This window comes from Watersipora subatra, chromosome 2 (assembly GCF_963576615.1).
Source record: "Watersipora subatra chromosome 2, tzWatSuba1.1, whole genome shotgun sequence".
Lineage (NCBI taxonomy): Eukaryota > Metazoa > Bryozoa > Gymnolaemata > Cheilostomatida > Watersiporidae > Watersipora > Watersipora subatra.
In genome coordinates, this window is record NC_088709.1 from 74,031,291 (window position 1) to 74,162,000 (window position 130,710).

The 130,710-nt window shown below is 33.6% G+C and overlaps 3 protein-coding genes and 1 long non-coding RNA gene across 4 annotated transcripts; 3 read left to right on the forward strand and 1 right to left on the reverse strand.

Moving 5' to 3' along the window:
* Positions 1 to 40,103: 40,103 nt before the first annotated feature.
* Positions 40,104 to 40,904, forward strand: LOC137388548 (protein FAM200C-like). The gene has a single exon (XM_068075032.1). It carries the CDS (start codon positions 40,104 to 40,106, stop codon positions 40,902 to 40,904), a length of 801 nt encoding a protein of 266 aa, XP_067931133.1.
* Positions 40,905 to 41,023: 119 nt separating this feature from the next.
* Positions 41,024 to 41,566, forward strand: LOC137388549 (protein FAM200C-like). Its single transcript, XM_068075033.1, has one exon. The coding sequence runs from the start codon at positions 41,024 to 41,026 to the stop codon at positions 41,564 to 41,566; it is 543 nt and encodes a 180-aa protein (XP_067931134.1).
* Positions 41,567 to 42,674: 1,108 nt separating this feature from the next.
* On the reverse strand, positions 42,675 to 45,413 carry LOC137386978 (uncharacterized). The gene is made up of 3 exons (XR_010977859.1): positions 45,142 to 45,413; positions 44,531 to 44,689; positions 42,675 to 43,740 (listed from the first exon to the last, which is right to left on the reverse strand). It is a non-coding gene; the product is annotated as an uncharacterized lncRNA (long non-coding RNA).
* Positions 45,414 to 50,046: 4,633 nt separating this feature from the next.
* Positions 50,047 to 85,021, forward strand: LOC137388551 (hepatocyte growth factor receptor-like). Its single transcript, XM_068075035.1, has 19 exons — positions 50,047 to 50,051; positions 50,276 to 50,549; positions 52,625 to 52,899; positions 53,781 to 53,948; positions 56,419 to 56,722; positions 58,132 to 58,280; positions 58,556 to 58,729; positions 60,877 to 60,985; positions 61,853 to 61,994; positions 64,474 to 64,635; positions 65,654 to 65,844; positions 67,277 to 67,489; positions 67,846 to 68,092; positions 73,201 to 73,401; positions 75,830 to 76,017; positions 79,522 to 79,631; positions 82,902 to 83,064; positions 83,964 to 84,100; positions 84,655 to 85,021. The coding sequence occupies exons 1-19, from the start codon at positions 50,047 to 50,049 to the stop codon at positions 85,019 to 85,021; spliced, it is 3,579 nt and encodes a 1,192-aa protein (XP_067931136.1).
* The last annotated feature ends 45,689 nt before the right edge of the window (positions 85,022 to 130,710 follow it).

Consider the following 130,710-nt stretch of genomic DNA (forward strand, 5'->3'; position numbering starts at 1 on the left):
ATAAGGAATTACAATAATAAGTGTCATTTTTCACTGACCTGTCTTACTGCAAATTAACAAGGGTGCCAGGCTTTCAAAAGTGATGAATACATGACTCTGAGTTAAAATAAACTTACCTTCCTTGTAGAAATTTTAAACAATTCACAAATGTGGGATTACCTAGCAGTTTTTATCAATACATTATATAGGCAGGTAGCAAAAGGTCTGTCAGTCTGGTGACAAGCAGTTTACTCCGATCTGACGTCTTAGAAGTTTTTAGAGGTTTTTGATAATTCTTAGTAAGCTCAACATGGCAACTAGAAATTAGAGTATTTATTGAAGATTGAGGCTTTAAACTATTTATATGTTATTATTATGTTCATATAGTTATATTATCAATACACTCATAGAGCTATGTTATCACCACACTCCTAGAATGATGTTATCACTATACCCATAGAAATATGTTATCACTATACTCATAGAACTATGTTATCACTATTATACTCATAGAGCTAGTTTAGTACTCTATCCATAGAACTGCCATTGATAGACAGATTTGAACTATGTTTGTACCATGAAATTGATAGGTTTTTGTTAATATTATTGAGAGATAAATATGCAAAAACTTTATTATGTTTGAAGGATAATTTTTTATGCAAGCTAAATATGTTCTATTATCCGTCAAGTGTTTTATGAACCTCCAATATCTAGAATATCATAAGAGCAAAAGGATATATATTTATATAGTATATATATTTTATATAGTATAAAATATATATACTATATATATTATCATCACATTTTCTTTGGCTTTTGTTTCCCATTTACCAAGGATTTATTTCAGAAATTGATGAAGATGATCTAAATGAATACAGAATAAGTTTTACTCTTGGCTTAATATTCGGTCAACTCGATTTCTATGAAAAGTTGGAAAACAATACAAATCCATACATAAGAATGGTGGCTCAACTTTATGTTCATAAAGACCCATTCATATACCTATTCATGGATGAATATAACCAATCATATCAGGTGAGAGCAAAGAAATTGTGAATACATCATAAAAATTCTATGTAAAGCATGATATATGAGCTGTGTAGTCCCGCAGCACATATTGCTGCACAGATATTTTTTACGAACAATGGGTGGTTAAGAGCACAATGAGATACATTCAAACCTCACAAAGTAGATCAACCATTTCTGCTATTGTCAATATCTGTCTAGATAACTGGTCTATAAGTACTTTTTTCAGGGTTGAAACTGTTTTGTGATAGTTTTCAAGCTGAGTAACATATTACCGGTATAAATGTGTAAAATAATTATAACTTATCTCTAAAGGCTCTTTATCAAAACCCTTTTATTTAGATATGTAGTTACTTCATATTAACCAAGGTAAATTAAGTTAGACTTACCACAACAAGATATACACTCACTGATGACCCGCAATAGTTGTGCTCGTTTTCTAAATAGTTCAGCGACTAATGTAGCCTTCAGAACGTTTCGTTAAAAATTAAGTGTAGTGTTTTCAGAGAATGTGCAGTGAGAAGTGTAGGTTGGTATCTTGAGTTTGTCTAAATTGAAAGCTATTTACTTATGTTTTTGAAGAGGCTTCTAAGATTTCTTAAATATTGTGCAAAAACTCTAAGATATTCATGTATCACCGCCATTTACCTCCCAAATATTGCAGATTTTGGTTTTAACAGAAAGTAAACTCAGATGAGCTTGTGATATTGTTTGGAGAAAACTTGGACAAAGGAGCCGCACAAAAGGACTACATTATAGAAGTTGGACAAAGTTATTGTAATGTAACAGGCCTCAGCAGCCATCAACTATTCTGTCATCTTCCAGCAAAAGAACCAGCTTTTTTAGAAGGAAACACGATAGAAGTCAAAAACAAAAATCTACCTCATGTGAAGGTCAGCCTGCTACAAGTCATGTAAATAAAATGCTAAAGCTGTCATACTCCGTAAAAGATCTCAAGTAGGTTAACTTACAAAAGAAAACTTACTTTGCTTTTTCAGTCAAGCAAAAGTTTTTTAAAAAGTGAAAGCAAAATTTAATTGTTAAAGTTTTAAGAGCTAAGTTTACAATTGGGCTGGATTTAAAGGTTGTATTTTTGCAAAAATACAAGTCTCTATCATTTCTATACTGAGATAAGTAAGTTACACCTCAATTAAGTGTTGAATATTCAAATTACTGAAACTAATATGTCATAAATACATATTCTACAACACTTTTGCTTCCGTCATTCATTGAGATTATGTACATATAGATTCCAAACAAAACTTGGTTTTTAATGTGTGTGAAAGGTACCAACTTTATTTCTTGTTTTCTAAAGAAATTAATCTTATCTCTTATTAAAATAAAAAGCTGGCATGGTCTAGCAAACAGTTACTGCATTCACCGCCGTTAAAAGGTTACAACATGACGTTAAGATGAGATAGTCTTTAGTAATTGCCGACATCTAACCAAAAATAGGCTGACTTCCAACAGTCATACCAAAGAAATTAAATACATGTATCTCAACTATTAGACTAGCTATTATAGCAGCTTACAATCTTTTATTACAGACCATTCATAGTTTTTTCTACCATACCTACTGTTACAGGTGACAGTAGGAAATGTAAAGAGCGATGTTGGATACCTCTATTATTCAAACCGAATGTGGTATGACAATGATCTCTTTCGACACAGTATGATTGGATTAATCACTACATGTGTCTTGGCAAGCATAGCTGCTGCTATATTTGGTATTGTAAAAACTTGCCGACAAAAAAAAGTTTTGGCAGCTTTGACTACAAAAACAGATGATTCATCAGCACTTGACACAAAAAGATCAGGTATTTGACCAAACATCTTTTGAATGCGCTGTTGTTTAGTGAGAGCTAGTGAAATTCAGTTGAGATAAATTGTTAGCAGGCTAGCTATGCATGTTAACTAAAGTTTATATATATATATATATATATATACATCAGTTAACATGCATAACTAGCCTGCTAACAATTTATCTCAACTGAATTATACATACATATATATATATATATGTATGTATAAACATGTATATGTTTATACCTGTATATAATATATATATACACGTATAAACCTCGAGTAAAATTTCTACACAGAGTGCTCGATATTATAAAATAGAGCTTGTTATACATAAACAAAAGTTTAAAACTTATGGTTAAAACACTTTTATTACTAATAGTTTCATGCTCTGAGAGAGCAATCATCAGATAAAATATGTCAATCAACTACAGTTGTTTATATTATAGAGGTGAAGTTGTTAATAGATTAAAATGTTCAAATACATAAAGTTCATGGTCTTACTAAAGCTTATGTTTTGTGATTGCATAAAAAGAATTTGTCCACATGTCTGCATGTAGATAACAGTTAATTTCGCCTGTTCAATGTAGCCAACTTCGGCATTCAGATGATGTAAAACTTTTCCAACAAGCACAGGTTACATGTCATAGTTGAACAGTTAAATGATGTTGCCTTTCTAACAATTATCCATCTTATATTAAAGTTAATGTTGTTTTCCTTCAAGCTCCATACGTATTTACTCAACTCGGTACTAGATCTCTTTTGTGCATGTCTAAATGATGACTTATTGTTTGCATAGCCTGTTTTTAATGTATTATCAGTAAGTTCAACATAGTTCTGGTCCGGCTGCTTATCTTCTGTTGTCAGTGTTGCCTTGTACACTATTCACTTAGTTAAGCACTTTCTATCTAATGGGCAATCTTCCTTTATTCGGCAGTTGCATTCTCTTGTGACTTCAGGGTCAACTTGCAGTAAGGCATTATTGTGTGAATTTATAGTTTGCTTGATGTTTTTCATGCAACTATAACTCACTTTGTTGTTGTTTCGTGCAAGCTAGTTAGAGCATACGTTCTACACCGAATATGCAAAAAATGTGGTAATAATTATGGATTATATCGAGATGATGGATTAGGTATAGCAAAAGGTGGAGCTCAAAAAGCCGAAAACACCAAGAAAAAAATTTGCACAAAATTTAGGAGAAATGACTTGAAGATCACAATCAACGCCAACCAAAAAATAGTCAACTTCTTGCATGTAACATTGAACCTAAACAACAATACACATAAAATTTACAACAAACCCAACATCATTCCGCGATATATAGACAGGAGATCCAGCCATCCACCACAAATCCTTAAGAATCTACCAACTGCCTTAAACAAAAGGCTTACAAACATTTCATCTGATGAGGCATCTTTTGTGAGTGAAACAAGAATCTACCAGAATGCACTAAACAAGAGTGGATATGATCACCAGCTAACATATTCACCAGCGACAACAGGCAACAAAAAAAACAGACAAAGGCAGATAACTTGGTATAATCCACCTTTTAGCAAAAATGTGACCAGTAACATTGGGAAAACATTTTTGCATATGCTAGACAGTGAGAAAGATGACAGTGAAAGATATTTAGCCGTAACAACACCAGAGTGAGTTATAGTTGCATGAAAAACATTAAGCAAACTATAAATTCACACAATAATGCCTTACTGCAAGTTGACTCTGAAGTCACAAGAGAATGCAACTGCCGAATAAAGGAAGAATGCCCGTTAGATGGAAAGTGCTTAAATTAATCAATAAGAATAATTTTTAGAAAGGCAACATCATTTAACTGTTGAACTATGACATGTAACTTGTGGGAAAAGTTTTACATCATCCGAATGCCTGAGTTGGCTACATTGAACAGGCAAAATGAACTGCTATCTACATGCAGACATGTGGAAAAATTCTTTTTATGCAAACACAAAACATAAGCTGTAGTAGGACCCTGGACTCTACTATATGTATTTAAAAATTTTAATCTGTTAGCTACTTCACCTCTATTATATAAACACCTGTAGTTGATTGACATATTTTATCTGATGATTGTTCCCTCAGAGCGTGAAACTATTGGTAATAAAAGTGTTTTAACCATAAGCTTTAAACTTTTGTTTTTGTATAAATATATATATATATATCTATATCTAAAAGTATAGAACCGATAGCGCATGTGATAGGAGAATCTCTTGGTTACTCAGAGATCTTTTGTTTGAATTATTCTCGCTGCTTCCTGAGATCCCTAGACAAGGCTCGACTTTTCTAGTGCTTAAGGAGTGCCAAAAACAATTCCATTCTTACTCAAATATTGCCCATTCAAGCAAAACCTACGCTGCCTGCAACTGAATTGAGACAAAGCAATGACAATTGAGACAAAATGTAATCAGGTTGATAACACAAATTTCATGAAGTGCTAATTTATGAGTGGACATCAGAGGTGGGGCTACATCAGGAGGATGCTACAAGTGTGATCCGCATTTGACTGCTACCCATGTTGTTGTACAGAGACATGATGAAGACCCGTATTTTGATTCTGACAGCTTTGACTCAAGTACTAAATACTTTATAGACAAGAATATTAATAAAATCTCACTAGTACTACCCATGACTGCAGAATATCCCTTCAGTTAGTAAGCAAAGCCATGCCCAAGAACTTGGTAGAAGTTAATAACTGAGCACAAAAATGCATCAAGACGGAATCGATCACTGAGATTAATGCACTAATCTACAGTATGTCAACAATTGCACTAGAAGAGAAGGATATTAAGCAAGTGTTGGTCAGGCATCAATTTTTCCTGCCATCTTGACACATGAGACTTAAAAATAAAAACAAGAGAGCTCACAAAAAGTTAGCAGACTCACCGAAAGATCAAACCACATTTTTGACTATTCAATTAGGGAAGCCAAAAAAGGGGGCTCCACAATCTGCCAAACATCAGCTAAGAGCATTATTGGCATGACTGAAGTGGTACATCAAATAGCGGGATAACAAGAGTCTGTTTACCCTTAATCAATCAAAACTGTATTCCCAGTTCCACTGTCATGCTCAAATGTATGTGGTGTTGTGATACTATTTGTGAAAGAGAGTCACGCAGCCCCGTCGCACAATAAAAGTAGGATTTTGCTCCTGATTTTTCAAAGTCTGTTAACGCACACTTTGCTACATACTAAATACAGAATACAAGATAAGTGCTTACTTGCAAAATGAGCAAACAGTGTTGTCGGTTCTCATCTCAGCTCATACAATTTCCAACCATTAAAACACTGGAAACATTGATAAAAAGTCGCATAAAAAGTGGAGAAATGTCAAAATTTTAAATTGCTAAAGATGCTCATTAATTACAAATGTGACCTATTATCCAAAATAGCACAGCTTGAAAAGGCTGAAAATGTTTTGTTATGATATTTACCATGTTTTTGAACCAAGTAGCTCTCAGACTGCTTTAGTGTATTCAGAATCTCTTCTTTTTTTAGGCAATGAAAGTGTTCAACATTGGTTCCTGAGACAAAAACTTGATGAAAATGTTCAAACAAACTTGGATCGCTGCAAAATTTCCCAGGAAAAGTTAAGCATAGGAAAACAGATTGGAAAAGGGAACTTTGGAATGGTTTACAAAAGTCAACTCATTACTCCATTAGGACACCTCAAGACTGTTGCTGTTAAGACTTTAAAAGGTGCTTATTTATATCTCATTAATTGATAAGCTATTGAGCTGAATGCTGTTGGTAAAAGTTTATGTTTCTTTAGATAAGCGGAAGTAGAGATTTGTAGATGTTACTAACAAGTGCTTGTTATATCTTCTATTGTTAACTTGTGTATGCAACTAACTTTCATTTCACATAATTTAAATTCTTTTTCAAAATAGTGGTTTGCTAAATTATATGCTTTTAACTGCAATGAACAGCAGATTATCTAAATGATGATCACTAATAAAGATACCAAATAATATGCAGTACCTAAATACTGACAAACACCGCCAAAAAATTACAAAAAAAAAAGTAGCAGCAGAACCAGCTAATTTTCATGTTCAGCATTTTGCTGATGATGAAATGGCTTTTACTAAGTTGGAGATGAAATGCTGCCATGTTAAACTACTCATTTCTCATGCCTCATTTAGCTCTGCTAGAAAATCAGTGTGTTGCATCCTCACAAATTTTCTGTTTGAATTTAGAAACATTTTAAAGATTGGAAGACTTGTGCATAAGTAACAGTGTGAGAACTTTGGTTGATTTCAATTCTGAACTTCTGATGAAATTTTACATAAAACTATAGGAAGTTTGTTGCTTGCAAGGTATGAGAGATGTGAATTAGTCATTCACATCTCTCAGGTTTTGTGTAGATGATCAAGAACTGAGCTTTGAGGATTTTGAGAGCTTCCTCACTGAAGGCACGATGATGATAGACTTCAAACACAAGAATGTTTTGTCACTCATTGGTGTAGTTTGTGAGGAAGGAGAAAGACCGATGGTTGTACTTCCATATATGGAGAATGGTGATCTGTGTAGCTTGATCAAACATGAGGACTTGGTTAGTTGATGAGATATACCTAGTACAAACTATATAAAACATGTTGCATTATTTGCACTAACTCATTGTCCCTTGATGACAATTTTCTTACTAAATCAATTAGTGTATGTTATAAAACTAAAATGAAATGTGACTATTTAAGTAGAGTGCTATACTTGAATTTTAAAGAATATAGCACTGTTTTCTTCTTTCATTAGGCCTACCAAGAGCTGAATTATTATGGTAGAAAGTTTGCCATGCTAGAAAAAGAATATGTGACACTTAATTATCTTGACTGTTAGTTTGACAAAGGCATACAGAATGATAAAACTTTTACATATTTATAGCCAAAAGCTTGTCAGTCACGCTCGTAGACTTTTCTGTAAGACGAGTTTTTTGTTAAATTGAGCAATTTAGATGTTACCACTATGTTTGTGTTTCTATCAACCTTCTGGCTAGTTCATTATTATTGGTTCAACTGATATTCATAAATCACTGACACTTGTTTGATGAAGTCAATTAATTTTATAGGAGTTGATGTTATCTGACATCCTTCACTTTGGCTTGCAAATAGCTAATGGTATGTCTTACTTGGCCAAAGAGAGATTTGTACACAGAGATCTGGCTACTAGAAATTGCATGTAAGTGTTTACTTACTTTGTATAATATGATATATTTCTAGTTAAATGTCTTTTATATGTTTATGGATTTTCAACATACTTTAACTCATCAATGATCAGACTCTTTGTAGGCATGCAAGTTTTTTTTGGGTAATGTAATGCTGGTGATGGCAAAAATGACAGAGCAACGAGTTGCATTACAATACTACATAAAATGATAATGACTGTAAACACACACCAACAACATTGAAGATTAATCGTTGGCATAAAAGCCTTGGTATAAACATACCTTTTTAGTTCTGTATACAGTTGAGTCATAGCTAAATGATTGATGAGCATTAAAGGGTTTAAGATTTTGAGAGTCTGAGGGCTTTGAACCAAACGATTTTAAATATTATTGGAGTAGGATGACTACACGTTCAACATGACTTCATGTTGAATGATTTCATAACTAATGTTTTGTAAAAAGAGCAACTGACATGTTAACTAATTTAGTAGTTTGATTCCAAGGGGCCCTAAAGAAAAGCCGTTGAATTATGCTCCCACAGTTATTTGTTATGGCGTCAAGCTAAACGGGAAATACATTTTACAAAATCAGCCTGAAGGTGTTTCTATTTCGCCAAAAAAGAGCTGGGAGGCACACAAACCAACCTGCATATATTTGGGAACCAGTGCACTACAACGCCTTCCTACCCATACTCCAGAACTATGGATGAAAGATTCTAAGTTGACAAATTGATAGTGTACACTATCATTGAACATCAAAACAGTTACACATCAAAAGTAGACAAATATTATAATTGCTAGTTTATAAGCTAAGTTTAATAATCTGCCTTGTTACAGTTCATCATGGCTAGTTTTTGGTGAATCTCGTTGTATTAAAAACCTGTCATTTCATTATCAACAATTATTGAGCAATGACATACATATAGATAAATATACATATCTGTATAGACATATATACATATCTGCATATATAAGTATATATCTACACAGATATGTATATATGTCTATACAGATATGTATATTTATCTATATGTATGTCATTGCTCAGTAATTCTTGATTAATGAAATTACAGGTTTTACATATATATATATATATATATATATATATATATATATATATATATATATATATATATATATATATATATATATATATATATATGTATATATATATATATGTATATATATATACATATATGCATATATATACATATATATATACATATATATATATATGTATATGTATATATATATATACATATATGCATATATATACACATATATATATATATATATACATATATATGTATATATATAGTATATAGATATTAGTTCGCTACGAACTAATATCTACGTGTAGACATTCTAAGAAACATCTTTTACAAAATAGCATTACATAATAGACCCTATCCATCTAGCTTTTAATACCTGAGCTTTTATTTCAGCTTACCAGCTGATGCAGAATTTTATGTATAGTCCTCACTAAGCATTTTATCTGATGAGTGTTACACACCTTTTGTGGAATATGAAACTTTTAGTAATCTTTAGCTTAGTCAAATTTTAATAAATTTCTTACCAAATTTATAGTAAGCTCTACTTTAGTATCAAGCACTTTATGCTGACTTTTAGCCTATACTTTATCGTATATATATATATATATATATATATATATATATATATATATATATATATATATATATATATATATATATATATATATATATATATATGTATATATATGTATATATATGTATATATATGGGATTTGTGTCCCTTGCCTGAGCTCTGAGCTGCACTGATGAGGTTTCAATAGCCGAAACAGTACTGTCTGTAGCATGAGTATATATATATATATATATATGCTATATATATATATATATAATATATAGCAGAGCAAAACGTTTACGTGATGCATTTCTCACATATAATGAATGATAAACTGTTAGCTAGTTGCGTGTTAAGCACAAATTTTAGCCAAAAACTAATCATTCATATACCATCATAAATGTAAACCATTTTTCACATACGCCAAAGTATCAAGACTGCTTTAAACAAGGAACTACAATTCTTCTGATACAGTTATTAATTGTTTCTATGATGTTGCTTTCTAAGTTTAAAGAAAAAACAACAGAAAGTTTTGGAGTTGAACAACAAAAGTATACAGCCATTATTATTAATGTAACCTAGTCAATACTAGTATGACTTCGTGGAACCTTTTTGAACTTATCACTTTCACTTATGGGTTTTAAAGATTGCAAAATGTCAACTTTTCCTCTATTATAGTGGCGTTCTATCAGAGGTGTGTTCAAATAAAGGTGGTGTTTGAATAGAGGTTTCACGGTATATCCTGTTTTGCTATGTTTTAGTTTTACATTGAACATTTATGTTGGCAGGGTAGACGGCTCATTCATTGTAAAGATTTCAGACTTTGGAATGTCTCGAGATATCTATGAGAAAGATTACTACAGCATGGAGGCTATGAACAAGCCAGTTCCTCTAAAGTGGATTGCAGTTGAGTCTTTGAAAGAAGGAAGATACAGCTCAAAGTCTGATGTGGTTTGTGCAAATTATTAAAATCATTACTCATAAGAGTTTAGTCTTGTCTTATGCTAAATGCAGTATTAACGCTTGATAAAATGTAATTCCTTACTATTTTCCTACAAGGAATGTTTTCATAATTGTGCATATTCCATTGCTTTATTTTCAGCTGGTAGACCAAGTTTTTTACGCTATAAAATTCTACAATATACATCTCAATTTTTTGAAAAATTAATTTTTTTAAACTTGTATTTTTACTAATATGATATATTATTCTATAATATAATCCTATATAATCTTATATAATATCATATAATATATAGCATTTCGTATACAGTGTAATGTAATAAAATATAGCATAAAATAGTATAATATAATACAGTATATTAGAATATAATATGATAAAGCATAACATAAAATATATAATTTATAGTATGCATTGGAAAAATTATAATATATTAAAGTATATGTGTAATACAAAACCAACGAGCATAGAAATAGTGATTTTAAAAGCGAAGGTGGTCATCATAAGATTCTTCTTGGAACTGTGAAAAACCCAATTACTTTAAAAGGCAAACAATGACATCATAGGGAGTTAGGTTCTATGTCTTATATATACGTAGCATCAACTTCTTTCAGTGGTCCTATGGTGTCACAATTTGGGAGTTGCTCACTCGTGGTAGTTCGCCATATCCAGGAGTAAGCAAATATCACATTAAAGAATATGTAACTAGTGGAAAGCGCCTCGACAAGCCAAACAATTGTCCACAAGGAATGTAAGCAACAAAACTTTTGACTTGTAACCACTTTAGCATGGATTATTCTTACATACATGAGTTTACTAGCTATTATTAATGCTAGTACATAGAGTTATACTATAGCTAGTCTTGTGATTGACACTCTCTACTACTCATCATACTAGTACTTTTATTATAAGCTGTTTTTAATTTGTCAAAGTACTGCAGTACTTATAAGTACAGTCTAGCTAGAAATAATACACCTGTTACCAGGTTCATTTTCCTTAGAATTCTATCCATGTTAAGGACTCATGTGATATTATACAACGACCCAAACAACTTGAATTATAGTTTTCCATATAGACAGAGCTATAGCTGATATCTGCTATAACCTCGTGGCTACTAAAAAATAAAGAGTACCAGTTATTACAATAACGCTATTAATATGTTTAGACGTGGCTTGTTCATATGATCTGCCTTGCAAGGTTTATATTGCTTCAGCCACCAAACAATGCAAAAGTTTTAGAAAAATTATACATCAGATTTTTAATAGAAGTATTAAATTATAGAGATATTGAATTAAATCATGGTTTTATTCCTTAAGATTTAAAGAGATTGGCAAGTGCTGGGAGGAAGAACCAGAAAGACGACCAACATTTGACGATTTGTCAGACTACCTTACCAAGGTGCTAAAAGGCGAAATCATTCTTTCAACAGGCTCTGAGAAAATTGAGAATTATTATTCTGACCGAAGTGTTACAAAGAACATTCCAGAAGATTATTTAGACATGGCAGACATTGATGAGCCTGAGGAATACTTGCAGCCATTAAAAACACAAACACCTTTAAATCTAGTTTCATTTGTATAGCTGATTGAACAGAGAGAACTACTGTCCCATTGCCTGCTAGGAGAAAGAGTCTGTTTTTGTCAAACACAGAACAGTGTGTTAAGATATCTACAAACAAAGTTTTTCTGAGTTCCTCAAATATTCACACTCATTTACCCATTACATATTATGCTGGAGAAAGAAACCATCAAGCAGACTAGTTCTGTTGATCTGTATAGCTTGTTTAATTAAAACCTTCTTCTTGTACTGTATTTCTTATTATCATGCAAAAATAAATGATTTCAAAAGATGTATTTGAGCAACTCAAATAGTCAAAAATGACTACAATCAACACTTCTTACAGAAATGTAAAAATTTGCACCAAACTATTTGAAAAATCTTGTTTGTTGTTTCATGAAAAATCAAATAAAGTTGTAGCTGCCTAGGTTACTCTCAAACAGAACTCTGGAACATTTGAATACAACCAAAAAACTACAAGTTTATGTTTAGAGCATGAGCTTTATTAAAACCAATAAGAATTTTGATAAGATATTGTGTGTTAAGCTTTATTTACTTGTCTTTACTTAGTTTGTCTGGCCAGCGTTTTTAGCAAATTTTGCTTAGTCTTTTTAAAATGGTCGATAAGTGGTACTAAAAAACTACCCTTACAGCTTATGTAGAGTAAATGTGCAAAATAAATAGTTCATATTTAAGGTGTTATGTCATATGAAATTGGTTCCAGCTGTTTTACACTCTAGTAAACTTGACACATGCCTGTATAAACAGTTAAATATATACATTCTAGCACATCCTGTAACAGCCTGCAGGGATATCATGTTGTAATCTATGAAACTCCATGCATTCCGACATACACTGTAAGAATATTTAATGTGGCATCATGTACTTTCCCTTATGTAAATGTATCAATATATTCTTTTTAAATTTGTACACATACCAATAGATATTGTCTAAATTTGTACACATACTAACATATTTACTCTAAATTAAAGCACCGAGTGACATTTCTGATAATACGAATTGACACTGTAAAACATACAAAACAGAAATATTGCCTACATAGAGGTATATAGAGCTCATAGCTGTGTTATATCTTGATGGAAGCTGACGAATGACCAAAGAGCAGGTGACATAATGGTATAATGACCTTGTTTGTACTGAGTAAACTGTTTTCCTCTTGTAAACATCTGTATTTAAGTGTATTAGCAATCCTTGTAATATATTTCATATCAGCGAGCAATCATCTATAAGCCTAGCCTCTGCTAAGCTATGTTCATCTTAATTTCAACAAATTTAAAACAGTATACGCCTTTCTGAGATGAATATATTTATATCTCTGACTCCATTGTGACAATGCTAGCTGTGAGTACCATTCAATGGAAATTTTAATATTCTTGGCATCAAGTATTTTTGAACATATTAGAGAAAAGCTCGAGATAAAATATTTTCTGGCTATAAAAAGTCAAAGTTAAGAATGAAAAATAACCCATGACGGAAAACTCTAGAAATATTGAACACTATCACCTTTGCAGTCACGTCGCTACAATATGGAAACATAGTAAGTTAAATAAAGTATTTGTTAAGATTATATTTTGATAGTTGTTCTTGTACACTGCCAGTAGGACTGCAATTAAATCTTTGTAGTTATGTAGATAAGTAGCAGTTAAGTAGTAGTAGTACTTGTAGTTAAGTAGTAGAGCCTACATCTTGTAAGCCTTACTAAAAAGCCTACAAGTCGCTACCAAAAAGGGATGAAAGCTCAAGCTCTGAAAGGAACCAAAGTACTTATGCTAAGTTCAAGCAAATACGTAACAAACTAAAGTCAATAAATACGCGAATCAACGGCATTAAAGAGAACGTAAACAACATTGAACATAACATACACTATTATGCCCAAGAAGTTGAAAAATTGAAGTCAGATGTAAAGGGCATTAAAACTCAGTATCCTGAAACTCTAATGAAGTCTTAGATTTAGAGATGATATCTTTACAGAAGTATTTTGTAATTCAAAGCATTCCACACAATAGTGGTGAATATATCAATTTAAATAGAGTTAAAGATGGCCAAACTTATGACTCCATACATGGAATTGGAAAATATGGACATTTTTTATAAAAAAGAACACTGAATATAAGTTTGAGCAGAAAACCCACAAAAATAGATTGTTGTTAATGTTACACATGATATATTCTCATTTTTGTGGCGTACAAGTGCAAGACAATTTGCAGTCAGCCACCACAGATCCTTGGGTGACAGTAGTAGTGTGAGTGGAAAACGTCTGGGCAGATGGAGCAGGTAAAGTCAGCGTCTTGTTGGGTTCAGCATTACATCCATCAGTATAGCAACCACAAAGTTCGTAAGAACTTGTGAAAATCTTGTTGGTGTTACATCCAACGGCAATCCTTTTGGAAGAACAACCTCGTACAACAATTGTTGCTAAAAAACATTAAAAATCTGTCAGTAGATGCGCTTTGCAAAATAGAACTTTACCACAGGAATGCAGCACATTAAAAAAATGAAGGCTTCACAAAAACTAAACAAATAAATTATCTTATTTAAACTTCTCTAAAGTCACACAGAGTTGAATTTTGTTCTGGTTAACTAAAATAGCTATTTATAAGTTTGCATATTTTATATCAGCTAAAAAATATCTGTTCTTTTGGTCAAGGTCATATGTAGTTATTTTGATGATAGTCTAGACTACAGTGTAATAATAGCACAACTTACATTTCCTGTACTGACACTTTGGTTGTCATACAGGAAACTGAGCTACTAGGACAGTAGATGAGGAAATTAGGGTCTGCGTATTTTCCTTTGACACAACTCGAAGTTGATTGGCTATTGCATTGGTAACAGCGCAGTCCTTGACACATTTGTATCACAGCTAAAACATAATGACAAACTCCACTGAAAACTGAATAACAAGGTATACAGCAAAAATGGCTATTGTTCAAGTGTTGCTGTTAATCATTGCAAAATAGAAAGATTTCGAAATAGTATAAAACTAATAAGTTTTTAAGAGCTATGATTTAGAAAAAGATGTATGTAGTAATAGCTTTAGTTTATAAAAAAGAAAAACAAAGTATGAACACTTTAAAGATGTGATTGCGTCGAAAAAGCCAATCAAATAAAATTAAAACCAATAAAAGGCTAAAACATCAGCTACAATTTGATGCCATTTTTGTCTTTGTAGACTAACCCTGTCTAGAGATATAAGCGTTTAATAGAGGGCATCTTTTAAAACGCTCAGATTTGAGGTGGTGCTTCATTTGAGACATAACGAGTGATACATGTGAAAAGAGTCCACAAGCTATAAATATAAGATCTCTTCTTTAGCCAATCATCAGCATGAAATTTTTATATAGGTCATAGTAAATTTTATCGCTCATAAAACGCCTTGTCTGTGATCTCGAAGATTCTCATTGTTAGATAATTTACTGATTCAACGCGGTTCTACAGTTTCAAGTTCTACATAATTTAAAAATGGCTTTAAGTTTGAGCGAAGGTGACTCAGAGTTTTCTGAGGAACAGCTGGTAAGAGATTGGAGCGGACAGCCTATGGTCAATGCTTACAGGCGTCAGCAAGGTTATGCTGCAGAGGAAGACAGAATGGAGGTAAATTAACTTTGAGTCTCCTATATAAATATACTGAAGTAAAGGTGATATTTTTATAGTCATGATTGATAAAATGACAATTTTTTGCTATTGCATATCATTGTTTTATAACTTATCTGTCGTTTTACCTAGCTTTAATATTTAGTTCAAATTTTCTCTGGCTGTTTTAGCTAGTAAACTAGATTCATGATTATAAACTATTTTCACTTCTCACTCAAAGGAAGAGAGTAAAATGAATTGATCAATGCTCATCATTAACTGCCAGAAACAAAGCTTCGAATTGCTGGTTTTGCGTACTTATGTTTTTATTAAACATTCGTTCATATCGTAATTTTAGACTCTCAATCTATTTGACTCCCAAATTGAAACCTTACCGTAAATACACCTTAGAACGACATACCTATGAATGACATGTACTCATTACATTTGTTTTATTGATTAAAGGATGTTTATGTGACACCACCAGTGGGGCAGTGGTGTAAGTGTGAAAATTACCATGCATGGGGAAAGAAAGAGATGAACGTATGTTACACAAACCCCGATATGTGGCATTCTGTTCCGCAGACTGGACACAAATGCGTTACCGAAGTTCAGGAAATATAAGACCTTATAAAGCCAGGTCCATGGAGAATGGTTTATTATAACCACCCAAAACTACCATGGCAAGTTTTGAAAGTAATTAGCTTTTTGCGGCTGCTGTTTTTACTGCTACATTCAATAAGTCATCAAAATATCCTAAAAGTATAATATGTTTTTAGTACCCAAGTATCCAGATGCGAAAAGTCTGGTACCATCTGAAAGGCTGCAAGAACACGAGATCTACAACATGGTGTGTAGACAGAGGAGGTCACGCGCCTACAGATCTTTGGTATTTTGGACATACCCAAACTGGACTTAGAAGGGGAGAGCGGCGACCACTACCAGCCTGTGTATATAACATGGTGCGAGCTGCATACCCTGGCACTGATGATACTGAGGAATATGCAGATATGGCTCATACGGAGTTGGAGTTTGCTGCAGTAGAGTGATTTTTATATACTATATATTATAATATATTTATATATTTTAATTTTGTAGGCAATGTATTATATATATAGCCTACAAAATAAAAGACAATGAATGCAAACAGCAAACAACAAAATAAAAGAAATGTAGCAAACCGAGTCACAATAGGAACAGAAAAAAATTCCAGGAAGTAAATGGGATACAGATCATTGGCCTGAACAAGCCATGTCATTGCAAACACATGATGCAGCCTGCAATGCACAGACTAAATCACACCAATAATTTTGCAGTATGAACATATCACAGGACAGACAGTCAAGTGCCTACCTAAATGGGGCTCTACGTAGTTGCCTTTTTCTTTCCACGAATAGCTCTCCGCTTGGCTAGCTCCAACTCTGACAACGAAAGATAATGTGTCTTGAAATAAACTCCTTGTCTCCTCTGTCTGGCTACTTCCGTTACTTCATCAATGAACCTGTAGCTAGAACCATTTGACGCTAGACTAAGAGGTTCTACATCATGAGGTATATCTTTAAAACCCTCAATAGAAAGTCTCAGCTGACGGAATAGGTTGTTAAGATAATCTTTTGTAAATAAAAACAAAAAAACTTCAAACCTAAAAATCAGAAGTTTGAGCAGCGTGTGGTAATGTAACAGCAACTTACCATATGTGGGCATAGATCTTATATACCGCATATAGCTTGGTTGCCTTAGACCTAGGGACCATCTTTAGAGGGTTGCTTGTCTTATCTAGCGTGACTGGTCTTTGGCAGTTCTCATTGTGATGGAGCAGAATTAGCTGTATTTGACTGAGCATTCCAGCATAGGAGAAGCCTTCCCTCTTTAGAGCATTTCGGTTTAAAGAGCTGTTGAAATTTTCCAGCTCACTAGTGGAGACGGTGGTTGCTCGATTTATAGCTGAACTAAAATCAAAGATGATATCCGAGAACAGTTGGATAATATCGGCATGAAGCTGACGATCTAGATAGGCAACCTCAAGCTTGTTATCTTCTTCATAAAATGCGCTTTCTGCTTGTTCATGTTTACACTCTGAAAGAGTTTCAAAGGGGTGAACATGTATATCACAAATGTGATTGACAGCGGAGCACCGCCATTCTTTCCTGAGCTGGCCACTTTTAGTATGTGAAATAACATGGTACATGTGATTTATAACGGCGGGCATCCAGTCAAGAAAAATTCTGAAAGCAACCTTGGAGTTAGCAAGAGTTGTTAATTGCTTCCTCAAACTTTTGGTCAAGCATCATGAGTCCAAAGTGTGAGAAACATTACTCCACTGGATAGACATGTATTTCAAAACAGCGGAGTGTCTGTTGGTCGCCAACTTGGTTACTTGTAGATCTTTCTCTTCTAGATAAGCTCGACACTTTTTCAGCCCCTCGAGTTCCATAGCAGGTGACGATGACGTTTTTGTACACTTTAGGAGCTTGCATGCCACAATCTTGCTGAAAAAGTTATCCATCAAAGTGTAGAAACTGTATGTAGCTACAAGGAGATCCCAATATTAAAACATGCGGTCCACAGATCAAGTTTGCAAAGCATAAAAAGTTACACAACAAATATGGTACCTGAATGTCCAATGCTGTGGAAACAGGCATCGCCATTCACTCTGATCAATTTTTCCCTGTACTCTTGATGAACCTCTTCCAGAATATTAGCTGTCAAACTTCTAACAGCCTGTTATAAATCACATCCCAAAACATGTAAACCTCACATCGTAAAATACGATAAATTTGATACAATTTTAAACTATAGTTAAGATAAAACTTATCCTATGTAGACATGCATTTTGATGCCTGTGGTATGTATTTAATGTGGAGGTTGCAATGTTTATTGCTGAAAAAAAGTCAAAGACTTTGAAAAAGACATGAAAAAAGTCAAAGTTTTTTTGGCAGTGATGCTGTGAAGCATATGGCGGCACAAATGAGAAGGTTGATCACAGGAAACCTGGAAACCTTGTCAGAGTTTGATCAAGTTCTTGTGTGGTCACAGGTGAAGCAACGAGGGAGGTAGCGAATGTATGCCCCACGTCTATCTTTCAATTTCACAGCACTGTGACCCGCACACATAGGGCACACTTCAAGGAGTTTTTAAAGCTGGCTATGTTCCACAATATATTTTGACTGTTTCTGCCAAGATCGCTCACTGTGAATACCAACAAAATAAATATTTTTAGTGAAGGTAAGACAATATTTTAGTAAAATCAATTCAAGCACTGAAACTAAGCCTTGATTAGTGCATAAGGAAGAAAAAAGAAAATGTTACAAAAATAATAAACATTTAAATATCAATTAATTTTACAATTATTAAATAGCAAAATTTTTACAGCAACTAGTAACTAAAAACTATCTAGCAGACCTCAAAAGTTTGGTTTGAGGCATTTAGGTGAAACACTTCAATGTAAAGTAGTGTTGATAGGCAGGCATGAGATACACGTAATAAGGCAAGCCCATGTTTAGCTTCTTCAGGAAGCACACCCATACTTACGGCAATCAAGCTAAAATAAATATTGGTGTAAAGGCAGTGAGTACATATAATCGATGAAAAAATACACATCAAACACAAACTAGCAATTATTATATTTCTTACCCCTCAATTCTTTTTTCTAAAACCTGGTATTCCATCTCACTGTTATCTGAATCTGGCACCCATTCTAAAGTCATCCAAGTCTTTACCCTAAGAGAAGCATAGAAAACAAAAAGAAGTGCTAGGGGGTTTTAGGAAATTCATGTAAGTCTTTACCGTAAAAGAAGCATAAGAAAAAGAAAAGAAGTGCTATGGCGTTTTATCAAAGTATTTAAAACTTACCAGATCTTCCTCTCGTTCCTGCATCTCATCACTAGTATCGCTCTCCATAATTAGAGAATAATGTTGTAACTGCTTAGATGAAGAAGGAATGGCGCTTGCGTCAACTACTGCCAATTTTCTCTTAGATGGAGCTGAGGCTGAAAAGTCAGTCTTGTGAGTAAATGTTTATAGACTGTCAATATATATTGTAAAAAGGAATCACTCCCAATCATATGAAACAAGTAAACTGTACTCACTGATTAGCATTGGTCTGTATTGAAATCGATCGATACTTAGGATGGTGAAGACATTTCCGTAGCTGTACCCCTTTGTCAACATTAGAGGACTTTCCAGGTCCAAAGGACTCGGCAAGCTGAGGATTACAAATTGCTATTCTAGATCGTGCATGAGGAAGAAGGGTTGCTGTCCTAGGTACTGCAGAAACTGGTACTGCAGGTACTGCCATGCATAGACAAGAAATATTTTTTATGTAAAACACGAGTTGTTTTATATTTTCAAATTGGAAGCTCATAACATGACTTGTGAAGTTCAAGGGTTCCTAGTACTGCGCTTTATCACATCTTACACCACTTACGCATCAGAAAGTAAGCCTCGCACCACTGCTCTACGCTCTCTTGTAGGCAAAGGGGTAGTTGACTTTTGCTTCCTTGGGTTAGCAACAGAATCAGCTTCAATGTGAAAGTTTCATGAGGGAATTATATCCGAAAGCTTCTTTAACATGAGTCGGATATTTTCTTGTTTTTGGTAACTGTGCTGGTAGTAGTTGCTGAAGCATTCCTCAGTGAAATACTGGAAGCAAATTCTAGATTCCCCGTTATACTAAAAATTTGCTACCTGCATCTTCACAAATGCAGTCTATTTGGCTCGCTGTGCATCTGTTGAGGTTCTTCCCCGAGGTCTCTTTATAATTAGCTGCACACAGGAGAGAACACCACGTCGACTTGAAAACATTTCACTGCTACGATGAAATATTGTGGAGGACAGGACTATACTAAATCAGATGTTTGTGCGTGAGACCACATTATGCCTAGTCGCTTATGTATATTTCTGAACTGGTTATGTAATACCCTGGTAAAACTGTTATATAACACTACATTTTTTATGCCTGCTTCACAGGCCTGCTAGTAAACCATTATGCTTATTGTCTGGGCCTGCCTCACAGGCCTGATGTGAAACAATGAATGTTATATAATTGTGGGTGGAGCAAACAGTATAAAAGGAGAAGGCATAAGCCAACTCTTTGGGATTCTGTGAACGGATTTTATACTGTCAAGACGGAGTTATACATATACGCTAAATACACTATACTTATTCTTATAAACTGCCTACGTTTGATGCCTGCCTGGTTGGCATAAGGAGGATCCTTCCGCCAGAACTGATCTGGCTTCGAAACACGAACTGCTTGGGGGAGACACCTAAGGAAGGCTAGGGGTGGGCTACGTTACAATCGGACCTGATCAGAAATGCGATAGCATTGGAGATCAGGCCCTCCAGTAAGTAGTCGGGACCTAAATTAGCCAAGATAGGGTCTTAGAGAGCAGGCCGTGCTAGCTTTCCAAGTGAGTCTGAACTGAGGGCAACCAGCCGCGGCCTGATCAGACCGCTAGGTGTGTCAGGCAGGCCGACGAGAGGAAGGCCCAGCGTTCAGGCTGCACTGCTTTGCTAGGGAAGTAAAGCTGGCTCAGCTACCGGGGCCAGACCTTTACAATATTAAACTGGTTATGCAGACTATTCTTAACAAATAGAAAAAGATCAAATTATTTCAGTGCGCAACCTATTGTAAATTTGAAGAAAATGTTTAGTATCCATAATATACTCGACATTAGTTTTATAGCATATATAAATGTATAAATACGTAGTGTGTTTATCCTATCTTAAAACGTAAAAGTTTAAAGATACGTAAAAGTGAACGAAGTTGTATTAGTAGTGTATAACTACAATTAATATTGTATAATTAAAATATTTCCGTCAGTTGAAATGACAGATTGACTAGTAAACCAGTTGAATTAACTAACACAACTTGCTGCAACTATAAACTAAAGTAGTAATGTTATTTAATTTTATAGATGAACAGATCAAAACAAATAAAAATACTAGTTTACTTACTAAATAATGATTTGCCTTTTCACTTTAGTCTCTGTAAAACCCAACGAAAGTTGGAAAATAAGAGAAAAATTAATTCGGATTTTCGCAATATATCCTTTGACTGCTTCTCGTAAGAGTAGCAATTGAGAACTGCGCTGATACAAAGATTATATTCAACTTAGTTTGCTTGCCCTAATTACCGTAGACTAGTAGAACTGGTTGTCGGCACTCAGATGTTTACACAGCATTTAGAAAAAGCTAATATGACAAGTTTTTAATTTCCCTTATTTGAGACATTTGAGACATTTATAATAATGTATCTGTAGCTGAATTTACAATTTTATTCTAGCCAACACGAGCAAATACAAAATAAAATATATGCCAATAGAGCCGCGTAGGACTAGACTTTAATCGCATTAGCCGATGTGAATACGAGAGATAGAGACAGGTTGTACCACTATATACATCATTTTGGGCAAGCCTGGACATGTCTTTTTTTCCTGAGCGTTTTTACTGCGATCAATTTTTGTCAATTTTAATCTTCAAATATCTTGACAATGACATTGCCTAACACAACAAACAAAACCTCAACTGATAGACAAAAAAATACGTTATTTTAAAATCCACTAAAATTTGACGCAATCACATCCTTGAAGACTCCTTTGCCAATGTTTAAACATCAAAAGAGTTAAATCACAAAATGTGCTCACATGTTATTCATTGAAATGAACAGGAAGAAGGACGTCCACTTCAACTAAAATAAACCTGCTATAAAAGCTGAATTAAACCTATATTTTCTGCCATACAATACTTATGTTGATGGATGATTGTATAACAGATGAATCAGTGATGAACAAAATATCTAATAAACTAGAGTATTTTATGCCAACCATTGAGTAGCCACATTTTTAGACCTTCTGTTAAATAGTATTACCGAATCAATTAGCGAGTTTATAAGAACACATTTTAAATTGTAACATCAACATGATCTTTTTCAACTTTGTTTAATGAAAAATGATTTTTTTATGCATCAAAAAATTTGATGCAATTGGCCATGGTTTTCTTTTTGTTTTCATCAGATGGCACAAAGGTGAACTGATTGTATACCGGTACTGAGTCATTACCCATGGCCATAAGCATGTGACTGATCTGTTCACTACAGTAAGCTCTCTCAATTTTTTAACTATCAGATGTATATTAAAATGCTCTTCAAAAACTATCCAAGCAGTAGCCAGGTTGCCGGAAAAAAAATTCAAGGGGCTTTTCAAACTTTTCAGGCTTGGTTTCACCACTATCCGACATACTCTATACTGTTTTACTGGCAGAACATCGCAATCAAAAAGATACAAAGGATCGTGATTAACAGGCAACAAATTAGTTAACATCATAATATATAAAAATGACAGAATAATTCACTATTGTCCTTAAGATTCAAAGTGGAAAAAATTCGGGAAATATTGCTCCCAACAAATAGTACGCACTCTTCCTGCGATATCTGAGCAAATCACTGACCCTTATGCTTCAGCGCAACAGCTTCCAGCAAATCTGTGCCTTGTCATAAGCTCGCCGTTGTAAAATAACGTTATACAAACAGCAACGTTTTACACGATTACGCCTGTAGGTTAAGTATATTCCGACGCCATATGAAGCTATATGGTCTTACTTGATTAGCCGTATGTAAGTTGCTCCTCATTTGTAAGCCGCGCCCAGATGACCCTCCTATTGTGGTAGCATCTGGTCCTCCCTTTCTCTAGCCGTCTTACTCCAACCACAAACCTTTTCTCTCCCCATTTTGTTCTCGATCTATTCTGTCTGTGATGTCATGAATATAAATAGGAATTCCTGTCCGGAACTCACTTACAGGCTTATGGTCTGTACTTCTATTACCGCGAAAGCCGATACATCCACTTATGGTGGTCGCGAAAGAGTTAAACAATTTAATCAAATAACAACTGCAAAAGGTAATATTAGGTAATAATCAAAAGTGCACATTTAGCATATGCATACGGTATATGGTAAGAGTGATAGAATATTAAGGACTGTGTAGCTCAGTAGTTACAAGGGTGGTTTGAAACTTGCTGTTGCAATCTCCGTGAGATGAAATTCAGCATAAAACGGATATTTCATTTCTAAAATTTGATAGCTATAGCTGGACATACCGAAGTACATACAGACTAAATTTGAGATTTATGTATGTAGACTTAAGAATTTTCAATAGGCTATCTTGTTTTACAGTCATGCTTATGCAGGTAAGAGTTCTTGTCACCTTCCCTTTTTCTTTAGCATAATGTAAGAAATCAGGTTATTCTAACTTTATCGTAGTAAAATTGAAAATGTGTAACAGAAATGGCAGCCGAGTGCTTTTCAAGAATAACTGCCACGATGAGGTTGCATTCTGAAACAATGTTAGATAACATTTAACATGTTGTTTGTGTAACAGTTCCAATTTATATATAGGCCTAGTGAACAACTATGCCACGTTCATGCTTGTCTGTACTTCAATGCATCCTCTACCTGATCTTTTGTAACATGATTTATGTTGATAGCAAGGCTTTTGCAAAGCACCTGACCTCAAGCGTCCCAATGAGTAATAGCTTATATAAGCTGATCAGTTATATAACCTATTTTAAGCACTTGGATGACCTATTTCTTTATTTTAGATAAATTAGTATCATATCTGTGTTGTTTTATGACTTAAACTATAAGCAGTGTACTGTACTTAGGAAACAGAAAAGGTACAAAAAAGCAAAAGAAAATATGCTTCATATTAGCTAAAATACAGCATGGTTGTTATTATATGCAGATAATAGCACTGGTAGTATATACAATATACAGCTATATATGTCTATATGCGATATATAGCTTGATATATATCTATTAATATATATATATATATATATATATATATATCAAAATGTTTCAAAATGGACTCTTGTACAACACCGCTCTTCAAGTTTTAAAACAGGTTGTTTTTAGTGGGATTTGAACCTGCACCTTCCAGATTGGCATACCAACACTCACCACTTCTACCTATCAACCACCTTACCACTGCTTGTAATAATTGTATATTGTAATAATATGTATTACCCCTTATGATCTCTCACTGCTCACTGAACTGGCAGGGTGCTAGTTTTGATATACCATGACTGGTATTAGATGGTCTTTTGAAGCTAAGCAATATATTTCATTTTTGGTTACCCCTTTTATTTTTGTCATAGGCTATAAATGTTGTAATTGATTATCTATTAAATTTCAAAAGTGTAAAAATGAACTCGTCAAAGACAGAATTTGCTAATGTTATACAAGTGATCAAAAAAATATTTAAGCAAATTACTGTCACATACCTGTCACATACCTGTCACATACCTGTCACATACCTGTCACATACCTGTCACATACCTGTCACATACCTGTCACAAATACTGTCACATTCCCGGGTATTTAGCTCACCGAAACGTCATCACTAGCATCTAAAACTAGCATCTAAGCTCTAAACATTAACCACCAGATATGTTTGTTTCACACAAATATATTGTACTTTGAAGTTAAAAAAGATTGCAAAACTAGACCATAACCAAATGTTGGGTGTATGGGGCTTTGGTTCAGACACTTAAAAATTGCCGAGATCAACTTTCTATGTTTATCGACCTTGATGAATACTCTCAGAAACACATTTGTGAAGTTTCTTGTACTTCGAAAAGTTGATAGTAAAGAAATTTTTTTTATTGCAGCAAATTAATCCTAGTGACTCTGTAGAACTTGCAGCATGCTGTCCTTAGTGCAAGCTTGAGATAATTCACAATCTTCTTAGTCTATTATTCCTTGAAAAGTTTTTTTTATCAGAATCTTTTGTCAAAACACAATAGTAAAAATCTTTTGAAAGGTTAAATCTTTGTAGAACATCCCATTTTTATGCATTTGAAAAACCTTCAAAGCAATCGAAACATTTGAGGTGACTAACTGCAAATAAACAACGAGCTTATTAGAATGCAATTGTAAAATCGGTGACGTAATCTTGCAAAGTCTAATATATTTTTTGTATTAGCATGAATCATTTGAAGCAATTACGTTATCGTTAGCTATGCTTTTGATCTACAACTATTCACAGCTCAATAGATTTGGAAAGGAGCTTGCGCATGACGAATACAACTATTGAAGCGTGTCCTCTGCTGCGTGTGTAACCATGACCAGCAGTCTTACCCCAATTATTCTGCTTAATTAGTTAGCTTGTTGTTGATCATATACTCAAACTTGGCTAGCGCTGCTAGATTTACTGCTGGATAGTTGGAAGACTCACACAGAACTGCGGTTGCCGGTAAGAAAAACCTAGAGCTCAAAGCAATACTTATGCAGCGGCTTTTGATAAAGAAGTTGCTAATCATTACATGTACAAGCTTCTAGGAATGATGATTGTCTACTGCCTTTCAAAATGGATCAATTTCCAAGGTTTTCATTTGCAGTTTGTTCCTTTTATGATAAAAGTTTTATCCATTGGTTTTTTTCTTCTCATTTTACACTCACTGATTGACTGCTTTAATAACCGACACATGACTTTCTTCACTATTCAGAGTAACTCTGATAGAATGAAAGCTGACCCTTTTCATAAATCCTCTGTCAGATTTTTAAGAGATGAAGAAGCTCAGGAAATGGAAAGTGTCATAGTTTTCAAACTTAGAACACCTTCTAGGAATGATGATTGTCTACTGCCTTTCAAAATGGATCAATTTCCAAGGTTTTCATTTGCAGTTTGTTCCTTTTATGATAAAAGTTTTATCCATTGGTTTTTTTCTTCTCATTTTACACTCACTGATTGACTGCTTTAATAACCGACACATGACTTTCTTCACTATTCAGAGTAACTCTGATAGAATGAAAGCTGACCCTTTTCATAAATCCTCTGTCAGATTTTTAAGAGATGAAGAAGCTCAGGAAATGGAAAGTGTCATAGTTTTCAAACTTAGAACAACTAAACTTTGTATCTAACTACTTCTGTTCTTAGCTGAGTCCATTAAAAGAACCTTTCTAGTCTTATTTAGCTAGAGAATATTGACATCGGCAGCGGGTAGGTGAACGCTGTTCAAAAGTTCAGACTTCCTATAAGTGACTCAGACAGCGAGCCTTTTGGCAAGATTAGTATGTTTGAAATGCCAAAATGTTTGATTAAGTGTTTGAAATGCCAGAATTACTAAGATACTGTTCTTGTTAGTTCTATTGCTTAACACAATGTTGTGTATGTTTCCTTTCTACAACTCGCAGGCACGTTGTGGGTAAAAACTAGGATTAGATACCAGCAATTACTTGCAATTTTGCAGCGGCTGTCAGCTGCTGCCACCATACCTATAGGCCTATACATACCTATACCAAACCAAGGCCTATAAACGTATTGTACCATTTTGGACTGAAACTACAAATAGCTCCTTCATATTAAAATAATTTCATTGTGTTTTTACTAATAAAGTTTGAGGAATAACTAAGAAAACTATAAAATTGATGCTTTGAGGCGAAAACAGTACTTATTGCTGAAAAAGACCGCTTGGGTGCTAGCGACAGTAAAAAATATCAAAAAGATCCATCTTTTTTCCGGCTACTAAGTGTATTGCAGAAAAATGTTGCTAGTTATTTTTTTGCGGAAGCATTTTGCTTTATCAGAAAGTATCGGTATCTCTTGTGATTGTTTTTGATGCTTGGCGTAATCTGACTGTTTAATTTAGTTCATAATTAATATTTAGTATGCAAAGTTCAAGCTTTTTATCAATTTGATTAACAAGAAGAGGACGATTCTCATTATACAAAGAGTAGGAGACAAATCTTAAAGAAAAACTCTAGCAAGTCAATCAGTGACAACTTTAGTTTTACAGGGTTACAAATGAAGTTACACAAACCTTTGATGAATTTTATCAAAACGTATTATTTTTTTTATCATTTGTGATTGTTTTTGTTCCTTTCGATGTTTGATGCTTTTGATGTTTGATGCTTGAGGTGATCTGACTGCCAGGATATTTCAGGATTAAAATCAACACAACTTGATTGCAGTTGAAACGTTCAGAAGAAAAATATATGCAAAATGATATCACTAGTAGCTATCATTGCTACAGTTGATATCGGCTATTCCGTTCAAGTTTTAGTGTTACATATTTTTATTCTGTTGGCTTCTTTGCAACTATAGATGTTATCATTGCACTTTTACTTGACCTGAGTGTTTTAACCACGATCGAGGTTTGTTGATTTTAATTTTGAAACAACCGGACAGTCCGAACACAGCAAACATCAAAAGCAATTAAAAATGATAGGAAATACTGATACTTTCTAATAAAATCTAATATAATTTGGTGAAAGTCCATCTTCAAGTCAAATTTTAAAAGCATCCCTTCAAAACTATACTTATTTTTAATCATTTGAGATTTTTGTTGTTGTTTTATTAAATTTGATGGCAATTAAAAAGCTCAGAAGATAAACATGTGCACAGCCTTACCTAAAAATAATGTCAATAGTCATGCATACAGTTTATAAGTGACATAGTGGTAATAATATGGTCGCAATAATATAGTAATAAATATAATTGCATTAGTTTGGTAGTCTTCTGTTTACTCCGCATTTAGAGAAAACCATTGGGACAAATTCTAACCAACCTACTTTTAAATTGTGTCTGAGGCTATATTTGAAGTTTTATTTTAACAATCATGAACAAATACAAAATAAAATTTATGTCGATTGAGACATGGAACATTGCAACACTCAATAACCAATATCAACAACGAGATGTACAAACAGGAAGTGTGACTATTAACATAATTTTTGGAGAAATATTTTTTCCTGAGTGATAGCAGTGATAAAGTTTTGTCAATTTAATCTTGAAACATAATAGCTGGCAGATTACCTGAAAAGAAACAAGATTTCAAATGATAAAAAATATCTATACGTTGTGATAAAATCTTTTAAAAGTTAACCTGAGTAACGCTATAATATCCGACTATAAACCACTCACCTTATTCTATTGAAAATTGTTACTAAAATCGCTTGAAAAATAAATCAACTCACTATTTAACTCTTTTTGCTTGAAGGTAAAATAAAACAGTCTCAATGAAGAAACAAAATCCATTTATAAGCCTGCTGCTTCTAGCTATCAGTGGGCAGCTCATAGCTGGCATCATAGCACAGTTCTCCAGTTATGTAAGTGAAGACGACCCAGTAATGTATTATACTGATTGGCTCAGATATTTGGATGAGAGCATAATACAGATTCCTCCTGATAAAAGAGTTGCTGGAATACAAATACCACTGGATATCGAAATAGTCAAGCCACCAACAACCGAACATTGTATGCCCGAGAAAGGCCCATACTGCTATTCATTAGCGCTATCTGAACTTGAATTTGATTCTGTGAGTCCATGCGCCAATGAAGGAATATTCTATGAGTGCCCAAGCACTACTTGTAGTAATCCCTTTCAACCAGTCGATTTGAACAGATTCTCATCAAACCTAACATTTTTTGTCAATGAAGTAGATGCTTCTGAACAAGAAGTAGAAACATCACTGGAATGTGGACTGAAAGTTACACCAAATTCATTAAATTTCAGCGTGGCAGCAAGTTCATGTACGCTCTTAGCACGGCAGCCAACTGCTAGAATAAATATTTCAGATCTAGCTGAAGGATCAACAATGACTTTTACTATGAAAGAACCTGCATTGTGAGTAGAACTGTTGTTTCCTGTTTCATTTAAAACTTTTGCTCTGTTATCATGCAGTAAACATAATGAAAGTTATTATGGCACCAGAAAGTTCAGTAAAAAACCTAGCTAAAAATTTGTAGATGTATGCATTTACAAAAAATATATAGCCCTGTATATGTTTTAATACACATGCATATATTTATATAGGATATATATATATATATATATATATGGTATAATATATATTATACAATATATATAATATATATAATATATATCATATAATATATATAAAATATATTATCCCACGACCAAACAAGAGCGAAGCGATTGATTGGGAGATTTATGATAAATGCACATGTGCACACAACTCCCGGAAAATTATCCGTTAACGGCCGTGACCAAACCCTTGCAACGAAATCCTATCAACAAATTTAACTATTTGCCAGTTAAGTCGTTTAAGTATAATAATGATACAAAATGCATATAAACCTATTTAAATATGTTACCAAGCCTTTGAAAGGTTACCGCAAATTTCTAAAACTAACCCATCTGATCGTATTATACATAAATAGACAGATTAATTCTGCCAAAAATCGCCACAAAACGCTTGAACAGCTTGGTTTAATAAAAGTTAAGACCGGAAAATGAAACGCTGAGCGACAGAGAATAGAACGATAAAGTCGTGCGCATTTCACGAAAACATAACGTGCACATTTCACCAGTATATAGCATTGTCGAAGGTTTCTGTAATTAACATAGGAGTACTGAAATCGTTTCATTTTTGCGTAACTCGTTTTCGTTTCATTTCCAAGTAACTGACATTTAAGACTCTTGAGTACTTCGGTATTCTAACTGATGTACAACGCAGTAAAGGAAAGGAAATGACGATGATATTTTTTTCTAACGATTCTTATGAGATTTTAAGATTATGAGATTATACTTATGAGATTATAAAAACTATGACGTTTTTAAATGTAAACAAAATTGTGTATTGGTTTTATATTGTTACAATATTAATAATATTGGTTATTCTAATAATATCAGTGCATTTTACTTCTAATATTGGCCAGTATTGCATTTCTCCTATTGCAGCCCGGGGAGAGATATAAACATATAATCTTTTCCTTTCAGTATTGCTATTTGTTGTATATAATAGCACCCACACCTAGTACATTACAGTTACCATTGTAGTTATCCTATTGCACTGCTGTAGTGCCATTTGACTGCTAGTATTGCATTTCTCAACCATCAGTACTCTTTCTTTTTTTTAATATCTCTTTGGTCGTGGGCTGAATGACAGTGGAATTTCTAGTATAATATATGTTACATAATATATGATATATACATATTATGTATATTTATATACATATTATGAATACATATGTATTTATAAATAAATATTATTATATATTATAAATATGTTATATATAGTATATATATTTTTATATAAACACAGCATGAGTTTATTTTAAAGCTGCTGAGTATGAGAGGAACAGACATCCTATGGCTTTGCAATTTTTGATATAGCCTACGATGCATTCATTAGCTGTCTATAAACTTATTGTAAGAGCCGGAGCTCTCAGACTGGCTGGCTAACCACTATTGTGTTGGGAGAAAAGTGCACTGATCATTGTAGATTACTGCTGACTTTATTTCTTTATTATATGCTGACAATACAACTGGTAGTAATCTAGCTTGACCGTGAAACCTGTCAAAAGGTTACACAAATGTACTGATATGTGAACAGATAATAGTCACTAATAAAGCATGATAAACAAACATAACATATGATGCACAATACATGTAGGAAATATTAATTGAGAGTGAGTGCATTGACACATTGCATAGCATGACTGAACACATGATAATAAAATTACAGGAACTGGAATTGATATAAAACCACAATACAGTAGCATATTACATACGATAGAATTATCAACAAGAAAACATTACAATTATATTGAAATTTACCTTGTGATTCCAGAAACAACAGTGATTAGGTTTTGGAGTTGACACTCTCTGACTGATGACAAATACTGTGCTGACTGATAGCTTGACTATATAAAGGATAGCACAAGCTATTTAAAATTCTGCTAAGAAAAGCTTCGATATGTAGTGAGATGCTTGACTGCAAGAAAACATTTTGGTGCTGCCGTATTGGCATCCAAAGGCAAACTGAGTCATTTTAAAGTGGTAGTTGGGTACAGGTTAAAATATAACTGTTATTTTCATATTTTTAATGAAAAAAACTGGCAAGTAAACAGGTGTTGCTAACCGGATTCTCAATCACAAAGGTAGGCAGACTGCCTCCACCGGTGCAGCCAGCCACAGCCCGACCACAACACATAGCTGACCTGACACTGGTTCACATAGCAAATAAAAACTCAACACTTATTGAACAAACGCTAAGTAAACTTATGCAGTTTATAATTAAAACCTTTTTTATTGAGGCTCTAGCTATTAATTTCATTTAAGGCAAGCCTTAATAAGGACTACACATGAAGGACAACATGCACCTTTTGGGAAGCCAACATGCTAGGCTTTGTCCATACTTCTCGTCAGAATGAATGTGAAGACTTCAACAGAAGTAACACCAGATTCATTGAGTATCATGGATAAAGTTATGGCTCAAATCATTTTTGAAATAATTGATTACAACAAAAAATATCTATTTCATTTGTTTGATTTTGGTGCAAGTAAGTTTGTCTACAAACAGCTTTCAAATGACAATGAGAACTACAGTATATGGGCAACAATATTCTATTGTAGCGAATATATGACAGCCAGTGGCGATTTACTGCTTTAATTTTGCTAGAAACCACTACAAACCATGCACCATTACATGCAGAATTTTCTGACAATTATAATAGCATGAGTCTACAGTAAAAAAGGTAAATAGTTTTTGTTCAATAAAAATGCATATGCAAAACTTAAAAAAGCTGACCTCACCTCAAAAGACCTTTACAGGAATCAAAAGATAGCCTATTACTATCCGTTTATTGTATTCTCAGCTAAAGAATTATGAGATACTACTGCATTTTAATTAGAACAATTCTTCTAATAGTTGACAACCTTAAAAAAGGTCATTGAGGGTGTGTTGGTTGGCTGGAATGCCATTAATACTTGTCAGACATGATGAGACAACTCCAACACTTCTGATATAATTATGATGAATCTGAAAAGCTTCTGCTTTCTTTTGCTAAAGCAACTAGAGATTTCTGCTTCTAATCATGTGTAAATTTGACTTGCCCATTACACCTTTAAAATGATTATTTAGGTAATCCAGTCTATAAAAACTCATTTTTTTTCTATAATTCCTGTTATTTCATAAGCACATAACTTTTTCTCCTTTTCCAAAGTTAGAGCAACTATCTACATGTACATCATCACTACTATTTGCTGGCAGTTCTTACGCCTTGAGATATAGTCATGTGTAATAACTATCTGCACAGTTATTCTGTAACACTTCAAGATGGTAAAGTGATGCTGTCGGTAAGTAGCGTGCTTGGTATATACAAATATCCAAGTTCGATCCCGTGTGGTGCAATATCTTTTGCTAAAGCTTTTAGCATGGCTTCAGACAAACAGACAGACTTATTATAGTAAAGATTAGATAATTAGTATTCTGGCAGCTCCCTAATAATAATGATGGAAACTGTAGTAAGGCCATCATGATAGCATGTGACTCTGGCCAATTTCCATTGGTCAATCTAGTTTTGAACATATAGTAGCACAGTAGTATGTCGTCACAGCAAATAATTTTGCTATGCATCAGCTATGTGTGTAGTTGGTGTATAAGTACATGTAGGTGTATGACTGCAAATTAATTAAGAAGTGAAAAGATTCCAAAAGTATTTTGTTATAGATTGCTGATGTCAGACAAAATACTTGAATTATCAACTTTCTCTAACACTTACGTACAATGAAATGACTTCCACAAATCGATTAGCAGCCGGGTAGATTTGCAATGAGTCTAAGACTGTCTTGCGCAAACTTCTGCAAAGTGCTTGAACAGCAAAAATGAACTGGTAAAAACGTGTTTGCCAGAACATGAAGTTCCATTAGGTAGCTCAGTATCCCCCTAACTAGTCTACATCTATTATAGTTTACCTAACTCTGCATTTGTCATCGACTCGCACTGCTGTTCAAAAGCAAGTGCACTGAACTAGTAAATATAGTTTCAAACAAAAGTACTCATGATTGATATGAGGTCTTTTTTTAACAATAGTCATGAGACTTTTCGAGTTTGTCTCAGTAAAGTTGACTTTTGTTTTAGAATAATTTTTAAACATTGAATATGCAATCTATATTATTGTAAGAACAGCATAGATAATTTTTTGTTTCATAAGTAGCTAGATAAATTCGACTTCTCTCTGGTAGATTTTATAGCTTGGAAAATCAGTCCCGTTTGTTGATTCTTTGAAACAAAACTGTTAAAAAATGTTTGGATAGTTTTCTTATACAATATTTATAAAATATTTTTGAGCTGCTTTAATAAAATAATAATTGATATAATAATCATCAAAATTCTATATTTTTACAGCTATAAACTATCTACACACATTTTTTTACCGTAAGATATTAAAAACGTTCATTTTGATGATCATAAAATACTAAGTTGAGTTGATTTGTAGTGGCGGCTTTTTGAGAATCGATGGGTTAACAGATGCAGCTGGAGGAAACATGGTCACAGAGCTATCTGTAAAATCAGCCAATAATTTTGCTTCAAAATCTACAGCTCGAAATATACAAGGAACTCTTAGTGTGAAGCAAATCAAACCATTAAAGTTGGGAGAATTTGCAATCTTGGTGAGTAAACCATGTTATTAAAGTTGTTTTGAGCAAAAGATTGACTACACATTGTGTGTTATCATTTCCATTTGATTTATATGAACAACTTTAGGCAATTCTTAACAATTAAGGTATTTTCGATAACTGTTTGGGAAATTGTAACACTTTCAGAAGACTAACTAATACCAGTTTTCATAGAGTTGTGAAAGATTACGTGCATCCTCATTTTTCAAAATTTAGTTGTTGTTTAAACCTTAAGTACATTGATTAATGGATAAACCGACTAAATACTTTTTACATGGTTGCTAGCATAATCCGCATTTTAATTGACTTTGATTTGAAATTTGAATGATATACTTGTTTGGATGTTATTCACATTCCCAATTTAAAAATCTGTTTGCTTCTAGTTTAAGTACGAAAAATTATAAAATCAGATCTTCTGTAATAATCTATTCACATTATAATGCAAAATATTTGCAAGATAAATAAGATGAGGGGTGGTCACCATTGCTATATTTGAATTTTTCTCCCTTTTTTATGACACTATTATTTGCTGTAAATAAATTGTACACAACTAAGCGACACATGAGTCAGATGCATAAAGTAGATAAGGACAAATGGGTTAATGGTTTAGAATGGAGGGAATGAACTCGGGCTGGTAGCACAAACCTTATGCAGCGCTACTTTATACAAGCTGAACCTTAGAATTGGGCTAAATGAGGGAGGTGCAACAGCTGTGAAAAGAGATGCATCCTGAATTGCTTTGGCTGCTTACAGTCTTGTAGCACAGAGAGGCAATATAGTCAGGAAACAGCTGATAACTGAGGCTGATAGCTGAGGTAGATGAAATCAAAACACAGATAGCTCAGGTGACTTCCTCCACTGAGGATTTATCCCTAAAAACACTGAGTGGACACATATGACATCTAAGGCTGCCTCACTCGTTAATGAAAACATGTACATTGAACACGATACCTTTGAAACAAGGATGAAATATATTAGATACAATATCCTTAACAAGCTTTCACCTGCTACTGACCATGAAAGTGAGATACCATAGTAGTATTGACAAGGCATCACCTAAGAAGCTGCTAGCAAATACTACACTAACACTAGAAAACATACTAGTAGAGTCAATCACTGCGACTCAGTACTAATCTACACTACAACAGCCATCATCCTAGAAGAATTGGGTATTAAACCATTGTCAGCTAAGCATCAAATCTTAACTCTGTCTTGGCAGACGAAACTTGAAAATAAGATCAAGAATTCACACAAAATTTAGCAGACTCGATGAAAGATCAAACCACAGTTTTGAGTATCCAATTAGATAGGCCAAAATGAAAGCTCTGCAATCTGCAAAAATTTAGCTAATTGCACTATTGGCATGGATTAAGTGGTGCCACAACTAGTAGAATAATACGAAAGCAACAAACTGCTTTTCCGGAATCCATCACGAGTGTACTTAAAGTTGCAGGCAGAGTTTCATAGGCCAGTTCCAGCTTTTTCTAAATCTTGCATTAAAAAGTTTTGGAAGACTGCCATAGAAAAAGAAACTGCTCCTAACACAGTGGAAGATCGGATAAACAGGCTAACTCAAGGAGAACCATCCATGCATTTGGATCTATAAAAGACTCACCACCAATAAAATGACATTATGTCATTATGGCGTTTGAAAAACTGGACCCCTCTTGGACCTGAAATGATCCAGACCTTCTGGTGGAAGAAATTTTATCTCTGCACACTAAAATGATAAACCCAATAGAATGCCTGATAAAGGAAAATGACCATCCAGAACGGCTAATTAAAGGACAAACTGTACTTTTAGTGAAAGACCTAAAACAGTGGCTGATTTACAAGAAATACTGGCTACTAACATACTTGCTCACTACTTGAAAGTTCCTCTCAAAAAAAATTGCAGACAAACTAGAATACTGCGGTGTCAGAACATGACCAGCAATCAGTAAAAAAATAGACGTAACACCTGAATAGCTAAACATCAGCTGCTGATGGATTGGGTGGTCTCCCAGAACAGCTGGAAAAGCATGCCCATCTTGCTATAGCATAGATGAACTACAATAAAGTCTATGACTCTATGTTAAACTTACCCTTGTAGTGGTCATCAAAAGCCCAATGACGTAGTAGAAGATGCAGTTGAAAGCTAGCTGCAAAAAGCTGGCAAGTGCCGACATCAGGCTTGGCATCTATCAATGTAACTCTTAACCACCGTCGCTCATCTGCATATATATCTAAACGGTCTAAGCCGTATTCTGTAGGGGGTACAATATAGGTACCAGTTTAAGAGTGGCATCTAAATGAACCACCTTCTGTACATAGATGACATCAAGAAGCTTATGCAAAAAAGTGACATTGATTTGCCACCACACCTTATTCAAATGTACATGAAGGACAATGGAATGACTTTCGGAATTGAAAAAACTTGAAGCTCAATTCTCAAGAAAGGCCGTACTGTGCACACAGATGCCCAAAAAATACCCAAAAAATGCTAACTGGTGCTTTAAAGGATATACAAAAATGTTGTTTATAAAGTTTGAATACTTAGTTTATTGACAGAAACTTTATTAGCCGCATTCATCTTGGCTGTTGGGAACAAAGATAAGGTTTTATGTGAAAAAAGCTATGGGTACCAATAAGCAACAAGCTTTCAGAAAGCATAATGTGGAAGCACTATTAAAACCATGAAATTGCTATTATTGCAATAAAGAAGAGTGTAAGTACTTAGGGGTTATGCAAAGCTACGCCAAACATGAAGCTGATGTATGTCATAAGACCATAATCATATACAAAAAAAGATTTAGCTGGTCCTATAAAGCCAATTCGATGCCAGGAACCAAGGTACAACAGTAAATACTCATGAATTTTCAATAGCAAGATACCCAGCAGGTACACAATGGTGAACTGGAAAATCAGTCAAGTAAACAGATATAGCAACTTGCAAGCTGATGAGCCATACACAGAACACTCGACCTAAAATCTGATACTGCTAGTTTACATCTTGGCGGAAAAGATAAGATCAAGCCTCAAGGTCTCCCAAATGTACAGCAAACAATGAAAAAAGAACAACAGAGCATGAATGCCTATGCAGTCTCCATGGCCAGTATAGACAAGCTCCTAGTTTAATTCCACTCAACTGTAGTGACATTAGAATTGTATACTGATGATGAACCTGACTTTTGCACCAAACCTCCTCATGGTGCTTACCACCAAAAAACCTTGGAGGTTGCCAACCTCCATCAGACATAGCTGGGATGAACAAAGGCTATAGCAATGTATATAGCTCTGATAGCAATATAAATAGTCTGGTCATCGAATTTGGTAGCTATTAACCCTGGTGAACCTTAAGCTTGTCGTGTTACCAAAACTTTTTGACGACGCCTCACAGTATTGTAAATACTACACCGTTGCAAAGAAGAGTCTTTCTTTGTGCTGTACAAACAATACATATGAAGCTTTTAGGTTGCTTAGATATTGAAGTGAAAACTTCGAAAGAGTTTAAAAAGGTTTGCAACATACTTTTTAACAGATCAGCAAGACTCAAACAGTTAGAAGCATCCTAATAATATTTTTTGCAACTTCAAACATCAACCACTTGAGGAGTTTTAGGATTATAAAATATCAAAGACTATCATGATGAAATTATCTGATAAGTAGTTATTTAGGCCTACACATATCCATACTTTTGAAGTTTTATTCTCTTGCCTTGTTACAAAGTAGAGCAGAAAATTGATAAAGACAAATCCCTGTTGCATTTGTTTCAGTTCAAGTCTAATGGATTGGCAATATTCTCTGAAGGAGAGCTAGCTTTGACAGCAGATATATCTTCAAGCCGCCCGTTGATTCAATTCACAGTAGGTCTTGGAAGTGACAACTTCACTGGCAATATTAAAGATATTCAATTTTACACCACAGCTATTGATTCAAAGTAAGTCACCGTGTGTGTGCCTCTGTAGCTTCTTAATCTTCTGCCTCTTCAGTGAAACTGAAACTATATTGTTTACGATGAACCATTTCAGCAGTTTTTTTTGCAGAAAGTTTTGATAATACATTTAATGAACTACACCAAATGAATTGACATGTTTTTGATAGATACCACATGTTAACCAATTGAACAGAAACGAAAAGAATCATTATTATTGTAGTTCAATATTGGTGTTTGGCATTATTTAAGCAATGTCTTCATAATTCTATGAAATCTTTCCACAGCCAATTTGAGTTGTTACTACGGTCTAGGATCAAATGACTTACTAGTAAATACCAGGTTTGACCTCAAAATTTTAAAAAGATTTTGAGACATAATGCAAATAACAAAATATGACAATGGATAACAGGTACTGTACTTGATTAAAGGCGAGCAATGCTTTAAAAACACAATACTTTGAAACTATTAAAGGTCAAAGATCTATATGTTGTTTTGTGCAGCTAAATTGTTTAATAAATACTTACCATAACACCTTTATTTGAATACCATGTCACTCTATTTTTTCAATGCTTCCTTTAAAGTGACGATCAAATTGAGGCTGATGTTGCATTTTTCAAATGGCTCGTCATAATTGTGGGAAAATAAATTTAACACCTTTTTTAGGTGAAGTGAATGTAGCCTATAGTTTACACTCTCCTTCCGGTGGAGCGACCTTAACTCTTTTGGATGCAATAAATCTACTAACTCGCCTTCGACTTGTCAAAGATCTCTTAATAAATATGCTTTGAGAAACTTAGGAATATATCTTTCGAGTGGACATTGTTTGCTTTCAAGTAACCTGCCATGATATAGTCTGTGTTCTGCTCTGCAATTTGTTGAAGCTTTAAATATTTTTTTTCGTTTTAAATTTGAAGGCATATTTTCATTTTATAACTATATTTAACAATGCTACATAAAAACTCATTGCACTCATTGATATGTTTGTTATAGTTTTTAACCAAAACTGGCTTTTTATGTGCACTATAAGAGAAGTTATGAGAGTCGATCCATTGTAAGCCGTGTTAAGATAATCATAAGGATGCTATCAATAATATGCTATAAATTTGCAAATTTTTAAGTCGTATAAAGATAATCGATCAAATACTACGAAGATATGTTCATGAAAAAGTGACATAAATGAACCTTACTTAGATTACATTCAGAACCAAAAACTAACGATTTTAAAACAAAAAAATTGTATTGTTTGCTTGGATAGCTTCTTTCTGATTGTTGCTTTCAATGAAACGAACATCTTCATGATGTTTAATGCCTCCCACAATTTCTTCTAACCTCAACTGTTCTTCTGCACTGTTCAACTAGTCGATTTTAGCGTCGAAACAATTTCTTTTGCGCAAATACATGTACATGTAAATAATGATAAAATTTTAAAAGTGCACATTAAACGCAATTTTTAGCCTGAAACTAGTTGTTCATATACTGTCTTAAATTTAAATGGTTTTTCGCATATGTCAAAGCATCTAGACCAGTGGTTCTTAACCGGAGGGGGGTAATTCCCCTAAGGAGGAATTTTGGGATTTTAGGGGGGGGAGGAATTTGGCAGTTTGCCAAATGGGATTTTCGTGGCACTAATTTTTTTTATATAAAGGGCAGCGAGGAGTAAATGAATTTCAATAGTTTCAACACAGCCAAGATCTAAAACTGTGGAAAAGGTAAGGCTTGCAACACTACATGCATATACATACTTGCAATATTAATTGTTCAGTTACCAATTTAGTTTGCATAAACGTATAACATTTTAACAATTTGCTCTGTAACCTAAAATATGTTTTGTTAATGTAGATATTGAACGTATTCAAATATTTGGATTGCATATCCTATCTTGTAGGTGTTAGAAATGTCAAAAACCAAAAGACAAACATATGATGATTCTTACCTTAACTATGGATTCGCTTGTATGATTAAAAGCGGCATCGAAGTACCACAATGTGTTTTGTGCATGAAAGTGCTCGCTAATGACTTCATAAAACCATATCAACTTAAGCAACACTTAAGAAATAAACATGCAGAACACATGGATAAATCAAAGCCGTTCTTTGAAGCTAAAGAGAAAGAACTCAAGCGGGCAAAACTGGATTCCACTGGCAGCTTTCATATCCAGGCACAGGCCATTACCGAGGCATCCTATGCTCTGTCTTACCGTATCGCCAGAGATAAGAAGCCACACACCAATGGTGAAACATTAGTTAAACCTTGTCTGCTAGAGTGTACTAAGATTATTCTCGAAGACACAGCCGCTCAAAAGATAGCTGATTTATCCCTCTCAGACAGCACAGTGAAATCAAGGATCGATGATATGTCTGCGGACATAAAGAGGCGAGTAATTGAAAAGATCAAGTCATCTCCCATGTTCGCCATTCTACTTGATGAGTCCACTGATGTTGCTAGCATTTCACAGCTGATAGTGTTTGCACGCTATGTACACAGGGAGACAATTGAGGAGGAATTTTTGTTCTGCAGTCCTCTAACAGGGACCAACACAGCTGCTGATGTTATGAACCTGGTTTCCGACTTCTTCAGCAAAGAACATCTGGACTGGGGCAAACTAATTGGAGTTTGCACTGATGGTGCTCCAGCCATGCTTGGCTGTCATGCTGGATTTGCACAGTTGGTAAAAGAAAAGAATCCTTTAGTGGTGAGTACCCATTGCTTCATTCACAGACAAGTGCTAGCAGCAAAAACTCTTCCCAAAGGATTGCAGGAGCACCTTTCTTCAGTGATTAAAGTAGTAAACTTTATCAAAGGCTCTGCCTTGCAAACACGTCTCTTCCACAAGTTATGCGAAGATATGGATGCTGTGCACTCATCACTATAATTGTTCTACACCGAAGTTTAATGGTTATCAAAGAGTAACATGCTTCTGCGTTTCTTCAATCCACGAGCAATGTCAATGAGTTCTTGAAAACTCATAACAAACCCAAGCTACTGGCTTCAATGCAGGCGGAAGGCTTCCATCAGTGTCTTGCTTACCTGGTTGATATATTTGGTTCAATCAATGAAGTGAACACAAAGATGCAAGGTAGAGGCAGAAAAGTGTTGAATGTAACTGATAGTATCAATGCATTCAAGGACAAGCTCAAACTCTGGGTGGAAAGACAGGCTACTGGGAATGTAAGAGTTTCATTTACAGTTCTGCATTCAGTAGTTGACAAAAAAGGTCCTTCCGCTTCTTTGCTAACTGACATAAAGCATCATTTGAACAGCTTGATAGCAGTGTTTGAGAGATATTTTTCAAAGTTAGATCCTACAACAGAGCAATTGATGAGCCTGACCCGAGACCCTTTCAGGCGCAATGTCTACGAGATTCCGGAACAGCTTCAGGAGGAGTTTTATATCAATAGAGCACTTTTGGGTTCAGGCCCAAAGATTGTATCTCAACATAAGCCTGGCCGCTTTCAAGATGCTCATGCCATTTGCTTCCACATATCTTTGCGAGTCAGCATTTTCAGCAACGCTAACCATAAAGAGCAAATCTAGAAACCGTCTGGAAGTAGAAGCTGACCTACGGTGTGCCCTATCTACAACAACTCCTAACATCAAAGTTCTGGTCAGCTCCAAGCCAACACAGAAACCGCACTAGGCCGCTGACTGTCTTACAATGATAGATATATTGAGTTTCAATATGCGTTCATTTCTAATATTCCATGTAAATATGACTGTAATAAATGCATATATACATGTATATATATGTATATAAGTTACATGTATATATGTAAATAAAGTTCACTATCTAGTTGCAGTGCATTATTTGAAAGAGTTGGGAGGGGGGAATTTCTGTCTTTAGGTTTGGAAAAGGGGGACTAGGACAAAAAATGTTAAGAACCACTGATCTAGACTGTGTTGAACAAAAAACTACTATTAGTTTGATACAGTTATTAATAATTTCTGTGGTGTTGCTTTCAAAAGTTTACAAAGCTTTACAGTTTTAACGAAAATGCTGAGAAGCTTTGGAGTTAGAAGAAGAAGTTTGATATAAAACAGCTACAACAAAAGAATTAATTGTTACCGTTGTAACAAAGTCATTATTAATACAATTTTGTGAACATTTCTTTACTGATCATTTGATATTATGGGTTCTTAAAAATTAAAGAATGTCAAAGAGGCGATCAGATAGAGGGGGCATTCAATTAAAGGGTGGTGCTCTATTTTTCAACCCTATTTTATAGTGGCGGTCAAATAGAAGTGGTCACTGAACTTAAAACCCCTGGAATGGCAATCACGTGACTTTTACGTTGATAATAATACGTAAACGTATGCGCCATATTGGAGAGCTAATCGAATGCTAGTTCCGTTTGTAAACAAACGGTGAAAAATGACAGAAATGTACATGTTGAATAGTTATTTTCCAGCTGGGTGTTAATGAAAGCTACTCCTACACAACGTTTAGAGTGCCCTGATAGAAGAAAACCTATTTATAACATATGGAGTAGGATATATCAAATGATAAGTAGATGTATAATAGATTTTCGTGGACCATGTTACTCATACAAACTATTGTATTACAAATGCATAAACCCAGCAAATGATATATTCAGGCAAAAAACAACTGTTCCATTATATTAAAATTTATATTACATATGCATAAATGCATATGGAAAAACTTAGCACATGAAGTATTTCGATAAAAACAACACATAGGTATGCTGCCAAAACAGACACTGTTTTCAAGATTTAAGTGATAATAGCTTATGAATGTATGATATGTATAATACAGTATCTGTAAAAGATGGAATGAACTACTGCAACAACTAAACGGAAATTAAAAACCGTTGTAATAGAGAATAATCAAAATAATGCAAACAAGGAAATGCAGGAATTAGTGTAATCAGATGATTAAACTTATACATACACGTTACAGAAACTGTGTAAAAGGAGATTTGTATAGAAGTGGATATTGAGCCAAGGTGCATCAGTTTCTTAGAACTAAATTAGATTAGGAATAACAGCACAACAACAGCTGCAGATGAATATTACAGTGATTATATTATTACTGGCCTTTAAAAAATACTACTTTAGTATTGTATGCCACAAAAATGCACCTTGCAGTTTGAGTGCAGGATTTTAGCATAATGATGCTGTCGGAGATCATAAAACGACTGAATAAAGTTTTTCATCAATGACGCAGTGGTTGGATATGCCATCTGCCGTATCCGTAAGGTGTTTCCCAAAGCATAACACATCACTAGACCTTACACTACTGATAAAATACACCACACAATGGAGTGGATCTGGCTTTGTATGAATACGAAAGTGTTGATCTGCAACTAGCAGGATCCTGATGACATCGTCTGATGGACGCACCAATCCTCCATTGTTTTGTAGCTTGAGTAGAGTATAGAGATGTCGGTACTGGATATTTGACTTAGTGGTAACCAGCAACTGACGGCCAATGTCACGACAGCACTTTAGTTAGCTTTTGCACAATGTAGCCAGCTATATAGACTATACTGTTACCTATAACAGAAATTTGACATCTGAAATCATTGAGTTCCACAAACTGATCAACTTCTGGAGTAGCCTGTATGATGAGAATCTCGTTTTGAGCAGTAACATTACCTGTCTTACTAGCATCTGATTCTGCACCACATTTGATGATAAGTCTGCGAAGGTAGCCTTAAACTGAGTAACAGTGGGATTATTATTCCAACCCCCTAAACAAAAGCATCAATTATAACAATTACATAAAATCAACAAAAATGAATGTCTTATTCACATAAACATAGTACCCTTAATAAACAACCATACAAGTAATAAAATAAATGAAAATAAAACAGCTCAAAATGCTACCATATCGCTATGTAAAATGAAAATGTAGCAATTTTCACTGGAAGTCATTCACACCCATCTTAGGCATAAAGCTTAATGGTTGACTTGCAACAAAATTCACATTACCGTTATTTGATATGAAAAGATTCACCATGTCTTACCCTGCTGTGTTGTAGGCAGGGTTGTTAAAAATCGATGATTTTTTTTTAATCAAAAAAATCGATTTCTATTGTTTTATTTGATTTTTTTTATTTAAATCGATTTTTTTGTTCCAAAAAGATGTTTTGTGTTCTAAATTGCAAGTTATTGCTATCAATTTGGAATTTATGATTTGCAGGAGTATTATGTAGTTTTATTACAACAACTAGGAAATGAAAAAAAACATTTACACAGTTAACATTTGATAAAAAGGACAGCATAATTTATGCGTTGGACATTAAATCCCAGAAACGAAGATGAAGAATCACAGAGAACAGATCACACAACTGCTAAGCTGCAGACATATTCATAGGCACTTGCTGTGGCAGCTGTCACTGTTTTGGGTGCTGTTTGAGGTTTCTAAATTTTTTTTAGATTATAGCTACTTTAAGTTGAGCAACCTTGCAGCACTGTGCTTGACAATATGGTTTTAAATTTAATCATTAAAAAGTATCATTCAACATTGAAAAATATTACCTTTAAATGGCTTCAGTCGAACGTTTTAACCTGCTGTTAAAACATGGATCATTGAAATGTTCGTTGCAGATAAGTGCTCAAGGATCAGGCTTATTCACTCTTCTGCGGTTGCGATACCATTGTAAATAACGAGAGTTCTCAGTTGCTTTGTTTGGAAATCTAAAAATTAAAATGAAACTGTAGTAGTTAATTAGCAACAGTAGTAATAACAATAGTATTATTACTCTTATCTCCTTACTGCTAGCTAGATCTAGGTACAACAATAAATAATATTATAAGCACGACAAACACTTCCTTCAAATATAAATATTTAGAAATAACCTAATGGGTTGTAGTTCTAAAATATTAATATAAAAAAAATTCAAAATTTAAATAATAAAAAGCCTTCGTTCTGAAGGAAGAACATTTCACTCACTAGCTTATAAATTTATCTAATCACCGACAAAATACAGTCAAACTCGTACACTCAGTAGTGACACTGATCGACTCTCACTCACCCAGTGACTAGTGTAGTAGAACTAACTAGTGGCAGTACTAACTAGTAGTAACACAACTATTAGTAGTCGTAGACTTGAGCAATAGTAACAGAACTAGTAGTAGAAGTGACTCACTTGTGAAATGTCATGCCTTTTCCTTTAAAAGTCCATTCTTGCAGTTTTTGCAGTTCATGGAATAGCAATAGCACTGTGCACCTACACCCTTATCTCTCGTACATAAATTATTAGTAGCAATCTCAGTAGTCTGTTCCTTTGATTGAGCGGTGTATTCGTGACCTTCCATAGCTGTTAAATCTGAAATTAGATTTCTTTCTCACATTGAACACAATGAAATTAACTTGAACATTAACTGATAATGGCGTCGACCGGATTTCCGTACTCGCGAATGACCTCTTGCCATTCCAGGGGTTTTAAGTTCAATGGAAGTGGTGTTAAAATAAAGGTGGTGATCAATTGAATGTTTTGCGGCACTTGACTTTCATGACTTGGCTTCTAGTGTTGTAAAAGTGAAGCTGGCTTAACGCTTGTAATGACCGATGACGATGGTGCTACTAATGCTCACTGATGACTTTGTCTGTTTTTCTGCAAAATGCCAGTGGGCTGTTCTGGTGCTATTCTCAAACTATTAGACAGTTTCTTTTGATTTCAAAGTTTAACCTATGAATTACATGCAATAAAACATTGCACACACCTTTATATGCTTCAAAAGGCATGCTCTTATTTACTGACAAAACGCCATTATAGTCTACTTCGTTATTACCTCCCTGGAACAACATAAAGCCAATAGCTACTGCAATACATCTACTCTTGTTATAGATGCAGGATTAAAGTAGGAATGCCAGATGCTAACTTGTTGTATGGAAGCCGGGAGAATACTGTTGGCAGCGTGCTGGCAGCATAAAAGTTGTGGTTCTAAATTGGTGCTTCACTTCATCAAAACAAACTGCTCATAATTCTATTAAATGCCTGCATGTCATATTTAAATGCAGTGATTTTTGGTCCCAGATAAGTTTAGGGCCAAAACCATAGATATAGTAAACCCTAGACTGGCGAATAGCCATCATTACAATGGAGCAAAAGTGAGGCCTATAATTGGCTGTTGTTTTCACGACGTTACGTCGTAGTGATGTGTATCACAGCATCAAAGCCTTCAATTGAGCAATAAGTTTAGTAGTGGAAGCATGCTTGGCATGCTAGTTTTTAAGTCATAAACGTAACAATAAGGCCAAATTCTTAGTGAAATGTCATCAGAAGAGACCACAACACCCCAGGTATATCTTAAATTGCCCATAACAAGAAAGAAATTCAACTCAAAACAAGTTCTCAACAATATCATAAGCTATCTATGCTGATTAAAGACACCAAGCTGAAAGCCGCTAGTGGAAAATAATAGGAAAATCATCATCATTTCGTCATTGGTTTTGAGTCAGCAGCCAAATCTGTACATGGCATTGCTCAATATCTTTTTAGCAACTACCCTTACATCAACTACTTCCTAACCTTTAAGATCAACCAGGATCACATTGAGATTCTGTTTTTCACAATACGGTCTAAGGGTGGCTGTAACAATAACCCGGATGTGCAGTGCTTTAGATCTGCACTTCGAGCACTGTTCATAAAAGCAGATACCAAACCAAGTCCCAATGTTAACTGTATTGATCTGGATGTGAGCAGGGCTGAAAAAACTGGCCAACTCCTGCTACATTCTCTGGCTAGAAAGAAAAATAAAAACGAGACAAAAGCTGAGGAAGGTGAAGATGAGGAGTTCGGTGATGAGGATTATTTTCTAACTCAAATGTGATGAGTGTATCAAGTTCTTGACTGATGTAGAAGTAGTGGGAAGTAGAAACAGTGATGACATAACCCTAATTTCAGTTAAAAACAGAGGAGGATTGGTGACCAGATTGATAGGCCAAATATGTATTGCTGCAGAAAAGTGCCTACGTTCACACATGGAGAGCTATGGTATCACTCAGAAAGCTTTTAAACAAGTAACATCACAGACAATAACATATGTGTCTTATTACATAACCTCAATCAAGGTTTTACATGTACAGTGCATGCCAACAGTCTACTCAAAACTATAGTAAATCGCTATACTAAAATCAGAATACACTATGCCGCTTCAAAGCAGGAATCTAGTTCAACCAACCTTAGACAAAAACTATCTCAACTAGTTACTTTCAATCATTTCTAATGGGTGTTCAATACAGTGGCCCAGCGTAACTGCTTCTAAATCTCATTTGATTCATTAGTTTGTTATTAGTTTAATTTCTATTTGGTCACTCTTTGTATTATCATTGATATAGAAGCTTCTAAATCATTGGTATTATTCATTACCATTTTTGTAAGATTCTTGCCTTTCTCATCCAAAGTCATTACAGTCATACTTCGACTTATGAGCTTAATGTGTTCAGAGACTGAGCTCGTATGTCAATTTACTCGCATGTTGGTGCAATTTATTTATATATACAATGTAGAACAATTAAATATATATTGATTGGTTTCCATACTCTAAAAATGCAAATAAAACACTCAAAACAATATATTGTAACAGAAAGAACATGTTGGTTATTGTCCTAACTTACCACATGATTTCAAAAAGCAACAAATAAAAAATAATGCAAGGAAATGTGATCAATTAAAATGTAAAATTAAATACATACAATAGCAGCTAATGCTAGCATTTGCCAGAGAGGGAGAGATAAGTTATCCTTCATTACAACAGTTGACTTTGAAAAATTTGGATTTTATCCAAGTCTTAAAAGACAAACTTGAAAGCAAACCTAAAATCAAACTTTAGTCTTTAACTTAACGTAATTAAAATTTCTTCGGCGTTCATAGTTTTAAGTTTCTCGTTGGTTAGCTAATTTTTCTTTTGTTTCGCTCTCACGACCAGCCGGCCGTTTTAAGAGAAACCTATCTAAGGAGGTTTGCCTTTGTCACCCTTTCAACATGTTGCGATCAGGACGAACACAGGTGTCGTCACCAAGGGTTAATGCACGACCACTAGCCAACTTGTCCGAGTGTCTATTTTTTATAGTCTTGATAGATAGCACCGGCCTTTTTACGTAGCATCGTTTCAGTTACGCAGTCACCGGCCAATTGTTTGTCTTTCATCTAACGCCTGAGCAGTCTCTCCATCAGCGGTCGTGAAGATCGCTGCGTCGTTTAGAAACTATGGTTAGTCCTTTTGCAAACTAAATGCCTCGAATATTATCCTTGTGTTTGATAATTGTGGATGTATTTCTGTCATATTGCTGAGCTAGCTCAATCACGCATACATATTTTGCACATTTTTCAATAATTTTCCGTTTAATATCAATTGTTATCATTCGCTTTCTCTTTGCATTACCTATCCTTTTACTGGCAAACTTTCGGTCTACACATGGTACTTCTAATTCACATTATTCAGCACTGAAAATCGCGCACAAAAACATGGTACAAAAGTATAGTCTGAGCAGTTGAAAAATACAGAGTGATGCTGTTCTCATAAAACGCCTCCGACATACTTGGCAACTGACTCTTGTGCTCGTATCTCAAACATGGCTCGTATGTTAGTGCTAAAACTTGCTTAAAAGCTGGCTCGTACCTCAAGTTTCTTGTACATTAGGGCACTCGTAAGTTGAAGTATTACTGTATATAAGTTTTACATATTTTCAATAAAATATGCAGTCTCAGATGCACAAACTATGGAAAAATTGAGCAGTTTTTAGTGCTAAGTCAATAGGAGTTAATAGATCAGCTGATTCGCTTTGCACATCACCATGACGTTGCGTCATGATAATTATAGGCCTCACTTGTTTTGATTATTCGCATATCTAGGGTTTACTATATCTATGGCCAAAACACTCGACACTGCCTTATCATAATAAGAGGCCTTCAAGTGGCTGGTCGGAATACAGCGCTAATTGATATCGCTAAAGGGTTGCTAGATTTTTACTTGTCTATTCAGAATCAACTAGCCAATAGAATGACAGAAATATTGCTGAAATCTATATATCTTGATGCATTTTGGTTACTCAATCTTTTTCAGTATTGTATTTCAACAAGCACTAAAATTCAGGTCTGATTTTATTTTGAAATTGTTTAAGTTCTGACTCACTTGCCAGTGTTTTAGAACCCCAACTTGGTTGCCCTACCAGAGTGACAGGCCACAACAAACAACCATTAGTTCTTGACTTTATAGTTCATTGCATCTAAACTCACTAAAAGTTTCTACTAACGCTTCTTCAAACTTTTTTGAAACTCAGCTTGTTTAGTTGAATATCTAAAAAGTGTAGATGACATGTCTTTGCTGCTGGTAAGTACATGTAAATAATTTTTTTAAGCATAGGTCGCAGCAATTCGAATGTAGAATACATGTATATCGATCAGCATAGCAAGGAAATGTTGGTCTTTAATATTGAGTTGTAAAAGTTTAAGTAATCAAGTAAATCTAGCAACGGGTTCAGTTGTATTTAAACTGCTGAATAAGGAAACGACAAATAGGGCATAACGTCAATAGAAAAAATGACTAACTTGAGCACAGTTTGATTAAACTAACTATCAATATGTAGGGCAGTCGCTGGCAAGGTCATAGACATCAGCTAGTTATAACCAGTATCTATTCAATAGGAAATACGCCTATTTTTTGGAGTAGTCAACTTGTTTAAAGCCTAGCTAAGGTACACTCTGCTGTAATTAATGCTTTCGGTCTGTAGTTTTACCTGGCATGCAAAGAGCACCGCAGGTAGAAACAAACTCTTTAATAAAGAATACTACTAAGGCCTTTTTAAATGAAGATAGCATCCAAAATTGAAAGACTTTAAACACTGTTCAATTGACTAAATGAAGTTTGTATTCCATTATTAAATTAGTATTCCATAAAGATTTTATTGATGAAGAAGTTCAATCAAAAGAATAAAACTGTTTCATTGTGCAAACCTTAAAAAAACCTTTAAAGAAAAGATAACTATAAATGCATAAAAGTTGTCATATTTGTTACTAAAACAGGCTCGCCTACCATAACTTCCCAATATGGGGTAATGGTAATCATAGACCATGAGTCTTTCAACTATATTTATAATTTACCGTACTTTTTGTTCTCTGCGCAGAGACATCAATTTTGTAGGATTTGGAAAAAATTGTAATTTTTATGTATTTAATAAATTCATAAAAAAAAACCCTCACAACATCTACAACATCACAGCCACCATGAAGTGAGCAGAAGAGAACTTGTGTAACCAATCATGATCTGTACTTTCAGCCAACTTTATTCAATGTTCTCTGGAGAACCGCTAGCCAAATACTTGTATCTACCAGAATGCGGATGTCCATCGGAGTATTTTGACACATTCGGATTAGTAAAAGATCCTTATTATTCTGACACATGTGTGGACGGATCACAGAACAATCCTTTGCCCCGCCTAGAACGATATTCAAACTATGTTGGCAAGTGGGGAGTATTTGAAAGATCAGGGTGGATCTCAGATTTTACTGAAGAAGCAGAGCTGCTGATAAAGCTGCCTCAGCAGATGTCGGTGAGTAATTGAATCCTAGAAATGTGTATACTTATATGTTATATATATATATATATAAATATATATATATATATACATATATATATACTGTATATATACTGTATATATATACTGTATATATAGATACATATATATACTGTATATACATATACTGTATATATACTGTATATATATATACTGTATATATAGATACATATATATACAATAAAGTATAGGCTAAAAGTCAGCATAAAGTGCTCGATACTAAAGTAGAGCTTGCTATAAATTTGGTAAGAAATTTATTAAAATTTGACTAAGCAAAAAATTACTGAAAGTTTCATATTACACAAAAGGTGTGTAACACTCATCAGATAAAATGCTCAGTCATTTTAAGGCTAAGCATTTTATCTGATGAGTGTTACACACCTTTTGTGTAATATGAAACTTTCAGTAATTTTTTGCTTAGTCAAATTTTAATAAATTTCTTACCAAATTTATACATATATATATATAGGAGTATAATGTTAAGTATATATATATTCAGATATATATTTCAGTATATAAATATACTTAAATATATACTTGAACATAGTATTTATAAATGTATACTCGAATATATATACCTATATATATTTATATATACTTATATATATCTAATTACTACTTATAAACATAACATATACGTAAATATAAACATATTTTATTATTGCGTACTTGTATATTTACACACATATATACAAGACACATAAGACACAGTTTTTTTATTATATTTTTCACAAAAACTCTCTGAGTTCTCTACTCATACCAGAGAGCTGCAGAGATGCAGCGCTTGCTTTTCTCCAAAAACTTTGCATCATCTCAGACCTTAAACACATAGTTTATCACAGGCTAACCTGAACAAACTTGCATGCAACTAGTATTAATACATTCAGTGAACAATATTTTGAATGTCTGTCATTATTCACAAAAAGTAACACATAAAATACCTAATATTTTAGTTGTGCTAAAATGTTAAATATTGCAATTAGGTAGCAGAAATGAATATTTGACAACATCAGAATGTATAATTGCACTGAGGCAGAATCTATAAAACAAATCTGATTTATTTTGACAAAAACCAAACATGCCAAAATTTATCGGGCTGTACATTTTTCAATTCTTGTGTCCTATTTTTAGTAAGCTTTTAGGCTACATACTTATGCTACAGAGACTCACTGCCACATCTGCATCTGCATTGTGCATATCGTTTACGCTCAATCAGTCTACCATCTCTTTTAACTATAAACAGCTATGCATTAGCTTAGTCATAATAACTGGCTATGAAAAGTTTGCTTATAATTTTAGTATCCTTGTGTGTAATCAAAGGAAGTGTAGATAGTATGAACTTTACCATACTGAAAGCATGCCCGTCCAAAGCCACGGTTTAAGGTTGCACAAAAGGATTGCATTGCACAGTATTTGAACTCCCAACTTTCAGCCTACAGCCACACCATCTAGCACACTACCATCGGCACCAATTAACTACCCATTGACAATACAGGATAATCGTACGCATGGTTATTACCTAAATATCTATTATGGTACTCACTGCCAGAGTGGTAGTTTCTGTAATACAACTACCACTGTAAGTTGCATTACAGCGTTAATGCAACTTACAATGGAACACATTACTGCACTTTGTAAGTCCGCATTAATGGGTTCCAACAAAAAAAATTAAAGTTTGAAGTTACGGATACACTTTTCTATTCTTTAGAGTAGTTTTCAGTTTAGCTTACCAATGTATACTCCTTTACTAAAACTATCTGCATGGCTTGTATAACTTAACTACAAAAGTCCGTCACTTAGATTTTAAAATTGCTTTTTAGAAAAAATAAGTGTTTTGTTTGGAACAAACTAGTTTTGGATCAAGTGTCTACAGGTATGTTTTCACTCATTTCACTGGCTATGTTAGCATGTAAATCAAGTTTTGGCAGCCACTATCAGTTATTCTGCTTGACATAATATAACAGAATATAGTTTTGTAAAAATGGATTTTTGAAGTTATAAGATTTCCAAAAAACACATCTACTGTAATTGGGAAATATTAACTTGCACAGGTTTATGCTATCAATGGAAACTTCTACAATGATTATGGATACAAGTTTCCTTCAGCAATAGAAGTAGAGATTGTTGGACCCGATTCTCAGACTAGAGCTCAAGTGTTTATATCAAAAAACTGTGCTGGTGACTATGGTCTACCAGTAACTCCTATTCCTCTGCAAGTGGTTCAAGTAGAACAACCGTCACTGGAAAGAAGAAGTATAGACCAGCCCTTGCCACCAAAGTGTTACAGTTTAGAAGATTTCATGAGTGCATTTGAGGATTTTTTTAAGTAAGTTCGTCATTTTTTCACATCCATCTTTCTTACTGTTTATTGCATTTAAAAAACTGGTGCACATTTAGACCAAACATTTTAACAAATGCAGTCTTCCTTTAAAGTTCTGCAAACCTGTTTTTTTTAAACTTTTGATAAAGTTTGTTTCTTGAAAACATTATTTTTAATGATAGACAAATGATTTATTTTGAGGCAAATGATTTATTTTGAGGCAAATGATTTATTTTGAGACAAATCGTTCGAAAATTAACAAATAATAATAAAGCTTCTTGATACACAGATTATTTGGTCATGTCGCTCTACCCGGTGTAGATTTCAACAAATATGCACTATTATTAAGCATCTTTGTAGTAAGCAAGCACTTTTATACAGGTGTAAATGATTTGTGCGCTGCCTTCACTACTTCATCAACACAAGACTCAGGGCAAAAAGTATATACATATATTTCTGCTTTATTCATAAGTAGTTACAGTCAAAAGCATGCAACAAACAATGAAACAGGCACAGAAAAGCTCTGCTCTCCAACTTTGATGTGGTCTCTTATAAAGTAGGAGACCCCACCTCTCTGTTCCACTTGGCTCGGCCCGGCCCGGCCCGGCTCGGTCCTGACTAAGCCTGGCCTAGTATGACTCGAACATTCCATCATGCAGGCTATAAATACTGTAATAGTACCTTAAGTTGCAAGCTTTTAGCATACTTGTTGACTTCAAGCTTGTGCTCATCTCAAGCATATCAAGGCTCTTTCTTGGGTAGGGGGTTAAAAAAGGCAGCAACTGCAGTGGATAAATTGGTCAGATTTTTGGTTAGCCATTAAGGAAGATCAAGAATCTGAGGCTTTGTGTAATACTGATAGATTCAATGTTATATTACATTTTCAGTGAGCTTTCATCCGATTTTACAATTCCAATACTTGGACCTGGAGAAGAAGAATATCAACTCAGTGATTCACTGATTGGTGACGTAAGAATCAAGCTGATTGGTCATGAAGGCATAAATGGGCCAAATGAAAACTGGTATCAGCTGAGTGGCCTCTCCTTACATGCCAGGTAAACAGACTGAAGTGGGGTTATTTATCTAGCAGATTGTGTTGAATAATACGATACTAATCATAAAAACTATGTAGAAGCCAACATAATTGTTTAAAACTGACTCATCAAATACAAAGCTGTTTCAGTCAAACTTATTAAATTTAAATTTGGTTTTACTGGAAGCTTTAGTACAATGATTAGTAGTCTTACTTAATTTGCGAGACACTGTTTTCTATTCAGACCTACACTAGTTAGAGTAACAGAGATCGGGTGCAGGTAACACTATTCAAATGAAAAGACTAGTTGAGCCACTCGCAGTGTTCTGGCTCACTTGTAGTGATTTTGTTAGCATGCGAGAATCTGTTAGCTATTAACATTCGCATATCTGCGTTTAAACATTTAAAACAAAACTATTTATTGGTTAGCCGCTGCAAGGGATAGAAATGCTAGCATGTCTTGACCAGCTCTTTTTTGCTGAAGACCATATTATTCCTGACGATAGAGTGAATCTAATGCAGCAGAAGATAGGAAGAACTTTAGACTTTGCATGCAACTCTATGGAATGAATGGCTAATGTAACAATCGGTACAACCTTAGCTCTTTGAACCCTGACCATCTTTGTCGCTGTGTGTCAGAATCCCTGGCAATTTGTTAAATGATCAAAAGTTTTTAAACTTGTTAAATATATCTAGAAGAACTCATAATACAATGATGTTTGGTAAAACACTGGTAAAAATCCGGCAACACACAGCAAATTTCACCAAATAGAAAAAAAGTGTTTTATAGTTGTTTGGATTAAAACAATAAAATTTCATACGATTATGAAAACTTGTAAAAATGTTTACAGCAACATCATGTTCATTAAGCACAAGTTCATCATCATTACACGACACAAAAAATCTGGAAAATTATAGTTAATATCATGTAATTCTTCATTTGCCTCACAATCATCCATGACCTATCAACAAACAAGTTGTATCAATTTTTTGTGATATCGTTTTAATAAAAATTGTAACGAAGGAACTAGATAAAGATATTTAAAAACGGTTAGAATTAATGCAATAGTTAATTGTGCAAGACATAATTTGATTGGTTTGCGCTGTTACTTAGAAACACCATTTGTAAATAGAGCTATGTGAATGTCAGTATTCCGACCGTTAGGGATTCAGACACACCCTACACGATGCCAGAATACCAGCCGTTAGGGTTTCTGACACACCCTACGCAGTTCCAGAATACCAGCATTAGAGTTCAAAGGGTTAAGCACTCTCAATCACTTCGACCTACTTCGAGAGAAATCTTGAGCGAAAAAGGTCCGAATTTTCATGATACAATTTTAGTCCAAATCTCTACAAATTAAAATGCTGTAGCAATCAGAACGTCACTGATATCATAGCTGCTCCTTAAAGAATGAACACAATCAAAATGGATCATTTGTTTAAATTCTTATAAGTTGAGGTATAGTTGGCTCAAATTCAACAGTCGTATCGCTGCATCATTTTAAGACAATTTTAACTGCTTTACATAATAAAAACCATTTTTAATGTTGGGTCACAATATAATGGCCTAATTATTTTAACAGTCATGACTAAAATAAATGGTAAATAAAATTAAGTAAACTAAATTTCATTCAGCAATAAAGTTTTGGAAGCATCAAGATTTTGCAACTTCTGAATATACACCAATTTAGGTTAATTGCATTGGACAATCTATTCTTAGACAAACTGCATACAAGTGCATGCATGCGTGCAGCTTCTGTACTTGCTCTACAGGTTGTGTATGCTGATAGATAAAACAACAGAAATTGACACACCAGCATTGACTGATCAGAGTATTGCAAAGCCATTAACCGTTGGGTGTAACTCTAATGTTGTTAGTAGAGCTTTAAATCCCAAGTTTTCAGTTGATGATCAATTATTGCTACTCTGTTCTGCAGCCATTGCCTAGGGGTCTACAATGCCTGACCTGCAAACAATGGGTTAGGGTCCAATTTTCAAAGGAGGTCATTGGTATTGATAAGAATGATGGCCAACCTCAAATTACTCTCTACAACTGGTCATGACTCCAGTCGATAGGTTCCTTTGCCACGGACCTCAGACATCTCTAGCCAAAGATCATAGATTCAATGTTTGTGAAATTAAGCTCTTAAAAGTATATACCCAGCCTCTGCTTTCAGTAAGCTATGCAGTCATTTTATTTGATCTTTGAAGAGCTGCTGACACTATGTTGAGAGTTTTGGTTAACAATCCAGGCTAAAAACTCAAAATATGCAGTTGTACATACTGCTTTTTGTTGTGGGGCCTCTACTTGGACACTACATTGTAGTTCTTAACTTATGACTAGCACATAGCAAGTTCTCAGGTCACAAAATCAATAATTATTTTTTAAATACACCAATTGATTGGAAATTTATTTTTTCCAATCATTTTAAAGAGCATGATAAATAAATGCATGTTTAAAATTTTGCAAAGTACTATTTTTTTTGTAGACCTCATTGTGGTGGAAATGAATACACCTTACTTGGCGCACCAACCACCATGTCAGAGTACTACAATTTTTACAAGCCGGAAACAAAAGCCTACACCTGTCACTGTCCTGAAGGTGTCACGGGAGAGATGTGCGAGTCTTGTGAAGAAATAGCAGGTGTTTACAGGTACTTTAAAGACACAAGTGTCTGCGCCAACTGTGACTGCTCTGATCTCACCCGCAACTCCGACAAAAGATGTGACAGTCTAAGCGGCCAGTGTGACTGTGGTGCAAAAGTGGACTTAAAATTTACAGGCAGACAATGTGTAAGTTACATGTGAACATTATATGACTTATTAGGCTAATTTAATTGTGATTGCAAGTTACTTTTAAGGTAACTTAGAACTTGACATCATGAGTATTGTCTCACTCCCAGTTTTGTCTAGAATCAATACAGCTGTTCGAAAATGATTTGCTTAGACGCTACAAATATTTCTCCATTACAAAAATGTTAATATTTTCAATGTTTCAAAACTAGAAAGTTATCCTTTAAAATTTTTGCTTCATTTCACACCATAAAGATGAACTTCCACAAAACTTTTGTGATTTTATAAGAAAATATCGGCGGTTTTTTATTATTTGCGATTGCTGATGTTGGAGGTGACCTGACTGCCAGGATGTTTCAAGATTTAAATCAACAGAACTTGGTTGTGGTTAAAACAACCAGAAAAAAAATACGTACTAAATGATGTCACTAGTTGCAATCGTTGCTATAGTTGATATTGGATATTTGGTTTAAGTTGCAGAATTACGAGTTTCTATTCTGTTGGTCTCTTTGCATCCTTTACTATAGATCCATAATCACATTTTTGTTTGATCTGAGTGGTTTAACTGCAATTAAGTTTTTAAATATCCAGGCCCTCAGCCTACATCAAACTTTAAAAAACAACCACAAATTATAAAAAATACCGATGCTTTCTGATAAAATCTGCTGCTATTTTGTGTAAGTTTATCTGTAAGTTGCATACTTACTGAAACGTAAGTATTTAAAGTATTTTGACTTCTTTATAAATGTTCTACGACTAAAGTAAGCTAGGTTGAACACTACAGATATATTTTAGTAAAATAAAGTGCACAAATAGTTTGGGTGTTTTATTCTAATTAATAATAAAATGAAACGCTATTCTAATACACTTTATAAATACAAAAGTAAGATGGTCATCGATCTTTACTATAATAAGAGTCATGTCTGTCCGTTTGTCCGAATCATTGCTAACAACAGTAGCAAAATAAAAAAATTGCTTCGCACAGGAGTTGAACTCAGACAAAAACAAGTAATAGCGCTTACTTTTTTACACAATGAAAATACATGCCATTTTATCTGCTCCAAGGCCAGGAAAAACTCTCCAAGAGAAAGACATCTTATGATGTATTAAATTGGCCAATTTTCATCGCTGCTGAATATTTTGGGTAGCTAACATCAATCTTTTTGTGTAATCTTTTTATTTTTGTTAAGTTCGCTTTTTTAATCTTCCAGCAATTCTAAGTTGGGCGCTTGATTTATTGCAAAAATTACCATTTTTCGAAATCTTTAAGAAGCTACCATTTTCTTGCCTCGCAGCACAAGGCTATGTTGGAGCTATGACTATGTTAGAGCTACTTGAACATGGTAACAGTTTACACAAATATTTAACAGCTACACAGATTAAATGCTTCAATTTTAATCTTGTTACAGCACTGGTATGTCAGCGATGTTAACCCTCTGTATGGCCCCAATGCTGGAGGAACCAAAATAATTGCACAAGTTGGCTATTTGGATGGTTATGGTTTGGACTTTGATGTTACTATAAATGACATTCCTGTTGATTACAACATCTCACAGAAGTAAGAATTGTAGTAACCATAGTGACTGTTACCTCGAAACAGTATATGTCAAACTAAAAACCTTGAATATTTGGCTAGTGAATAATGCTGCACATTGATCTTTTATGATTCTTGATTTCTGTATTTTCATTTTTTTTCCGCATTTATTATCAAGTGATAAAAACCATTTTATCTATGATTAACAATGCCAGTGAAAAGCTATACAGACACAGATACTATCCAGATAATAAATACTATCCAGGTAATAAATAATATCCAGATAATGCTGCTTTTAGTTTCAAAGAACTTCAATTTAATACTCCAGAAGCTATAAAAGAGAATGACACAGTCCAACTGGTTATCAGAGCTGTGACACTGTTAGACATCGGGGTGGAAATGAAATTCTTCCAGTTTGACTATCGTCCTAACCCTATCCTTGACGACATTCAACCTCAAACTACGATTTTAAGGTAAGTAATCCGCCATCGCAGATGAAAATAGAAACTAGAAAAAACTCTGTAAATACAGACGTTATGAAGTCACCAATGATAATTTCAAAGGAAGATATTTATGTCTATGAGATAGGCATATATGTTTTTTCATATCACACTGCAATTCTCCAGACTAACCATTTTTGTCCTAGCAAGTAAAGATTGTGGAGATAGATACATTGCTGTTTGGTTGAGAAGGTGCACTTACCCTACCATATGTACAAGGACTTGTTTTTAAAATAAACTTTAACAATTTACGCTAAGAATAATCTAGATTTATTTCACAAATATAGAATTTACGGTGTAAGTTAAATCATTGTATAAAAATGAGTCTACACCGAATTTGGCAAAAACAGATAGCTGCAGTACCTTTTTAATTGTGCTCAAAATAGTCGGCCGGTTTTCATTAGTGCAGCTTTCAACCCAACGACCATTTCACTGTCACCTCTGTCTTATTGGAGTTAATTGAAAGAAAATATCGTAGCACTTATGCCAGACCACGTTTTGCTTGGTAAAATATTGAATGCACTAAATGAGTCTCAATTTTTTTTCAGGTGTCAATTATTCTATAGCTTTGAGTTTGGCTATCAACAATAAGTTATCTGTATATTTTTATTCAACTGGCAAGATGAGTGTTCTATAGATTTTTTAGATATATTTAAAACCAAGAAACTCAGTTGTAAGGTTATTGAGCAAGTTGAGGTGCTTTAAATAGTAAAATATTATATCTGAATTAATATGTCATATTGATCCAAATTTAATGAGCTCAAAAAGTGTTGCTCCTTTCTTCACATGATCTTTTTTGCAGCACAAAAACAAAAAGGCTTAAAAAACATCAAATCTCTGAAACCTTGTTTTATAGAATGTTTCATAAAATTATCAAGCTTAAAAGATGTTTACCTCTTGAATTTCGTTTGTTTAGTTGTAGTTAAGTTGACTAACGGTTGAATGAGGCATTTAACAATGTTTGCTTTAGATCACCAAATATTTCTTCAACTTTTAACACTGAGCATCTTTTTACTCTGTTTCAGTGACAAAATTTATCTCTGAGATTATCATTTTTTGATACTACTAGAGTTATTGTTCAGTTACCTTTTCAAGAATTCTGTATTTTTATCAGATATTGGCAATTTAAAGCCTGGGTCTGAGCTAATTTAGGGAGGTGTTTTCCACTTAATCCTACGTCTGAGTAACCTCGAATTTTTAGTTTTGCTGTGCTGTTCTATACTTCTAGTTTACGTAGGGTTTCAGAATTTTGCCTGATCTGAGTGGTTGCTTACATTTTCATTATAGTCTCTAAGTTTCAAGTTAATTGAAATTTTAATTCATGAAATAATGTCAGAAGACCAGAAAAGCTATTGAGGAATAAAAAATGGCTGCCGACAGGACATGAGTTTTTTTCACGCTTTATTATTTTCGGTATAAGTACAATTGCAAAACTTAAGGTACTTTGTGCAATAAATGTTTTAGTATAATTCCAGACTTTAAATTTTTAAGATATTGTCAAAATACTATAGACACTTCTAATTGGGTCAAAAAATAAAATAAGGCCGCCTCAGAAAACGAGATTCTAGTGACACACTGATTAAAATTTTTACTAATGAATACAAAATATAAACAAAGCTAGAAAGCTTCTTTCTCTCAGCAGCAAGAGCTTCACGCTAAAATACATTTTTTTGTTCATGATAAAATATACACACCCTATCAGACTTGATGTACATCAAACAAATATGTGCCTTAAATCACCTCTAAAACACATCTTTGACAAAGTATGAAAAAAACACTATTATATTTTATTTTTGTATTTTTTGAGTTTTACAAGCTTGGAGCTTCAGTATTACAATTATTTCACAAGAAATTGTGCAGTCTTACACGCTTCCGCAGCTGAGTGAAAGTTTTTAACGCGGTTCAGGATCAAAAGGCTCCCTTGTATATACAAAGGTAGACTTGACAATTTCAACAAAAAAATATGTTATCTATAACTTAATCAGGATGAAATTGTACAAAATACAGTCAGCCTGTTTTTCTTAGTGGGCACTTAGTTGGCAGACTTTCAAGGTAGACGTAAGAGCTCTCTATTTTAGGGAAACTATCATTTGGTTTGATATTTTGATCTATTGTTGTAGAGGAGGAAAAAATCTTACTGTCACGGGCTTTTTCTTTGACTCCGTCTTAGTACCTAAAATGGTGATATATGTGAGACAGGTCAATAAAATTGTTGACAAATATTTTACGGTAGGTCTGAGCTTGGATTTATCACATACCCTATTTCTTGTTCATATATATTTTTATAATTGTCACAAGCTTTGTGGATGGATTCAGATTTGCTGCAGAAAACTTTTAAGATTCTGTTTTATATTATAGTTGTAAGATTTTTCAGTGAAACTCAAAACTAGAATCGGCTGAAATAAAATTTTGGAAATGCTTTTCAAAATTTTGGGGTTCAAAGAGTCTTTACAAGTAACAGTTTATTAAACCCTTAAAAAATGTAAAAATATTTTTCTACGCATTTTACGTTCTAATTTAGAGTATTTTCAACATAAATTCTGCCAGGCAAAAATATCAATATTTTGAAAAAGAAAAAATTAAACTTTTTTAGACAAAGGTCAAAAAGCAAAAACAAAACACTAACATTTTATTTTAAATTTCTAGTGCCCTCATGATACCGAAGATGCCTTGAGGTCTTTGAAAATTAATTGAAACCTGAAATTCTTTGTCATGACCTAAACTTAAAAAGCATGATGTTATTGACATGATAGAAAATTCTACAAATAGTAACAAACAACAAGATTCTCATTTTGTCAGGGTTTGACCCTGACAAAACATGAATCTTATTAACACTATTAACTGTTGCTACTGCCTAGTAAAATATATATGCATCACAATACTTAGTTTTAAACAAAAGGACTTGTTTACTGTCAAACACAACAACATGACTTGCTCAGGCTGATCAAAGAGCCCATAAATTGCCAAAATAAAGCGTTTGACATTTTAACTCATTTTCAAACTCTTAAGATACATACAAAGTTTGTACATTTGTACATTTGTACATTTGTACAAAGCATACAAACCGCATAAAACCTTTTTTATATTTTCATTTAGGACTGTACCGTGGTGAGTGGAAAAAAAATGCTCTGTCCAACTCCTGATCTGAGAGATGAAATGCCCCTTTTACGAGCAGAAAAGAACAACCAAGGTGACTATCAGATATTTATAAAAAGTGTAGACTGGGTTTTAAATATTGGTAAGAACTACCTCTTGTAGCCTTTGCTTTGTAAAGATGAGCTTACAAAGGATTTTAGTAGATTTTATCAGAAGGTATCAACATTTTTCAATTGAGATATTGTGATTGTTTTTGATGTCTAAAGAGAACTGACTGTTAGGATGTTTCAAGACCAAAATCATCTAAACCTGATTGTGGTATACGCTCAGAAAAAATACATGCAAAAATGACTTCATTAGTTGATGTCGCTGCTATAGTTGTTATTGGCTATTGCGTTCAAGTTACGGAGTTATCTGTTTCTATACTGTCGATCTCTTTGCAATTAAAGATGCCATAATCGCACTTTCACTCGATTTAAATGTTTTAACCAGAGTCAACCTTTGTTGATTTTAATCTTGAAGCATCTCTGCAGTCAGCTCACCTCGAACAGCAAAAACAATAAAAAAACAACAATAATTTATGAACAAATCTGTTGACATTTAGTTATCACTGTTCCACTGCTATATAATTGCAAAATGCTTATCCAGAAATACCTGCTATAACTCCAGTATCTATTTTAACTTTGATCTATATAGATAGTTGTGGATTCCTAAGCAATAAATATTTTTGAGTTTAAAAGTATCAGTGTATAATATAAAAGCTATTTTGCCAAACATCTATTGACTCGATGTTTTCCTCATTCAATTAAAATGTATGAAAGTGCAAAAGTTCTATTTTAACATAATAATAATAATTAGTATTATAATTGGCAGTAAACCAAGTGATACCCAGGATTGCTCTCATTTTTAATAAGATGGCTAGCAAGTGGGTGCTGAAAAGGCTGGTTTTTAGAAGCCAGACGAAGTTTTGAAACCAAATATTTTTATTGATCTGATGCAAAGCAGACAGAGCATATAAAGGGGAAGTTTAGATGAAGTCAGTAAAAGGATGTTTGAGAAAATGCTTAGCGTTCACGCAGACTAACACACAAAATGATAACGTGCAATTGATTGATATAGAAGATCAAAACGATATAATCATCTTCCAATAAACTAAAACTCGAAAAAACTAGCCAATATGCGAACAGTGCCAAAGATAATTTTGTAAAAGTTTAATTTTTTGAACTCACTTCAGAAGATTTGTTATCGATGTACAGTAATTATATACATTTTTAGTTACTGTGAAGGTTTTTATTTTAGGGCTTACTTCAAGCATTGAAAAGTAAGCAATGAGTATCTTGTTATTACGTTATGTTATAACACAACGTTATCTCCTCAGTAAAATATCATAGCGCACTACAACTTCTCGAAGTTAGCCTTTTAACCCAGGTCGCCCTTGTGAACGTGTCTCAGTATCCCTGGGTCATATTTTCAACAATACGAAGTTTTGAAACTTTTATTAAATATATGCTAAACATGCTCATAATTCAATGATATTCAATAAAGAAATATAGTAAAAAAGTCCAGCAACATTCAGCAAATTCCCCAAATGAAAAAAATGTGTTTCACAGTTCTTAGGGCTAAAACCATAAAAGGTTTGTATGATTTTAAAAACTTCTGAAAAACTTTACACTAACATCATATTTATCGAACATATTTATCGTTCATCATTTTTTATGACTCAAAATAATTTGAAAAACTATGATTAGTACCATTAAAATTTTCAACTGCATCACAGTCATTCCTGACATACCAACAAACAAGTCGTATCAATTTTTTTGCGATATCATCTATGAAATTGTTATTATAATGCATGGAGTACATGAAGAAATTTGAAAATAGTTAAAAATGGAAGTGAACTTTTTCTGTCCAACACTCTGTGCAAAAATTAATCTAACTGGTTTGTTTGCTATTCTGACTGCTAAGGTTTCTGACACACCTGACACAATGCTGGAATACCGGCCTTCAGGATTTAAAGTAGTAAAAAAAATCCCATGCCAGGTAATGTACCAGTTTGATGAGACACAAATGGAAATTGTAAGCAAAGCAAATATGGTAAAAAATTACAACTTGATGTTGATTCATAAACCCAAAATACATCATCATTATTCAACTTCCAATTCTAAAATACTGATATAAATTCAATGCACTTGTAAGTGATACTTGATCGATGATTTTTAAATCATGTATTTGTGAACTCGCTATTATAAGTTAGTCTTTAAGCTACAAAGGGCTGAAATATTACAGCCTACAATATAATGCCAATACTGATACAGAATCAACACTTACAAATGCTGTTCAGATGCTTATTCACAGCTGAGTATAACGCAGGAACAAAGGAAAAATAACTTAACTTGTGTTCTTTTTGCATGAAATTCCCTATTTTACCAGTTTTTTTATTCTTTAGCCTCTCTTTCTCTCCATGATTTGTCTGTGCTGAAAGGTAAAATAATTTTAAACTTGCTCAGTTTTAGATATCTGTTTTATTGCACTATTCTTATTATATGTTGACAAATCTTATTCAACCTTGAGTTGCAGTTCAACAATTCAGTCTACAAATACGCCTACATTTCCACTTACAGAATTTCATGAACTGGGTACTTCAACTCCATTTTATACGTCTACTAGCCAATCTACTAGCCAATCTACTAGCCAATCTACTAGGCAATCTACTAACCAACCCCAGCCAGCCAGAAAACGTCGTCATGCTGTACAGAAGAGACAAGCTAGTTCTATTGAGGACGGTGAGTCATGTAGGTTACAGCATAGCAGTAGAAGTGTTGTATAATGGTATCAACTTTCTTGGGTAATTGAAAGGTTTGTACACCCAAAGAGATATATAAGGCAGAGTTTGAAACAAAATCTGTTTGAAATAAAGCTATTGCAAATAAAGTAAAATCCGACAAGAGATCAGACTCATATATACCTTTTGATAATCCTTAATAATTCCAAACCAAGTTTTTAACAAGTGGCAAACTATGATTTTGAAACTTTTAGTTGAGTTTGTAAGTCAGTAAAATGTGGCGCTTTGTGTTTACCACAAAAATATTGCTGATTCATTTGTAGTCAATGACTGAATTAGCTAAAAAACTTTATTTATTTTGTTAACTGTTTTTATTTGAGGATTAAAAGTTATATTTCATAACTAAATCTCAGTTTTGACATGAGGATGAAAAGATCATTGTCTTATTAGTAGCTAAAATCTCACCGGTTTGTAATAGAACGATGAACTTGAACAAAATGTTAGTATATTTTATTTGAAAATTTTTGTATCATTTGCGAATCTTTTGGTGTTTGAAGTGATCCGGCTGCCAGGTCAGATCTGTATGTCAGACCAGTACGTTTTTGTTTCTGAGCATTTGAGCGGCAATCAAGTTTTATCATTTTTAATCTTGAAACATCCTGGCAGTCAGATCATTTCCAAAATAAAACAGTTGAAATAATAAAAAATACTGATAATTTCTGGTAAAACCTACTAAAATTGTTTGCAAGGTAATTTTTAGGCTGAACACATCATTTTGCCGCTAATGATTTTCTGGTGTGAGACAAACAATTACGGTTGTTTTTCTACAAAGGTTTAGAAGCTACTAATACTCGGCTTTCAAAATAACCATGTGCAGAACGAAATATTTTAGGCAGTTTTATCGCAGCTAGCCTGCTCCATATAGTACAAATTCTTATAGTGAGCGGTATGTAATGATGGGTGTCTGGTGTTCATTCTGATAGTTACATCTTATTTAAGTTTTTTATTTTTAATGTCAGAAATCAACTCCAACTTCCTGAATGGGAATAATGGTGTCGATTTCACACTTGGCTACCTATTCGATGGAGTTGAAGATTATAGAGATTTAAAGAAAAGTCTGAATCCAGATATCAAAGAACTCTCTACCCTTTATGTTTATGATGATCCTATTGTGAATACATTTGAAGATCAATATGGTGATGAAATTTTGGTAAGAATAAACTTGTTTATTTTTCGTTTGCTATTTTGTGCCGTAAAGTAATGCTCATGCATAAATTACAACTAACATTAAAGTTTTGGTGAACCTTTCAAATAGAGAAATGTGTTGTATTATTTCTTATTAGCTTTATAACTACTAGTACGCATGGTAGTCTCATGGGCTGTGAGAGATCGTAATGAGAATTAAGTATGTGCATGATTAATTGGTGACAAAGTGGCCAAGTAGTGTAGTGGTTGATGTGCCAGTTTATAAATTAGAGAACTTGAGTTTAACTCCTGCGCCTTGTGAAGTTTTTAATGCCACTTTGAGTATTTTTGATGAACGTATGGACGAACAAATGAACACATGAACACTACTCTTATTATAGTAAAAATTTGAGATAGGAAAACTAAACATTGAAAAATAGAGTACTTACATGTACATGTATGTTTGAGTGATAATGAGTTTATTTATCATCTGCCTTGTTGAACTCTTTTACAACAGTGACACAAAAGTCTTAGTCATACGGTGAATATAAAAATACCTAATTGATTCAAATTCCCTTTATTTGAGGAGCCAACATTTTTGTAACTTTTAAATTTAATATTTTAATATAAACTTTTATGTGGTATTCTTTTGCTGAAAATATACAATATTAGTTGATTTATACCTCATCTGATTATTGCTTTAGTCTTGTCAGTATAATGAAACATGCCTGTCAGGGTTTCATTTACAAGACCTCTCCAAAAAGGTAAACCACTATACTGAGAGTACAGCAGTTTGTCTTGTCTGCCCTGGTAGATAGTGTCAATGATGTAAAATAAGGCCACTAAACTAAAAACAAAACACCCCAAAAATATGCTTTCGCCATTTATTCAAAAACTATCACTTACAGTTTTGATTTTTTACAAATTACTTTAAAAAACATGCCAAAAGCACTGTATCCCAGTTTATTTTGAGTTTTTTGCTTCTTTATTATGTAAAGAAGCAATGTAAAAGCCTTTTTTGTTCTATTGAATATTCATTAAAGTTGATGCAAAACCTCTGTTAATATGAAGTGGGTGTAAAGGATTTTAGTTATACCTAAAGTAAAATATTTGCAGTAAGGTAAAAATGTCAAGCTCTGGTAAGTTGCAGACTTACCAGAGCTTGACAAGAGTTGCAGAGTTGCAAATTAAGATACTTTTTCTAAATCTATTTGATTTTGTCAAGTGCTGGAGTGCTAGTTTTCTATCAGGCATTCACTACATACTTTCAGATCCATATATGTTCCTGGTTTGCTAGGTTAAAAGTTTACTCCACTGAATGGTGCTGGTTGTTTACCAGAGTAGTTGATGAATCTATACTACCAGAATGGTGTATCAAGTATGTATTAGAGTTACTCAACCTTCCTTTGCTTATTGAACATGACATGTGAAAATAATGAAAGCTGTCAATTTTGAAGGCGGTATCATCAGGAGAACTTGTTAACATAAACGGACAAAATCTAGACTATGGATTAGCCATAGAAAACTACATCATAGAAGTCGGTCTAGGCTACTGTGAAGTGACAGACCTGAGCTCTAACCGAATAATATGCAAAGCCCCAGAGAAAGTACCAGATGTTTTTGAAGGAAACACCATCTGGTATAAGAATGAAGATCAGCCTCATGTTAAGGTGATCAAGGCAGTAGTCTTGCAATGATGTAGCAGATTTGGGTGTACTATGAGCAACCAATGTAAAGATAACCTTGAAAACTTTTTACTGCACTAGATTCATATAGAAATAAAACTACATCGTGGTATGACAAATCATGTGAAACTCGGCTAAAATTTGGTCCAAAAGCCATATTTTGCTCGGTTATTCTTAAAACTTGATGTTAACAGCATTTACTTCATTTGAAAAAAAACTACTCCCTCTGGTTAATTTCTAATAAGATCATTCAAGAGTATATAACTTCCTCCTTGTCTTTATCATATCATCATCATTCAAGTAAAACTGCATAAGTTCTTTTATAATGATCTATGTTGAAGGTGATAGCTGGGAATGTGAAGATAAATGTTGGGTACCTCTACTTTAACCGAGGTATTTGGTACGACAATGATGCCTTCCGATATAGTATGATAGCCCTAATCGTTGTTGTCATCTTGGCAATCATTGCTATTATTCTTTACTTCATCATGAGGAAATATCAAAAAAAATATGGATTTGAAAGCTCAGCACTTGAAATAGATGGCCCATCAACATGGTACATTAGAAGTCCAGGTAAAGACCTGAATAGTCTTATTGAATAGATTATTGCATAGCATTATTGAATATTTCTTATTTCGGAGTCTCTCATTGCAATTGGATAAAATCATAAGCTGCAATCACATCAGCTGTTTTCAAGCCGATTATCTGACCAATTTTTCCACTGACCGAAAACCGCATGGTGTGAGCAGAGTAAATGAGCCCGAGACCGATTTTGTCTAGAAAGCAATTTTATTGGGCACTGCTCAAATGATGGCTGATTCTAAATCAATTTTCAAATTGAGCTGCGCACATTGTCATTTAAATTAGATGCCATATTTTCTTTCACATTCGGGCAATTTTTTTCATAGCTTCTCTCTCGAGTAATATTTTCAATGATAACACCACTGAATGGCGCTAGCAACAGAATTATCGCTCAGGTTCAGTTATTACAGCAATGGCATGATAACTGAAGCATCGGCTTCAACTGGAATGCAGCTGCTAAAATAGTTAAAGCATGTTATGTTAGCAGAATATTGTCATATCATAATTATCTATTATTAGTGATGAGCTGGGCAGTGCAAAATAGTCAGTGAACTTGCTAAAAACCTTTATGAGAACAGTCAACAAAACTCAGAGCACAAGTCATTGAAATATGCCAGCTAAAGTTGTCTGACCTTGCAAACAAAACCTTACAAAATTGTCCACTCTCGATTTAAACTCAATCTGGTGTGAATGAAAAAAGTCTGGCTGACACCTCTCATAAAATCGTTCAAAAGTCGGCCACGAAAAAATCAGTTTGCGAATCGATTGGTGTGAACACAGCTTCAGAATTTGTAATGATAGTCTGCTAATAGGCAAAAGCTATTGATGACTAAACACAGTTAATTCAAATGCAAGCCAGCTTGAACTTCATCATTATGCATATTCAACAAAATAATTTAATTTTAAGTTCTAGTGTTAGTGCCTTTTTCAACAAATTTGATTGTTAGGACAGCAAATAGGTTGGTCTTGCATTAAGTCACTAAGCATCCAGCTGTTAAAATGAACCCACAGAACATTTTAACAGATTTTATCAGAAAGTTTTGGTATTTTTTTATCATTTGTGATTTCTTTTGATGTTTGAGGTGATCTGATTGCCAGGATGTTTCAAAAATCAAATTGACAAAACCTTATTGTGGGTGAAAAGGCTCAGACAATCAAAAGCGAGATTATGATGTCTCTAGCTGTAAAAAAACTGCGATAACAGAGGCACGTAACACTGCAACTTGAACAGAGCAGCCGATATCGACTATAGAAATAGTTGATATTTAGTATACTATAGTAATGAATTCAATTAGCGACATCATTTTGCCTCTACTTGCTTTCTGAGCATTTTAACAGTGGTTTCATTCTGAAAGCATTCTGGCAGTCAGATCACCTCAATCATCAAAAACAATCACAAACAATAGAAAAATGTCGATTCTTTCCAATAAAACATACAAAAATTTTGTGAAATTTCATCGTTAGAAGGTAACAAACAGACTTTTCAGCAAACTTTCAATGAATTGTACTAATCATTTATTAGATTCAAGGAAAAGTGTCCTTTAAATCGATCATATTGTTATCTGAGCTGATCAGATACCGAAGCGTGTAAATATAAATGAAATTAGGAAGTGATAGATATACACCGACAGATTAATAGCACATCAGACACGCTACATGAGGTAATCTACTGATTAATCAGGAACAAAAGTTTTGAGCTAACTTTATAGAAAGCCAGTGGTGTCAAAATTGTTCCGGAATATCAGTCTAACAACGATTTGTACAAACAAGGACTAACCACAGTTGTGACACTGCTGAACTTCAAAAGTCTGCCGTCGAGCTTCCACGTAAACCTTTGCTACAAGAATACTTGTAAATCCTATTAATAGAGTTTTTAAGCTACCTAACAACCAATAGGCATCCATAGGCAAATGCTAAGTAAGTTTACTAAATATGTTTTTAGATTTTCTACACCTACTCCCTTATTGTATGTGTACAAAAATTTCTATGAAATATTAGTCTGCTGTTCATACATAAATTTTTCATTTTTATTTATGAATTATGTATTCTTCCAACTTATGCCAGATAACTCTAGACCCAACAGTGCAAACTGAATTGCAGATCTTTAGCTATTAGGTAGATGACCTAGCAGCAGGCTTCGTATGTCAGCTCATGTACACCGGGTTTCTATGCTTTGAATGAATTTGGAGTTGCCCTCTGCTGATATTCTGTTTACTTTATTGCTGCATTCTATATTACAAAACAGCAACAGAATTTAGTACTTGCTACACAGTTATTACTTCAAAGGTAATATGAATGACAACCAATTTTAGTAAAGAAAACTTTTTTATGCTAGATGCGTTACACGGTTACACCTAAAAAATGTCGGCACCAGTGCAGTGGGAATCTGCACAATTGGTAGATAGTGAATAAGGCAGTGAAATAAATAAAGAGATAACTGCCTCATCATTGTTGTTCAAGCAATCTATCATTAGTAATTTTAGTAGAGTAGTTGGAATATGACGCGTGTTAATGTGATAAAATGCGCTGAATTTTTTACCTCCACTTAAAAGAGCTTAACTCGGTATTACCAATTTGAATCTATCTGCAGTGAGCGCTTCTGTAATGTCAAATAGTAGGCTCGCTGCGGATGCCTTTGCACAAATTTTGTAAAGCAAAATGACATCCAATCCTTTTGGATTTTACCGTTTTGACCATTTGGAGTAGAAGAAAATTTGAATCCATTTAAAGCACATAAATTACATAATTTTTTATTATATATTTCATTACATCAGAGTCTTGGCATTCGAATGAGCCTATATTCGATACACAAAGAATAATAGAGCTATGAAAAACAGGCTATCAAAAGTACGCCCTGCAAAAAAAACATTGGTTCAGGTTCTCAAAATGTGATGTCACAATTATTATTTAGCCTTAGGTAGTCAATCCCTTTCGCTGCTATTGAGGCTGCGCTTTTCTGTGACAATCGGTGCTGTTAAACCAAGAGAGCGCTAATAATAAACTAGGGTTCTAGATAATCAACAATGCCCGGGATCGTGCTAACGCCCGACCAATACAAACACATGTGCTGGGTTAATTAATTATGCTTCAATAAATGTACTGTCATTGATAAAGGTAATGAAGTCACATCAATTAAATTGTGACCTGCGGTTGCTTGCGTGGCCCTAGGACTACATGTCAATCGCACTTTCGCTAATTAGTCTCAGTCGCGACCCTCAACATCACAATAAAATGAGAGGGCTAGTGCATTATATCATCGGAAAAACCTAGTGTGGTGCTTGGAATCTGAGTTATTTATCATAGAAATAATCTGTACATGGAGAACTAATGACACTGATTCCTTTGTGATCTTCATTGGTTCTCTGGAGTTGTCCTATCTTCTCCTGACACTAGCGTCATTATCGTAGTTGATAAATATAAGCGGTAAGCAATAAAATAGGCGGTAAGAGCACACAACACCACATAAGAAAATTGTGACGTCACAATTTCCGAGCCTATGCCAGTAAACATTTTTGAGGTAGAGCTCTGGGGAAATCCTATAAACACCAACCAATGTCTGTCTCACCATGGCAAACAATAGTTCATTCGAAAGCCAAGACTCTGATGTATTGAAAAATACAATAAAAAATAATGTAATTTATGTGCTTTAAAGCATGGAAACCCAATAATTCTACCTCTCATTTTCATGCAGCTGCAATGCGAAAGTGACCATGGTAATAGTCTTTACATATCTTATGAATTTGTAACAAAGTATTAAATAATGCATGGCAAGCATTTTTACAAGAATTTAGATAGTAAATGATCTTTTTGCTCTTTGTTGTTTGAAATGACCTTTTTAACCTGTTTGGTAGGTACTACAAAATTAAACAAGCTCAGCCTTGTAGATTTCTAAGCATGTCTAATGGCTCAAGTGTTGAGGTATGTGAAAAATTCTGCATGGACACTCCTTACTCAGACCACTAACTTTTTGATAATTTTGGGCTATCACAAAAGAAGGTTGCATTACCATTATTAAAATGTAAAACAAATAATAATAAGAGTTTGGCATAGTAATGGTAATAATAATAATTCAGAATAACAATTAAGAAACTAGCGATACTACGAAATGCTTAGATTCTGAGGAACTCTCTTTAGTAGAAGGAATCATTAATGTGATAACCCTTTGAATTTAAGCAAAGGCCTGGGCCCACTTACAACCAACCAATTGATTGTGAAGACAGTTTATATGATAACAATACCAACAAGATTAAAAGTGATAAGAATGACCATTGAAGTCTTTTGAACTGTAAGTCACTGACTGACATCATACATTGCCAAAATATGGGCTGAGATGTCTTTTAAAACTGTCTAAATATCAGCGCTGTTTGGAACAGCAGAAACTCTTAGCGAATTGCTCTAGTAGTTTTCAATTATGGGACAAGCATTTTTGTCCTTAGACAAGACACGAGCTCACTTAAAAACCAGTTGAACAATTGCAAAAACTAAACAGTGATGGTAATAATATTAATGATAATATTAAAAATAATATGGCATAATGATTGTTTGGAAAAAATATAGAGCTGCTTAACAGCTATACAACTCTAGAGGAATCAATTGAACACAGATGTGAAAAGTAATAATCACACTACTTTCAACATGTTGGTGTGACCTCTGATTGCTGTTGTATAGCTTATGTCTTATTATGGGTTAGCTGAAATGCTTTACTCCTCATTAGAGCAATTGCCTTATTCATTGGAAAGTGATTATGAAGAATTAATTTGAGCCTATGGTTTTATTAAACCAATTATAATCCGTAATACAAAAGCACAGTACAAAAAAACTATATTTTTTTGCATGGTCGCATATTACTTAACATGACTATGTTATGTTGTTTTATGCAAATCCTAGTGTTAGCATAGTTTAGTTTTAGTATAGCTTGTTAATTGAACACTTTATCTGTGTAATTCAGGAATTGCCATGACCAAGTATGAATCTTTGTAACCCATCCTTTTCACTGAATGAACAATAATACCTACTAAACATAATCTCTCTCTGATTATTTAACAATGCTGGTATTTTTTGAACCATTTGATTGTTTTTTATTTTGAGTTTTTTGTTTTCTGCTTTACTTGCAGGTGTTGAGAAAGAGCGACTTTGGTTTCCAGGGCGGAAAATGGACGAAAGTGTTCAAGCAAATGTAGATCGTTGCAAGATTCCTCAAGAAAGGTTGAGCATAGGAAAGCAGATTGGAAAAGGAAACTTTGGATTGGTTTATAAAGGTCAACTCATTACTCCATCAGGCAACCTCAAGACTGTCGCCATCAAAACACTCAAAGGTGGTTACATGCTGTAGTTTATCGTAAAACAAAGGCTTGGCAGCAAAATATAAATTTGACATTTCCAATTTTGAAGTGCTGGTTTTCTAGTTCAAATATACTATTAGATATTTGGCTCATCAATCGATGACAAAATCCTTGAGCTTTAGTCTTGAAGCAAACAAACTGAAAGTCTTTTTTCCTTCTGATTGATCTCTGTTTGAACACTTTTGCTCAATTGTGTCAGAAGGTTTATCGCAATGTTTGCCATGACTACAGCTGATAAATTCAAAATGTTGATTTGGACATAAGATTGAGTTGAGATTAGCTTATAAACACTTTTGTAAATATTGTTTAAAGTAGCAGATGCTTTTGCAAAACTAGAAAAAAAATAGTTTTAGGTTGAAAATGGGCAAACATAAATTTTTCGAATAAATTTCCTTACCAGACCCACAGGAAAGTTTTGCCACTTTCAGAAATTCAGGTCAATCTGCTATTTTTTGCTTCCCTTTTTAGCAAATAGCAAGTACAAGCAGCGGGTAGTGAAGCTGCTAAATAAATTGCTAAAATCAGGTCTGGTAGCAGTTAAATAAATAGAACTTATTGCTTAACCCGATCAAGCAATAAGTCTGGCATTGCTTAGGATTTTCTTCATTTTTAACGCAAATTACTACCCTACCCTGCATAAACCTATAGAAAACAGTTAATTATCAATAGGTAGAATGCACCATTGCAGCAAAATGATCTCTGTAACATCTATAGCTGCATGCAAATAACACATTCGTTGTCCCAATTATATAGTTTTAAATGGAAATGGTTTACAATCTCAAAGTACTAACAGGATTCATGGTAATGTATAAAAAGTCCCGAATTAAAAACAAATTTTACTAATAAAAAATCAATATATGCCACAAATAGATAAACAATCAAATTAATCAATAAATAGAAAATAAAAAAGTAAATAGATGAATAAATAAATAATGACTGAAACAATGGATAAGCGAGTTAATCCTTAGTTAATCCTTAGACAAATAGAGTTATTCCTTAGAAAAATAGAGTTAATCCTTAGACAAATAGAGTTAATCCTTAGACTAGAAATAAATGAATGACTGAATGAATAAATAAAACAGTGGATGATTAACTCAATGTATGAATGAATGGATACATAAACAAATAAATAACGAAATTAACAGCTACTTATAGAAGTAACGATTTTGACAGCATTTACTGTAATGCATGTACATCATGCTATTATTAGTATTTTAATAAAAAATGAAATCTTTAAATTAAAAAGCCAGCCCCCCCTTTGGTCTATTTCAATTAGTTTTTAAACTTGTCTTCACATGCATTGTAAAGTTTTTGGACTAAGACAACTCTTGCTTGTTTTATATTTGAAAACTATATTTATCTTTTGTGCAAATCTTTATCCAGCCTTCGCTATTACAAAATGACATAAGAAACAAACACCATGATTTTAATATTGTTTTTTGGTTTTTTGCTATACATAGTCTGCAGAACATTTGACAAACAAGTAGAAGAGCATACCATTGCAATTGTAGGAAAGCCTATATTGCACAGGCGCCGTGACTGAATGTAGGAAGTAACAACCACAAATATTATTCAGCTGTAGCGCAAAATATGAAACGTATTGATTATTTTCTAAATGATGTTCTTCACTTTTATGACTAACATATTCATGTAATTTTGTAAAATTTTACACAGTTCAAAATTAGGAACTTGTGTAAGAAGAAATGATACTTGATCATGTAAAAGGCCTTATGGCACCTAAAGCTAAAGATTTTACTTAGAAAGTATAGGCTATCAATTTTTGGTAGCATTGACCTGCAATGCATGATTCCAGATTATCAGATATAATATAAATGGGGCCAGATATTGGACATCATGAATCTGTGAGCTTTTAAACTGTGCGAATAGTCCTTTTCATTACCAAAGTTGAGAAAGCAAATCATTTTCTATTGAAAGGAGATTTTTAGATGTCATCATCTGACAGGAAGTTCAGTAATTTTTGTTTGACATCAATCAATTTCAATTGTACTTATTATAATATACCAAGCTTTGTTTCTCATTTTTGCTTATTTAATATACTGAACACACTTAGCTGTTCTTTCTCTGTCTTCCTACTCTGTCAGTTATCTACGCGGTTTATGAGAAAACTGGTTACTACATGAGTTACCTTCACTATTTTTACGTCATTTTCACAATATTATTTACAAACAAACTGAAAACCAATAAAATGAATGGGCCAAACTGAACAATCAAAACTGAGAGATGAAGTTTGGTTTACTACAATTGATACACTTTGAAAGCGATTGAGATATCAAACAAAATTACTGAAGCTAACACTTGATGACAACACCCAAAAAATTTCCTTTTGGTAGAACAACCCATTGGAGTTATTTTCCATGTCTAAAAATTGTATGTCATCTAGATGATAAGGAGATGAGCTTCGAAGATATGGAAAACTTCCTGGCTGAAGGCACATTGATGATTGATTTTAAACATGAAAATGTTTCTTCTCTCATTGGTGTGGTTTTCAAAGAAGGAGAAAGACCAATGGTTGTACTTCCATATATGGAGAATGGTGATCTGTGCAGTTTTATCAAGCGTGAAGATTTGGTAAGTCAGTCAGCAGCATATCCAGATGTCCTTATTTTTTATTTTCCTTCTTCTTCAAGGAATCGCTGCCATTACAACTTTTAAAGTAAAGTTGAATAATCTTATTGGCAGGATTTTAAATTTTTCAACAACATATTTAGTCATTGATTTTTAAATATCCCAAAATTCTTTTTAGATAACCCAAAAATATTTCTGTGATACTGGCCAGCTTTAATGATAATTCTGTTTAAGTAGAAATTGTCAAGAATTTAGTCAATACAACTTCTAGTAAAGAATCAGTAAAACACATGCTAGATAAATATAAACTACATTTTGCTGCTCAATGCAAATTAGATCCGGGATAACCAATGTGGTAAAGTGAAATGATGAATACTGGAAAAAAAGCTCTTTTTGTATATTGTGGGTTAGCAAAGTGTCGGTGTCTGGAATATGACGCAGATAATTTTCTGGAAAAGTAGAAATGTTATAGATAGTCAGGAAGATTGGAGATGCAATCTGAGTATTTCAGACAACAGTTTTTATATATTTTATTAAAAAATGGTTGCCATGGTTTTTCTGTAATTACAGAACTAGTGAAATTTACCAATCTGTTTATATAGGATTAGTTAGAGCTATAATGATAAAAAATATGAAGGATTTTATTTTACAAGTTTGAGAATCTTCAGTTTGTTTGGATTTCCAAATATAGTAAGGTATGTTCATAAACAATGATGAGACATTTAGAGTTATTTGATGCCAACTTCACATACACATTTGCTTCCATTATAAAATTATTTGAATTAATTGATGCAGCATTTGATTGGCTTTCAGATAATATAAAGTTTACTGCTTTCATAATACTATTTCCGGAGATATGAAGCGCAACATGTTTAAATGATTGGACATCACAGAAAAGTTGTTTTTGTGCCTTGTATTCAACTTTGTAAAACTTCTGTGAGTTGGCTGAATTTTGAGGCATAAAAATTTAAAAAAACATTGATCAAATACGCAGGTGGTTGGATTAATTTTGACTTTGGTTTTTTCTAATTAAATGTCTTAAAGAGCTATCCTAGAAAATGTGATTGATGGGACACATCTGAAAATGATTTACAAATATCAAGCTACTTAAATAACTATGTCCATGTTTTTTTATTGTAACTATAGAACACACATAATTATACTTGAAAAAGAGCATAGTGCTATTGTTATTGATTACCTAATACATTGTAGTGACAATATATGGTAAAAATAAAACTATCAAGTAAAGGAAAAAAATTCAGCATGTTGCAAAATTACAAAATAGTATGTTTTACTAGGAGAAACATAATAGTAAAACTATTAAACATGTTCAAAGTTTTCTATAAAGAAATACTGTTTTCTTTTCTTCAGACTTGGACAGATCTTAAAAAGCTATGACACACCAATTTCACAAACTGGCTAGTCTGACCATGCGCATAAGGTCTTGTTGGAACAAGATGGTAAATAGACTGTGTGCCTTTCAAAGCTATTATTTTTTCTATAAGCTATTTTATTACATTATTATATGAAGCTATTTGTATTTGGTAAACTACGGTTTTTAGCTAGCACAGAAATTCACATCAACATATTATCATGTATTAAGCAAACACAAACATTATGAAGCATATCATTTAGAGGACATACTTGAGCAGGTCTAAGGTCAGCAAACTTGGTTCTACCTATTGGGGTTTGTGTCATTGTACTCAGCCTTGTAGAGCTCATGTGTCTCACTGATACTATGGTAAAGATGGCACTTCTGAACCATTTCTCTATTGACGCCTCTAACATACAATATTTTACACCTGGAGCTTGTTGGGACATATAATTTCCTAAATAAAAGGTTTGAACCTTCTCAGCAGTGTCATTTGTAATTGGCTGCCTGCCACGCCTCTCATCAGTGTCTAATTTTTCAGCTAATTTGCACCCCAACATTAATGACCAGCTTGGGCACAGCTTGTCCAGATCTATGAAGACTGTTACATAGAGCTTTTTATAGTCTCTGATAGCTTTACCTTTTGACTGTCTGTTTCCGAAGGCACCAGCCACTATAAAAATGTTGTACATGATAAATAAATTTTGTACACATGCTAAAGTTGCAAGCAAAAGCTGCCAAGTATAAACTTGTACATATAGCATATAGATGTAAAATATATAAATTGTATAAAAACATCTGCAAAAATTTAAATCTACATACTATAAAAGAGATAAGTTTTAAATTAATGTATAATGGTGATTTGATAAATAAATTTAATGTATAAAGGTACTTACAATTGGGTAATTTCCCAGTTGGCACTTTTTTCCTTTTTGTTTACAAAGAGAAAAGAAAAAACTTTACAGTTGGCACTTTTTTTTCTCTTTTTTTGTCTGACATAGTTTGCTTTTGGCATTATCTCTTTAAAGGAGCTGCTTGTTCTGATGAAAAATACTGTCTTAGTTTTGTTGCCAGCTTTCAATTTAAATTGATACTCCTTTGTACGCTCATTATGAGTCTTGGTCAAGTTGGCCGAGGAGACTTTACACTGAATACTGATATGGGTTGTTTCCAATTATAATATATTTGCTAACATTGGTGAGTGTAGTTTATTTCCAATTCTTTGAAGTCTGAAGTCTAGTAGGAAAACCTTTAAAGGTTCTCACTAAGAAAGTTCATGATTGTACTTTACACTTAATGACACTTTCAAAATCTTATATCTAAACGCAAGTCTAAACCAGTTGTTCTCAACCAGGGGAGAGAATTCCTTCCTGGTTAAAAGCCCAAAAGTTTAAAAATCATTCGTCTAGACAAAGGTTATAATCTTTTAACTCAAATTTCAATCATTTTCTAGAACTTCATGTCCAAAAGAAAGCATTAAACTCAAAAACATCCTAGAACTGAATAACAATAGAGTGCAATGCCTTTGACTCGAAGTATGGGGTGCCCCACCATTTGCGGTGTCCCATAATTAAAAACAGCCATCAAATATGAAAACCGGAAGAAAGCTGTATTTTTATGGTATACCAAATGAATACTATTTCTACTTTGCCTATAAATTTTTTGGCTGTATTCACAAGTTCAGCTGAGTATTATAAACTCGAACATGCTTTCCACGAACAATGGGACAGTTCTACCAGCGCTTTTTTATAATGCTTGCCCTACAATTTAAAATACAGATATCATTGTGTTATTTCACATATTCACCTAGAAACAATGTCTGAGTGATGTTCACAAGAGAAAAGGACTGCTTTGACATTCTACTTTCCTCCTACAAAGCGTTAAGAAAACTGAAAAATTATAATTAATTGATGATTCAAAGAACCTTGAAGTTCATTGTGAATAGACAAAACAAAAAGTATTCACGTACAATAATGCTGTTATGTCTTTGCCAATTAAAGCTTGCTATGAAAAAGCTTTTAAATTGATTCAGCAAGTATTAAAAACATTTTTTAGCTGAAAAATCATTTATTTCCGGATAAGTCCAGTAGCAAAAAGTTTTGTGCAATTTTTTACATCTTTAGACCTTCTTGTAGGACCTGTTATTAGCGGATATGCTTCACTTTGGCTTACAAATTGCGAATGGCATGTCGTATCTGGCTAAACAGAGATTTGTACACAGAGATCTCGCCGCAAGAAACTGCATGTGAGTAATTTGGGAGCCCTTTATGAGTGCTTTGTGAGTTTATGTGCTCTTCAAGTGTTTTTAGAGTGTTTGGGAAGCTCTAGGCAAGCGCCATGCATGCCCTAGGCATGCGCTTTGTTTATACTATGTTGATGCTAGGTTGTCGCTAAATTGTTGCTGTGTTGGCACTGTGTTGGCGCTATGTTGATGCTATGTCGAGGCTGTGTTGATGCCCTTTTGTGGCCACGTCGGCGTTATGTTGATGCCATGTGGACACTGTGTTGATGCCTTGTTGGCGCCATGTTGATGCTATGTTGATGTTATGTTGACGTTATGTTAACGCTATGTTGACGTTGTTGACGCTATGCCCATACAATGTTGGTGCCTGAGGAGTAATTTATGGGTACAATATTTTCTGCATCATAGAGCACATTATACTGTAGAACACAACATATCATAGGGTGCAGTCTTATTATATCATATCATATCTCAATTCCTTTGTCTATTTCTGTACTTGACCAATATTTAAGGCGCACCATATCGTAGACACATTTTAAACATTTGTCAAACAACGGCAACAATAATACAACAGTAAGCAAAGTTAATTTATTTAATAAAACATCATTTACCGTTCTTCCCAAACTCTGTCCAACATTGCAGGTTTCTATTCATCAATGTCCGAGTCAGACTGATCCTTAGCTGCAGTTCAAAAGGGTCTAAGGTTTTCTTGAAAACTGACTTTACAGTCTAGATTAACCTTAGCCCATGCAATTACAAGTCATTAGTGTACCGTTGCAAAATTTGCCTGCTGCTACCTCTCAGTTTTTTCACTTTGTCGATGTCATTTTAAGGAGCTTCTTCAAGAGTAAATAGCAATTAGCAGCACACTTCCAATTATACACACAATTAAAAATATATTAAATTAATTATTATTATTATTATTAATTAAATATTATACAATTAAAAAGAGTTTTAGTTTTAGCTTTAAATGATATTCGGTTAACATGGTGGCCATTGAATTGGCCCATATCTTCCAATTCATCGGTCAGAAAATGTTTCATGGAGAAACTGACGAACACGCAGTCTCCAATGCGGTGGTGCGCCATCACGCTGGAAGATTATGGCTGGTTGCAGGTTGATTAGTTGTTGGGCCACAGACTCAGTTAAAAGATCTAAGTAAACATTTGCAGTTATTGTTGCCTCATGAAAGAAAAATGGACCCATTATTTGATTGCACATGATCCTACACAACACATTCATTTTTGAACTGTCTCGCTAAAGCTCTCTAATCTCATGGGATTCTCTGACCCATAGAGTCTCACATTGTGTTTGTTTATTTATCCAAAAACAAGAAAAATTGCCTCATCACTAAAGCAGACTTGCTTGAGGAATCCTTCATTCTCAGACATTCGTTCCAGCATGTTAACTGCGAACTCTATGCGTTCGGGTTTGTCGTTTGGCTGAAGTGCCTGTAACAATTGCACTTGGTAAGCATACAGCCTTAAAGGTTGACTTGCAACAAAGTTCACATTATAGTTATCTGGTATCACAAAGTTTACTATGTTTTACTCTGCTGTGTTGTACATTCAAAATATGTAGAAATGTGATTACAAGCTCTTAAAAGCTCAAAAACGAACAGCTAATCGCGGCCATCACAAAAACGCCGTAGATTGGAACTCCTCTCAGAACGGCTCAAATTTGATGTAGATGAACACCATGTGCTTCTGTTTACACTTTCATGCAACCTCATTCATCAAAATATTTTCTCAAATAAACTTTATGCATTTAATAAAATCATGTCAATTGTCCTTACGCGTTTATTTTATTATTATTGTAATGCTGTAACTTTGAGCACTGATATCTCAAAATTTAGCCCAAAATTAGTTGAATTTTTAACCTTAGGTCAAAGGGTTGCATATCATTATGTGATAAATATGAGGAGCCTGGTAGTCACTTGTGATAGTTAAAAGGTGCTGCAGAAATTGTTTGCAACATTTGGAGAAAATGTGGGTCACATGATCAGATTACGACTAGATGATTAGACCATGCTGAAACGAAACTGTGAAGTAGCAATTAAGTCTCTATATTTGATAAGGGCTTTCCAGTAGAACTCAAAGTGTTTGTCATGAACTACTGCTACGAGACGTTTTATATTGAGCATTTTATTGATCTCTCATTTCACATGATAAGATCAAATGTCAAAAATTAACCATGTCGTATTTGATATGTCATCAAAATAAAGGGATTCCAACCTACAGACAATTTTTAAATGTTTGTTTTTGAGTTTTTATAAGCTTGTTATCACATTTCCATAAATTTTGAACCAACAACACAGCAGAGTAAGACATGGCAAACCTTTTGATACCAAATAACTGTAATGTAAATTTTGTTGCAAGTCCAACTTTGCTTTTATTTAGGACTTTGTGTACTGTCGTGTGTGACATTTCCGACTGTCTGGCAGCAGCTCTGATGGATTTCCTAGGAAAGCAATGAAAGGCGTGCCTTAAATGATTGATATTGTTCTCCGGAGTCCTTAGTCGCCAACTCTCTATTTATCCAACACCATCCCGGTCTCCATAAAGTTTTTGTGCTATCTACGAATTATGAGCGTGATGGTGGATCTCTCACATGCTTAGTTCTGTTGTTTCACTGAGCCTGCACATCTGACTTTGTCTCAATGAACCAAGATACATATTTCGCCTTCTGTTGAGGAGTATTCATCCTAACCTATCCAGCTTGCTTTTTGTTACTAGAATTACTGTAAATTTAACTGTCTGAAACCAAGACTGCAAGAGAACAGGAAATTTTCTCCTGTCCCCTCAGAAAAAAAACTTTACGAATCACTGATAAAAATAAAACAAATCTGATTAACATATCTCAACCACTGGCTTAGTAATAAATTTTTCAAGTTGTATCAGGACCTGACGGACACCCTGTATATTAGAGCTTGGACTACACAAGCCACGCCTGTGCAAAAGGTACGCATTTGATTTTTTCAAAAATTTCAAGCTAATAAACGCGGCTTGTTTTATAAAAAATCTAGCACTTGTAATGTACTTGGTAAGTACTTTGCAAGCATTTTGTGCTGCCTTGTGGATTCCCTGTGGGTACTATTTGAGCACATTTTGAGTGCTCCTGAATTTATGAAGATCAGGTTAGTTTTTAAATTGTAATATGTTTGAAGGCCTATTTTTCGCATATTTATATTTTTAAACGCTTGAAAAATTTTAAAACACTAATTTATTTATCTGCCTCTGTTCACAGCTTCATGTTTTAACTGTTTGTTGGCAGGGTGGATAGTGGATACATCGTAAAAATTGCAGACTTTGGAATGTCTCGGGATATCTATGAAAAAGATTACTATAGAATGGAAAGTATAAACAAACCACTTCCTATGAGATGGATGGCAGTTGAGTCCTTAAAAGAAGGAAGATTTAACTCAAAATCTGATGCGGTACGTGAACATAGTTTCACATGTCCTTAACAAAATTTTCTCCAATTTTTAGCAGGGTAGATCTGGCCTAAACACATTGGAGCTCTTCACAAATCATATAAACATAAAACTAAAACTTTGCTTGCCACTTCCAATTTGCAGTGTTGCTGCGAGTGTATCTCAATTGTAGAATGGGTTAGTAATCGGCTAAATCTCTATTTGTTTCGTATTGCTTCATCTCAACCAGTTTTGGAGCAGCTGGAGTTACTGGAACAGCCGACGCTCTCTAGAAACCTCATGTCAAGTTGAATTTCAAAGCTGAAGATTTTACAACTGCTTTTTCTATGTAACTAAAAAGCCTGATAATCATTACAATTCACTTTCTGTGAAAAATGTCAAATTCTCTACCGTACAGCTGCTCAACAGTAAACTATCACAATAAAATAAATACAATAAAATAAGCTGTTCTATTTCACAATATTTAAAACTTGTTTTTGGAATTTATCACAATGTCCAAGGTCACGCATGTTTTAAACTTAAAAAGTTCTTCATATATTGCATTTTTGGCTGTTAAAAATCAAAGGATAGAAAATTAATAATTTTGCTTAAAGCCTCATATACTAACTTGAACAAGAAAACCGCAAGTTACGGTAACTATGACAGCATGAGGACACCTAATGGTGAAAGAACTGTGTTCAGGCTGGCTACTTCCATGACTAGATCATTGACCAGTAGTTTAAGTAGATTAAACCCACATGTGGTGAATGTGATTGTTCTGTCTAAAGAAGTCTATTCTCATTAACATTCATATCAAAATCTATGGAAGTATTTGGATCCGTAGCTTTACTAAGCATATCTTGTATTTTCGTAATCTGAAAAATTCAGCCAAAATTTCAAGCATAACTTTTCTTGGCTTGTAGTGGTCGTATGGTGTCACAGTGTGGGAGTTGCTTACCCGTGGTAGTTCGCCATATCCAGGAGTGAGCAACTATCACATAAAAGAATATGTGACTAGTGGAAAGCGTCTGGATAAACCAACTATCTGCCCACCAATAATGTAAGCATAAAGATGGTTGACTTTGGCGTGTTTTAGTATAGCTAAATCAAAAAACTTCTCTTGATAGCCATTAAAATGCATCCATTTGCAGCTGTTGCATGTATGGCCTCATGCTAGATTTTTTTAACACTTTGACGTGTCTGGCATGATGGTGATCGCATTTTGTTTTAAGCAGGTACAAATGGCGATTGCCTCCTCTATCTTAGAGCTGCATGCATTGTTTTCAGTTATGGTTTGTAAGAGATATTTAATGACTCATGAGTGAATCAGCTCGGTGAGTCACAGCACCAAAGACTGGCATGAAACTCTGTTTATTGTAGCAAGATAGCATGCATTCTAGTTAATCTCAGATCATTAGTTAGGTCAAGGTTATTGCAACTTTATAGCTACATTAGTAGCTCAGTTGATCACATTAAAAAGCAATGTTTGAAATTTTTTTGCTGTTATAAGTAATCTCTGCATTGCCAAACATTCTAACTATGACAAAGTAGAGAAAAAATTCATATTTTTATATTAGCCATTTGATAAATACAACTTTGTTTGATGTCTTTAAGATTTGAAATGATGTGCAAGTGCTGGGAAGAAGATCCCAATAAACGTCCATCTTTTGATGAAATATCCGAATTCCTGAAAAGGCTTTTGAATAGCAAGTCCCGTCCTTCTGTCGGCTCGGATGAAGCGGCTGGGTATTATTACTGCCGAAGCGCTACAAAGAACATTCCAGAAGATTATTTAGATAGTGCAGAAGTTGAAGAGCTTGATGGTCACATGGTACCACTGAAAAGCCCACTCATCACAGACCCTCCTAAATCAGAACTAAAATCATCAAAGAACGGCAAAGAACACAAAACAACTCCAAAACCTGCTAAAAGAACTCATCTACCGGTGTCACATGACTATTACAACAACGGAAAATTGTAAAAATATATGAGTAGGTGTATTTCTATCATTCTTGATGCAATTTTTAACCACTCAATTGTACATTTCATAATTATACAAAAAAGGCTTTGTGAGCAGAATGTAGAGCATATGAGTTAACAATATTATTGAGATGCTGTTGTCTTATAACCATTATTGGTATGAAAGTTATATTTTGAATAGAATTTCACTACTTATTATAACCACTATTTAACGTAAAACTTTAAGATCCTTAATCCTTTGAGTGTTACAAGTTTTACAAATATATTAATTTTCAATCTTTCAATTGAAAATAAAAATTTCAATTTCAACTTCAGTAACCTCCGAATGATTAATTCAATTTTTTTCATATCAGCCATTTTATATGTACATAATGTGAGACATGTCTATTGATTGCCTTTTGGATGGTAATAGACTGAAGCTTCTTTATTAAGATGAACGAGATCCAAACTGATACAAAATATACACAAGTATGTCTTTTGACCTAGACAACCCATCAGTCAAACCATAAATGTTTTCAAGTGGTTGCACGCAGTAGTTTCTACATGTTTGAAATTTAAAATTAGTTTACGGCCTAAAAATAAAAATATATGGCAACAACAATTTGAGAAAAACTGGCATTCAAACCCGCCTAAGGACAACCATCACTTAGAAATAAGTGCTATTTGGACAACTTTTCTGGTTAATTTTATTGCTCAAAAGCGCTGCTTTGAAATTGGGCTCTAACGGAAGCTAAACATTTACCAGTGAGAGCAATTATTTCGAGTTATTATAAATCAGATACAACCATGCTATCCCATAATCACATCTAACTTAATAGTAAATTGTTCAGAGCATAGAAATGAGCACACTCCCGAATCTTATCTTTAAAGCTGACAGAGCACCTTGCTAAACAAACAGCAGGAAAAATAAACACACCATGCATAGAGGTAAAAATTGCTGAGATATATTAGGCCCTTTGAAGGAAAGTTTCTCAATACTAACACAATTCAATTGTTGACAGTGGATGGTGGTTGTTTGATTGAACTCAAGACAGCTTGTACATTAATTGAACCTGTACTATTTAATTCGTTAGGATGATTGTGAGCCTTACTTTTTAGACTTGTTTGGATTTACGTCGTCTCTAAATATTGATTCTATTAGAGTTTATAAACTGCTAACTAAAATAGAGGCACACAAAGCCAACAAATGGTAAAGGGATTGCTTAAGTTGGATTAGTAAAAGCAATGCAAACATAATTGCTGATCTGATGAAAAATATTGTCAACAAAATTCTCATGATGGTAGATTTCTAGCTTTGTGAAAAAGGCAGATTTCAACCTCTGTCGGCATACTAAAACCACTCTAAAGTTTTGAACAACTGTATCCAATCTCACTGCTCTTCTGTTTTGGTAGAGTTGCTTAAACTGTAGCATCATGTCTCATTATCCAATACCAGCAAAAAACTAGTTTGCTCCTGCAAAAAATCTAAGTATGACAGATGCGTGGTCAAGTCTACCGCAGGTATACCATTTAACCTAGATCTAATTAATACTTTGTCAGGGTAAGCTTTGCCATTAGGCGTCAGTAAAGCTTTCAATATGGGTTTGCTAAACCAAGCCTTTAAAATAGACTGTACAAAAATAGAACTTTAGAAAATATAGAAAAATAGACTGTGTAAAATAGACTTTACAGACTGTGTACAGAGAGTGAAGTACACTGACAGGTGGTCATGCTATCTGTTCTGCGAGATTTGTGTTGTTCAATGTACCATAATGAAACCACGGCTACTAAACACATTTGTTACCAACCTAAAACTAATGATAAAATTTGTCAATTTTGCTTGTGACACTGCGGTATACAAGTTGGTAAAGCACTGCGATGTCAGCATAACAGATTCTACTAAAATGACACAATCAATATTACTTCTGATGACAGAAATTCTGTTTAGTTAGCCATTGACCATTCTATATTCAGAAGATCCTTACATCACATGAACTTGTGTTTTAATCATAATTGAGTTCCCATGTTATTCTTTTTCTACCAAGCCTGGTTTGCTTCAATTAGCTTTGGCCAGTAAAATAAAGTTGAAATCAAATCTAACTCAGTGAGATGACAGCAACTTGCATTGACAAGCAAACAGTCTGATCTTTTTAGCAACCTTTTACAATCATACGAGTTCCACCCTTGATAACCAAATATTTTGACTAATTGAAACGATACTTGTTTACAAAAATGCTAAGCTTATGCTTGTAAGAGTTCTTGTGATATGAAGTTTTTAGTAGTGCTCACAACCTAGTGAGTATCACAGGCATACATATTCATTGTATATTTAGTTTCCAGAGCATTGCTGTGTGATTGTAGGAGTTAGCTTATCATATTTGCAGTACTCTGCAACTAGTGCAGTCACTTGTTGTATGATTGGTTATGGCTATTATGCAACTTACTGAGCAATAGCTACTTTCAAGTGACTGCCAGTTAGACTAGTTGAAGTTGCGAACCAATCAAACTCTACGTTGCAAAAACTCTGCGGTTTTTGCAGTTAAAATTTTATTTAGGTTAACTAAACGCGTGCCCACAAATTAATTTAAAGCAAATGATGTATCTTATTGAAAATAAATGATTGCACGTAAGCAAGATATCACGATCACTCTGTGGAAATACTCCAGACAGTTTTATCGCGCCAATATTTTAGGGTGAAGTATAGCTCACAAGAGAATATAATTTGAGTATATCTACAAGTTATGTTGCTCTAGAGTTAATCACTCGCCTTCCCATATCTACTAATCACAAACTATGACCATAAATGATAATTTTGTTAGCACAACTTGTAAATGTTAATTATATCTAGATTTGAAAGTGGGAGAGATGCAACTTCAAACAAGTAACCAGGCATTAAATTTAGTGAATAAGGTTCGAAAGTAAACACCAGTAGCAGTGGTTATTGGTGTCAGCTAAACACTTCAATATAATAAAAGTCATCCAAATAGTTAATTGCAAAAATAGGCAGGTTTTATATATATTTATCAAATTTATTAGTTTTACCAAATTTATATATAAATAAAAATATACATTTTCTACATATGTTGTGAAACCTCTAATTGAGCACCATGGCGCTCTATTCTTTAAATTTTCCTCTATAATGGCCGTCAACCGGAGACTGTGTTCAAATAGAGGCTAGCAGTGTATTTTTCAAATGGCCTGTCAGAATTTCGGTAAGATAAATTTAGCCCTTATACGGACGAACAAATGTCGCCTATACGTATTTTGCTCTCTTTTTCCGGTGGAACGACATTAAACCTTTTGGATGCAATAAATCTGTTAGCTTACTTTCAACTTCTCAGAGACCTTTTAACAAATATGCATCGAGAAACCGAGAAATATCTTTCTCAGTTAATATCTATTGCTTGCAATTGACCTGCATTGATATTATAGCCTGTGTCCTTTGCAATTTGTTGAAGCTTTCACGCTTTAATTCATTCCAATTTTGAAAAGTTATTTTAATTTTATATTTATATTTACCAACGTTGTATAAAAGCTCATTGCATTTATTGATATGTTTGCTGCAGCTTGCAGGCAAAATTAGCCTTTTATGTGTAATAGAAAAGGGTTACGAGCATGGATCAATTGTATGATCAGATTACCGCAATAATGATATCAAATAATATGCTATAAATTTGCAAATTTATAAGTTATATAATGATAATCTACCAAATACTGCAAATATAGATTCATGATCAAGTGACATAAATGAACCACACTTATATTACAGGCAGAAACAAAAATTTACATTTTTAAAACAAAAATATGCCCATTGTTTGACTGAATAGCTGCGTTTTGATGGTTGATTTCGATGGAATGAACATCTTCTAGTTGTCCAATACTTTCCACAATGTCTTTCGACCTCAACTTTTCTTCTGCATTACTGAACTAGGCAATATTAGCATTCAAACAATTTTTGCAAAACTTTTACGCATTGCATTTAGCCCAACTGCAAGGTGTAAAAGTTTTGCTCACTAAATGTAACCTTTGGTCCAAAACTTGCCACCATTTTTGTATATTCATGAACATTGAAGCATTAAGACCGCGTTAAAAATAAATCTATTATTAGCCTTAAACAGTTGTTAATTATTTCTATAGCTTGTTTTCAAAGTTCATCTACCATTATAAATTTAAGCTATTTTTATTGCAAACCGTTTTTATATATGTACATCAGAGTATCAACACCGCATTAAGCAAGGAACTACTAGTAGCCTGAGACCATTATTGATTATTGCTATATATGGTGTTGCTTTCCAAATTGTAACAAAAAAAGTAAAAAGCTTTAGAATTGGACAACGGGAGAATTGATTGCTATCAATGAAAACAATTGATTATTAATACGATTTTGTGGATACTTTTTTACTGATCACTTGATAATTTGGGTTCATGAAGATCAAAAATAGTCAAAGTGGCAAACAAATGGAGATGGCGTTCGAGTTGAGGGTAGCGCTTTATTTTTCAACCCTTCTCTCATAGTGGCGGGCAAATAGAGGTAACATACAAATAGAGCTGGCATTCAATTAGATATTTTACAGTATATATATACCGAATATATAGTAAATATATATACATATATATATATACACTAGCTGCATTACCCGTGTTTGAGTACAGATTCACGTAAAGCAATAGGTTTATTGAGAGTTGTCTTTCATACTGTAAAACAACTCCACATATGCAATCTACTGAATTTTTTGTGCTGATCAGACTGCATATGTGTCATATGCATACACATGCATATATATATATACATATATATACATATATATATATATATATATATATATATATATATATATATATATACAAAACCTCTTCATGGTGCTTACCACCAACAAATATCTAAGGTTGGCGATCTTCACCAGACATATATGTGGCTGAACAAAGGAAACCTAACGGCCAATACAGAGTCGCTAATCATGGCAGCCCAGGAGCAAGTGCTCCCAACAAGGCAACTCCAAACGAAAATCTATCACACTAGAGACGATCCTAGATGCAGACTGTGCAAAGATGCACCTGAGACCATCCAACACATCATCAGTGGATGCAGACAGCTAGCAGGGAACGCATACACTGAGCGGCATAATCATGTCGCAGGTATTGTGTATAGAAGTCTATGTGATGAGTATGGCCTTGATAAACCACAACACTGGTGGGAAGCTCCTGGTAAGGTCAATGAAAATGACCGCGTTAAGATCCTCTGGGACTTCTACATCCAAACTGACAAGCATGTCCTAGCAAACCAACCAGATATAGTGGTGGTAGACAAGGAGAACAAGAGGGCTACTATAATAGATATAGCAGTACCCAATGACTACAATATAGCCAGCAAAGAAAAAGAAAAGGTAGAAAAATATCTCCCTCTTGGAGAAGAAATTGAAAAATGCTGGAATGTAAGAACAACCGTAATCCCAGTGGTGATTGGGGCACTGGGCGCAATAACACCGGCGCATAAAATGTGGCTTGCCCAAATACCAACAACAATCAACTCAGGTGAGTTGCAGAAAAGTGCGCTATTGGGAACAGCTAAGATCTTGAGACGAGTGCTCAAACTCCCAGGTCTCTGGTAGGAGACCCGAGTTAGAGCAGAATTTACCACCCATACGGGGTATCCGGGGTGAGAAAACACTTTATTCACTGTATATATATATATATATATATATATATATATATATATATATATATATATATACTAGTTTACTAGTTTACTAGTCAGCTAGTCTAGCTAGTCAGCTAGTCACTAGTCAGCTAGTCTACAATGCATCAGTCTCAAACCACCCAAATAGGATTTGTCCTATTTTTGTACATAGAACTGATAATGAAATTGACATTGCTAGGCAAACTGAAGTTCTTCAAACTGGCAGTATTAAAAAGTTTTACATATTTTAAGAAATTCTAGAAAATATTTTGCTATTGCACTGCTGAGCTATCACCAGCATTTATTGAATTGAGACTTCTACATGCTTAAAACACTAATCATGACTCACCAGTTCTTCGTCTATAGTCTGTGTTTTGCATAGTAGATACAAACTATGCAGCAGTAATGTGGTTGTGTTGATAAAATTTATTATCAATAAAATCTACTATATAAACTACATATATGACCTCTCGCCTTTTCAACGTAAGGCATTACATCTGGAGCCTTTTTGGAAATTCAGCCCATAAAAAATTTGGCTCTATGCTGTGTTGCAGGATTGTAGTCAAGTTCAAAGTTTTTTGCCCATGCACGGCGTTTGGTAGCAGCTGCTGTAGTTAGTGCATCTTGCTGTTGTCGCCGTTTTATTTTCTCTACAAATTCAGCTTGCTGAGCAGCTGCTGTTGAAAGTGCATCATGTTCTTGTCACGGCTGCATTTGCTCGGAGGTTTCTGCATGTCTGGCAGCTGTAGCGACTGCTCTGAGCGGTTTGAGTCGCGGCTGGGTCAGCTCAGCAATCTTTGCACTTTTAGCAGTTCCAGCATCTATTCTGGCCGGCTCTTGACATAGCTGTGTCTGTTTAGCAGTTTTTGTTTTTCCAGCAGCTGCAGTAGCTATTCGGTTTCGTTGTAGGCATAGTTGTGTTTGCTCTGCAGTTTCTGCACTTCTAGCAGCTACAGTAGCTATTTTGGCCTGTTTTAGGCGTAGCCGCATTTGTTCAGCTGTTTCTGCTTGTCTAGCTGCTGCTTTGCAAATTTAGTCTTTTTCTCTACGGGAATCAATCTGTTCTTGCGTTTTGGCAGTAGGTTTTTTGAGAGGCATTGTACTGCTTCAATAACCGTTAGAAAAGGTGAGAATTTTAATTGGTAAAACTGTCCAATTTATGTAATGTAACCTAACCTTATCTGTAAAATCCTTCACTAGAGGCAATGAAGTAGCAGGGTAGTCTACAGTGTTGTAGACCAAACATTAACATGAGTGATAATAAATGCATCATTTCTTGTATGGCTCCCATATGCTTCAGTGACCTTTGAAAACAGTGTTGTCATTGGATTATGTGGGCTGTTGTTTGCATCAGAATAAAATAGTAGAAATCAAGGTAGAGACATCATTTAGTTTTAAGATGAACATGTGCTGGCCACAGAAACATGCAAAGGAATGTCATGCTATAATATATCTACAGGTAGATGCAAGAGAGCCATGCTATTAGCTTTCAAAATTAGAAATATAACCGAATCGCTGGTCTCAGAGTTAAAACTTGAAAAAAGTTGATGCTTTTTTTCATGACAAAACTTGCAATAAGAAATTCAAATTTCATTATTAGTTAGGAGTCTTTAGGGCTTAATGAATAGATGCAATTTGATTCGTCAGTTTCTAGTGCCAGTGCAGCCAAAATATTTGGTGCAGTTAATGCTTGACTAAAAAGTAAGTTTAAGAACACATTGGTAAAGAGCGCCTCTCCAAGTTAAAACTAATGAGTGCCACAACAAAATTAATTTGTGTAACTATATTTAATGTAGGAACAATTTTGCTATTGGTTTATCACCTTTCAACCATTAAAACGCAAAACAAACTGTAGCCCTACTCAAGCTAGAATCATGCAGGTAAAAATAGATATAACATCGTTCATCCAAAAAAATGAAAAAAAATTCTACCTCCACAGTCTGTCAAAAAAAACTTCATGCTGTCGATAATCAAGATAGCAATTTTAGTGCCCGACTCCGGCTTCGAGTAGTGAGATAATCTACAATGAGTCAATAACAATTTATTTGAAGGAATGTGTTGTAGTAGTAAGTTAGAATACTCGTAGCTAGCAAAAAATTAGTAACTCAGCTGAGGATGGAAATAAACATGAACACTATCAGGAACAGTGGCAAATCCAGCGTTTTTAAGTAGTGCAGGTGTGGCAATTCATAGACAATACAACATTGAATGAGAAGTACTTTTGAAGTGGGAAATTTAGTAGGCGAGAACAATGTTTTGTCCAGTGGCCGCAAGAAACAAACGTTTACGCGACCTTCCCTCTACGCATTGGCAATAAATATTAATTACATGTAATTAATATTTATATGTATGTATTTATATTATTTATTTATTAAACATCTACACACAGATTGCCGTTTATATAGTAGGTATATGTAAATGTACAGATAACAGATATAAAGATATCTATATAAATATATAGAGACTGCTTTTAATATTTCTATATTAAAAACGGTATCGACATTAGAAAGAATATTTCTTTATAACTAGACATGAAGTTAGTTGTCACAGTGTAAATATATACATTAATAAATATGTATACACATTACATACAAAAATTCACGAAGTAATGTATATATACAATGCTTCAAAATATCTTTGCCTTTTTTGGCCTTTACTGAACTGGTTGAACCTGACTTTCTGTGCTGCAGCTTGCATGCATTAAAACAAATTTTCAAAAACATGATTTCAATCATTAATGCAATCTCTCAAATTTTCTAATCCTATCTGACATTTTTACTGCTGTATATGCATATTTCTAGTGATAAATGTCAGCTTCACTTTTGACAACCTGCTTTATCTCTTTCAATAGCTTGTCTATGTTACTATTTTTAGCTTCATCGTAATCAGCTCAATCATAGCTCCTAAATTCCACAACCGCTGTAGCGGCTGTGGAATTTCACATCTGCTGTAGTGAGTTTACTTTGCCCCTCCAATTAATCAATTAAACAACTCAAAATAGAAATTATGTGTAGAAGGCATATTTTTTAAATATATACTAAACAGAGTCTGCTTACTTAATTCACGTCTTGCAAACAATTGGGTCAAAATTTATATAAAGTAAAATAAAACAAAAATCGTATAAAATATTATTTTTTATGTCAGACATTACAATTGATATGCTGAAAGCTGTAGCAAAAGTTTTGATTGAATGCTTAGAAGTCTTGTTTCTATAGCAGTATCACAAAGTTCATAATTTTACAGGCAACAAAATCTGCATCCCAAGATATTTGTGTCTGTTTTATAAAATGAGAAACTAACACATTTTTGCATTTTTTCAGAATATATATTGTTGGTTATAATTAATTGCCAACAGTCAATAAACACCACTCATGTTCCAATCTAGTCTTATCTCACCCTAGTTTAATAAACGACTGGCTGTTTAACACAGTAGGTATAAAAGTATCAGATTTAATGATTCCACTGCTGAGACTAAAAGTTCCAATCTTCAGACTGGTAAGTTAATTTAATAGTTTAAAGTAATTGCTACGCAGATATCTACATAGATAAGCAGACATTAAAATCATACAAAGTACATGTGGGGATTCTTATCACAGAGATTCATCAGCATAGCTGAAATAAGAATAAAAATAATAATTAACGCTTGATATTTGTTTCTTTATTTGAGGCTGAAAGTTCACTAAGACATTTCTAATTTAATTTAAAGATCTTCTTTTCTATTGCTCTAAAAAATTGGGATGCATTACTATAGCTACATGTACATTATTTTTTTTAATTTATTTATTTGTTATTAGTTAATTTTAGGCCTTATTATTAAGACTTGCAAACTTACATTCCAGGTTAGCAGTACACTAGGTAAACTATGATATTCACTAAATAAAAAGTCTTATAGGCTAACTCAATGCATCATATACTAAGAATATTTGTAATACACTAACCAGTTTCTGTCGGAAAGGTAAAAAGTAGCCATGAAGAAGTTTTATGGATGCAAATTTGCCTTTACTTTTAGGTTTTTTTCTAGGTTTAACAAAAGCTAAATAAACTCATAATTCCTCTCACCGTCTCGACACATGATTCATAAAAATATCTCAAAGGGTTTCAATTAAGATACTTTTGTTCTTAAATCAGGTGTAATTCTTCCATCTAAACTTAGGAATAATCAGGTAAAATTAAGTGACACAATCCTCTTTTTTGTAATTCCTGATTCATCCCTATATCTGTAATTTTTTTATTTGTAAGTCAAGTTATTTGTCATAGAGAGCTTTAAGTTACTCACTTCTTTGATAAACAAGCAATCAAAGCAGATGAAAGGGTCTGACACAGATGGTGAGGTTTAACAACCTCTTAAAGAAAATCAGCAGCCATGAGTTGATAGCTACTATGAATAGTTTTATTCTGTGTGACTGTTCAATAAACTTCTGTATGAGTTACACAGAAAGCTGTGTCTTCATTTATATTTCCTTTCAAAAAAGTTTATGAGAGCATCTTCTGTATGTCAGCTACAAATAAATGTACCATAAAAAGAAAGCAATAAGCATTAAGAACTTTAATCATCATAGAGACATAATAAAACACTTTATAATGAATACTTTTGCAATGTTGTAGATCGAGATTCTTATCTACAAAAACTTTTAGAGGATATTTGAAAAGTTTAAATGTCATATTGCTGCATTTCTGACTGTCTCCTCTGAACCTACGTCAGTTTTAAAATCTTGAGTAACATACAGTAGCATTGCTTAACGAATAGGTGTGATGTGTCCAATCAGACAAGTATAATAATACTTGTAGATGTCAGTTTACATCCTGCTCACTCTGTGCATCATCGTACTTATTTATAAAGCGTGTAAGTCCTTCCTCAAAAGTCTCATTTCTCACCCCAATTATACTTTTTGAATCCGATTGCAATGAGTAGGATTTCTAATCAATGGTTACTGCATTAGTCACTTGCTTTCCAATTGTTATGTATTTCGGTGATAAGTCTGACAAACTTGTACTTGAAATTTTGCAATTCTATCGTTTTGCCATAATTTAGCGGATGACTTTTGGGCCATATTAAGATATGATTTATTATACCTGATTGTATTAGATAATGACTATGGATTACTATACCACTCTATGTACCTCTATAGCGTACGGTAATTTTACATGCCAACACTGGCATGCAAAAGTTGGCACGCCAAATTTTGCATGTCAACACTAAAACAAACTGAAATCATATTATTGTATATGAAATAACTTTTGATTGTAATCGTAGCAAAATAGACTATATTTAGCCATTACTCTTTAATGATTTTGCCTGATGATACACTTTTACTTTATATTTTTCCTTCTAATTTATTTCAATAAAACGCTTTTTTCAAGTTACGAGGTTTTAAATTTACAGTTGTTTGAAAACCTTTACAGTTGTTTTATTTATTTTTAATTTATTTGTCCTGCCCAAAACCATTTACTCATGATATGAAGTTTGAAAGTTGCAGTTGTTTGACAAAGTTTGAAAACCATTACAGTTGCTTTTTCTTTTTAATTAATTTCAATTACACAAAACACTTCTCTTGTTATATGTAGTTTAAAAATTAGAATGGCAAATGTTGTTATATGTTAAATACAGACAAATTTTCTGTCCAAAGACCTTATTACTCAGGAAATTCAGCCACCTCTTTGAAATTTTGTAGCAGCCTGATGATTGACAGGAGAAGTCATGAAACCGACAGTAGCTGACAGATCATCCTAATTTCGTTGTAGAACTGTCCTTTATTAATTTCTCTATGGAATTGTTATTTATACTGCAATATTGAAAAGAAAAAACTTTGTACATACACCTTTGTCCATTTTATAAACTGATTCAATGTATGCTGAACTGTCATATATTTTGAGCATTTCAATAAGATCAGTATCATCAAATACTAAAATTGTAGAATTAAAAATTATGGAAATAATAAATATATTACAACAAAAAATTGTTGAATAGATAATATATCAACTTTGATCAAGTTTCTAACATGTTACTGATAAACTGAAACATTTGAACATTAATTACAAGCTTTCTTTTGGAATTTGCTGTTAGTTGGTTACTTTTTCTTTATTGAGATTTCTTCACATAATCAAGGGAAGTTTCCCATAGCTTTTCATCACTTTATTTTTAAGTCTAGCGGGTATGCAGAAAAAGATGGCTGAATTGGTACAAGATTTCACGTGGTTCATTCCCATCGGTTTGTGTTGTATAAGCTTGATTCTAACATCACCGACTAGGGAATCACTTGGTCGATACTTTTCGTCTCCAACTCTGAGTACAGGAATTGTCAAATTTGATAAAAAAAAACACTGTAAATAAAACTATGGTGATTAGAATACAAAAATTATAGTGCTGTCATAATCTCAGTAAACACATGCAAGCTTCCAACATAAACAAAGCAAAAAGAAACCTAGTCCCTGCTACTTATCGTAAATAAAACTTACAATGTTTTTTAAAGCTAGGTCTGTCATAGGTAAATTAGTAATTTAATCCCACTACCAATCGAGCGGAACAAAGTTTGAGAGTTTTATGATAAATGCATGCACACAACTTACGAAAATTATTCATCAACAACGTCGCAAACCCTTGTATCGAAATATCATCAACAAATTTAACCATTTGGTTGTAAAGTCGTTAAAGTATAATAACGATACAAACACATAAAACCTTTTTAAAAATGTTACCAAGTCTTTGAAAGGTTACAAAAATATTTTAAAACTAACCCATCTGAAATACATCCACCCATACATAAATAGAAAAATTAATTCGGCCAAAAATCTTTATTAAAACTGGCCAAGCCTTACTTTTATTAAAATTAAGACCGGCAAACGAAACGTCGAGCGACAGAAAATAGAACCCTTAAGTCGTGCGCATTTCACCAAAAAATAACGTGTACATTTCACTAGTCTATAGCATTGTTGAATTGCTGAGGGGTTGTTTAATTAACGTAGAAATACAGAAATCGTTTCTTTTTTGCCGATTTCAAAGTAACTGGCATTTTGGAAACTTTTGAGTACTTCGGTATTTTAACTGATGTCCAAAGCAGTGAAAGTAAAGGAAATGACGATGATATTTTTTCTAACGATTCCTATGAGAATATTACAATATTTAATTACAAGTTTGGATGACTATTGAAGTCTTATAGTCACACTAACAACATCGATGATGGGCAATATGTTACTGTTATTTTCTAAAAATCTGTATAAATATCACAACTTATTGATGTTGTTAGCTATGACATTTTGAAATGTAAACAAAATCCGGCATTGAATTTCTATTATTACTGTATTACTATATTAATAATATTGGTTATTCTAATCATATCAGTGAATTTTACTTCTAATATTGCATTTCTCCTATTGCAGGGGGAGAGATATAAACATATAATTTTTTCCTTTTATTATTGCTGTTTGTCATGACAAACACTTTTTTAAATAGATTTTCTAAAAATTTATATAAATATCATAACTTCTTGATATTGTTAGCTATGACGTTTGAAATTGTAAACAAAATTGTGCATTGGTTTTCTATTATTACTATATTAATAATATTGGTTATTCTAATAATATCAGTGCATTTTACTTCTAATATTGGCCAATATTGCATTTCTCCTATTGCAGGGGGAGAGATATAAACATATTATCTTTTCCTTTCATTATTGCTGTTTGTTGTACAGAATAACACCCAGTACATTACAGCTACAATTGCAGAGCTACCATTGCAGTTATCCTATTGCACTGCAGTGCCATTTGACTGCTAATATTGCATTTCTCAACCATCAGTACCCTTTCTTTTTTCCAATATCACTTTGGTCGTGGGCTGTATGACAGGGGAATTTCTAGTTTTAGATGTATTTAAAATTTTTAATTAATCATCAATAAATTAATATTAATTAATTAAATTAATTAATTATGAACTGACTGATGCGAAAATGCAACTTTCTTGTCAGTTCTGCTGTATAATGGCCTATTAGAATACATTGAAGATACAGTGAAACACAGTTGTCTCTCTGCAAATAAAGCAGCTGAAAAGAAGGAAACTAGCACTTTGGAGTCAATAATCAATCTACAGTTCTCTTTCTACATAAAATCTGATCAGCTAAAACTAAGCCAGTGAGTAAAAGAGTAATTGGTAGACCATACTTTGCAGTGCAGCTATGGGATACATAGCCTTAAGCTGTAATCTCAGAGTTAGGTTCAACAATCTCTACTTCTATTGTCGAAGGAAAATGCATGAAATCTTGCAGTAAACACGTGTCTACAAAAATGTAGCGTAATGGAATATGGTGTAGGAAAATGATATTTGCTCAGTATTTTGTATTTAATGTACATGCTGGTTAATAGTTTAGACAAAATGAGCTAGTACAACTGGCACAGCTGAAACCCACAGGTTCATAAATGAACGTTCTTGAAAAATACATTTTAGTAATAAAAAGGCAAAACTGCGGTCTTAATTAAGAGGTAAAACAAAGATTTAAAAATTACCACTAAGCACACTTCACTACAAATTGATTCTAGTAGAAAGAACAAAGACATTGTTAAAATTTAAATCATTACCACAATGGTCAGGTGCGTTTACTAAAAATGGCTCCTAAAGTTGAAGAGTTGTTTTTTCAGTGAGTGCACCTACAATTATAATTTCTAGCAGATGCTCTTTGCAATAACTAGAAATTTAAGATTGAATTTGTGTGATTATAGTTGCACAGTAACAAACCATTTAAAATTGAAATGGCTCATTTGGAAACTATAAATTAAACAAAACTAATGCTTTATTTTGAAATGGTTTTAGATAATATATTTCAAAACAACACCAAACGCAAAAGCTAACATTAGTCGATTTATTTTTCTCAAAGTTTGTGTGTCTGCATGTGTCTGTGTATGTCCAACTATAGCTATTAGAATCTTGGAATTATCATTCCGCATTCCAATAGATTTAAACTCACGGTGATTGCAACTGCAGGTTTAAATCTACGTGCTCTACCACTGAGTTATACAAGGCGTATTGATAAAATACATTATCATATACCACATAGCGTTTGCACACGCTAAATGACGTATTATTTGAAAATCTATGAATTTTATTAACTCTATGAAACACAATACTTTTTCGTGTTTTCCTGAGCCTCTATTTTTTGTTTTTTATGTCAGGTTCCATTGCTATATTGTAGTCTAGGTCAATTCTTTTTACGCAAACAATTGTATTATCTTCGTAGGAAGAACCTCCACATTCTTTCTTCATTCTGTCAGATAAAGACAGTACGATGTCTCATTTGTACATTTGTACCAGTATTGAGAGGTACCACTATCATTGAATTCAAAGTTTTGATGGATAGCTTCTGGTGGAACAGTAACGTTTTTATACACACACACACGCACACACGCACACACGCACACACGCACGCACACAGACACTTCCATGCCAGAATTGCTACTATCAATTTAACATATTCAGGATTTGTATTTTTTTTTCTTTGTTCATATTAAATGTACCATTACCAAATCTTCTTTTATTGTAATTGTAGCAAAACAGACCTAATTTAGCTAGTACTTGCTAATTATTTCACATTTACATTTGAACCCTTTTATAGTTGTTTTATTTTTTAAAATATACTTGACCTGCACAAAACATTTTCCTCATGAAATGAAGTCTAAAAGTTGTTTGACAAAGTTTGAAAACCTTTACACTTGTTTTTATTTTCTCTCTTAATTTGTTACAGCTACACAAAACACTTTTTTATAAGTTGAAGTTTAAAAGTTAGAATGTTGTTATATGTTAAATCCAAAGACATTTTCTGCGCAAATACTTTTATTACCCGAGCAACTCAGGGCTGTCTAGTCTATATATATAGACTAGATCTATATATATGGTCTATATTATAAATATATAGAGATATCTATATATATTATATATATATATATAGACTAGATTATATATATAGTCTAGCCTATATATATAAAGCTTAAAATTTGTTTGTGTGTGCGTGTGCTTTGGCATGTCCAGTTACAGCTATTAAAATTTTAGAATGAAACCCTTGCTGCGGGTTGGATTTGATCTCATGGAGATCACAACCACAAGTTTCAAACCATGCAATTAACCACTGAGCTATACAGTCCTTAACATTCTATCGTTCTTATCATATACCGTACGCACACGCTAAATGTGCACTTTTGATTATTAACTAATATTACATTTTGCATTTTTTATTTTTCAATATTGTTTAAAAACTAGTTTTTTAATATCATTACCTATTTCTTATTTGTAATTAGTAATTTTTAAATGTGTCGTTTGAACCATTTTATATTTGTTCTATTTTTTTTCTTAATTTATTTGACCTGCACAAAAGATTTTCCTCATGATATGAGTTTGAAAAGTTACAGTTGTTTGACAAAGTTTGAAATCTTTACAGTTGTTTTATTTTTTCTTTAAATTTATTTAAACTGCACAAAACACTTTTCTCACGATATGAAGTTCGAATGTTCGAATGGTAACTGTTGTTATATGTTAAATATAAAAACACTTTTTGTGCAAAGAATTTTATTACCCGAGCAATGCCGGGCATTCAATTAGTTCATAATAAGACGTACAGATTCAGTTTTAATCCTGATAAGGATACTATAAGTAAGCTAAATAAGGTTGGAATAACATAGTATTGTGATTCACTGCATGCGCTTGTATACCTGCGATTGCAATTGTTGCGAGTTCAATTCAAGGACTGTGCAGATTTTTTATCGTTAAATTTTAATTACTACAACTGGGCAGAAAACAAAACAATAGTAAAAAACAAACATCGAGATTTATATATACAGGTTAGTCAGTTAAAAGTATAAATCGGTTGCAGATCAGGTTGTGCTTTTTTTCTACTCTAATAATTTGGTGTAAAGCAATTATATTTTTAGAATTTTTTTTATTATGTTTGCCTGTTTCGGAGAACGTTAATTTTGTAAGAATAATTTATTTTAGTTTAAAATTAACTCATTAAACAGTTGGTTTTTAAAGCGTAAAGCTGTTCAAAATAGTTTTTAGTTCTCAAAAAAACTTTTGATGCAGCTTTTCAGGATAGGTTTTACTTGAGCGCAAACTCGTTTACTGATTTTTTAAATTCAAGATAAAACTGGCAAAAATTGAAATATTGCAGCTGATATGCAAGTGATAGAAAAAGCTTAGGTATGTACATTCCCATGCAGACTTTAAGCAAAGTTGTAAGTTGAAAATAATAGGCATTAAAACTATGTACAAATATTAATATCAACTTATGAAATAACTTCAGGAAATTGAGGGATCTATTGATTAAGTCTGTTAGAGAGCATTTGTTAGCAAATAGTTCATTGATCATTACCACGCAAGGAAAGAAAATTTTAAAATATTGATTTCATATTCTTGTAACGAGCTTGACGCACACATTTTATCATTACAATAAATCGCAAAGGTGATGCAGTAAAATGTATACTTATATTATAATTATATCACAGCATCAGCCAAATACATATAATTAGTCAATGGATTTTTAAAAAGATTCGCCTACTTTTTTCTTTGTAAAAAATTTATATAGTATCAATTTTATATTTATTTTTCCTGATCTCATTTAGCTAATTTCTATATCAGAGCAGTGTTAAAATTGTTTGACTAATGTTTGAAGCTTGCACAGACTTAGTAATTAGCAATCTCTTTTCAGAAGTATTTTGAAATTCAAAGCATTCCACACAATAGCGGTGAAGGTATCATCAAAATAGAATTGAAGATAGTCAAACTTAAGTCTTTAGACTTGAAATTGAACAAAATGGACATTTGCTATAAAAACAAAATTAAAACATCCCTCGTCATATGTTTTATGCAACAGCATAAACCCAAATGTTTTTTTTTCAAATTACTATAAATCTGACAATATTATGCTAGCCTCCCATTTTGTTTTTTTTAAGATGTGCTCAAAACTGATTGTTAATTAGCTATCACTTGACAATATTCAACTTTTTCAAAAAGCGGCTAGCTATAAAACAGAACATCATTACACTTATGGTTGTACTAAAAATCAGAAAATATACGTACAAAAAAGCCAAAAATCCAAAGCAATTAAGATAATAGTTTTTGATGATATTGATCAATTTACGATTATGATTTTATTAACTTGATAATTCAAAAGTCAGCACTTTATAATCTAAACTACAATATTGTTCTTAATAAATCATTTTGTCTCACAGTGGCCGATATTACCCCTTATCTTATAAAATACGCTGAATATAAGTTTGAACAGAAAATCCACAAAAACAGATATTGGTAGTGTGACACTTGAGGTATTCTCATTTTCCTGACATACAAGTGCAAGAACGTTTGCAGTCTGCCACCACAGAGCCTTGGGTGACAGTGGTAGTGTGAGTGTAGAACATTCGGACAGATGGAGCAGGTGAAGTCAGCGTCTTGTAGGGTTCAGCATTACATCCATCAGTATAGCAACCGCAAAGTTAATAAGAACTTGTTAAAATCTTGTTGTTGTTACATCCAAAGGCAATATTTTTGGAAGAACAACCTCATACAATAGCTGGTGCTAAAAAACCGTTTAAAATCTGTCAGTGATTGCAGTTTGCAAAATAGGACTTTACCACAGGAATGCAGCACAATCAAAAATATGAAGACTTCACAAACTACACAAGTAAATTGTCATATTTTAACTTCTCTAAAGTCATACAGAGTTTAATTTTGTCCTGTTTAACAAAAATAGCTATTTATAAGTTTGCATATTTTATATCAGCTACAAAATAGTTCTGTTGTTTTGTTCAAGGTCATATATAGTTAGTTTGATGATAGTCTAGACTACAGTTTAATAACAGCACAACTTACATTTCCTATCATCCACTATGGTTGTCATACAGGAAACTGAGCTACTAGGACAGTAGATGAGCGAATTTGGGTCTGCATATCTTCCTTTTGCCACAACTTGGTGTTACTTGGCTATTACAATGATATCATCACAGTCCTTGACATGTTTGTATCACAGTTAAAACATAGCGATGAACTCCACTAAAACTGAATAACAACATTTGCAGCAAAAATGGCTATTGTTCATGTGCTGCTATTGATGTTTGCTAGGTAGGAAGAATTCAAATAGTATAACATTATTAATTTTTCCTAGGGTTATGATTTAAAAAAGTGGTTTATTAATAACTTCAATTTATAAAAAAGAAAAACATAACACAAACACTTTAAAGACTCTTTTGCCAATCTTTAAACATTAAAGAGTTAAATCACAAAATGTACTGACATGTTATTCATTGAAATAAACAGAAAGAAAGACTTCCACTTCAATTAAAATAAATCTCCTCTTAAAGCTGACTTATACTTATACTTGCTGTTCAAACCAAAGTTTTTACTGTGTAATAATCAATTATAATTTTCAATCTAAAAAAAGTATTTTCTGCAATAAAATATTTATTTTGATGCTGACTGTAACAGAAGAATCAGTGATGAGCAAAATGTCTAATAAACTAGAATATTTTATGTCAACTTTTGAGTAGCCACATTTTTTGGAGCTTCCGTTAGTTTTACCAAATTAATTAGCAAGTTTATATAAATACAGATTTTAAATTTTAACATCAACATGGTTTGTTTAAACCTTGTTTAATGATAAAAGTGTGAATAAACAAGCATAAATTATTCTTAATAGTGTGGTTTACTATCTGCAGTATCTTTCAGTGTTTTTATCTGAGTAAGGTTAGTTTATACCACTATATGAATTTCAATTTGTAACTGCAGGTGCTTGTAAGACATAAATATTGTGTATGCTTTCAAAAAATTATTTTTACAAGAAGTTGATTGCCTAGTTAGTAATAAAAATAGTGTGATTCGTTTTAGTAGTACTTTTGTAATGAGTTCAAGGTGAGTGTAAGTGTTATTCTCTGTTGTTTAGAGTTGAAAACTTAAGAAAAGTCTTTGAAGTGAGCGGAGAGACTAAGAAGCTAGTTAAAACTATTTTGATTAGTGGTAACTACAGATATAAAATGAAAATTTATTTTCAAATTTGAAATGAAATCATAATTGAAAGTTGCAACAAATTGCAAAGCAGGACACAGGCTATAATGTCATCGCAGGTTAATTGCAAGCAATAGATATCAACTGTTAGAGATATTTTTTGGTTTCTCAATGTATATTTATTAGGAGATCTTTGACAAGTTGGAGTTATGTTAGCAGATTTATTGCATCCAAAGGGTTTAATATCACTCCACCGGAAAGAGATTCCCGAAATTTCTTCCTCACTTCTTCTTCCTCACTTTTATTTAGGCAATTGTTATCGGTCTTTGTTTATTTTTAAGTCTGTTTATTTCTTTTTTATTATCTGATATGCACAGAAAGATGGCTGAATTGGTACCAGGTTTCATGTGGTTCATTCACTTTGGTTTGTGTCTAATAAGCTTGATTCTAACATCACCGACTAGGGAATCACTTGGTCGATATTTTTTTTCTCCAACTATAAGTACAGGAATTGTCAAATTTGACGGTGATGGAAAAAAACACTGTAAATAAGACTACGATGATTAGAATACAAAATTTATAGTGCTGTCATAATCTCAGTAAACACATGCAAGCTTCCAACATAAACAAAGCAAAAAGAAACCTAGTCTCTGCTACTTATCTTAAATAAAACTTACAATGTTTCTTAAAGCTAGTTCTGTCATGGGTAAATTACTTATTTGATTTTAGGTGGATTTAAAACTTTTTATTAATTATCGAGTCTGAACTGACTGACGCAAAAATGCAAATTTCGCGTCAGCTTTGCTGTATAATGGCCTATTAGAGTACATTGAGTGATATATGTATGAAGAATTATGTGTAGTGGTTGTAGATACAGTAAAACACAGTTGTCTCTCTGCAAATGAAGCAGCTGATTGGAGTCAATAATCAATCTACAGTTCTCTTCCTACATAAAAGCTGATAAGCTAAAACTAAGTCAGTGAGTAGAAGAATAATTGATAGACCATACTTTGCAGTGCAACTATGTGATACATAACTTTGAGCTCTAATCTCAGAGTTAGGTCCAACAATCTCTACTTCGATTGTCAAAGGAAAATGCATGGAATCTTGCAGTAAACGCGTGTCTACAAAAATGTATTGTAATAGAATATGGTGTAGGAAAATGGTATTTGCTCAGTATTTTGTATTTAATGTACATGCTGGTTAATAGTTTAGACAAAATGAGCTAGTACAGCTGGCACAGCTGAAACACACAGATTCATAAGTGAACGTTCTTGAAAAATACATTTTAGTAATAAAAAGGCAAAACTGCGGTCTTAAATAAGAGGTAAAACAAAGATTTAAAAATTACCACTAAGCACACTTCACTACAAATTGATTCTAGTAGAAAGAACAAAGACATTGTTAAAATTTAAATCATTACCACAATGGTCAGGTGCGTTTACTAAAAATGGCTCCTAAAGTTGAAGGGTCATTTTTTCAGTGAGTGCACCTACAATTATAATTTCTAGCAGATGCTCTTTGCAATAACTAGAAATTTAAGATTGAAGTTGTGCCATTATAGTTGCACAGTAACAAACCATTTAAAATTGAAATGGCTCATTTGGAAACTATAAATTAAACAAAACTAATGCTTTATTTTGAAATGGTTTTAGATAATATATTTCAAAACAACACCAAACGCAAAAGCTAACATTAGTCGATTTATTTTTCTCAAAGTTTGTGTGTCTGCCTGTGTCTGTGTATGTCCAACTATAGCTATTAGAATCTTGGAATTATCATTCCGCATTCCAATAGATTTAAACTCACGGTGATTGCAACTGCAGGTTTAAATCTATGCGCTCTACCACTGAGTTATACAAGGCGTATTGATAAAAGACATTATCATATACCACATAGCGTTTTCACACGCTAAATGACGTATTATTTGAAAATCTATGAATTTTATTAACTCTATGAAACACAATACTTTTTCGTGTTTTCCTGAGCCTCTATTTTTTGTTTTTTATGTCAGGTTCCATTGCTATATTGTAGTCTAGGTCAATTCTTTTTACGCAAACAATTGTATTATCTTCGTAGGAAGAGCCTCTACATTCTTTTTTCATTCTGTCAGATAAAGACAGTACGATGTCTCATTTGTACATTTGTACCAGTATTGAGAGGTACCACTATTATTGAATTCAATGTTTTGATGGATAGCTTCTGGTGGAACAATAACGTTTTTATACACACGCACGCACATACACAGACACTTCCATGCCAGAATTGCTACTATCAATTTAACATATTCAGAATTTGTATTTTTTTTTCTTTGTTCATATTAAATGTACCATTACCAAATCTTCTTTTATTGTAATTGTAGCAAAACAGACCTAATTTAGCTAGTACTTGCTAATTATTTCACATTTACATTTGAACCCTTTTATAGTTGTTTTATTTTTTAAAATATACTTGACCTGCACAAAACATTTTCCTCATGAAATGAAGTCTAAAAGTTGTTTGACAAAGTTTGAAAACCTTTACACTTGTTTTTATTTTCTCTCTTAATTTGTTACAGCTACACAAAACACTTTTTTATAAGTTGAAATTTAAAAGTTAGAATGTTGTTATATGTTAAATCCAAAGACATTTTCTGCGCAAATACTTTCATTACCCGGGCAACTCAGGGCTGTCTAGTCTATATATATAGTCTAGATCTATATATATGGTCTATATTATAAATATATAGAGATATCTATATATATTATATATATAGACTAGATTATATATATAGTCTAGCCTATATATATAAAGCTTAAAATTTGTTTGTGTGTGCGTGTGATTTGGCATGTCCAGTTACAGCTATTAAAATTTTAGAATGAAACCCTTGCTGCGGGTTGGATTTGATCTCATGGAGATCACAACCACAAGTTTCAAACCATGCAATTAACCACTGAGCTATACAGTCCTTAACATTCTATCGTTCTTATCATATACCGTACGCACACGCTAAATGTGCACTTTTGATTATTAACTAATATTACATTTTGCATTTTTTATTTTTCAATATTGTTTAAAAACTAGTTTTTTAATATCATTACCTATTTCTTATTTGTAATTAGTAATTTTTAAATGTGTCGTTTGAACCATTTTATATTTGTTCTATTTTTTTTCTTAATTTATTTGACCTGCACAAAAGATTTTCCTCATGATATGAGTTTGAAAGTTACAGTTGTTTGACAAAGTTTGAAATCTTTACAGTTGTTTTATTTTTTCTTTAAATTTATTTAAACTGCACAAAACACTTTTCTCACGATATGAAGTTCGAATGTTCGAATGGTAACTGTTGTTATATGTTAAATATAAACACACTTTTTGTGCAAAGAATTTTATTACTCGAGCAATGCCGGACATTCAATTAGTTCATAATAAAATGTACAGATTCAGTTTTAATCGTGATAAGGATACTATAAGTAAGCTAAATAAGGTTGAAATAACATAGTATTGTGATTAACTGCATGCGCTTGTATACCTGCGATTGCAATTGTTGCGAGTTCAATTCAAGTTCTGTGCAGATTTTTTATCGTTAAATTTTAATTACTACAACTGGGCAGAAAACAAAACAATAGTAAAAAACAAACATCGAGATTTATATATACAGGTTAGTCAGTTAAAAGTATAAATCGGTTGCAGATCAGGTTGTGCTTTTTTTCTACTCTAATAATTTGGTGTAAAGCAATTATATTTTTAGAATTTTTTTTATTATGTTTGCCTGTTTCGGAGAACGTTAATTTTGTAAGAATAATATATTTTAGTTTAAAATTAACTCATTAAAAAGTTCGTTTTTAAAGCGTAAAGCTGTTCAAAATAGTTTTTAATTCCCAAAAAAACTTTTGATGCAGCTTTTCAGGATAGGTTTTACTTGAACGCAAACTCTTTTACTGATTTTTTAAATTCAAGATAAAACTGGCAAAAATTGAAATATTGTAGCTGATATGCAAGTGATAGAAAAAGCTTAGGTATGTACATTCCCATGCAGACTTTAAGCAAAGTTGTAAGTTGAAAATAATAGGCATTAAAACTATGAACAATTATTAATATCAAATTATGAAATAACCTTAGGAAATTGAGGGATCTATTGATTAAGTCTGTTAGAGAGCATTTGTTAGCAAATAGTTCATTGATCATTACCACGCAAGGAAAGCAAATGTTAAAATATTGATTTCATATTCTTGTAACGAGCTTGACGCACACATTTTATCATTACAATAAATCGCAAAGGTGATGCAGTAAAATTTATACTTATATTATAATTATATCACAGCATCAGCCAAATACATATAATTAGTCAATGGATTTTTAAAAGGATTCGCCTACTTTTTTCTTTGTAAAAAATTTATATAGTATCAATTTTATATTTATTTTTCCTGATCTCATTTAGCTAATTTCTATATCAGAGCAGTGTTAAAATTGTTTGACTAATGTTTGAAGCTTGCACAGACTTAGTAATTAGCAACTATTGCTAACAGCTGTTTGGTTACCTATGTCAATGTAGCTTGAGATGCCATGGTTGGCTGATAATAATCTCATTTCTTTTGATTGGTTCATTAAAATCTATAAAACTCAGCTTGTATAAAGCAAAGCTCACTAGCTATACTTGCACTTGTTTTGTACATAATATTTGAGGAATGGAGAAAGTTTATTTACTCCTTGTGATTGTGGGTGAGTAACTTTATGAAGAATCTATACATACAACTTTTTTTAACTAATCAGAACTCTGCTGTCTTTGAGAAGTTTTTGCACTTTATCAACCACAGGTTTAGATTTGTTGCAAAGAGTATGCTGATCGAAATAGTTTTAACTAACTTAGTCTCTCCGCTATCCACTCACTTAAAAGACTTTTCCTAAGTTTTCAACTCTAAGCAATAGAGGATTACAATTACACTTATCTAGAACTTAATACAAAAATACTACTGAACTCTGCTGTTATTGAGAAGCTTCTACACTCTATTCATAACAGATATAGACTAGTTACAAAGAGTCTGGCCATCTGATTATTTTTTAACAAACTTCTCAGTCTCCCAACTTTCTACTCACTAAAAAGACTCTTTTTAAGTTTTCAACTCTAAAAACAGAAAAAAACTTACATTTACTGAAAACTCATTGCCAAATTACTACTAAGACACATTGTACAAACTTTATTAGTAACTGGGTAATCTACATACACTTCTGATGGAATACACGATAGTTATGCTTTACAAGCACCTGAAGTTACAAACTGAAAGTTGTATAACGGTATACACAAACCCTACACAGATAAAATACACTGACAGATACTGTAGATAGTAAACCATGTTCCTACACGCCATTAAAAGTAATTTAGCCTTGTTTATTTACACTCTCATCATTTATAATAACTTGTATATTGTTTACTTTACTAATAAAGAGGAAGTAACTAAAACTGGTAATTCTATGTTTCATCATGCTAACATTCAAAGCATAATTGTTACGATTTAAAATTAAAACAAATATTGATGTTGCAATTTACAACCTGTGCTTATGAACTTGATAATTGATTTGGTAAAACATTTTAATAGAAATTTTAAACATGTGGCTACTCAATGGTTGGCATAAAATACTCTAGTTTATTAAATATTTTGTCATCTCTGATTCTTCTGTTACAGTCAGCCATAAAAATAAGTATTTTATTTCAGAAAATACTGGTTTTTACATATTAATAAAGTATAATTGTTTGTTACACAACAGAAACTTTAGTTTGAACAGCAAGTATAAGTCAGCTTTGAGAGGAGGTTTAGTTTAAGTGAAAGTCTTTCTTTCTGTTCGTTTCAATGAATAACATGTGAGCACATTTTGTGATTTAACTCTGATGTTTAAAGATTGGCAAAGGAGTCTTTAAAGTGTTTATATTTTGCTTTTATTTTCTAGACCTTGTATTTGTTACTAAATGAATCTTTTTGTAAACCATAACTTTTATAAAAATATCAATTTCATACTATTTTTTAAATCGTCATGTTTGGAAAAGATCAATGACAGCAATTTAACAATAACGATTTCTGTTGAATGTTATGCTATACCGCTTTCAGCTGAGTTTTCCATTATGTTTTAGCTGTGATTCAAACATGTCAAGGACTGCGATGCTATCAATGCAATAGCCAATCAACTCCGAGTTGTAGCAAAGGGAGATATGCAGACCCTAATTCCCTTATCTACTGTCCTAGTAGCTCAGTTTCCTGCATGACAACCATAGTGGATGACGGAAAATGTAGGTGGTGTTATTATCGAACTGTAGTCTAGACTTTCATCAAAATAACTACATATGACCTTGACCAAAAGAACAGATATTTTTAGCTGATATAAAATATCCAAACTTATAAATGGCTGTTTTCGTTAAACAGGACAAAATTCAACTCTGTATGACTTTAGAGTACTTGAAATATAATAGTTTATTTGTTTAGTTTTGGTGAAGGCTTCTCTTTTTAATTGGGCTGCTTTCTAGTGGTAAAGTTTTATCTTACAAGGTGCATCCACTGACGGATTGTTATGGTTTTTAGCAAAAACTGTTGTACGAGGTTGCTCTTCCAAAAAGATTGCCCTTGGATGTAACACCAACAAGATTTTTACAAGTTCTTATGAACTTTGCGGTTGCTATACTGATGGATGTAATGCTGAACCCTACAAGACGCTGACTTCACCTGCTCCATCTGCCCAGATATTCTACACTAACACCACTACTGTCACCCAAGGTTCTGTGGTGACTGACTGCAAATGTTCTTGCACATGTATGCCAGGAAGATAATTATGTATCATGTGTAATATGAGCAATAATCTGTTTTCTTTGGACTTCTGCATTCAAGTTTATATTCAGAATGTTTTATGCTATAAATGGTAATTGCAGACACTAAAATACCAAAATAAATAATAAAGAATTGTTGAAAACTATGGGTTGTGAAATGTGTATCCTTTTCTCAAGCTAAACACCTTTATTAGTCAAAGTCCAGACAACAACTGACAGCAATGGTCACACAACCAGGGTGGTCATCGAGTGCATAATGAGAGAAACAGGGATAGCATTCAAGGTCAGCTAAGGACACAGGTGTGCTGGCTAATTATGCAAGAACTGGCTTGTTCAGGTATTAAGTATCTGAACATGCTTGTATGGGGCAGTAAGGATGCAAGGTCATAGAAAAAGGTTACAGTACCATTTTCAACATAAAGAATATTCTAATCAATAATATTATTCTTGACTACACAGACCCAACTTTTACAGAAAAATAATAAAATCACAATAATGAGTTGGCTGAGGCCGTTATATAATTTACTACTTAGACATGCTACTACTAGCTCTCTCTGTAGGTTTACTTACGTATAGAGCATTAGACCAACAGTGAAAAATAGTCTATCAATTATTTTGTTGTTACAAACAGTGGTGCTTATTCAAAATCAAACAGGTTCAGTATTTTAACAAAGTATCACCTGTATATGACTAGCTGATAAATTTTAATTCTGAGCTAGTCTTTAACTTGTAATTGATTACATAATCCTTATAGAAAACAACATTTATTAAAGTTTTGTTGAAATAGTTGTGTTATTGTGTTAGTTTATTTTCATCATAAAACAGATGCACACAGAGACATAAACTAAATAAATATATATATATATATATATATATATATATATATATATATATATATATATATATATATATATATATATATGAATAAGCATTCATAATACAATAGGGAGTGATGAAGGCCCACGTGCACAGTAGCAGGGCTAATCAAGGTGCAGGGCCTGAGTTGAAAATTTTCTTAATGTAAAAATGTTCACATATTAAGACCTAAAGCCATCCCAATGAGTCAAGTCATGCCTTTAAAGCAATCCTAAAACTATTTGAATCTTCAATGTACCTGATCGATATTGGTAAGTAATTCCAAATACTGGACAACTGGTATCATTTAATTACTTGTCAGTAAAAAACAGATTTGTATCACCAGCAAACAAAATAGTAAAGAAGGGTTTCGAATAATAAATTAAACCATTTATATAAAGAAGGAAAAATGTAGGGCCAAGGATAGAACCTTGTGGAACCCCACATTCAATTTGTGGTGATTCTGATAGAGTAGACTTATTTAGATATACTGACTGAGTTCTATCAGAAAGGTAACTTTTAAATAGTTCGACAGTGCTACATGAAAAATTATAAGCTGAGAGTTTTTGAAGCAAAATAGAGTTATTTATAGTGTCGAAAGCCTTCGAGACGTCATAAAACTACCTAGGACAATGTTTTTTTCCATTTAAAGCAGAAAAAGACTGCTTTGAAAAATCTATTAGAACATTATGTGTGCTTTTCCCTTTTTGAAACCCATGTTGATGTTTGGTTATTATGCTGTGTGTTTCCAAACGATTCTGCACCTGAGCTTTCGCGCCTTTCTCAAAAACTTTTGAAAAAACTGGTAGAATTGATATAGGTCTATAATTCCTAGACAACAATTTTGATCCTTTTTTAAACAACGGTTGTACCTTTGCATTTTCATGTTAGCATGAACAGTGCCGGTGTTAATTGCCATGTTCCCACGACCAAACACGAGAGAAGCGATTGTTTGGGAGTTTTATAATAATAGCTGTTACCAAGCCTTTGTACCGAAATCCAATCAAAAAATTTAACCATTTTTGTGTAGAGTCGTTTAAGTATACTAATGATACAAAACACATATAAACCTATTTAAATATGTTACCAAGTATTTGAAAGGTTACCGCAATATCCTAAAACTAACCCATCTGATCGGATTATACATAAATAGACAGTTTAATTAGGCCTAAAATTGCCATAAAAGCTTGACAAGCATTTTAAAATCATAATTACGACCGGCCAACGAAACGCCGATAAAGCCGTGCAACAGAGAGCAGAACCATTAAGTCATGCGCATTTCACGAGAAAGAAGTGCAAATTTCACCAGTCTATGACATTGTCCAATTGCCGAACGTTTCTGTAATTAACGTAGAAGTACTGAAAAGTACTCATTTCCTCTTTGCCGATTCTGCCGAACTCTGATATTTGGACACTTATAATGAGTACTTGGGTATTCCAACTGATGTCCAAAGCAGCGAAAGTAAAAAAATGATGATAATATTTTTCTAACGACTCTTATAAGGTTATTGCAATATTTAATTGTAAGAATAATTATTTGATTTTATACAATTATTATAAGATTTAGTTATAAGAATAATTATTTGACATTACAAGATCAAAGTATATAGTGACCGATGGTGTGCAATATGTTACTATTATTATTTTTCTAAAGCTTTTTTGATGATACTGTGGCTGTGCCCAATATCGCGGTACTGCCAAGCCATTTTTAATATCTGCAAAATTAAGTAATAGACCTACATTTTCTTATAGATATGCATTTATTTCTATGACAACCAGCTAAAATCTGTTTAGATTTTTAAATTCAGCATAACTTTTTAGATATAAATACAGAAATCTAGATAAATATCACAACTTCTTGACATTGGTTGCTATGACCAATGATATACAGCTCCCCAGCTATATACGTATATATGTATATTACACAGCAGCTTGCTATTTTACTTCTAATATTGCATTTCTCCTATTGCAGGGAAGAGATACAAACATATCATCTTTTCCTTTCATTATTGCTGTTTGTTGTACATAATAACCCCCAGTACATTACATCTACCATTGCAGCTACCATTGCAGTTCTCCTATTGCACTGCAGTGCCATTTGACTGCTAATGTTGCATTTCTCAACCAGCAGTACCCTTTCTTTTTCCATTATCACTTTGGTCGTGGGCTGTATGACAGGGGAATTTTTAATTATTATACAGGTTATGTAATGTACAGGTAATGTAAGGTAGGGTGTCCACATTTAACAAATTTATTTTTCTTTCCATTTAGACCAGTTAAAGTGTTATTCACAACACTTTCGTCAACATGACATAATTTAAATTCCGGGAAGCTTTTACACCTAATTGAATGTAAGTTGAGTTGGCTTTCAGAAAAAGCTTTAGCAAGCTGAGGTCCTATCTGGGTAAAATAATTGTTAAATATACTTGCTATCTGTAGTTGGTTTGTTATGATTTCATTGCAAAAGATCAAAGAAGATATTTGGTTGTTCCATACATATAAGTAAAATATTGTCAACTGACAGGCTAATAAAACTGCACGACTCCAATTTTCAACAACTATCATTTTATTGTGAAATAGAAGGTCATTTCTGCATAAATACGTTCATTTATCACTGCTCTACTTAAATATCTTTAACAGTGACTGCATTATGGAGATGTATATGCTTCACGCTGTTCCGCACAGCTACATGTGATAGTTCTACATATGTTTAACTAGCAAATTTGATGCGCTTGATATTTGCCAGTGTACATAAATACATCTATTTATTCAATGCTGTACATAGATGTATTTGGTGTACACTAAAATATTTCAACTTTTAATTTGTTTGTGTGTTTGTATTTTCATCAAAGGATAAAAAAAAAACATAATAGAAAAATCAATCTATATTTAATGATGAGGGCCCACGTGCACAATAGCGTAGCTAGTCGAGGTGCAGAGCCCGGGTAGACAGTCAACAAAAACAAAAGTTCATTTACTGCAAAAAACAGCTATGTCAGAGAGTCAAGGAGCCATTGCTTCAGAGTAGTTCGAAAAACAGTGTGATTTTCAATCCGCCTCAATCCGACTGGCAGTCTGTTCCAGGCAGCCGCCAGCTGGTAAGCACAACGCCTGTGGCCAACAGCGGAGGTTGAAGGTGGCAAGGGAAGAGAAATTTGAGAGTTTCTGGTATCATAGGGTGGATCTGGCTTAGATTTAATATAGCTTTTAAATTCAGAATGAGCCAATGTGCGCATACGTAAAAGATATAATTCATGAATAGGTAGAATATTTGCTTTTTTGTAAAAGTAATGTCGATACTCTTTTGACATCATCACTGACTTGTTGCTGTTTGACAACTGTAACCTATTATTAGCATCTGTGTTGAGCAACGAAATAGCAATACAAATAGAAAAGCTCTGAGCCACAGAATTGTGGTTTATATTGGAACTTTTATTATGAGAGGCTCATACTAGAAATAGCAAAGTGAAATACTGTATGAAACCTTTGTTAGTGCTAAAGGCTATCACTTTACACCAGTCAATCTATTAGGACAGAAATCATAAAAGGCCAAGTGTATTCGTATAAACTTCACTAAAAACATGATGAATTATGAAAATTGCTGTTGACTTAAATGCAGCTCTATTGGCTGCGTTCAAGAGCAAGTAGCAAAATATTGATTTTAGAAAGAATATCTTCAAATTATTAGTTTCTCTCATTGTAGCACAATTCTCTGCAAAAGCATATATGTTGATGATTGCTAGCATTTTCTGCTAGACAAAATGTATTACTTTTAATTTTTAACTTTTATTCAAAAAAAAACTTTGATCTCTTGTTTGGACATTCATGAAAAACATACTTTACGGCAAAAAATGGAAGCTTTTCACAGCGATGTACTCTCAGTTAGCATCATTAAAATTAAGTCAGTGAAATATAAATGCGTATTTCAGAAAAGATTATAATTCTTCAAAATCGTTTACATTGGTGTAAACTATGTTTGGCAGAGACTATGCTTATCTACAATTGCTTACTGCTATGATGTCTAATAGAAAAATTACTGACTCACTCATACAAAGTGGTTTGTCAGAGCCAAACAGTTTTACACAGTACAAACAAGGTCATTATTCTGCGGTACAAACAAGGTCTTAGTCACCTGTCAGTTTCAGTCAAGATATAACACACAGTCTTCAACTCTATGTAGCTGTATGTAGGCATTGTCTAGAGTTTGAATATCTTACAGTGCCAAATCTTACTGCTAGTATCTGTTCTTATTTAGAGAATATACGTTGGTCTGTGTACTAATTGAAAGAATATACTCTGGCATGTGTATGCCTAATAGAGCATATTTTAGTAGGTGTATATATTGTTGACTTAGTGAGCGCGAGTATGGGTATAAAGTAGTGGAGTGTATATTGGTGTGTGTAAAGTTGTAGAGTATAAATTGGTAAGTGTATAAATTTTTGGAGTACATATTGTTATGTGTCCAGGCTTGAATAGTATTTATTGATAAGCATGCATAAAAGTCAAGTACAGACCACATTTAGATGTTGTTAAAGTGTATGTCGGTATGTGTGGAGTTTCATAGAGTATAACATGATATAACATGTATAACATGATCTATACAAGCTGTTACAGGGTATGTTGGAATGTATATATTTAGTAGTTTATACAGGCAGGTTCAAGTTTACTAGTGTAAAAACAACCAAAACCAATGATATAAACATATACATATAAAAAAATGAAATATATATTTTGCGCATTTATTCTGTATTATCTACAATGATAGGTGTTGATTACATTCATGTACCAACTTAAATAGATAATTTAAAAATTGATAAAAAGACTGGCAAAACAAATAAAACAGTTTCATATAAATAAAACTCCATGAGCTGTATTATTAGATCAAATTACTTACTTGTTCTCATTAAGTTTATCCTCTAAACATATAAACAAAAAAATTAAAGGTTGACTTGCAACAAAATTCACATTACAGTTATTTGATATCAAATGATTCACTATGTCTTACTCTGCTGTGTTGTAGGTGCCAAATATGTGGGAATGTTGTTACAAGCTCTTAAAAGCTCAAAAACGAACAGTTATTTGCCCTAGATCGGAATTGGTTTATTTCTCTGACATAGTCAATCCATTTGGTTATTGTTTTGACACATGATGTTCTCACGTGAATTGAAAGGCCAATAAAAGACTCAATATAAAATTTCTTTTAGCACTAGTTTATGACAATCACTTTGGGTTTTACCGAAGACCCCGTATCAAATATAGATGGTCACTACTTTACAGTTTTGTTTCGGCTTGGTCTAATCGTCTAGTCGTAATCTGATCATGTGATCCATACTTGATACGGGGTCTTTGGTAAAACCCGAAGTGTTTGTCATAAACTAGTGCAATGAGAAGTTTTATATTGAGCCTTTTATTGGCTTTTAATTTCACGTGAGAACATCACGTGACAAAACAATAACCAAATGGATTAACTCAGACCCGCATTCCATGGGCGGCTGGCCGGCTGAGCTGCCCCAACTTTTTATGAATTTTCCGCGGCCAAGTACAGTCAAACTCGGATAACTTGCTCTCGGAAAAAATGTACCGTAACATTTTATATCAAAGAAGAGGTTAACTCGGATGGATTTGTTTGGTCCGTTCCCATGCAATGATAAATTGCTTCAGATAACTCGACCTCCACATCATTTACTCGAACAGTTATTTGCCCAATGGCTACGGAGACGGTTTTTATCGCTGTAGAATATCACTTTATTCCAAGCCATAGAGACAAACATCAACTTTTAGTAGTTGTTAGGCATCATTATTATCATCAGCGGCAAAATATTCTGGTTAACAACTTTTATATAGGTTTGTAAAAGATCAAGTTTTAACAAATATCTGTTTGGCCGTGTCCCATCGAAAGCGTGGAAACCTCCGGATGAACTTAAAATAAAATCGGCAAAATTGATCTTTGTTAAAACGCTCAAAAGAAAAAGATGTTTTTTTTCTGAGCGTTTTAACTGCGGTCAAGTTTTGTATGGCGCCTTACAGTGCCTCGCGTTGCGTGTTCACAACTCGAGTTGTACAACTCGAGTTGCACAACTCGAGTTGTGAACACGCAACGCGAGTTTGTAAAATTAAAGTGCAATATATTGGTATTACGGTAGCATAACCGTAGATCTGGTTATATTAACAATGGTACATCAATAGGTACCCGTTAGCTAATAGAAATTAAACTATGTATGTATGTACTGTAAAACTAGAGCTAATGGCAAATTATAGTGTCCCAAGTTTGCAACTGGAGTTATACAACTCGAGTTATATTTACAAACTCGAGTTTGTAAATATAACTCGAGTTGTACAACTCGAGTTACACAAATCGAATTCATCAAAAATCCAGGCCGAGTTCTTTCAACAGCAACTCGAGTTCAACACCTCAGCTTGAGAACAAGGAACGGGAAGCACTGTGGGGGCATGTACTAAACAATTCGTCAGTTCATTTTCTCTAGCTATATTTTCTATATGGAATTTTTTTGATGCATCATTAATTGACGTTGAAATAATTTCTGTTTGTTCATTTCGGTTTTCATTCAGTTTCTTGTCAAGTTCTAGAAAGTTCTAGAAATAAATATGTGCAAATATCGCCAATATGTATAATTTAAATATGTATATATATATTTAAATTATTATTATTAAATTTCTGTAGATGTTCTGTAAATGAGATGCCTCCATTACTCACTTTGCTTGTTTTACAAACCCGTGTTAGTTTTGCGTAACACAAATCGAGTTCATCAAAAACCCAAGCCGAGTTCTTTAAACAGCAACTCAAGTTACAAACACGCAACGCGAGGCACTGTAAGACACCATAAGTTTTGCCTATTTTAATCTAAAAACGTTCCGGCAGTCACATCACCTAAAAAAACAAAACTCAAAAATAGAAAAATGTTCATATACTTTCTGATAAAATTTTTTAAAACTTCACATGAGAGGCTCGGTTGAGGCCCTACATGAGAGGCCTCTACACATTTTTTTGAGTATGGGCCTCACAAACCGCAGTCACATTCAGCTATATGGGTGTTTTTAAAAAAACTTTTGAAATTATTTTCGCTTGTTTGAAAACCTCTAGCATACAAGAAAGAAAGTCGTGGAAATGAGCAATCTATTATGATCAATCAAACTCCAATCAGTGAAAGATTTTTCTCTAGCATGATATGAAAAGGGCCAAAGATGTTCGAGGTGGAGCAAGTCATAAAAAAATTGTTTGTAAATATTTTAAACTGCGATGGAACTTTTTGCCACAGACTTTTTAGCGTAAGATTTTTGGGTGTGGCAGTTGCTGGCACAGGGCAGTTTGACACAGATAATCAGACGGCGTTTATGAGTTAGGAATTTGCACACCTATTCTGGTGAATTATAATGGCTTAATAAATTTTAAGCAAGGCGAAAAGCACAATTTTACACAATGGTTACATTCACATGTTTGACAGATACAGTTCACGAGAACATTATATCAAATTTGGCGATGTGAACTTAAAAATTCGTATACTTTATGAGCTAGTCATTAAAAAGGAAGAAGTGATTAACAAAACAAACCAGCATGGCCACGGATCACCACTGCATAAATTAAGGATGATCATATTAAATGTGCAATCAAACGCTGAGTGAAATACCGAAATGAATGAGTAAAACAATATTGATAGCCAAAATAAAATGTTAGTTTATTTTTATTGTTTATTTCTTATGTATGTATATTCTTACATGTTAAGTTTAATGAATAAAATATTGTTTTTGCATTTTTTTAGGATTATTGCTGTGCTATATATTTATTGTATATAAACCTATATCATTTTTTAGGTGTAAAAATAGTACTGTTAAGTCTGATGCCAAATGTCTGCCCCAGAAAGCAATAGACCGATTTTAACACCATGTTCTGTACTTGACAGTAAAAATGAGTTTTTCTAGCAAGTGTTGGCTCAATTAATCTCTCTGCTTTATAAGTTATTCGAATGACACTGAACATAAATTTGCTTGAGTTTTCAATGGTTTCAAGCATTTCTCAGGCTCATCAACGTCTACCATGTTACAATAATCTTCTGGAATGTTCTTTGTAACACTTCAGTCAGAGTAATAATTCTCAGTTTGTTCGGAACCTGCTGAAGGAATATTTTTTCAGAACCTTGGTCAGGTAGTCTGACAAATCATTGAATGCTAGATATCTTTTTGGTTTTTTCTCCCAGCATTTAAATATCTTTTAAAATTTAGAAAGATAAAAAAGTCTTCACTCAATTTTACTTGTTGCATATTAAATTAAATTTTGTGATCTGTTAGCTTGATGAAGCAATGAAAATTACTAAAACTTATTGCATGAGTTAATAATACCTAAATGTATCCCCCGCACAACCATGAGAATCACTACTCTCTATGTTCTAGTAGTCACCAGTTGATAGCGGATATTAGCTAAGGTGCTAGCTTTATAAAAAGAAAGGCCTTGTTCCTTGATGTTTATACTGATAACTGAATAATTTGTTTCTAGTATTTTAAGTTTAATAAGTTTTTAAGTATAATAAGTTTTAGCTATCTAAAAACTATAAGTTAAGTTTAAACCTTAAAGGTTGACTTTCAACAAAATTCACATTACATTTATTTGGTATCAAAAGATTCACCATGTCTTACTCTGCTGTGTTGTAGGTGCCAAATATGTGGAAATGCGATTACAAGCTCTTAAAAGCTCAAAAACGAAAAGCCACCGTAGATTGGAATCTATTTATTCATCTGACGTAGTCATTACAGTTTGGTTATAGTCTTGTCATGTGATGTTCCCTTGTGAATTGAAAGGTTAATATAAATCTCAATATAAAACTTATCGTAGCACTAGTTTATGACAAAGACTTCGGGTTTTACCGAAGACTCTGTATCAAATATAGATGCTCGCTACTTTACAGTTTTGTTTCGGCTTGATCTAATCATCAAATCGTAATCTGATCATGTGACCCAATACTTCGTAAATAATTTTTACAGCACTTTTTGATTATTACAGGTGACCAACAGGCTTGTCATGATTATCAGGCAATGATATGTAGTCCTTTGAGGTAAGGTTAAAAATTAAATGAATTTTTATGGCAAGTTATAAGATATCAGTGCTAAAAGTGACAGCATTAAATTGACGATAAAAAACAGGCGTAAGGACAATAGACAGGGTTTTATTGAATGCGTGAAGTATATTTGTGAAAATATCTCGACGAATAAGGTTGCATGAAAGTGTATCAATTGAGGTTGCACGAAAGTGTAAACAGAAGCGCATCGTGTTCAACTACGTCCCATTTGATCCATTTTGGAAAAGGATTCCAACCTATGGCTTTTTCGCGATGGTATCGATTAACTGTTCATTTTTGAGCTTTTTAGAGTTTGTAATCACATTTCCACATATTTTGCCCCTCTCACACAGCAGAGTAAAACATGATGAATCTTTTGATACCAAATAACTGTAATGTGAATTTTGTTGCAAGTCGACCTTTAAGGTTTAAGTTTAAAGTTTTTATATCATATCACATGCATCGTTAATATGAATAGAATTGTAAGTTAAATGAACCTATTAACAGGTGTGTTAGCACTAGATAGACTGTAATTATATGTGCTGCTCCACATAGAAAGAGTGAATTGAACTTATAATAACAGTACTGATAAAGTGAGTTGTAGGCTGGGGCAGTTATAACTACTCCAGCTTTCAACTCATAAGACTACCTCAAGTATAGCACTATGTACTATCAGTACTACTAACTAGCAAACTTTTATAGGTAGTAGTAGTTTACACTAAGGGGGTTACAAGCCAAGAGTTTTGTTGCTTAAAGGTTGACTTGCAACAAAATTCACATTACAGTTATTTGGTATCAAAAGATTCACCATATTTTACTCTGCTGTGTGGGAGGTGCAAAATATGTGGAAATGTGATTACAAGACCTTAAAAGCTCAAAAATGAACAGTTAATTGCAACCATTGCAAAAAAGTAAAAATAGTAGTTAAACTTTATGCTTATAAACTAAAATATTAGTCAACTCTTAATACTTTAAGGTTAACTTACAAGTTAATTGATGTCATGCATTATTCAATTATCAGCCTAGAAACTTCTATCCATGATTGAGGAGTTCATCTGAATATGGTGGAACACTGAATGCCGATCACCCATGGTTTGCCTTGTAAGCCTAATGATTCCTTTTGCACACAGTCATGCCTGTTTTGAAAACATGTTTTTCTTTTTACTTGGTCCGGTAGCAAACGACAACATCTCCCTTATGGGGCCTTTAATACTGCCAAAATTTTTAATTACTCACAGAGTCGGTTACTTATTTGACAGGCCATACATCTGATCAAACATGCTGTCATTATGCTTCATTAAATTTCTGAATTTTTCAGTTGAAAGTCAGTAGATGCTCACATTCTAAAGCGGTTTAGCTCTCATCAGTCAGTAAACTATGACTAAACTGTATACAGAATCAAAAAGGTATGTTTATATACTAAGGTTTTTATGTCAAAGAAGAATCTTCTATGTTGTTGGTTTGAGTTTACAGTCATTATCCCTTTATGTGGTACTGTGATGCTGCTTAATGGTCTTTGCCATTTTTGATTCCACCAGCATTGCTTCAGCCAGAATAAAAGGAACTTGCACATCTACCAAAAGTTTGACCTTTGATGAGTTAAAATATCTAAACATTTGATGGCAGTTTCACTGATTTTGAGAATCTATAAACATATAAAATACATACACAAATACATAAATGTATAAAACATATTTAACTAGAAATAAATCATTATTTATAATGAAAATATGTTGAAAATAATTTTTCTAAGCAAAAATTTCACAATAATATTTTAGCCTTTTGCAGGCCCAAGGGGATAAAGCAAGCATTGCTATATTTTTTAAAAACTGAGTTTGGTATTTTATTAAACTAGAAATTCCCCTGTCATACAGCCCATGACCAAAGTGATATTGGAAAAAAGAAAGGGTACTGATGGTTGAGAAATGCAATATTAGCAGTCAAATGGCACTGCAGTGCAATAGGATAACTGCAATGGTAGCTGCAATGGTAGCTGTAATGTCCTGGGTGTTATTATGTACAACAGCAATAATGAAAGGAAAAGATTATATGTTTATATTTCTCCCCTGCAATAGGAGAAATGCAATATTAGAAGTAAAATGCACTGATATTATTAGAATAACCAATGTTATTAATATAGTAATACAGTAATAATAGAAAATCAATGCACACTTTTGTATACATTTCAAAACGTCTTAGCAACCAATATCAAAAAGTTGTGATATTTATCTAGATTTTTAGAAAATGCATTTAACAAAATTATTTGAAAAAAATAATAACAGTAACATATTGCCCAACATCGGTCACTATATACTTCGATCTTGAAAATTCGAATGGTTATTCTTCTAATTAAATCTTATAAAATAGAATGATTATTTTTATAATTAAATATTGTAATAATCTTATAAGAATTGTTAGAAAAATATCATCATCATTTCTTTTACTTTCACTGCTTTGGACATCAGTTGGAATACTAAAGTACTCATTATAAGTGTCCAAAATGTCAGTTACTTTGAAATCGGCAAAATAGAAACGATTACTTTTCAGTACTTCTACGTTAGTTACAGAAACCTTCGGCAATTGGACAATACTATAGACTGGTGAAATGTGCACGTTTTTCTCGTAAAATGCGCACGTTTTTCTCGTAAAATGCGCACGTCTTAATAGTTCTACTCTCTGTTGTATGGCCTTATCGGCGTTTCGTTGGCCGGTCTTGATGTTGATTAAAAAAGGCTTGTCAAAGTTTTAATGACGATTTTAGGCTAAATTAATCTGTCCATTTATGTATAATCCGATCAGATGGGTTAGTTTTAGAATATTGTTTACAAATTTCAAAGACTTGGTAACATATTTAAACAGGTTTATATGTGTTTTGTATCGTTATTATACTTAAACGACTCCATTGAAAAATGGCTAAAATTGTTGATGAGATTTCGGTACAAGGGTTTGCGATGGCCGTTCATGAATAATTTTCGGGAGTTGTGTGCACATATGCATTTATCATAAAGCTCTCAAACAATTGCTCCGCTCGTGTTTGGTCGTGGTAATAATCAAGTTTTGTTTTAAGTTCATAACCGACCCTGACTGATCAAGTATGAAAAACTTTATAAATGAAAAACAAGTTAGAGTAAATGATGCAAAATGTTTCATCTAGTTAGTACTAGGTAAATCTGACCAACTAACCAGCTCATCCCACTCGATCAAGTGACCCAAAATCACAATTCTTTATACATAGTGGTAAAACCATCGGCCTTTCTCTTTCTTTACAAACCAAGCCAATGAATGACAAAACATTCTTGCGCTTGAAGTTCATCATCGTGGCATTTTCAGTGAGCAAGCTTTCAAAATCCTCAAATCTCAGAGCATCCATACAAAAACTGAGCGGTGTAAATGACTAATTCCCTTGCAAGCAACAAAGTCTCTGTACTTTGTATGCAAAATCTATGTGACAGTACACAAAGAGTCATAAGATTCCATCAGACGTTCACAATTAAAGTTTCTAATATTTTCTCACTGTTATTTATAAGCGAATCTTCCAAGCTCATACAATTTATCAAATGTAAAGAAGTTTTCAATAAAGCAGTGAAGCACTTGTTTCTCAGCAGAGATAATTGAGGCTTGCAAAATATTATAAGTACCTTAACAAAGCAGCAATTATATGATCTCTAGTAATACAGGCTAATTGCGTAAGCATGGAGCACTGGAGCTTCACATGATGGAAAGAAGTTGATGAGATGAGCATTAAAACTGTCTCGGAATATGAGAGTGCATCAGGGTCGATTGTTGGTTATGTCAATTTGCCTGACCATCGTCTTATTCCAGCTACCAAGGCATTGGTTTTTATGCTCTCTGGTTTACGTGAACGATAGAAGCAAACAGTTGCTTACTATTATACGGGTTGTAATTTGCTAAAGCTGCTTTTTGTAATAAAACCAGTTTTATTTTGTAATGTTCCAGCTTTATAATGTGTGCTATTACAACTATTTGTTTAAAATGTTTACTATTTGCTTTCCTCTCTGCTTTAAACTTCAGCTTTAGCAGTTTGTTTGTTCAGGACACGAATGCTTCTCGATTTAAAAGATTTTTTTTATACAGCTAACAGAGGAATCTCCAATGTAAAAGGGAGGCCCAAACCCGAGTCCTTGTAGATAACAGCTGATTGTTCTATCTAGACCATGCACATGACATGGTTTTCCATAGATTCCTGATTAAAACTATGGACTTTTTATGTAAAAAGAAAACAAAATTTTGCAAAACAAGCTTCATACTGTACTATGACAAAATAAATTCATCAGATTGAATTATAAAAATATTGTTTCGTTCATTAATGAATGTAATGTAATGCCTTTTCTATCTTTTGCCAGATAAGCTGATAAAATCAATTTGCTATGTTACAGGTGATAGTGTGAAGGGACAGGTCTTCCATGATATTATAATATCAATTATAAAGAGAGCACATGAAATTGGCATACATGTAATCTCAGTCACTCCAGACACGGGTTGTGCTGATAGGGTTATGTGGGGGACATTCGGAGTAGTTACCACACAAACCGTAACAGCCGTTTCATGCACCCATCCTGTAGTGAGTCATAAGATACTTTACTTCCTAGCTTCTGTGCCACACATTATTAAGAACCTAAAGTCAGCTCTGGTTAGAAATGATATTATTTTTGATGGGCAAGTTGTTAGTTCTAAACCCATCATTAAACTAGCTGAATTAGATGAGAGAAGTGTTCTAAAGCTTGCTCCAATTCTTCGTAAGGAATTTTTGGCCACTTCTCACTTCCATAAGATGAAGGTCTTTAGCGCTAACCATGCCATTTCCAACAGCGTGGCTTGTGGGTTAACCACAATGGTTGAGCAAGATAGTATGCCCTCAGATCTTATTCCTCCTGCTAAGGCTACCCCTGCATTTGTGGCCATGTTTAAGAAATGGTTTGATTTGATGACAAGCAAACATGCTGGAATGCCCTTATCGAAGTTAAACATCCCCAAGTACCAGAAGGCCATTTTCTTTCTTAAGGATGTCCAGAACAAAATAAAGTTGATGACTAAGGAGATGGAAGCCTATCCAAGCAGGTATACTGCTTGCACCCAAGCAGTTCTGGAGTTAAAAGATGAGGTCTTGTCTACTGACAAGCAATATCTTATGACAGGTAGACTCACTCAAGATTGCTTTGAAAATCTCTTTAGCATACAATGATTAAAGACTCCAACACCATCACCGTTAGAATTCCACCGGCTGCTAAAGATTGTGGCCACTAGTCAATACTTGAAAACTTCTAGTCACTCTTCCTATGATGAAGATGACTCTAGTTATCTCGCTGATTATTTAACCTTAGTGCGTAGTCAGCAAAACGATAAGGATGAACATCTTGACGAGTCTGAGTGTACTGAAATGGTTATAAGTGGTGAGCCAATCAATGAGTTCACCATGGTCAAGAAATGTTCCCTTTACTATCTGTCTGGGCGTTGAAGGCCATTGAATCGTGTACAGATTGTTACATGGCAACGACACTATAGGAACCTGTTGCAGCTCTTAGAGAAGTGGCCTTACACACCATTAGAAAAGAGTATTGTGAAGGAGCACTTAAGCACCCAACATGACAAATATTTACGACGTTAGAGTCTGTAGAGAAAGTTTTCAGACAGTGGGCTCCAGCACTAGATAAGACCCAAGGTTCACTGATTGGCTTTTTGTGGAACAAGTTGACACACGCAAGCTTTGAGACAGGATCAGCCTGTAAGCACAACACGCTAGAACTTATCATTAAGAAATTCCTATGACTTAGGCTTCACATTTATTGTAAATAAAAGACTAATTTAGCTGTGGGAAAATCTCACACACACATGGATTCGAAATCCATGGCTATGCGTGATCTGGAGAAAATAAATTTTTGTAATTTTGCCATTTCAGTATTGTACATTTGCTTTGTTTATGTCTATGTTTAAATATTTTAGATTCGCTCTATTTGACATAGTAATTAGAATCTTACATTTTTTATGTTTTGTAACTTGATGCATATTTTGTTTGCATTTTTAGATGTGCGTCGGTATCTAAAACTGAGTTTTTGGTTTTACTACTAAATATGCAAAATATTTGTAAATTATTGTATTGTACATTGCATATTTTTTGTAACATGTAATACTTGTATACTATATCATAAATTGATAGATGTACCACCAGCACTAAAAGTCCTATAGCCAAATAAGTAGAAGATGTCTTGGTTTTCTCTATCATATTGTTAAAGTTGTGAAATGAACATTTTACTTTGTCAATTATTAAAATAATATTTTGATTGCTATTTCTGCTGCAAATCTGTCAGTGTAGCCAAAGCAAGAAGTTGGAGACAACCGCAACCTATATGGTCAAAGTAATTCTCAAAATATTTGCAATTTACTTAAATGGATTTTACCAATTATTTGATATACAATTTTGGAGTTATCTTTTTAAACATCTATTAAAGGAAAACTCCTAAAATATGGAAGTCGTCAACAAAGTAAAGAATGGAGAAGTGGGATTGTTGTCGTTAAGTAACCCTAGCTACTTTTTGAAGTGGGCTTTTGGAAAAAAATTAGTGTCTCAGTAATATGTTATCAATTGGAGGCGTGGCATTTTCGAAAATGCCACGGCTAACCAGCTATGACGTCATTGTCTAAACTCTTATAATCGTAAACTCAGCGTTATATATGGCTAATTAGTATCTACATGTACATGTACTGTCGAGGCACCATAGAGCTGATGTAGAAAGATGAATAGAATGAATAAACTACGGAGTCACAATGATTAGATCCTATAAACAACCGCCTAGCTAGCATAACGTATTGTATTGAAATTTACTGTTGCTGCGTTTATATCATAGACCTATTAACTATCATACTATTATTATATTAGTATAGTTAATAGGTCTATGGTTTATATCTATAGTGAAAATAACAATGCTTTACCTTCTTCAATTCAGCTGTACACTTGCATATATTCATACACTTGCATTCATTTATTGCTGACATAAAATATTCTCCATACCTTAAAGAACAATTATATAAATCAGAGCTTACAAATCTGACTGACTTTATTACCGATGTTTTCTCTAAAATTGGGGTTTCCTTACATGCGATAAAAATGGCAGATGCCAGTCGACATCGACAGTTGCTGCTGATAGGGCTGATTAGCAAATATTACAGATTCCAAAAAATGAGTCATAGAACTTACTGAATATTAATTAACAAATAAGAGACCCAATTAAACACTAAAATACATGTATATGAGTAACTAAAATCTTAAAATTCAAAACACATATTGTGCAAATAGTAGTTTCTTGTGGTGGCTGAACACCGAGACCGGGGCTGGCTGCCTAGTCGATCCTAGGACCGACGCCATGGCCAGACCTCGTCACAGCTGAAGACTCGGTCGTAGGCGAGCCAGCTCGGCCTACCGCGCTGGCTAAACAAAGAAATGATGAGCCAAGACGGTAGGAGTCTAAAGCACGAGCTTGTCAATATGATGAGCCCACATTAGCAAAGGAAGGCAGAGATAGCTGGCAGTCTTTCTACACGCTGTTCATTGTGATGCGCACAAATTAGTCACATGTTCTCATATAAAGACCTCAATGAAGGAATGATCAATCATTATGTTTCCATGATGCGCAGTGCTTCGGAGTTGCGCCCTCTCCGAATCATGGAAACGGCGTCTTCGCACTGAAATCACTGCGCACTGATCAGTGCGAAGCCAGTGCAAATTCACAGCAAGGAAACGGCAGTTGCGCAGTGGCAGCGCATAGCTCTCTTGCTGTGTAGGCATATTCATCGAGGGCTATAATAAAGTAGTACTAAAGTTATCCCACCTCTCTTGTTTTTTTCTATTCTTCCGATTTTCTTTCACTTAAATTTAATTATGGTCTGCACCCACGAGGATGATGAGATGATTACATCCCTGGACTTTGTTATCGATGCCAACACTTTTCGAAAAATAAATGGCAAGTCATATATAGTAACATTTAAATAATATAGTACTTAAAAATCCTTATTAAAAATATATTACTTTGCACAAATTGTGTTAAGGTTTTTAAAATCTTGTGAATGTGTATTGTAAATAAAAGTGTTATAACGACAGAAGCATGAAAAGACCGTTTCTGACGTTCGATATCCTTGATCGATTCCGTGTATCCATCCAGCGATTCGATTTATACAATTTCTCTTCACTGGCTAATTTGCTGAAAACCACTGCGCAGCATGGAAACATACAATCCTCTTGACTTCGGAGGGGGCTGCATCGAAGCACAGAGCATCATGGAAACATAGTGAATGTCACAATTTTTCAGACTTGAGATATAGCCATATCGAAGTTTACAAACTTTTTCAGAGAGAATCACATCTTATATCATAGAAACCTTTTAGCTGGTTGTCAACAATGATCTTACCTGTGAATATCAACATAGAAGTGGTAGACATAATTTGGTGCGGCCAAACATGGCCTATGTTAAAACCACTACACGGACAGTGATCGTTTTACTTTGGAAATCATTGACAACTCTCGACGCATTATGTTTTATCAGGTGATAATGCTACAATATTCTGATTTTAAATGCTATTATGCAGTAAAATATGGAGATTCTAGCATCTAAATTTCTACCAAACAAAAAATGACCGGGTCACAATACTACAAAACTTTTTTGACAGAGCTCCAGAAAAACTGCAATATTTTGTTCTGCACTACACTACGCAAGTTCACTATCAGAGACCCCTTCATCATCATCATGCAGTCCGGCATAAAACTCTAGCTGTCGGACCTAAAAATTTGGTCAAAAGCATCACATCTGCGTACGTTTTAGAAGACAAAGGCAGTGACCTAGAGTACGACTTGTTTATCTGTCGAGGTAATACAGACTGTCCTTTTTTCTTTGTAATGGCATGCGAACGCAGAGGTCCAGAGTATCCTTCCTTCACCATAGCGAATCTCAGGCTTTTGGCATTAAAATCGATCACTCTGATTGGACAGTATGTATATTATATATAACGTATTTGCAAAAAACATATTCATCTGGTGGGTTACACTCAGTGTCTTGACTCTTGTAGAGTAGTAAAAGGAATTGGCAGTTTCCTAATTACATGGATCTAGGTACGTGTACATGAATCATGACTGGACTTAATGAGCAGTTGACCCCATGAAATTTTAGTTCGAAATCTTACAATAAATCATTTGTTCTTGCAAAAGTTTTTAGAGTCACAATATATCGACACAACTAAGAAATAACAGTGTTATAAACATGAAGTTACTATAATTATATTGCGATTAGACTAACATTTGTGCAAGCCTCTGTCGATGGGGGTTGTTAGACTGAGTTAG

Bases quoted from the DNA above. Each gene is read 5' to 3' on its own strand.
- LOC137388548 (XM_068075032.1), top strand. From the start codon at position 40,104: ATGGATAAATCAAAGCCGTTCTTTGAAGCTAAAGAGAAAGAACTCAAG.
- LOC137388549 (XM_068075033.1), top strand. From the start codon at position 41,024: ATGCAGGCGGAAGGCTTCCATCAGTGTCTTGCTTACCTGGTTGATATA.
- LOC137388551 (XM_068075035.1), top strand. The intron at 60,986-61,852 runs GTAGGTCTGAGC...ATTTTCATTTAG, and splicing joins TTGTTGACAAATATTTTACG to GACTGTACCGTGGTGAGTGG. The intron at 68,093-73,200 runs GTCTTATTGAAT...CTTTACTTGCAG, and splicing joins TCCAGGTAAAGACCTGAATA to GTGTTGAGAAAGAGCGACTT.